This window comes from Solanum dulcamara, chromosome 4, assembly GCF_947179165.1.
Source record: "Solanum dulcamara chromosome 4, daSolDulc1.2, whole genome shotgun sequence".
In the NCBI taxonomy this organism is placed as follows: Eukaryota; Viridiplantae; Streptophyta; class Magnoliopsida; order Solanales; family Solanaceae; genus Solanum; species Solanum dulcamara.
In genome coordinates, this window is record NC_077240.1 from 1,507,547 (window position 1) to 1,639,551 (window position 132,005).

Below are 132,005 nucleotides of genomic sequence, written 5' to 3' on the forward strand. Positions count from 1 at the left end.
TCGCTCGCACCTCCTAACTGGGGCATCAATACTCCTCCTCTGCACACGTCCAAACAATTTCAGTCTCGTTTCTCTCATCTTGTCTGTCATAGAGGTCACTCTCATCTTCTCCCCAATGACCTCATTCCTAATCTTATCACTCTCAGCATCCTCATCTCCGCAACATGCATCTTCTGGACATGAGATTTCTTTACCGGCCAATATTCTACTCCGTATAACAACGCCGGTCTAACCCATTCTGTAGAACTTACCTTTAAATTTATGTGGTACTTTCTTGTCACACAGGACTCCAGAGGCAAACCTCTATTTCAACCACGCTGCCCCAATGCGATGCGTGACATCCTTATTGATGTCCCCACTGCTCTGATTGATGGATCCAAGGTATTTAAAGCTTTCAGTCTTGGGGATGGGCTGAGTAGCAAGCCTCACTTCAATGTTCTCTTCATCCATCGCACCACTGAATTTGCACTCCAAGTATTCATTTTTTATCCTTCTCAATCTAAATCTTTTGGGCTCCAAAGTATGTCTCTAAACCTCCAACTTATCATTAATTATCTCTCGAGTCTCGTCAATCAAAACTATGTCATCCGCAAATAGCCTACACAATGGAACCTCATCTCCACCACTCTCTCCCAAATCTTCATAGTGTAGCTTAGCAATTTGATCCCCCTGTAATTATTACAGTTTTGGATATTACCCTAAATCTTGTATAGTGGAATCATAGTGCTCCATCTTCATTCATCGAGCATCTTGGTAGTCTTCAAAATAATATTAAACAAATTAGTCAACCATTCCACACCTGCCTTGTTAGTGCTCTTCCAAAAGTCCACCGGAATCTCATCAGGCGTGGTAGCTCTCCCCCTCCTCATCCTGCTAATAGCCCGTCTAACCTTCTCAACCCTAAAACACCTACAGTACCCAAAGTCTCGAAGACTATGAGAGTGCGCTAAATCACCCAGTACAATGTCACAGTCTCATTTTTCATTTAAGAGACTATGGAAGTAAGACTGCTACCTTTGCTTAATGAAGGCGTCATCCACTAACACTTCACATTTCTCGTCTTTGATGCACTTTCCTAGATTCAGGTGGTGCGATTTTCTCTCTCTCACCTTCCTCGTTCTTGATCTGAGTCCTAGTTATCGTGATACTAAAGGTAACCAATTGATTTTCCCTTTTTTAAAAAATACGAGTTAACGATAACCAACTCAAAGGCTTTAGCAAACTTCAGAAGAGATACCCCGCCACCATTTCTTACTCCAAAACTAAGGCCTCCAAGGACATCATCGAGATCGTATCCACCAATGAAAATCTTTTCGGTACTCGGTATACTCCTCACTACCTCATCCAAACCCTTCTAAAAGAGTCTTTTGACTTCTTCATCCAGGCCAACATGAGGCGCGTACGCACTAACAACGTTCATAATAAGCCTGCCTATAACTAGCTTAATCAACATCTTCCTATCGTTGATCCTCTTTACCTCCATCAAATGCTCTCTAAGATCCGCGTCGACTAGGATACCTACTCCATTCCTATCTCTAGAGCTTCCTGAGCAATTCACGAGGAAAGGTTCCATTCAGACTCACACAAAGACAAAGATGACAATCGGGGCACGGCCATTTCATTATTTTTTTTTACGCAATTTAAAGATTAAGTACCACAATTTAAACCCGTCTACATCTTTCTCCTCCTAAGGCTCTTCACTAGTTCTATGGACTTTCCTGACAGCGACCCTATGTTCCATGATCCTGCTCTCATTTTAAGAGAGCATGTCCCCTTCTTACCACTACTTCTCCTCGCCTTCAGCCCTAATCGAGGACATGACCCTAGTCCACCATTAATTACTGAATCCAATAAAAAGATATGAACTACAAAGGCGATAAACTAGAAACAACTAAATCCAGAGAATACAAACAGCCAACGAGATAATAATATACAGTATAAGGTGTATACTAGAGACTTTACGCACTAACTAATAGGCAAAACAATATAGACTAATAACTACACGTTGATAGAAAATAAAGAACAAATTCTAAAACTATAATGGTAGGAACTATGACACTAGAGCAGTAAGCCAACTACTAAGAGTAGTATGAACAGTAGGGAAGATAAACTCTATATACAGATCTGAAACAGTATGCCAAGTGCCCAGAAACTAAGAACAATGAACATACAAAAATTAAGAACAATAGGACAATCAGTAAATTCAGAACGGTATGGGAACGAGAGCACCTGATGACTGCCAATGTAGTGAACAACTATGGACCAGCAATGAAGATACAACATATCTTCTCCAAACAAATATGCCGTAAAAGGGAGATGTCCTTGATGCGGAATCTGATTTTGTTTTTAGAAGATCTGACTGTTGGAATCTGAAAAAGACAAATCGGACTGCCGTAATCTGATCGGAATCAAAATACAAATATATGGTCAGCCTCGAAATACAGAGGCGACCACACGGGAAAACATAAAGTCAAAAATTAGCCAAAAACTGCCACACGCACCGACGCGTGAAGTGCATGGCGACGCAGATTTATGGCTTCTGGCGGCGCGTGAAAGCGCATGACTGAGCAGATCTCAGAGGAGATAAGTGGGGTTTGCTCGCTGACTGTTTCGCACCTTGTGGTGTTGTTGGTTTGCGTCGACCACAATACCCTTTTCAGGTTAAAAATGTTTAGGGCATTGCTCAACAAGAAAGTGACAACTTGTAAGTATTTATCATTATGTATCAAGAATTCATTATTTTTATTTCCCATGTTAATGTAATATAATTTTTTATACAGAAATTGCATTTTTTTATAGTTGCTTTTGTCAAATATCTTAGCGATGAAATTTCGATCCCATCTACTGGACGCCAAGTTGATTACCTTTGTGCAAGATACATATCTCTCTTATGCAAATATGGCAATGAAAAGGCAAAGGAAGGATATGTTAGTGAAAATGACGATCCCTACTAGTGAACTTTAGAGTAGTTCTGTATCTATTAGCTAATATTTTAGAGAAGTACTCTTGAAAACTTGTATGAATCTCTACTGTTTTAAAATTTGATTATGTTTTGTCAATTATTTCTCATTTTTGAATTTAAGTTATACTTTCAATGTGTCCCTCTTTATTATTTCACATGAATTTTTGTGCATGTGATACATAACATATATCTTGTATCAGACACATTTCAGTGATTCACATTTTTATATATCAATTCCAAATTACACTTAAAGAAATTTTGTGCTAAATTTGCTTATTTTACAATTAAGTATATGATACATCAGCAAACAAAATGCATTTATGTTATGTATCAGATTCCAAAAAATAGGTATAATGTATCTGTCATTTAGTTAAAGACACACAACCTAATATATTCGATACATATTCTAATGACTTTGAGTCAGCTATGTATCAGCTGTAATTTATACTAATAGAAGCGAGACTCAACATATAAATCTATTACACAACACGAGTACTTAAATCAAGTAATACTGAAATTAAATGTATTAAAAATCACAAAGAGAAGGGCTATTATGTGAAAATTTGAAATAACGCATTGTCTTGATATAAAGATACGTAAAAACAAATAATAAAAATTTATTCAACTGGAAGTTGAATGTATCTTCAACATGCATGTATCATTTCTCTTTGAAAAAGAAATTATAAGATCTTCTATTGTGATCTTCATGTTCACAACGTCCACAACAGTTTGTGCTCATAGTTAACTTCTCATTACAATTCTTTTTTCTTCCGTTTATTGATCTTTCAGGCATCTTTTTGTATTTTGAAACATCATTATTTGACAACCAAACTAAGAGTGAGAATGGATTTTTTTGATTAGTATTGGCATAGCATAATTATCAAATAACTATAAGATTTGTCCATGATACATTACAGAACTTATGTATCATGAACATGACCATGAATATTTACTATATAATATACAAAAAAATAGTTGTATATTCTGATATGAGATATATTGATTGAATTCCACATATCACACATAAGAACTTATGCATCATGAACAACACAAACCATGAACATTATACATATAATACTTATGTATCATAATATTAGATACATTCATTCAGCACCACATATCATATATATCACCTTATGTATCATGACCAGAACCAACAATTAACATTATAAACAGAAAATATATGTATCATGACATGATACATCCAGTAAAAAGATAAATAAGACAGTGAGTTATGTATCAATAGTTTTAATACGAACATGACACATGCTCAATTTTGTATCAATGAATTAGGGTTATATATCAAGAAAAATTTGTAAACACGATACATAATGTAATGATTATCCATTAAATCTAAAATCAAAAATCACAAGATACATTAAAAATGCATACCTTGGACAGAGAAGGGTATGTTGTAATGCGCACAATTTTTTTCAAATTGAACGCTAAATATTCTTCATGCAATTTCTCCATAACTAAAGGATCATTGCGGTGTTTGGATCTAATTTCATCATAACCAGCACCACTTGAGTAAGATCCCAGAGAAACCAGGTTTTGTTGTTGAGGATTTAGTTGGGTAAAATCAATAATAAAAGACGGAACGGAATCCACATGTATCAGGAATTAAAGATGAAGAACACAAAATTTAAGAATAAAGTCAATCGAAAATTGAAGAAGAAGAAGAAGAAGAAGTTAGGCAGAGATGGAGAAATTCTATTACCTTTTTAAGAAATTGAAATTGATGAAGTTGTTAGGAGAAGGGAGGGGGTTGATTACCCATTTGAATTATGTGATTGCATGAATGATGGGATCTTAATTAGATTTACGTTTCTTTTTCTTAAATAACTCAACTATATTAATTGGTTTGTATTAATTAGTTATGTATCATGAAAATGACTTATGTATTCGAAAGTGGACAAAAAGAAGGAATTTTGGGTAATTATTAAAAGAGTAGGTATAAAATATAATTGGGGAGAATCACTATGAAATTTAGGTAAAATGCTCTATTAATAATTCTAGTTTTTTTTATTAAAAAAAAAAGTCATACAGATGGTAGTTATATGGAAAATGGTTCCAATCATTTTATATTTATAAAATTCTTCTCTTTCTTAAAATAATAACGTTCTCAATTATTATTTTTTATTTCATATAATCAAGAGAGGAATTGGGAAATTCAACCGAGTAACAATTAATGATCAGAAAATTATAACAATTAAGCAAAACTCTAACAAATTATGTAGTTTATTTATTGTCCTAGCTAGTAGCCTGGTAAATATGGATGAGTCGATGTGAATGTGCAGGCACAATATAAAAAGCTTATGGTAAAATCATAAATGCGCAAATTCTTTTTCATTTCATTGATCCCGGCAACTTCTTCGTAGTAGCTAGATACTAAATAAATAATGTGTTTCATAAATTCAAAATCATATATACGCGGAGCATTAATTATGTACAGAAGAATGTATCGTACAAGTTGTATACTTTTGGTCAATTTAAGGAATTTATAATGTATATTATATGTTAGTCGTTACTTAATGAAATCATTGGGTTGTTTGATCAAACTTATAGTACCAAATTTGTTTTTGTTCACACTTGGGAGTGCTTTTTTCGTCTTTTTTTTTTTCATCCCTTGCAAGTCACCCTTTTAATATTTTGAAAATCAAGATGTTGTAATAGCTGATTTTAATTGAATATTCAATATTCGAGCAACAAGAAAAAAAATTCCACCCTTATTCAACAAAAGTTAAATTTGTATATATAATATTCGTATGATTTGTTTTAGAGAATACAAAAGCTCGTAGTATGGTAGTGGCTATTATGTTGAAGCTATCATTGAATTAAAAAATATGTACTAAATCTCTAATAGGTCAATCTTTCGAATGAGATGATCTTACACTTCAATGTGGTATCAATTCATATAGATATCAATCTTGGACATGAGTGGTGTTACATCATTATAAAAACTGTGGTTGACTGATTTAGAAAAAAGAATTCGGCCCTACACGTGAAGTAATATGTTAAGAATGTTATTAAGTAAACAAATATATGATCTTCGGACCGTAGCCATACAAACTTTTCAAATAAGGACATATAATTCACAATATTCAAATGCATGCTCATGAAATGACATAGTAAAACACCCACTCGTTTATTTTCAGGAAGAATACACTATTTGTTGTGCTGCCATATTTTTGAAAATTCAAGACCAAGACACATGCATGTGGGCATGCAGTTGTTTCCGCAGAGGATACGTAGGAATTTGCACCAAAAAATATCTTTAGATCATAAATGACTTCACAATGATAATGTTCGTGAAGTCGGTTTTGATGATTTGAAAAACTCAGGGAACAGGTAGAGGACTTGCTCCCTTTGAGTACTTCTTGCTAATAACGACAGCAGACAAACAGTACATAACAGATCCTGCCAAGTCTGCAGGTCTGTGTGTACGCGGCCGAATCCCTGTGCAGAAGACGAGTTGTTTAATCAATACAAATTGTCCAGCACATGGTATATCGATGATATATACACTCTTTACAACATTTTCTCACTTGGCTTTTGAATCTGAAAAAGGAATATCCATATGAGCTCATGCTCTCAAGTATTGAAAATTTGCTCTTGAAGAAGACCAAGTACCTAATAGAGTTATGAGTGTTTTTTTTCTTGTTTTAGAGTTGTAATTTTTTGTTCTTAATGTTGTAAGGTCTACTTCCTAATCTATAAAGGAAGTTAGATCAGCTCTCATATGTTATCTCTTTTGTTCATCTTGTCGAAGTTACTAGAGCTAGTAATGGAGACCACCTGAACTCTAAATCATCTAGGAGGTTAGTGATTTAGGAAGCAATAGATTTATTGTTTCAAGTCTGTAACGGAGTTGTTACAAGGAGTGAAGAGGGATTGTGAGTACAATTCCTAGATTACAATATCTTGTAATCTGAATCTTGGCTCAATTATTCTAGTGAATATTTGAGTTGAAATCCTATGAGACAGGTCGTGATTTTTCTCTCTTAAGCAAGAAATTTCCACGTAAAAATCTTGTGTGTATTTTATCTTTCTATTCTTTAAGTTTTTGAACTAATTTCTTATAAAGAATCCGATCCTTACTGTTCTGATGGAAGCATACATTTAAACACAACTTTTTGGAGAACCCCAAGGGCAAGAAGGCAGTATGGAAGTTGCAATTGGAAAGAATTAGAGAGCAACATAATTAATTGTTTGTTGGTTCGTTTCATATTGTTCATATAATGCTAAATTTAAGCCATAAAGTTCTTAAAGTCAGTCAAAAATGAAAAGTTAGGATTCCTAACTTTTTTTTCTAAGTGCTTAAAATCATTTTCTTTGACCATGGAAATTACTTTTATATCCCTTATAATTTAACTAAATTCTCAAACTACCATTTTTATTCTTTTAACCCTAAAATTCACATCATTTTCCCCATTTAAGCACTTTTATCCAAACACTCAACTGCTTATTTATAAAAATAACTTTCAGCACTTCAAAGTTCTAAAAGCATTTCATACATAAAAATTATTTTTTTAACCTCATCCAAACGGGTTCTATATTTAGAATACTGCACAAGTAAACATGGACAACGTTTGATTAGTTATTTATTGACAAGGAAATATTTTAATTTGTTGATGATCCATGTGAAGTAGGGCCCTTATCACATGGGACAAGACTAGAAATATAGCCTTTTCCAACAAGAACAAGTCAGTCAAATCATCAAATACCTTTAGTGCAAGGAGCTCCAGTTCAATCACACTCCCATCAAATATTACTAACGGTTAATTCACTCACTCCAATCAAATCAAAAAAATGGGTCTTCTCGATTAAACACTTGTTTATGATTTGAAGAAGCAATTAATTAGATGCGACATGATTATATCAGAGCTTAATTAGTATTTTTCTCTTTCATAATTATTTTTTTCCTCTTGCAATGCAAGAGCTGTAAATTTTTGTGCATTGCCATTTCAATGCATCATAATGTCGACAGAATTTCATACAATCAATTTTTCAGTCTTCGAAAAATATTTTAGTTGTTTTATGATAACAGTATAAGAGTAGTACTGCTTAATTTTTAAACAATCAGTACAAGTTTAGAATTAGTTATTCCTTCCTCTTTAATTATGTGATACTATTTGATTGATACATATCCCACTTTTGTGAATTTTATTGATATGTTTGTTGTTTTATTTGATTGATACAAATTTTAAGGAAAAAAGCGAAGATTTTTAAAGTTTGTAGTCTAAAATAAATTTTAAATATTTATAAAGTTATAAATTATTTCATTAAATATATAAAAAAAAACTATTAAAATTAAAAATTATTTTTAATTAAAAAAACATATATTCTTTTTAGACAGACAAGATTATTAAAAAGAAAAGTGGAAGTAATATTGTACTCGTAGTTGATAAGTGTGCAACCCATTTTCACTAAACTTTCTTTTGTATGAGAGTGAGTCTAGCCGAGTTTGTCCAACGAGTAATTCTTTTTATTATTATGTGTTGAATTCAAATAGTTAAAATACTCATCTAGAAATTTATTTTTTCATTTTAATTTGTGAAATTAGATCTTAGGTTTAACTCATACCACAACAGTTAGTTCAAAGAGAAAATTATTTAAGCATTATAAAGAGATCAACCAATTCATTAACCACCTATGTGAAAAAGGGTTCTATATCATCCAACTAATTAAGAACACTAGTAACATGAAAAATTGTTGAATCAAACACATAAACAAAGGATAATTTGGTAATTACAGCACCTTATCACCTCACCATTGTACACCTGTATGCTTCCTTTTAATTTATTCCGAGTTTAGTAAGTATGTTTAGATGGAATTTCAATCATTTTCAATTTATTAATTATCTAGATCTGGGTCCCACACTTGGCATAAAAGATGTCAAAGCACTTCTGTATAAGTGTTGGAGTAGTTATCAAGAAATTTCTTTAAATACTCCTTTCTCTTTATTTTATTTTATTTTTGGCAGAATTAATAATAAAGAAATCTAATTATTGAACAGCGTCAGCAGTGACTGGAAAATTGAACTTTGTAACAATATTAATTGCTCCCGTTTTTTTTTACTTGTCAAATTTTGATTTGGCACACCTACTAAGAAAACAATTATTGATATAGTGAGTTTATCATTTTACCCCTATTAATTGATAGAGTTTTAAACATACTTACTCACTACATTTTTCAAAAACATTAACTCAAAGTTAATAAATTGAGGGTATAATAGAAAAAAAATTGTCCTTTCTTGATTTGTTAAAATTAACAAGTAAAAAAAAAATCATATTCGAAAATATTTGACAAGTAAATAAAAAAGGAGAGAATTGATTAAGCAAAGCTACTAATATAGTTATATCGTAAATCGATCCAATCATTTGATCTTTTATCATCTGAATCTGTACTGCGATATGTTATCAATTAGTATGTGCATGTACGACCAATTTATTTTAAATAGAACATGTGAAACCACTAATACTGCATTTATTAGTAGTAGTTAGTAAAGATAAAATCCGTCTCTTTCTTAAAATCATAACGTTCTCAATTATTTCTTTATTTCATATAATCAATAGAGGAATCAAAGAAAATGAGATCTCTTGGACTTTTACAATTTGAATAGGAGAAAAGAACCTTTTTAGATCTCTTAGGCATAGAAATATATTCATAAATGCGCAAAAAGAAATCATTTTCTTGATCGGACAACTTCTTCGTAGTAACTCGTTACTGAATAAACAATGTGTTCCATAAATTCAAAAATCATATATACGTGGAAAATTAAATTATGTTTAAAAGAATATACGTACAGGTAGTAGGTTTGGTCAATTTAAGCAATTTGTTAGCCGTTAATTAAATCATTGGGTTGTTTGTTTAAGGTCCAAACTTCAAGTACGGAATATGTGTTTGTTCACACTTGGTACTTTTTCATCTTTTTATTTTCATTTTCTTTCGTTGCAAGTCACCCTAGTAATTATATGCTGAAGATATCGTTAAATGAATAAAAGTATACTATTTCTAATTATTATTTTTTGGATGAGATGATTTTGACCGTTTGAATATGATACGTATATATCAAATCAGGCATGTATACATCATTATCGAAAAATGTGTTCTGACTCATTAAAAAAGCATTACTACGACCCGTAGATTGAAAATACCATAAAGATTTAAATAAGAAAAGATATTGTTGTAAAGGTCGGGTCCACCCATGCTAATAGCCTGTTAACCTATTACATTGTCCTCCTCCTAAACCATAACCCTTCGTATATATATAAATACACCATAAGGGTTAGCAATCTAATTAAACGAGAGAAAATAATGCTCTTCGTTTTCCAAGGATATCTAGGTTATGGATTGGACGAGAGAATTCATCCGTCGACGGCTTTTTTCGCATAAGAAAAGAAGTGCCCAGCCCAGCCTAAAGATCCTATCCGTGACACAAGTCATTGTTATTATAGAACCACTTCCGCAAAGGAGAAACCCATAAATCTCCTGGTATTTAGGCTCCGAAGTCCGAAGACATCACATACATTAATTTCACCGGCCAAATGGCAGAGTTAGTTAAAACTACTACTCATCATATATAGAAATAACTACTACTGTTTGCACTTACAGTCTACTTTATTCTAGTCTTGGCAACTAAAATATCAAGAATAATATAATTTTTTTTGCCAGTGGTTTGGTTGACGGTCACTTCTAGATCTGTCCGTGTAGGTGATATCTTTTATCTCCAGTGTACTAGTCCTCTGGAGTAGGAATAACTTAAATTCACTAATTGGGTATTTCCGAGACCATGCATCAAATTTTGAAACTAGAGCGACATACAATTTGGAAGGAATACTATAATGGGCTGATTAATTTATAAATTATTCGCTGGGAATTGGGCAGGAGTATTTTATTTGTTGATGATGGAGCTAACATGTGAAGTTGGGCCCATTTCACATGACACCAATTGTACACAAGGACAGCTGAGCTGCATGATGGCATAGCAGCTACTATAAATGTAGCCTTATAACATCACAACAAGAAGAAGTTAGTCAAATCATCAAACACCTTAAGTGCATTATAGTTCAATCACAATCCTATCAATCACCAATACATAGATAGATATACTACCTTAAATATCAAGATCTAGTGATGGGTATTATTCGTTTGCCATCAATTATTTCCAGCGTGAAGCAATTACAGAGATTGCACTCTGTTGTTACTCGGAAACAAATATTACATGTACCAAAAGGACATTTTGCAGTTTATGTAGGAGAAACAGAGAAGAAGAGATATGTGGTTCCAATTGCATACCTGAATCATCCTTCATTCCAGGATTTGTTGCAAAAAGCAGAGGAAGAGTTTGGGTTTCAACATCCAATGGGCGCTCTCACCATTCCCTGCAATGAGGATGCATTTTTTCATGTCACTTCTCGATTGATCAACACTTTATGAAATCAAGATGCAGCATTAAATTAGTCACACATTGCATTAGAGCTGTATATTTTTCAATGCTGACAGAATTGGAAAGGCAAAGTATACAATCAATTCTTTCTTCTTTTTTTTCTACAATTTTTCATTGTCTTCGGAAAAATATTTTAGTTGTTTATAATAACAACTCAATATACGTATACAGTCGAAATTTTGAGGGTAACAAGTTTTTCTTTTGATCTGAATATATATATATTAGATATTTTAACATGTTAATTGTCATAACTTTTAGTATTTTACATATTTTTCAAAAGATAAAAATTATTTGAAAACACTTTACGTCTTTATGTCCGAGATCAAAATTAAAGTTTACAAGTTTGAATTTCGAAATTTTAACTATTGTATAAATTGGACCAAATAGAGTAGTAGTAAATAGTACTTACACCCCTAGCCCCCTACCCCTACCCCATCCCCATTTCAAAATAAATGAATAATTTTTTTTATTATATTTCAAAATAAGTGATATTTTACATAATTCAGAAGACATTGATTATTTTTTGTCAAATTTACTCTTATTTAAAATAAATGAAATTTTACAAAATCAAGAAACAATGAGAGAGCTATTTCTTCTTTTTTTCAAAGTACGTGTTTGATTAAGGATAAGTTAGTATAATTGTGAGTAACGCTGGCTGATCTATTCATATAAAAAATGGTTTCAATCATTTGATTTTCTTATCGTCTGAATCTATATACCAATAACTCTGTTGCATGTATTTTCAATTTCATTTTAATAGAGCATGTGGAAAAAACACTACTATATAAGTAATAATTACGTAAGATAAAATCCTACCTTTCTTGAAATCGTAACATTATTTTATTTTAGTTTTTACTTTTTTTATAGCAATTATCCTAATTCCCGCTATCGTCAACCTCATATGTACATCAATGTACCTCCAATTCACAAGTTCAAATTATTTCAATCCTATTTTTCTCGTCTTGTTTTCCACAGATTTCACTTACACTTTGCCCCATATAACTTTATTTCTAAATAATTAGACAACGGAGTCAAAATTTGAAGCTTATGGGTTCTTAATTCTAATTTTTTTCAAGTTATTGAGTTCTAAATTAATAATTTATACATATTCAACAAATTTTTAAAATAAATATAAGATTTGAACCAAAATTATTGAGTTCAACCGAACGCACAGCCCCGCGCTATTTATAATCCTATCTCTACTATTATACCCGCACATTCCATATGAGCATCTTCAAAAACGCGGACAAAGTGTTAACAGATTTATGAGCCATGGTCAATCTGCAGACACACACAATAATGTCTTCTGATAAAATCATAAATGTGCCTAATATTTCCTTTTCCTTTTGGCAACTTCTTCTTAGAAACTCGATGCCGAATAATTAATGTGTTTTTATAAATTTAAAATTCAATATACGCGGAGAATTATATTACATACAAAAAGAATATACAGACAGGCAGTGGTTTTGGTCAATTTAAGCAATTTATTTTATTAATTGTTAGTCGTTACTTAATAAATTAAATCATTTGGTGGTTCGTTCAAACTTACGAAATTTGTGTTTGTTCACATTTACGAATTCTTTTTTTCGTCCTTTTCATTTCCTTAAAAAGAATACAGTCTTTTTTTGCTGCCGTAACTAACACAAAGTTGCGACAATATTAGCAAAAGTGGAAATAATTGGTTAATATTAGCATTACCAAATCACATGAAAGTGGGCAGTTATTTCCACGTAAGAAAAGCTTGTAAGCCAATGAATTTAGACGTCGGAAATTGCACCAAATATTATTTTTAGATAATGACTTCACAAATTATATGTACTTCTAAGGACACTTAATTCACCAACGACAAGATCACAAGAAGGCAGCATGGCCAAAGTGGTCATGTTGTGACACAATTTTTATTTTTATTTTCATGTTCATATTTGGCAACAATGGGTGAATATATAGTGGTATATATATAACCAGCTTATGGCCATTCGTCATCACCAAAATTCAGGAATAGATAAACGAGTGGATGGCAGAGTAGAACAAACCCTCCAAGTAATTGTATTATTCATGCTCCGAAATGACCATTCTTCTCCGCCACAAAGTTGCCAACTTTTTAGTTCAAAGTCCTAATTATTTAGTTTGGCTAAAACTTAGAGGTGGCAAAATGTAATCCGCTCAATCCATCTAAGTTTATACGGATTGAGTAATGACCTGTTTATCTCAACAGAAATAACTTATCAAACTAATGCGTCATAAGCCATGTGAAGTAGGGCCTTTGTCACATGGGACCAATTGACCTGCCGTGGCACGCAACATATTGCAAGCAGACACTATAAATATAGCCTTTTCCCAGTGGAAACTTCAGAATAAGAACCATTTGCAATTCATCAAACATCTTCTGTGCATTATTCTAACAAACACCAGAACTTCCTTTCAAAATCGAGATCTAGTGATGGGTATTATTCGTTTACCATCAATTATTTCCAGTGTGAACCAATTTCACAAACTACACTCTGTATTAACTCGGAATCAAATATCAGATGTACCAAAAGGACATTGTGCAGTTTACGTAGGAGAAATAGAGAAGAAGCGATATGTAGTTCCAATTGAATACCTGAATCACAGTTCGTTCCAGGAATTGCTTCAGAAAGCAGAGGAAGAATTTGGGTTTCAACATTCAATGGGCGGTCTCACAATACCCTGCAACGAGGACGCATTTTTCCATGTCACTTCTCGATTGAACAATTCCTCATGATATTATGAAGAAGCATTAATAGAGAGATTATAGATTAGAGCTTAATTAGTGTTTTGCCCTTTCATTCTTTTTTTCCCCGAGAGGGGGTAACTGTATGTACAAAGCCTTGCCAATGGCTCACATTGTTTTTTAGACAACCGCAAAACAAAGCATTACAATCAAATTGAATTCCACTACTCTCAAATTATTTGTCATTTCAATAAATAATTATCTCAAATTATTTATTATCTTAATACTTCAAGATAAAAATAACTTTTTTTTTATGAAACTTCATCCTCAATGATAAATTACCTCAATGTCATATCCCGAAGAGATATTATATTGTATGACATAATAATAATAAAATAATTAAAAATCTCTTGTAATTACTATTTTTTTAAGGAATATATTTTAAAAACACACAAAAAAAATTGAGACTAAAAAGGTACTTTCAAAAGGGCTGTCATCTGGTTAAGATAATCATTAAGGTGAATTAGGTAAGTAATCATTAACGAGTATGACTTTCAATAAAGACTAAAAAAACATACTATAATTTTGTTCGACAAATAATTATGACAAGTTAAATGACCATTCAAACAATCAACTTACTACCTTTCTTAAATCATTTAAGTATTAATGTATTATATTACTCCTCTGTTATATATTAGAGAATTTCAAAAATCAAAAGATACCTTTTAATCGCAGCTTTTATAATTAATTATTTATACTTTATTATGTCATTTTATCTAAAATATATATAAATTAAATAGTAAAAAGCTATATTTAAATTCATATATAAATTAATTATTTTGACCCTCAAACTTTTAATCAAATCAAATAAAATAGAACATAAGCAGTTGATGATCTTACATTGCCACGGTTAACACATACAAAAAGAGGGAAAACGAAAAAAATTTAAAGAGCATTTTGATATTTTATCATCTTTAGTTTAAGATTAAAAGACACAATTTTTTTAAAACTTTATTTTGAGTTAAGTTAAAATAAACAAATTGAAATGGAAAAATAATACAATGAAAGTGGTAATTAATTTACCATATTTTATGAGTTAGTCAATTGGTGACATGAATCTTTGACGGAATTATTTAGGGGCAGGCAAGAGTTGTTGCATGTTCTTTTTCTTTATGTGCAATGAATAATTAGAGTAAAATGTATATATTATGTTCTGACAATATTTTATGAATCTATCCACGTTAACAAATTATTAGTTTAAATGTACGGGAAAAGAGTTAAATATACTCCTGTATTATTGAAAATAGTTTAAATATACCTTTTGTTATATTTTCGGGCTAAATATACCTTCCTGTTATACTTTTAGTTCAAATATACTCTTCTATTATATTTTGGTACAAATTCCCCCTTAATTTTAACAGAATAACACTTGAAAAGCTCAAAATTAAATAATTCATTCTCAATTTTAAACATCTTATTTTTTTAGGAATAAAGAAATTTCCAATTACTAATTTGAATGATTTTTTGGTTAGAAATTCGTGGGAGATCTCCTTTTGCTAATCAAGGATGAGTTTGGTTTAAGACTTCGCGTGCTATTTGGTTACATGTATCACTGTTGGTTTCAATGTTATTATTATTGGTTTAGTTTTCCCTTGAAATGTCTTATTTTCTCTAAGTTAGTATGTTTTGGTTGGATATTTGGCTACTTCTTTGGAAATGGCAGAATGCATCCATGCCTTAGAATTATTCATTAGTGCTACATTTAATCATATGATGGATTTGTCACTTTGCTTTAAATAGGGATTGTTGATATTTTCATAGTTGTCCTTGTATGTTTGCATTAGATATTATGAGATTCATTATGATCTTTTCCTAATTGATTCATTTCTAAGGAAAAAAAAATTAAATTATTACTTGAAAATTTTATTTATTTCTTAATTTTTTTTTAGATATTTTAAATTGGAACAAGTTATTTAAATTTTGAGCTTTTCAAGTGTTATTCAATTAAAATTAAGGGTGAATTTGTACTAAAGTATAATAGAGGGATATATTTGTACCGAAAGTATAACAAGAGGATATATTTACCCCGAAAATATAATGAGGAGTATATTTAATCTATTTCCAATATTACATAAGTATATTTGACCCTTTTCCATTAAATGTACAGTTGGTGCAAGTTGAATTTGTCCGCATTAACAAATTAATTCAATTCAGTTTCACTTAAATGAACTGAATATGGAGTATTAATTCCGTTAAATGTACAGTTGGTGCAAGTTGAATTTGTCCACATTAACAAATTAATTCAATTCAGTTTCACTTATATGAACTGAATATGGAGTATTAATTCTACCAATTAGTACTCCAAGTCAACTCTGATTTTGTTAAAAAAAATAATAATTAATTTTGGAGATCTGTGCCACAGATTCTCTAAGATTTTGATAAGTATTCCTCCAGTTTTGTTTTAATTAGAAATAGAAAAATGTACTGTATCAATGTCTACATATATAGTATGACTGTTAAGAATATTTATGCATTAATTCCTCTTTCAATTATAAATATTGTGCTTTGACCTTTTCATTATACATTTCCTTTGGGCGACTTCTTCGTAGAAACTTAATGCTGAATAAATATTATATACTATAAGCTATGCGAGGATTAATGCAGAAAAACAAATATATAAATACAGGTAATAGTTGGATCTGGTCCATTAATCAGTTCATGAATATTTAATGAAATGATCATTATATTGGGTTGTTTAGTCTAATTTCTAAGTACAGAATTCATGTCTGTTCACATATAGGAACGGAATCCTATTGACTCCTTTAATATTATTTGTTATTCAAGTAAATTATGTATATTTTTCATTAGGTAGCGGGAATTCAATGGTAACTCATGATTCTATTATTCAAATTTGTCGTCGCTAGTATACTTAACCTTATTTATTTGTGTTTAATGTTTAGTAGAGGTTTGAATCTGAATGGTTTAGGCATTAGGCCACATAATATATTTATTTTTCTATTTTTTGATGCGTCTGAATGACTTAGATCTAGACAGAGATAGTTACGCCTATGATACCATTGGGAGTTGCAAGTTGATATATATATATATATATATATATATATATATATATATATATATATATATATATATATATATATATATATAATTGTTTTCGATTTATATTGTGATATAATTAGAGGAGCTAAGGCAACATCAATATTTTAGGAGCCAAGATGTTGTTGTTTTCTATTTGGTCTATGTTTTGGCATAAACATTAACTTAACATTTCCAAAGTTGAAACAGTTGGGAGTGATACTACTGTTAATTGTTATCATGATCAGATTAGGAGGACCATCGAAATTTCCCAATTTTTTTTCATTTGATGCTGGGTAACTCTATTGAATTTCTCGATTGATTCAATTATGAGACACGCAAGACCCATAAGATATTTTTCATTCCGCGACTCAAATCCAAAAATAAATGTCCCATTAAAGTTAACTTAAGGCCACCAATCTTATTGAGCGGCCCTTCTATTAAAGAATATATTTCAAAATGTCAAGAAGGCAGTACATATATAATCATTTTTTAATTTTTTTAAAACAAAAAAAAATGTAGGGCCCAACCGGGTTCGAACCGGTGACCTCTTGATCTGCAGTCAAATGCTCTACCACTGAGCTATGGACCCCTACTGTTGATTAACTTAAGGAAGTACACTAATTAATCTAATACTTTCAGGTTCAGAGTAGTTAGTAATGTGAACTTCTCCAGAGTTTCTGCGTAGAAAGATCTGAAATTCACATGCATCTGTTTCTATTTCCAAGGCATCACACACTTTACAATTAAGCCACTTCAGGCTGATTGATATAGCAAGTATTTTTTCTGAATTGAACTTATAATATTAGCAGAGCCATGTGAGATAGGGACCCATAGTCCACAACAACAGCTGATTTTCGGTGGCAAAACTTGTAACACTGCTAATATAAATACAAACCTTTCCAATACTGCAAACTTCACAACAAGTTCCACTTCAAATACAAAAACTTAATTCACTCTCCAATCAAAACCACCAAAGTTAATCGACTTTCAAAATCAACAAAACATGGGTATTCGTTTGCCATCAATTATTTCCAGTGTGAAGCAATTTCACAAATTGCAGTCTGTGGTTACTCGGAATCAAATATCCGATGTACCAAAAGGACATTTTGCAGTTTACGTAGGAGAAACAGAGATGAAACGATATGTGGTTCCTATTTCATACTTAAATCACACTTCCTTCCAGGAATTGCTTCAGAAATCAGAGGAAGAATTCGGGTTTCAACATCCAATGGGCGGTCTCACGATACCCTGCAACGAAGATGCGTTTTTTCATGTCACTTCTCGATTAAACACTTGTTTATGATATGAAGCAGCAGCATTATATATTCTACAGACTAGATTAGCTAGAGCTTACAAAATTTTTAATTTTCTCGTTGATTTTTTTTTTCCTCTTGCCACACAAGAGATGTAAACTTAATTATATATAGACAAAGCGCCTTGCAATCAATTTTTTACTGGGTTTGTCTTGGAAATTAAAATAGACATATAAAGCTCTTTTAAATTTTTGGTGCATAATCATCTGATTATGTTAATGCTAGCTGGAACTCGAGTAATTGGCAGCCCATTTTTTTTTTTTTTTTTTTTGGGGGGGGGGGGGGGGTGTTTCAATTTGCTGTTTCCTAGATCTGTGATATTTGATTAGTGTACTCTCCGTATTGTTTAAGTAATTAGAATAATAATTCATATATACGCGGGTTGAATATGCAAAATATTTATGTAGGTACATGTATTAGTTTGGGGATGCTTAGGTTAGCTGGCAATCAACTTTTTTATGTTGGTAAGCTTATAGCGATCGCTGATAATATAAATTCAGACTTAAGCTAATTTTGATGGAGCCTAAAATCCAAACAATTATATACTAAGGAAAAGTATTAAACTGTAACACCCTAATTTTTTTCCGCCAAGACTTGAACCATTCTTCATGTGCGTGTTGGATCGAAGTCGAAGACTTCAAATTGTATATATGAGTTAGGATCAATTCCTAAGTATTTGAAGTGTATTAAATGTGTTTTAGGGTCATAAGGGATCCCTAACACCAAGCCGAGTCCAAAAAATTTCTATCGGCTAAGTTTTTTGATGAATCCGTATAAGGGTCAACTTCAAACAATCATATCTCCTAAAATATATCGAATTGGGGGCCCATGACCTATCAAATTAAAGGTATTTGAGTCTTCTTTCCAAAGCCACAAAATTTGTCTCATTTGAAGTTTAGAGTAAAAAGTTATGACCATTTTACTGGATACGCTCTATCCTGGCAGAAGTCCGCGATGGATCCGCAATGCGGAGAGGACACGGACTCCACTGCCTAAGACGAACGACGCCCCCTTTATTTTTTTAAGGGTATTTTTGTTCTATAACCCTTTGGGGAGTTATTCTAATGTACCTAAACTTGTAGAAATCAATTTTCCTCATTAAAAATCCTCTCATTCACTTCTAAACATCAACGCTCAAGAATTTTCAAGAAAGCATCAAGTTAGGGTTCTTTTTCAAGATTCTTCAACAAGGTAGTTCCTTCATAGATTTCAAGCTTTCCAAACCAAACTTCTTCATCTATTCATGAATCGCTAAGAGAAATCTTAAATCCTAACCATAGGGTTTTCAAGAAAACAAATCCAAGAATTTCAAGAAAGGGTCTCTTGATTGTTCTTCTTCAAGTTAAGATTTTTCATCAAGATTTATGGAGCTTTTAAGGTATGTAAGGCTAACCTAAAATATGAATTGAGTTCTTCCATATGCCCCATAGATCAGATGTGTTGGATAGAAATTGTGAAAGACTCGAACCCTCCATGAACGCTTTCTTGAATTTTCCTAAAACCCTAGAATACCTTTACATACTATTAATTGATTGATGATCTTCATGACTTGAATTCTTGAACAAATTACCTTTCACATGATATTTCATAAACTGTTGCCATATATATATTGATTGTAAATGATTATGTATATGTATTAATTGGAATGAAAAGCACGAATTAGGATAACTAGGAATGTGAATGGCATAAAATAGGAACATAACTTATTATTTTCATACAAGTATATCTAACTACTCTTGAAGGATCTGATTGGGACTAATTGGATAGTATGATTTGTTGAAAGGTTTGATTGTGATAAAATTGATAAATTGATAGGGGTCCACATGAGACTTGTCGATATGATTAGATTGAACTGATTGGATAGAGTTTTATGAGCATTGAGTCTTGGGAGGAGTATCGAGCACCGAATTGGATAAGATTAAGTAATAACTCGAACCCAATAACTATATCGCCAAATGTAGGAGGGGATTTGACTGTTAAAGTCGGATGTTTCCCAAATTACTGTCCTAACATGATAGGACTTGATTGATTGTGGATCCATGATTATTGATTCATTCCTACCCTGGTAAGGCATGAACGAGCGTGGCAATAACGTCGGCTTGTTGTACTATCACTGGCTCATAAGTGATAGTTGTCGGATAAGAGAAACTTCCATATAAGTCTTGATAGTACTCTGAGTCAGATTAGAATAGATTGGATTGGGTTGTGTATGATTGGTCTTATCTAAATCATATTCTTGTTTAAACTTAGGACATCTTGATTTAGTTGTTCCTTCTTTTGAGTTAAGATTCTGAGTTGATTTGATCTTGCCCTGATGCATATTTTATCCTGCCATTTTACATACTCGTACATTCCACGTACTGACTCCATTTGGCCTGCATTATTTCATGATGCAAAGACAGGTACTAGAGATCATCAACAAATGCACTGTTGAGGATCTATTCGCTTCCAGCTAGTTGGTGAGTCCTCCCTGTTTCCGGAGGATACCGTAGTTATCTTTTCAACTTTGAGTTTGTTTTCCTTTATTTTGATTTGTGGTGGCCATGAACTTGTCATTGACACCTCTTGAATTGTTGATAAAGGCTTCATAAACTAGAGTGTGGATGATGTTGATTTGTTCGTTTTGACTAGTTTCATTCTTACTAATTGTCAAATTGGATATGTGGTTGGCCTTTGGCCTTATTTATGAATAAAATCCTTGTGAGTTAAGTCTTCCGCTGATAGAATGCGATTGAATGAGAGTGTGATTGGATTAAGTGGTTCGCTTGAAGACCAGCAATGATTTTTGAGTGCCGACCACGTGTAGAATACCCTTCCGGAGTGTGACATAAACAAGTTGGAATATTGTAGGGATATGAGTAGATTTAGGTCAATATTGTGATCTAGATTATAAATAGTACATATCTATTATTCAATGCGCATGAATTTGGTAAAAAAAAAGAAGAAGTTATTTCTAGCCTTTGGTAAAAAAACTTTTTTTCTAATTTGTTCTTTCTTTTTTGTGTATATAAATTTATTGAGTTCTTTTCTTCTTCTTCTTCTTCTTTTTTTTTTCTTTTAGTTGAAAACTCATATTTGTAAGATAGCAATAGAATATATTTTTTTAATCAATAACAATAAATCTAATCATAAATTAAAAGGAAAATTTTGAAAGCTCAAATGATTCGTATCTGAATTTTTACTTTGAAGGTGAGATTTTAATTCTCCACGTTGTAATTCTCTCTCCCATTTCCCAATTCAAAAAGTAAAAAAGATTTACAAAATAACAATAAATCCAATTGAAAGTTTGAATATTAAAACATACTATTAATAAATGTTGGCAGATTAAAGAGTTATATTTTATTATCTGAGTCTATCAGGACAAAATTATATAAATTTCTGACCGAGGATTAAACTACATGAATTTTGATCGATATCTTTTTAATTATATTAATATCATAGAATTATATTTATAATATTCTCCGTATAATTTTTGAATATTTAAATTTTAACATATTTAATCAATTTTTTAAAAATAAAACATGACAAATATTTCAGGAGAGTAACAAGTATAAATAATTCAATGTAATAGGGAAAATATAAACATTACATACCACACCTACTTGACGTATTTTGTAAGCTCTCTCCAGTGTCGCTTCACACAGGTGTGATATCTTTTTCTTTAATTCCTTTTTAGTGCAATTTGCGTATTCTAGAAATCTTGGGTCCTATCTACTCGGAATCAAATTTCGTTTACGTATTCTTTCAATATTGGGAATCTTGGGTCTTATCTAACTGTTGGACTGTGATTGTGCACACCAGGTGTTTGAGAAAATTCCCTAGTGATTTTCTTCATCACGTTTTACGAATCGTTTTATGAGTTGTGATTTCATCCATTGGTGATTGATTTCCACAGCGATTTCTTGTTCAAAAACAAGAATTGAATTGTTCCGTGTCTGATGTCATCAGGGTATTGTTACTTGGTACTAGTAGTATCTTAGCATTCAGTGTTTTAATGGTAAATACATTTGCATTATGATAATCTTCATATGCCCTACTCGAAAGCAGATTTCATTTACGTATTCCTTAAAGATTGGGAATCTTGGGTCTTATCTAACTGCTGGACTGTTATTGTTCTTGCAAAGTGTTCATAATGCACCCGAGGTGTTTGAGAAAATTCCCTTGTGATTTTCTTCATCACGTTTTACGACTCATTTTATGAGTTGCGATTTCATTGCAGTGATTAATTGCCACAGATTTCTTGTTTTTATGAATTGTTCCATATATGGTGTCATCAGGGTATTGTTACTTGGTACTAGTTGCATATTAGCATTCCTGTTTTAATGGTAACTACATTTGCATTATGATAATCTTGGTTTTTCCTCTTTTACTGAAGTGGGGGAAAATAAGAAAGATGAAAGTGAAGTGTGCTTGGGCGAGAGTAGTACTAGGATTGGTGGTCCGTGGGAAGTCCTCGTATTGCATCATTGGGTATGTTGTTCTTGAAAGTGACATTTGAAAATTGAACTTTGATTTGGGGGGCACTTTGATGGATGCATTTGAGCCCCTCATACATTAGGTCAAAAATCTTCAGACTAAATGAGTGGATTTAACATGAGCTTTGATTTCATCACTTCAACCCACATTTATTTTGTCGATGATCATCACTTCAATGAGAACCTTCCGAGGGCAACCTTCTTCACTGTCTTTTGTAGGTCAAATCCTCAATCCAATAATTCCTTTTTTTGTGGTGCAGCTTTTGAAAGTTTTGTGATCCGTCAAGCAAAATTTTACAGTCATTTTTCGATGATCGTTTGAACTTTCGTGAATACAAGGAACTATAATGGATGCTTACATGGCTGGAAATCCTGTTCCTCAGCCTGCTTATCATTGGCCTGTGGAGGAAGTTAAAGAGTCTACTCTCTTGATTCGGCATCTTCCAGAAGCAATTCCTCATGAAACCCTTTCTAGATTGCTCTCCAATTATGGGGCAACTTCTATCCGTCCTTGTACTAGTGGGAGGTATTATGAAGAATGATTCCATATTTCTCAATTTTACTGCTATTGTTGTTTTTTATTTGTCTTTTAAAAACATTGTAGAGGATTGGCAATCTTATGTTTCTTAAATCTGTCTATGGCTCATTTGTCGGTGTAACTTATATTTTCTTAACAAGCAATGGGAATTTGGTTGTACTTATGACCACCAACCAGAGGAAATCGACTCCCTCTGGCACAAAACGAGTAGAGAGAGCATACTATAAGTTGGACACATATCCACAATTTCGTGGGTTTTAATCTGGAGGTTATTAATCTTAAGCACCTCAATGTTAACCACTAGACTAAGGTCACTTTTCTTCCTAATCAACTTTCCTGTTACTCTTCCCTATCCTAAATAATTACAAGCTGTCCTTTGTGTTAGGATATGAATTGTGGGACTAGGCTTGATTACGCATTGATTTTCATTTTTACTTATAATAAATAGAACCAGAAAAGTATGTCTCCACATTAACCATTTTGTTTCGTTGAACAATTACAGACGTACGTTTTCTGTACTAATGTTTTTTTACTTTTATTGTCTTTCTAAAATGTAGAGTTTAGGTGAATCATGATTCATGAGATTGTGTGGCCTTCCTCATATGATAATGTATTACTGATCCCTCTTTTTTTTTTTGTACTTGCCAAACTTCTTTTCTCTTTATAACTCAAGTAGTTCTGTCATCTTATACTCAAACTGTTTAGGTATTATCGTCTTTGATACTCCTATTCCATTTTATATGGTATTCTTTCCTTCTCCATCTATTCCAAAAGTAAACCTTTCAATATTTGGGAACTCTTTACTTGCTTGGAAGTGCTTAATGATGGTGTTATACTATATATGCAGCCTTTTGTTTTGTGACTTAGCTTACTGTTTGATTTATATGAAGTTGGATTGCATCCAAAATTGGAATTTGAAAAGAGTAAAACAAAAAAGGATCTCTTGATTATTTACTTGTTAGAAGGGTCGGTATGTAGTTTGGTAATATTTTCTTAATGAATTATGCTGTTTATTTCCTTTTATTTATTAGATGGCTTAAGACATTATAATGACTGTATCTTATTTGTATTTCATAATTTTTATAATATTGTATTGGTTATATCTTAGTTTGCTAGGTAGGTATTTTGTTAAATTTCTATGATTATGTTATCTTATTATACTTCTAATATTTTAATATTTTCATTATTTTTACTAGTATTCCAATTTATTAACTTATAAAGTAGTAAAGAAAGATCCATGGCGCTTATGCGTCCCAATTCTCAAGGCTTATGTCTCGTTCCATTTTAGTGCAATGTGTACCTTGTATTTGGCATCATTGAGCCATTTGGGCACTAACCTGGCCTTTGAGGTTTCTTCCTTCCTTTTCCTTTTGGTTTATTTAATGAACATCCTAATTCTTAGGATAACAGATGTTTGATGCCATCAGCTGTTGGTTCCAATGTTTTTTCATGTCTCTCGCTAGTACATAACTCAACTGGCCTTTAATTGGAATTTTTTCAGTTATCTGTATCTTATTTTGTCCTGGACAGAATGAGGAATTGCGCTTTTGTGGATTTCAAGGATGAAGGTCTGGCACACCAAGCGCAGCAACATTTGAATGGGTATTTTTTCCTTTGAATCTTTTCTAGGTGTCCTCAGTTCTCGGCCATCTTAGGTAGACATATTTAAATGCCTTCCTCTTATTTTTATTTATCTTAAGAGAGTGAGAAAGTCTGATTGCCAAATTATGTGGTTTTTAGGGTACGGTTTCTTGGTAAAACCCTAGCAGTGGAACGAGCTAGTAGAAGCACAGATAGAGATAAAAATAGACAAAGTGACCATCGGATTGGAGATGGCTCCGTGTCTTTGATCAAAGATGCTGCTGCTAAAGAATTTGGTGGAGGATATAGGGAAGGTCCTTATCCTGGCAGCAAACCCATTGCTGAAAAACTTGGGGTAGATTATCCATTTCCTCCTCACCTCGAGTATGATTTCAGCTGCTTATTCTTAATTTTTTTTTTCATTTTTCTATTTTATTTGGTGGATAAGTGGCTAGAAGTAGCTTCTCATTCTCTGTCCTAATCTACAACTTACAGCATTTCTCATGATTTTCCTTTAAGTCATAGATGACTTGAATCTTTCTCTGTATGCAAATATTTCTTGCCTCTGTACGCATGCCAGGTCTGCTTGACCTGTAAATTATAGGTTATATTCCTGGTCCTTTGGGCATTTATGCAGAGAAAACTAGAGAAGGAGAAAGAACAATGAACTAAGAGGATTTAGACATTCTATCTGCTTGATCTAATGCTTTATAGGTCTCTATATTGTTTCTTCAGTACTCATAAACAGAACCTGCTTCTATTTATTCTTCATAAAACTGACTATCCTGCTCGTGATTCAGATATGTTTACCCTCCACCTGATGGACATATACTTACAAATATTGTAAATGCTCTTATTGCTGTTCCTCGGTTCTACACACAGGTTTTCTTTTTCACAATTTACCATCTCCTTTATTCTCAAATTAATTCTCATTTCCTCGTTATTCATGTGTATTGTTCTATTTTACATCTTTTTTTTTGATAATCTAATTTGCATCTTTTTGTACCCATACTTTGACATTGTTTAGGTCTTGCACTTGATGAACAAGATGAACATTCCAGCACCATTTCGTATGGCTTTGCCAACTCCACCTCTACCAACCTCTTTGTCTGTTCCTCCGCCACCCCCTCCTCCACCTCCTCCAACAGTCTCTAAGAGTAGAATGGAAGATCTATCAAGTAGTGAATCAGAAATGGAGTCTTCAGATGAGGTAGTTGTTCCTATGTTGTTAGAGATCCTTTTGCTTTTTGAATTGAGTTTGACGAATCCAGTTAACTGGCACTTAAAATATTAATTATAAACATAATCAGAAATGATCTATTATGTTTTGCTATTAGAGTAAACTTTTGACTGATTCTAATGGTTTTTGTATATTTAATGGTTCAGGAAGCTACAAATGTTGGTGGGCCTAAAAAAAAGCGTATCAGACATGAAGCTATCTTGGGCCCTGCAGTTGACAAGGATGTTGCCCACGAGGCTGTTGGATTAAAAGCTGCTGCCTTGGTTCCTAAAGAGATGCCAGTAGTTAAGAAGAAGAACCCAATAATTCAGGTGATAGCCTCTCCATTCTCATCTCCAAAAGTCTCCTTCCTCTTTGTTGTTCTTTGTTGAAGTTGGTGATACTAGGTTCTTGCTTGCAGATTAAAGTAGCACCTAAACAGGTGCAGAATGAAGAGAAGGGTGATGCGAGTGCAGTGTCATTGGCAGTGGCAGAAAAAGAGAACGATCATAAGCCGTTTACGACCCTTGAAGAATTAAAAAGTGGAAGATTGCCCCCGGAAGAGATTCTGTCGCTTCCTATGTTTAAGGTATTGGAACTTTGTGCGTCTTTACTTTTGCCCATGAATCACTTGCTTTCAGATTATGTTTGCAGTTGCTCTTTTTTGTATAAGGCTGGGAGCGTGGCACCTGGTTATGCATGTTTCTTTTGATGTTGTTTAGTTGATTTGTAAGAGCTAAAGGAGGTGGAGGTATGTAGGGCAAGGTCTTTTAACAGAATGACTTAGATTTCATAGGGTTACGACACTCCTTGGAACATGCTAGAAGAGGTAATTTCTTTAAGCAGGTATTCTCGAAGGGTAGTGTTGAGCATTCCAAAGTTTTTTCAGGGGCCAGCCTTGGTAGGTTAGTGATTTGCGTTGACCATGGGCTGGTCATTAGTGTGGATTCAGTGGTGTATAAATTTTATAACTTACAATTACATGTTCCCATCATACTGTGCTGTTATCAAAAGTTGGATGTGGACATGAGTGCACACTTATGATTTTCAAGCAGTTCAGGATAGAGATGTGTGTACCTGGTATGCTATATGGACAATATAGGTAATTCTTAACGCATATGATTTTGTTAAATTGCAGAAATTCTGCATCTGAATCAGTTTCATACCTGTGCTCTGGATCTTTAACCTATGACATTTTGTTGCTGTATGTATGCAACACATTGGAGTTTGAACATGGTTGAAGATGCACCAGGGTTAGCTAATCATTTAAACTGTACAAAAGTTAAGGATAAAATGAGAATGCTGTTCTTGAGGGTGATGAACAATGATGAATATGGATAAGATACATTTTTACATTACTTTGGTATCTTGGAGTATTACAATTGCCCTAAACAACAATACTAGCTCAGACATTCCTTGTCGTCTGGACTACAATGAATTGGTAGCATTGTCGAATATCGATTATAATATCTATCTGATCCTACCCCATTAAGGATTTCTTTTTTGCCCTGAGGATTCATTAACCAACAACTAGAAAAGAATTCTTTCAGTTCTTATTTATTTCTGAAAATTCAAGTCACCAACTTATTGATAATTTATATCAGAATTTCTTGAGAGTTGGTTTATTTGCTTATGAGATAGGTTCATGCTGCATACAACCTACCTTTTCTAATAGTTCTTAGCTTCTTAGCCTTCCATTTTGAGATGTAGTCACTGGTTTATTAATAAGAAAGGGTTTTGCTTAGTTTACTTAAGCTGACAAATACTTGCTATAGAAGTTCATTAAGATTGCATCTTTCCAGTCTACAAATTATGCTATTCTAGTTCATTTCTTTATCAGTAAATCAAAATTTATATTAATGAGGAGAAAGCTTAAGCAGTAAGTTTGTGCTTGGACTGTTAGACATCACAAAGGAGGACATTCCCTATACAAGCAAGAAAGGGATTTCCTTCTATGTTGAGCTATTAGTGCAAGCAAAGGACTGCATAATTAACTCATAAGTTTCGTTCTATGCAGAATTATTGTGCTGGGTATCCTTCTCAGATCTTGTACTTGAAGAACTTAGCAAAAGAAGTGACCGTTGATGATATTTACTTCATATTTGGTAAGCATTAACATACAGACCATTGGAAAGTCAAAAATCCTTCCTGATTTTTTCTGAGACTTCCTTGTAGTTTTCAATACTTTACCTGCTTTAAGAAAAAAGATGGACAACAAGAAGTTACTTCAACAGAAATATTACTTATGCATAACTCATGTTTCGGCACTAGAACCATCATATTTCTTCTCATCTGTATGTTCTTTAGGATCCTTATTTGGAAGCATTGATGAAGCTAAATCCAGTCTTGCAGTGAAGTTAATGCAGGTGAGGTTCATCTATTTCTCTAGTTCTGCTAATTTGGATTATAGTGTTTTTTATTGATGAAGTAAGCTAATTTGGGATATAGTTCATCAACATGATGAGAAAATCAGTTGGTAATCAACTTATCTATTTAACTACAAGTTTCACTTCATTCTAGTGGCATTTTGTTGATCTCTTTGTTATCTGATCCACACTGCAAAGTTCACTTGCTGGATTCTACTCCATATATTTTGCACCATGAATGTTGCCAAGAGAATTAAAAAAAATGTTGGCAAGAGACTGATAGTCATGTGACATAAAATGAGCAATCTGTACTTCCTTTCCATTGGTAAATAGCTATTTATTCAAGATTTAATGCTGAAGGTTATATGACTTCCATTTCCAGGAAGGGAGAATGCGTGGACAAGCTTTTGTTACATTTCCCTCAGTTGAACTTGCTGAAAATGCCTTGGTATGTTATTTATAATTACTTTGTGTCTGTATTCCATCTCCTTTTGATGGTCTATGCATAGTGAACTTTTTATTTGATGTATTTCTCAAAGTTATTGGTGTGAGTCTGATTTTGTAATGACTACATTGGTCATCCTTCTGTTGGGAGAAAATATCCATCCTTGAATTTGAAAGTACCTGATAAAGTTGAACCTATTTATCTATAAAAGTACTATTATAATTGCCAATCTGATCTTACCAACAAAATAAAAAGAAGTTGAAAAACCAACATAATACTCTTTCCAAAGTAATTACCAAGATTATTACACTGATTTCTGAATGACACATTGACCCCATTTTAGTTACTAATGGAAAATTCATGAAAAAACCACATGCTTCTAGTGTAAAAATACCACTCCAAATCAAAGCTGTTTCTTCCTCTGTATCACCCTTATTTATTGATCCATTTCCACAAGACACTACCACATACATCAATGCCCACTTGCAATTTTTGATGGATGCCGTGGAAGAGTCCTTTCCTTTTTGTTGGGGAAGAAGGGGGGAGGGGAAGAAGGATGGGTTATAAGATTGAAAAAAATGAAAAAAACAAGGTCCGGTGTTGAAATTTATCATGTCCACGTTCCTCTTTTAAAAGGGGTGCTGGGTTAATCTTTTGAAGTGCTGGATCGCAGAATCATATTTCAAACGAATAGCAGAATCTGGGGAAACAAGGAAAAAACAGGCAATTTGGTATTTCGTTTTCCTTTCGCGCAGTGGGGTGTATAATTAACAGCATGGAAGTGATAGTAAGCTTTATTGACCTCTTTCAAAAATAAATCTTAAATCTGAGAGGGATCCGGAAGCACCACATGCGAGCCACCCTTGGTCTTTTGGCCTTTTTTTTTCTCTTCAAGTTCTCAACCTAATTCAAGCAAAGCTACAAATTTCTTCAGAAGGTGATAAATCTTCTACATGTAATTGTGAACTTGTGTTAAATTTCCAGTGGGTTATATAACGTGAGTGTATTCATGTATATGGTTTGGTTCCTCAAGTTGGATATATGTACTATATGGATGAAAGGAAAATCATCATTTTATCATTTACCTGTAAATTTATTATATTAACGCATGCTACTTCTAGAAAGTGGCTAGTATTATGGTGCTATACTACACTTGATGATACTTGTAAAACATTTAATAAAAGAAGTGAATGGTTGCAGAATCTGGTGAATTGGTATGTGTTCAAAGGCAAGCCTATCGTCATTCAATTTGGTCGTGATCCTGCTAAAGGAAAAACAAGCTAGAGAGGATTTTTGCAACAAGGGTAGTTTAAGCCCTCAGCTCAACATTCTAAGTCAGGTATATAAGTATGATCAATTGCTTAGTTTGCCATTTATTTTATCTTGTTTATGAGTATTTTAAATAACCTCAATACGGTACACCAAAGTAGTTAATCCTTAAGCCATAATATCTATATGCAACTCACCTCTTGTTGGTAATGACTGTAGTACAGTGAGCTTATGTTTTGGGCACGGACGTTGGTAAAGATCATTTGAGTTACAAGATTGCCAGGTAACATTAGAGGAGTCAAACCTACAAAGATGCCGCTGGGGGGAGGAAGGGAAGTGTCTTTCTGGACTAGAGAAGGTCAAACTCTGGACAGACTGTCAGGTTTTATGTATGCAATGATTTCACCAGATGTCTGGAGCCAAAAATACACAGAAATTATTATGATTTCTTCATTGAAGATCAATTGGTCAGCTAGAGCACGGTGATTGTTAGTTCATTGTTTATAGTGCATTTCTGGACTGTGTTGTTTTATTGGCAATTCATTGAATTAGATGAGAGGACTCTTTGCTGTTTCATAAGAAGTGACTGCCGAGAGTTGTTGTAGCCTAGAAGATGTCTGCTTAATCGTCATAATATACATCTAATCTAATTTTCAAGGACCAGGAAAATTTTATGCATCAGGGAGCCATCTAACTCAGCTAGTGTACAAAGTACTTGTTCACTACGTTTAGTATGACAGCAATGGCCAAAAGAAGAGAAGATGGTGACCCTGTAAGAGAAATTTCTATCGTTTTTATGATCACTTTTTTATGTTTATTATCTGTTTCACTTATAAGTTCTGAAATAAGCCAATTTTGATGGAAAGTAGAAACTGTTGCAAACAATTAAATACTAGTGTATTTCTTAATCAGCTCTGTAGTCTTAAAAGGGTTAATATATATTCTTGCAAGCTGCATGCTGTTTTGACCAAAAGGTGCTGTTTAAAGTCGTCTCATTATTCCATTTATGTAATGTGATCGATTCAAAGTACTCTGTGACAGTTGATTCTCTTGACAAATTTAAGCCAACATATTATTCTTATGGATTTGTATCTGTTAATAATCATAATTTCCCTACACATTAGAGATAATCTTCTATATTCTTCAGGCCTATCTTCACTTGGTTATTTCCTACAAAATTAGTGTTGAGGTCCAAACATGCTCAACACACAAGTAGACATGCGCTGGTTGGTTTTGTTCATCTTTGACCAGATAACATTGCATGACTTATGACCTTCTTATCGATAAGTAATGAAATTGGAGAAATATTCTAACTTATCCAAATCAACTCATTAGAGATAAGCTTCTATATTATTCAGACATTTCTTCTCTTGATTGTTTCCTACAAAATGAGTGCTGAGGGTCACACGCAAGTAGATGCTGGTTGACGGCGTTCGTCTTTGACCAGAAAACATTGCAGGTCCTATCACCTTATGGTTAAATGAGACTGGAAAAATATTTTAACATCATCCAATTCTCTATTACTTTCAATAATATTCATCCAAATCTTCAACTGCATCACCAATTGGAACCATAACATTTTCTTTTTGTCACAAGAACCAACTTGTATTAGAAACATCGGTGCTTAGAACTTTTTGTCTAAAGTTCTCAGGATATGCCCTCGTAGATTCGCATATCCTGATCAATCATTGGAATGCCGAAGCAACTTGTTGATTCAACATCAAGAAGTGGCTCCAGGTGGCCCCTAACTCTTACCATTTTCAAGAAAATGAGGTTTCATTGATCTGTTCTTTGTAGTGACCATCAGTGGGACCTTCTGCTTTTGGACTAATTCCATAGTCTAAATAGTATGAGAACTAGTTGGAGGGCAAAACCATGTGACTTCAGGTGCTATTATCTTTAGCTGGTACCACATAGTGCCTATTCAATACATGTTCTTCACCTATAAAAACACATACAAAGAAGTGTGTACCATAACAATTCTCACCAGCACTTGAAATCATACAAAGCTTTTCTCCATTTTCAGGGTCCTTACTAATTCTTCCCCTTCCTTAATTGCATATCTATATTGAACTTAACAACCATGGCTATCCGTATGCCTCGTATAATCAAGAAGTCTTCTACAGCCGGAGATGTTCCTAAAGGCCACTTTGCTGTTTACGTTGGGGAGAAGCAGAAGAAGAGATTTGTAATCCCCATATCATTCTTGAGCCAACCTTTATTTCAAGATTTACTTAGTCAAGCTGAGGAAGAATTTGGCTTTAATCATCCAATGGGTGGTGTCACAATTCCCTGTAGTGAGGATGTGTTTATTGATCTTACTTCTCGCTTGAGTAGGATCTGAGTCTTTTCCTTTCACGGTTTTGTAAAGAACTAACCTTTCTAGTTAGTATCATGTTAGTGAAAATTAGATAGAGGGGACTATGTACTGTCAGCTGGAACAGTAGATCCCAATTTTGAATGTACTTTTCAGTTAGCTGATGTCTAAAAGATAATCTTTAGCAAATGAAATTTGTTCAGATTCATTCTTTAGCCAATTGAGTTTTCAGTATTCTTTACAAGTCTCCGTTTCTCCGTAACATGGTAATTAGAGCTTCTAATGAGCTAAAGTCTATGATCATTAACTCTAAACTCTAAAAAATACAGCTTATCTGTGACCTTTATCTTGAACACTGAAATAATTTTGGCTATGACAACAAAGAAAACTTTATATATATCTGCAGCAGAAATTACAAAATATCAAATAAGTGACATTAAAAGATCACACTCCATTAGATGTTTTTGTTTTCTGCTCTTTTTGAAACAAATATCTGGCTTCTTTATTAGAATTTCTTGAGATAATTCTGATTCTCAAAGTTGATTAAACCATCAGAAAACAACTTCTGATATGAGGATTAAAAAACATGTGCCTTATTCTTGTCAACTTTTTCTAAAATTATTTATTAAGTGCAGCAGTATATATTTACTGGTGGTTTACTAAAAATAGTGGTTATATAAGTAACTAATGTTGCTTGTTTGCAGGATATCAAAACCAAATCCAAAGGTTTTTTTTTTGTGTTTGTTGTGTTGTACATACTTGAAGTAAAAAAAATCTAAATACCCCAATTCCATGTTCCCTGGTAAATTTCTTTATAAGTTATAATGTAGACCTAGCAATGAGTTGCATCTTTTCTTGTTCTGTTTTTCTTTGCTATATGTTTGTTGTTCAAAGCCTAACACAAACCGACTTTCCATAATTAGTCAAAATTGTGTCAGTACATCAAATGTTGGTTCTTTTAAGCATCTTTAAGATCAGGTGTTTTGTTTTGTATAATATTGTGAAATTGGTCCTAAACCTCATACATTATATTTAATCCACTAAGGATTGTGATATTCTTAATATTTAGGATTATATTCAGGACCGAGCTATAAAGCATCAGGAAGGCTGGAACATCCCACTTTCCTTTGTTCTATTGGTGTCTGGTGGTTGATCTTCCATTTTTTTTTTAAAAAAGAAAATTCTTACTAGAAAACTTTGTTAATGACAAGAAATTGTCTAGGTGTATATTTAGACATGAATAGTCACAATTAATAGACTACATCTCTTCCTTACAATTTGGTTTATGAGGCATGCTATGTTCCAACTTCAGAGAAAAGGCAGGGCCTTTATATCATTTTTGAGTCGGCCTTTATTTCAAGACTTGCTCAGTCAAGCTGAGGAAGAATTCGGCTTCGACCATCCAATGGGTGGTGTTACAATTCCCTGCATTGAGGATTTGTTCATTGATCTCACATCTCTCTTGCGGAAGTGAGAAGGAAACCAGTCCCCATTTTTTGCTTACACAATTTTGTGTAGTTGTAGAAAGCCAGGATCTCCACTATGTACAGTTGAGAGTTAGAAGAAACACTAGGTAGACTGAGGAAACATTTTTCTACTTCAAAAGAAATTGAAGTAATGAAACTTTTTACTTCCATGGTTCCATTTTATTCCATTTATTGAATGTAATCAATTCATTGCAATAGAAATATTTTTCTCAGCTTAATGTAGAGTAATAAATATTGGGAAAATATAGACACTGATGCATGTTAATAGCCAGTAAACATTTCTCTTCTATACTATTTGGAAACATTTCACGAAATCTGCTAAAAGTAATTTTGAGTATTAACTAATTTGGAGACTTAGCCTGAGAAACAAATAAGTTATCAGATAGTACAGTAAATTTATTCAGAATATCAGCTTTGTGGAATTCAAATTCTCAAATTACTTCAATTAAAGACTTAATATATCAGTTGGTGGCTTTTTTTAGCACCACAGAAGTCATGAGGGCAACTGGATCAGCCTTGTTAATATGGATTTAAATTACATACACTAAAAAAATACATCATTTTTCATTATCAGTTATTTTAACATGTTGCAGCAGGTAACTGTGCAAAATATTCTAACTTTATCCAATAAAACATGGTATGTTGTTACTTAGAGGTTAGAATTCGATCCTCAACTTTGCGTATATTGTTTTATTTTAACCTAATCAGCTTCTTTCTCAAAAGTATTCTAACTTTATCCAATTCCCTATTATATCCAATAAAGATCATCCCAATTTGACCATTTTAAAGTTATTCTCTAAGTTCTCAACTGCAGTACCACTTGGTGAACCACAAGACTAGTTTTTTTTTGTCATAACAATCAACTTGTATCCTGATATATCCCTTTGCTTTAGCACTATGGATGATCAATCATTGGAATCTGACTACTACTTGTTGATTTAACATCAAGAAGCTAGAGGCTAGAGGTGGTCCCTAGCTAAACCATTTCTCAAGAAGATGAAATTTCCATCTGTTATTTGTTGTGAACATTAGTAGGACCTCCTGCTTTTAGACTACTTTCAATGTATTAATAGTATGACAATGAGTTGGAAGGCAAGACCATGTGATACTTCAGGTGCTATTGTCTTTAAAGGGTGTCCACAAAATGGCTATTCACACATCAGTGGGGTTTGACAACTTGTCATTGGCCTATATAAACACATACAAAGAAGGGTTTACCATAACAACACTCAGCAAAACTTGAAACCATACAAAAGCTTTCTCCACTTGCAGGGTCCTTACTAATTCTTCCCCTTGTTTAATTGATTGTCTATATTGAACTAAACGACCATGGCTATCCGTATGCCTCGTATAATCAAGAAGTCTTCTACAGCTGGCGATGTTCCAAAAGGCCACTTTGCTGTTTATGTAGGGGAGAAGCAAAAGAAGAGATTTGTAATCCCCATATCATTCTTGAGCCAACCTTTATTTCAAGACTTGCTTAGTCAAGTTGAGGAAGAATTTGGCTTCGATCATCCAATGGGCGGTGTCACATTTCCCTGTAGTGAGGATGTGTTCATTGATCTTACTTCTCGCTTGAATAGGATCTGAGGCTTTTATTTTCACAATTTTGTAAAGAACAGGATTTGCAGTTTGTACATTAGAGGAATTAGGAAACACACATTATTTACTTATCTAGAGTGTCAGCTGGAACTGTAGATCCCAATTTAGAATACAATTTCCAGTAACTTAACAAATGAAATCTGTTCAGACTCATTCATTATCCAATTTGGTAAGTTAGTATTCTTGTTTAACAAAGTTCTTTTACATGACTCTGTTATCTCCATAACATGGGAATTAGAGCTTCTAAAGTGCTGAAGTATATATTAATTAACTCTAAAGAAGAAAACTTATTTGTGACCTTATCCTGAACACTGAAATATTTTTGGATAAACTTTATATCAGCAGCAGAAATTTAAAAATATCAAAGAAGTGACATTCATAGTTCACAACTTCACACTTCATTAGACATTTTCGTTTTCTTCTCTTTTTAGAAACCAATACTGGCTTGATGATCTATTAGAATTTCTCTCAATAAGCTGAAGAACTCGGGATAATTCTTTTGAAGAGTCTTCCTCTATGTCCAGACCCCACGATGTGGGATTTCACTGTGTTGTTGTTGTTGTAGTCTTCCTCTATGTATGGTCATGAAAGTAGGACCATATCTATTATTCACCAAAATGAGCTCAAATTATAAGTACTACACAAAAGGACGTAGAAGGTAAAGCCATATAATATCCATCAGGTGCCTATGAGTGGCCTTCTGCTTTGTATATTTATTTTAATTTTAATGTCAAGTAGAATGGTAAGTGACAGTATGATGATGAGCTAGCACAAAAACAATTTTACAATCTTACTACCGCTTCCTAAACCTCCATATGTAGATTCTTTTCAATCAATTAGAGCTATAATGATTAATGAAAAGTTATAAACCTATGCTAGGAAGCACTTGGATTTGAAAACTTATGGTCATATAAACTTTTTTACAACAAAAACATGTCAACATATACAAAATGGATGTTTACCTAGACAACTCTTCTTTAGCTATTTTATTGTGAGTGATACTTTGCTCTTAGTTCAAAGAAAAGGTAGGGCATATTATCCAGTATAACAAGGCCTTTTAAGTCTGAAAAAAGCTAAGAAGCGCTTGACCTCTCTCATCTTACTTGTTTTAGGATAGTAATATGTGATGTTTTTCATCCTAGTGGTCCATGTTCCAGGTCATAGATGCTTCTTTGTAAGTTTCAAAATAAGGTAGGCCTATTGTACTTGAACTAATACCACAAATTTTTTAATACTTGGAAGGCAAGAGCATGTGATACTTCAGTGACATTGTCTTCTGCTGGTGCCACAAATTCCTATTCAATACACATCAGCATGAGTTGCCATTGCCTATATTAACATATCCAAAGAGTTATCTATCACCAAAGCTCTCAGCAAACTGCAACGTATTCAAAGCTTTCTCTTCTTTTGAGTTCCTTGATAGTTCTTTTTCTTTTCTCATCTATACTAAAACTAAAAGATCATGGCTATTCTTCGTATGATCAAGAAGTCTTCCGCAACAAGAGATACTCCCAAAGGCCATTTTGCTGTGTATGTTGGAGAGATGCAGAAAAAGAGATTTGTGATCCCGATATCATTCTTGAACGAACCTTTATTTCAAGACTTACTTAGTCAAGCTGAGGAAGAATTTGGCTTTGAACATCCAATGGGTGGTGTGACTATTCCCTGCAGTGAGGATTTGTTCATAGATCTCACATCTCGATTGAGGAAGTGAGAAGGAAATCAGTCCCCATTTTGTTAATTACACAATTTTGTATAGTTGAGTAAGCCAGGATCTCCTTGTGTACAGTTGAGAGTTAGAAGAAACACTAGGTAGAGTGAAAACGCATTTTTCTACTTCAAAAGAAATTGAAGAATTGAAACTTTTTACTTACCTGGTTCCATTCTATTCCATACATTGATGTAATCAATTAATTGCAATAGAAGTTTTTCGCTCAACTCTATTTTTTGCTCAACTCTCATTGTTTATTAGTCAGAATGAGCCAAAATCTAGTATTCTAAAGTTGCACAACTCATTCTATTGGTAATAATTAGGCTTTGTGGTTCCAAATGAAGTTAGATTCACTTGGTAGTGTCCATCATACAATGAAATATAACTCAACATGTACTAAATCTGCCATTCTGTAGCAATGTGAAAGTACTGAGTTCAACTGAATGCATTAGAAACTGAACGTAAATTGATTAACTCTTATAAGATATAAATATCTTTACTTTTCTTGAATATGGACTCTGTTTTCTGGCATAATAAGGTTTTGATTGACTCATAATTTGATGAAGATTTGCAAAACACAGATATGTTGATAGCCAATAAACATCTTTCTGTTATCTACTATTTGGGAACACTTCCCAAAATCTGTAGAAATAACACGGGTTATTCTAATCTGGAAAGTTGACAGCTATCGCAGTAAAATTTATCAATTTGATCTCTAAAGATTGTGTTCTCTACCTTGTCATGAAAAACCCTGGGGTCTGCTGATATTCAAGAGCAATGGATAAGATCATATATAATAGACAATGAGTTGGGCAGCAAAACCATATGATACTTCATGTGCTATTGTCAATCAACAGTACAACAAATGCCTCTCCACCAGTGAAAATATTTCATATTATTGCCTTTTTTTCTCTTATAGTTTTTATATAAGTGGACACAAAGTTTGCATCTGGGGTATGTTTTATTCCTAGAAATCATCATAATAAATCCATCAATATTAGTGGATTTGATTCTGAGGGATCCTTTGTTCCCTAGAGGAAAAAGTTTGTAGGACCTATTGAACTTGAACTTATATGAGCTGAAGCAATTAATCATGTCAACTAGTTGGAAGGCATGACCATGTGATTACTGCTATATCATTGTCTCTAGCTAATGCCCAATCCCAAAGGCTCTTCACCACAAATCATGAGATTTTATGACTTTATCGCTTTTTAAAATTTCTATAGTGAATAATGCTTCTTTCCAAGTTTCAAAATAAGGTAGGGTCTATTGTACTTGGAACTAATACCACAAAGTTTTCAATACTTGGAAGGCAAGAGCATGTGATACTTCAGTGACATTGTCTTCTGCTGGTGCCCACAAATTCCTATTCAACACATATTAGCAGCAGTGTTGTATGAGTTGCCATTGCCTATATAAACATATCCAAAGAGTTATCTACTACCACAGCTCTCAGCAAACATCAAAGCTTTTTCTACTTTTGAGTTCCTTTATAGTTCTTTTTCTTTTCACATCTATACCAAAACTAAAAGATCATGGCTATTCTTCGTATGATCAAGAAGTCATCCGCAACTAGAGATATTCCCAAAGGACATTTTGCTGTGTATGTTGGGGAGATGCAGAAAAAGAGATTTGTGATCCCAATATCATTCTTGAACGAACCTTTATTTCAAGACTTGCTAAGTCAAGCTGAGGAAGAATTTGGCTTCGACCATCCAATGGGTGGTGTGACTATTCCCTGTAGTGAGGATTTGTTCATCAATCTCACATCTCGATTGAGGAAGTGAGAAGTAAACCAGTCCCCATTTTTTCAAGTACAAACTGTTGTATGGTTGTAGTAAGTCTGGATCTCCACTATGTACAGTTCAGAGTTAGAACAAACACTAGGTAGACTAGGACACATTTTTCTACTTCAAAAGAAGTTGAAGTAATGAAACTTTTTGCTTCTATAGTTTCATTCTATTCCATAGATTGATGTAATCAATACATTGCAATAGAAATTTTTTGCTCAACTCTCATGGTTTGTTTATCAGAATGAACTAGAATCTACTCCTCTGAAGTGGCATAACTCATTCAATTGGTAAAAATGAAAATTACACTTTATGGTTTCAAATGAAGTTAGCTGCACTTGGTACTGGTGATGAGGTATAACTCAAGATGGATAGTGTCAGTACTGAGTGCAACTAAATGCGATAGAAAACAGATGCAAATTAATTAACTCTTTATAAGAAATAATATCAATACTTTTCTTGAATATGAACTCAAATTTCTGGCAATAATAAGTTTGTGACTGATTCATAATTTAATGGAGATTTGCAAAACATAGTCACAACTTACAGACATGTCGATAGCCAGTTAAAAAAATTATATTCTCTACTATTTGGAAATATTTCCCAAAATCTATTGAAAAAGCTTGGGTTATTCTAACCTGAAAAGTTGATCCTACATAATGACTTAGCATGAGGGACCAAACAAATGGTCACATTGTAGTAAATTTTATTTCTAATGGCAATTACCTGTTATTATCATTCTGACAATTACTCAACGTTATCAAATTGATTTCTAAAAATCTTCTATTCTCTATCTTGTCCTGAAAAACACAAGGGTGTAGGGACTGCTGATATTCAAGAGCAATGACTAAGATCATATATACTTGACAATGAGTTGGGCTGCAAAACCATGTGATACTTCATGTGCTATTGTCAATCAACAGTACAACAGATGCCTCTTCTCACCAGTTAAATCTTACATATGATTGATTTGTTTTCTCTTATAGTTTTTATATTAAGTGGATACATGAGAGTTTGCATAAATAGTATGACAATTAGTTGGAAGGCAAAACCATGTGATACTTCAGGTGCTATTGTCTTTAGCTAGTGTACACAGAATGGCTAGTCACACATCAGTGGGGTTTGACAACTTGTCATTGGCCTATATAAACACATCCAAAGAAGGGTTTACCATAACAACTCTCAGCAAACTTTGAAACCATACAAAGCTTTTCTCTACTTTCAAGTTCCTTACTAATTCTTCCAATCTTTATTTATTCAACTTTATTGAACTTAACGACCATGGCTATCCGTATGCCTCGTATAATCAAGAAGTCTTCTACAGCTGGCGATGTTCCAAAAGGCCACTTTGCTGTTTATGTAGGGGAGAAGCAAAAGAAGAGATTTGTAATCCCCATATCATTCTTGAGCCAACCTTTATTTCAAGACTTGCTTAGTCAAGTTGAGGAAGAATTTGGCTTCGATCATCCAATGGGTGGTGTCACATTTCCCTGTAGTGAGGATGTGTTCATTGATCTTACTTCTCGCTTGAATAGGATCTGAGGCTTTTATTTTCACAATTTTGTAAAGAACAGGATATTCAATTTGTACATTACAAGAATTAGGAATGACACATATTTTGTAACATATTACTAAAAAACAGATAGAGGGGCTACTGTCAGATGCAATAGCAGATCCCAATTTTGAATGTAATTTTCAGTAGCCGATGTCTAAAAATATACACAACACAATTTTTAGCAAATGAAATTTGTTCAGATTCATTCTTTAGCCAATTTAGTTTTCAGTATTCTTGTTGGAAAAATTTATTTACAAGACTCAATTTTCTCCATCACATGCTAATCTAATGAGCTAAAGCCTATGTTAATCAACTCAAGATATGAAAGGAGTGAAATTAATAAATCATACTCCATTAAATATTTTCATTTTCTGCTCCTTTTATGTCAAACCTCTCTGGCTTGATTTATTAGAACTTCTCTCGATCAGATGAAAAGCTTGGATAATTCTGATCCGCAAAGTTGCTATATCTATCAGATTAAAGTGACTAATGATATTAGGGATAAACAATTGTACCTCAATTTAGTCAACTTATTGCAAGAAAGTCAAAAAGGGAGGTGCCAATGCACCGTCCAAAAGGAAAATGCATATTTTACGCGTTTCAAAAGTTGTTGCCTCCTTTAGCAACTTTTGACACGAAAACGCATATTCAGTTTCCTATAAATAGAGGGACTCTTGCCCTCATTTAGATCATCCCACAAAAATACAATCCAAAGAGTAAGAATACAAATAGAGTTATACACCAAGATAAATATTGTAATCTTGAGTGTCCTCTTTAGTGAGTTATTCCTTTTACAAGAGAGAAGTGTTTATTGTTGTTTTCTCCTTGTATTTGAGAGCAGTGTACTCTCATATTATAATAAAAAATTCTTTCTACCCCGTGGTTTTTCCCTCTATCTGTTTGAGAAGTTTCTACGTAAAATTCTCGTGTCCAATTTATTTTCATTATTTATTATCATATCAAACTTTAGTTGTGGTGTTTCCTCCCCCTAACACTTATCTCTAAAATATCGATAAGTAGAGCTCTATGTATTTACCGGTGCATTATTAAAAATAGTGGCTATGTAAGTAACTAATGTTATTAGCAAAAAAAGAAAAAAACTAGTGTTGCTTGTTTTCAGGTTACTGAGTTGGAACTCATAACATCTTGTGTTTTTCATACTTCAATGCATAAAATCTAAATACCTCAATTGGATGTTGTCTGGCAGAGTTCTCGTATAATGATCGACCAACCAGACCAGTCAGTTAGTAATTGTTCTCTTCTGCTAGATCAGTTTGTTGTTCAAAGCCTAATGCATAATTTAATTCCCTTAATTAGTCAAATATGTAAGTCGGTTCTGTTAGGTGTTTTTTTGTTATAATCCTAAGAAAGAGCTCCTAAATCTCCATATATAAATTATGTGTTATTGATTTAGGAACATTTTGCATTAACTTCAGGACCTAGCTAGAAAGCACTTGCATGGCTGGAACATCTCACTTTCCTTAGTTCTAGTAGTGTCTGGTGATGGAAATTGCTTTACTCGAAAACTATGTTAATGACAAGAAATGTCTAGGTGTATGTTAATAACTCAAAGATACATCTTTTCTTTAGCAATTTGATTGTGAGGCATTCTATCTTCCAACATCAGGGAAAGGTAGGCCCTTTATCTTCAACAAATTTGTCCTTACGTTTCAACACCTTGACGATTAGTTGGAAGGCAAAACCATGTTACTTAAGGTGCTATTGTCTTCTGGAGGGTGCCCCATGAAATAACTCATCACTATCAACAGGATCTCCGAGTTGCCATTTAGCCTATATAAACACATTCCAAGAGTATCTACCACCACGGCTCTCAGCAAAACTTGAAAACATTCAAAGAAAAAATTCTGTTTTTGAGGTATTTAGTAGTTCTTCTCATCTATATCAAAACTAAAAGATCATGGCTATTCGTATGCCTCGTATAATCAAGAAATCTTCCACATCTGGAGATGTCCCTAAAGGATATTTTGCTGTGTATGTCGGGGAGAAGCAGAAGAAGAGATTTGTGATCCCAGTATCATTCTTGAGTCAACCTTTATTCCAAGACTTGCTCAGTCAAGCTGAAGAAGAATTCGGATTTGATCATCCAATGGGTGGTCTCACAATTCCTTGCAGTGAGAATATGTTCATTGATCTCACACGTCGCTTGAGGAAGTGAGAAGGAAATTAACCATTCCCCAGTTTTTGCTTCAAAATTTTGTAAAGCTTTAACGTAGGATCTCGAGTATGTATTGTTTAGGAGTTAGAAGAAACAGTAAGTTGATGTTAGAATGAGGAGAGTTACCACTCTCTAACTAGGTGGACTACGGACACATTTTTCTACTTCAAAAGAAATTGAAGTAATGAACCTTTGTACTTCTATGGTTCCATATTTATTCCATATATTGATGGAATAGTTCATTGCAATATAAAAATTTTCAGCAACATTTCCACTGTTGATTAAAATGTATGTAAGTTAATTAATTCTTAAGATATACACATTCATCCTCTTAATGGAAATTTGGAAACTACAGACACCGGGACAGGTTAATAGTGAGTAAACATCTATGTTCTCTACTATTTGGAAAATTTGCTGAAATAACTCCTGTAATTCTAATTTGGAAAGTTGATCCTACATAATGACTTAGCATGAGGGACCAGACAAGTTGCCAGATTTTTCAAGTAAATTTATTTCAAATTGCAGACCAAGTGGTCCGGACCTGAATAATTAGAGGACGATTGCCTGTTGTTATCAATTTGATTTCTAAAGATCTTGTGTTTTCTATCATGTCATAAAAACAATGGGGCCTGCTGATCTTCAGGCACGATGGCCTAGAGTCATAAATACTTGATAATGAGTTGGATAACAAAACCATGTGATAATTCATCTGCTATTGTCAAGCAACAGTGCATCAAATGACTCTTCACCTGTACAATCTTTAAGTCTGATTGGCTTGTTTCTGTTGTAGTTCTTATATTAATGGACACAATTCATCATAATGCACCGATTTTTATGAATTTGTTTCATGTATGAGAAAGAGGTAGGACCAATTGTTGTAGAACTTGTATGAGCTAAAGTAATGAATCATGTCGATTAGTTGGAAGGCAGGACCATGTGGTTATTGAGATGTCATTGTCTTCCACTAATGCACAAACCAAATGGCTCTTCACCACAAATTATGAGATTTTATGACTTGCCAAAGGCTTATATAAACATGTTTTAAGAAGTTGCTACCATCACAAAACAACTCAAAGCTTTCTTGTGCTTTCAGGATTTTAAATAATTCTCTCTTCATCTTTTGCTGCTCATCTTCATTAAAACATCATGACTATTCGTGTTCCTCGTATAATCAAGAAGTCATCGACATCCTTGGATGTCCCCAAGGGCCATTTTGCTGTTTATGTTGGGGAGAAGCAGAGGAAGAGATTTGTGATACCGATATCATACTTGAGCCAACCATCATTTCAAGACTTGCTAAGTCAAGCAGAGGAAGAATTTGGCTTCGACCATCCAATGGGTGGTGTCACAATTCCCTGTCCAGAAGCTATCTTCATTGAAATCACTTCTCAGTTTAGGATTTGAGAATATAGTTGAGATTATTTTTTCCTTTTTATAGGTCTCACAATTTTGTATACAAAACCACGAGATCTGTCTTGTACAGTTGATTAGTTAGAAGTGATTCGTAGCAACCACAAAGTTTGGTGCTTTTTTAATCACAAGACAATACTTCAATGAATACAGATACCAAAATTTGTTTCTCTCAACGAAATGTTGGACGATAAATTTTTCTTGTTGTGCTGAAACCATTCAACTTATCTACTTTGGCCAAGATATAACTTGAAATATTGCCTGATTAGTTGGTTAGAATTTGAATATTTAGTAATTCAATCAATACCTTACCAGAGCGTGATAAACGGGTTTACTACATATTGACTATGATACCATATAGTTTTAGAGACTTTGTATAAATAGAAAATAAGTTGAGACATTCACAATACTCTCAGAGGATGCCAAAAAATGGCACCAATACTACAAGAAAAAAATAATCCAACATTCTTTTTACAAATCTGATTCACTCAAAAAAAATCGTACACCTAACTTAATATTTACCGGAGCATGGAAGTTAATGCTAGGAAAACAACTTCTTCACATGGAATTGTAATTCCCATGTCATGATCGAAGCCAAATTCTTCCTCAGCGCATTGTAGGAGGCACTGAAACAGAGGGTGAGTCAACAAAGAAATCGGTATGATATATCGAGTTCTGTTCTCTCCTACGTAAACTGCAAAATGTCCTTTTGGTACATCAACCGGAAGGTGATCTACATCATCATAGCTTTGTTTCTTGCCCAAACTAGAACACCGTTTCATAATTTGCTTCAAAACTGCAGCTTGTGATAGCTTGTTTGATTTTCTGATGGCCATTTTTGTATGTTTTCTTGAATAAATCTAAAGAAATTTGAGACCTTTATGCTTAATAAACAAGTAGTAATGGTTTTGTTTGGGATAGAGAGATGTGAAGCTATTTATGGAGGAAGATCCCAACTTATTTATCTTTGTTTATGAAGAAACCAATGTATTTGTAAAAGAAAACAAACAAGATTATGTACTTTGGGCGCCAACTTTTTTACTGATGGATTGTTCTTGCATATGTAATACTTCTTCCCTATGTTTCAATTTGTTTATCTAATTTTGATTGATCCAGAGTTTAAGACAGCAAAATGAACTTTTGAACTTTGTAATTTTAAATTAAAGATAGGTAGAATATACCAAAATACATTTTAATTTTTTGATTTTAAAGATGTTACGTGAAAAGTTAGAAATAAAAAGTGCCAAAAAAGGGAAAAGCCATTTATTTTGAAATTGATTAAAAAGGAAAGTAATACAAATAAATATTATCGAATGAGGTAGTAAGTACAGAGAAAGTTAGATGTTTACAAAGAGAAAGAAAATGCAAATAAATCAACGATCATTTCAGAATCTATTCATTCTTCGAAGGAATACGATGTCAAGTACAAGAAAATAACAGTCATTTAGCATTTAAAAAATGAGCGATGTACTCGAAGATAAAAGTACCCCTTGTTTTGCTTTTGCACTTGGGATAAATAAATAGCCATACAGAATGACATAAATTTGTACGTTAGGCCTATTCATATGGTACCTAATTCTCTGATACAAAGTCTTTGGGGCTCTCCGGTTCAACTAGATTCATAGTTTCGAAATTTATGTGCTAATCAAGATTGATAAAAGAAAGTTTTACGATCACCGACTCAAATTCATTGTCGAATCCTACCCAGCGAAATATGGAGATACTTATGGCATAAATTATTATTATTATTATTATTATTACTAATAATATCAGTTAAGAACTCTTTATATACGATAAATGCGTTTGTTCTGATAAAAGAATGTCATGTGAGAACGAGAAAGTCTTTAATTTGTTAAAGAATGTCTTCTCTTTTAAAAAATTATTCAAACGAGAATTTGGCAATGGCCTATAATTTTAATAACTTATTTTGTTTCTACATTTTCCTTTTGGAGTGAAAATAAACTGTTTCTAAATTTACATTTTTTTTCCTTTTGTGATAGTGAATTGGAGCCTAGAACAATAATGATAAATCTTGAGTTGATATCGAAAATGGATAACAGATTAAGAGACATTATCCAAAAATAAAAATATCCAAGATTTTTTGTACAAACTTTTTAATCCTGGTCCATAATCTTACACCTAATTAATATTCACTGATCATTTTTTCTTTTCAAGTACTTGAATATAATAATACTACCGAAGCATGGAAATAATAAGAGTGGCGAAAATAACTTGTTCGCACGGAATGGTGATGCCCATGTCATGATCGAACCCAAATTCTTCTTCCGCCCGTTGGAGAAGACACTGAAAATAGGGGTGATTTAGAACAGAAATAGGTACAATGTATGAAGCTCGATTTTCTCCCACATAAACTATAAAATGTCCTTTAGGTACGTCAAGGGGAAGTTGATCTTCATCATGCTTCTTAGTTCTTACCCAGACTCGAACACCTTTTTAGAATTTGCTTCAAAACTGCACCTTCTGGTAGCTTGTTTGATTTTCTAATGGACATTTTTGTATGTTTTAATTTCTTGAAGAAAATTGAGAGCTTTATAAAAAAGACCAATACTTGATTTTGTTTTTTTTGAACGAAATGTGAAGCTATTTATGGAGGAAGAGCCAAAGTTTTTTAATTAATCTCTTTGTATAATTAATTAATTATAATTTTCGTTTTTTGTCGTACCACGATAAAAAAAGAAGATAGAGTTAATTTTCAAGGTATATATTAATTAGAATCTATGAGACCAGGAGGTAAAGTTGCTGCCATGTGACCAGGAGGTCACGGGTTCAAGCCTTGGAAACAGCCTCTGGCAGAAATGCAAGGTAAGGCTGCGTACAACAGACCCTTGTGGTCGGGCCCTTCCCCGGACCCTGCGCATAGCGGGAGCTTAAGTGCACCGGGCTGCCCTTTTTAATCTATGAGATGTTGCACTAATACAATTAGATCACTTAAGTTGAAAGACACCTATTTTTGGTTTAAGAATGTAACTAGGTAAGCTGTGTGGAGTTTGGATAATTTCTAGGTGGAGTTGAAAGATTCATCAATTAGATAGTTTTTCTAGATGTTAACCAAATTGTGCGATTCTCATTTTATCTTTGTTTTAAAAGAAATCAAATCAACGTATTTTTTGTAATATATATTTGGATAATACTAACAATATTATAATAACCAAAAATTGGTTGTTCTAAAGAATATCATAATGCCAAGTACAAGAAGTTACCAGTCAATTAGAATTAATTAATTTGACTTAATTACATGCTGTTATTCCTATTTTAAATATGAGCGCTGCATGATTTACTCGTATATATTCTTGTTCCCCCTCTTGAATTTCACTTTCATAGGTGGCATAAAAATAAACCTTGTAACACTGTCCAAGACAAAAATATTAAATTAGTATAATATAGGCATTACACAAGAGTTAGGGAGCCAACACCTTGATGTTTGTACGATAATAATAATAATAGTACTACTAGTATTTTAACAAATATCAATTCTTTCCTCAAAAGAAATGACCAGTCAGTTAGCATTATTTGACTAACATGAATACGAGCCCTTTGTTTCTTCATGAGGGTATATACCTCTACTTATTTGTACTTGGAATAACGAAAATTAAGTTGTATCCATTTAATTTATTTGTCTTACTTGAAAAAGTGTTGAAAAATTTGCGACGTCGCGTTTTTTAAACAAAAATGCAGTACCATTATATATTACTAGCTTCTCATATATTTGACAACGGCTAATATCTTTATAAAAATGAACTTTTCTGTTACGGAAATTAAACCCTATAGTTTCCTGTTTGTGGAGGACAATATATATATAAAAGAAGTTATCGTTTTTCTTTTATAATAGTCAATTGAGCTCTGAACATGAAACCTTTCGGGCGCCAAAGTTATACTAAGCTGATTTATTCTTTTATGGGCCAAACATGTAAAAAGATAAATAAGAGTAACTCTAACACTTGAAACCAAAACCTCTATATGCTATGATAATAATATGTTAAATTATGTAACTGTCGGATCACACCAACATCTTGGCTATGACGAGACCCAAGAGGGGCTGGGATGTCCGAGGTCGGAATCGTGATTGAACATGATGCTTGTTTGGTGGGATTAAGAATAAAGTTGGTCCTTAGTATCAACTATAGATTTTGACATGATGATAAGCGTTGATTCTAACAATAACTAACCTATCCAGAAGTTTAAATGATTAGAGAGAGACATTTTATTTCCATAATTATATCTTGATCAATATATGTATGAGCCGTAGAATGTCAGTATTGCTATTACGTAACCAGTAGCATTATTAAACAATAATGTCAATACACTGCTAGTCGTAGATTACAATTCAAAAGGAAACAGTAAAAATGCAAATAGACTGAGAGACATTGGTATCGAAACGGCAAATTAAATAGATTAAGACATTTCACTTTTCATGAATGTGTGCCCCCTCTGGTGAGTTTTACCCGCCTTTTAATTTACTTCTAACTTCCCAATGAGTCCTTACTTTTTCAGAGGATCTGTGAAACATGAGAGCCTCAGCTTATGCATCGATTTATCGAAATAACCTCGCTCTCCCACTTTCTTCTATTCAAAAGGCGTATCCTGATACATAAAAAACACCTACTTCTATTCACTTTACACCTAATTAATATTCAAGATCTTTTTACTGAATTGAATGGAAGTAAGTGACTGGAAAACGAATTCTTCGCAGGGAATGATGATGCCCGTGTCGTGGTCAAAACCAAATTCTTCCTCCGCTTGTCTAAGGAGGCATTGAAAGTCGGGATGAGTCAATAAAGAAATAGGTATGATGTATCGAGTTCTGTTCTCTCCCACGTAAACTGCAAAATGTCCTTTTGGTACGTCAAGTGGAAGTTCATATTCATCATCACAGCCGTTCTTCTTATTCCAGCTCGAACACCTTTTCAAAATTTGCTTCAAAATTGCAGTTTGTGGTAGCTTGTTTGATTTTCCCATGGCCATTTTGTTGTGTGTTTTCTAGAAAAAATCTAAAGAAAGTTGAGAGCTTTATAAGGAATAAGTAAGAAAGGCCAAGTATTCTTTTTGTTTAGAGAGAAGGTGATGTTTGGAATAGAGGGATATATGTGATGCTATTTATAAAGGAATTAAGAGCCGAACTAAAAAAATTTAATATCTTGCACGAATATTTTTTGTACCACAATAACAAATAAAATAAAGGAGGGAGTTTTCAAGGGATATTAGAATCTATGACATCTTGCACTAACACAATTAGATAACTTAGTTTGTTTTGAGTACAAGAAACAAACCTGTTTAATTCTAATAAAGCTTTGTGGAATCTGGATAATTTCTAGGTGGAATTAATTGAAAGATTCAGCAAGCAAGTAAATTCATTAATTAAATCGTATTTCTTGATGTTGACCTACTTGTGCGACTACAAATAGATCGATAAACACATTTATTCCGATTTCGTACGGTTCAATAAAATGTCCCACATCTTAGGCTCTTTTTCAAATGGACTGCATTTTTATTTATCTTTGTTTTAATTAGAAGAAACAAAACGTATTCTTAAAAGAAACAAAGAAATATTATATACAGAGGATTTGCTCTCAAGTGAGACAACAACAAACACCTTTATACTAATTGGATGATATATACGTACTAACAATGTTTTTAACGAACAATGGGTTGTTCTAAAGAATATGATGCATGACAATTAAGTACAAGAAATTACCAGTCAATTAACATTATTTGACTTGTATGCATTTTTAAAATTGCTTTAAAAGATGAAGATATTCTCGAAGAAAGTACACCTTGTTACGTTGTTTGCATTTGGAATAAGGAGAATTCAGCTCTATGGAATCCATATTAAGTATAATCACAACAATATACGATACAACAGGTGATAATAAGAAGAGGCACACTAGAGTAACTAACTGCGAAGGCGAATTGAGAATATGAAGTTTATTGATTCCTATAACGATCTCAAGTTAATATTCAATAATATATAACTGAGTTCACATTCAAACACTTTAAGATATTTTGTGAATATTTTAATATATATATATATATATATATATATATATATATATATATATATATTTGAGTAAAAGTAAATGAGTTCCTATATATGAACTCAGATATAATACTCTGGTTGCCTTGTCCTTGTATTGATTTTTTTTATTAAAAAAAACAAAAGTTAGTGTGAGGACAAGAAATATGTGTGTTCAAGAATTTGAGACGTCTTCTCTTGTAAATTCTTCAAATGGGATTTAGCATGATGTATCTAATTGATACGCTCTGCACTTTTCACTATAAAATCCATACTGATTATCATTAAATCATTACATTCAAGTTTCATAGTAAAAGAAGTTCACAGTGGCATTATGTTAGTAAAAATGATGTTTTTTTATATAATGTCCTGCATTGTCTTTTTTGTGGACAACGGCATTATGCTTTAATGAATAAACTTTTGCATCTTACTTAACATTTCTTTCTTTCTCTTCTTTTTCTTATTGCCATAGTTAATTAGTTAGAGCTCAAAACAAAAACAAAAATGTTGAATGGGGTAACTGTTGGGGTGAGGAAGTACCACAACTAAAGTTTGATATGATGAAAAATATTGAAAATAAATTGGACACGAGAATTTTACGTGGAAACCCCTCTAAATGATAGAAGGGAAAAACCACGGGGTAGAAGGATCTCACTATATTTTGTGGAGTACACAGCTCTCAAATACAAGGAGAAAACAACAATTAACACTTCTCTCTTGTAAAAGGAACAACTACTAAAGAGGACACTCAAGACTACAATATTTATCTTGGTGTAAAACTCTCTTTGTATTCTTACTCTCTTTTTCTGGGATGATATAAATGAGGGCAGAATGCCCTCTATTTATAAGAGGAACAAAACGCGTAAAAGAAATTTTTACGCGCTTTGTAAACGTGTTGCCAGTTTTTCTGTCAAAAGTTGTTTTTGGCAACTTTGACAATTCTTCCTCATAGCAGCAACTTTTGATTTTGTCAAAAGTTGCTTTTGGCAACTTTGACTATTCTCCTAGCAGCAACTTTTGACCACATTCTCCCACTTGAAGATTTAATTGAGAATCAATTAAGTCTTCACACCATCCTTTCTACCCAATTACTGCAATGTTACGTTTCTGCTAGGCCAATAGAAGATCGACACCATATGAACTTATTACTGTTGATCGGCTTCGTAAACATATCTGCTAGGTTGTCATTAGTGTGAATTTTCTGAATATCCACACTGCCTTCTTCCACCTTCTCACGAACAAAGTGATACTGAACTCGTATGTGCTTTGTCCTTGAATGAAATGCCGGATTCTTTGCAAGATGCAAAGCGCTCTGACTGTCACAAAATAGAGCAATCTTCTCTTGTTTGTGCCCGAGCTCCTCCAATAACATCTGCATCCATATTGCCTCTTTGCTAGCTTGTGTAGCTGCTACATATTCTGCTTCCGTCGTAGATGTAGCCACGATAGACTGCAGTTTTGAAACCCAGCTTACAGCTCCTCCAGCAAGAGTAAACACATAACCTGTGGTGGACTTGCTTTTATCAAGATCACCTGCATAATCTGAATCAACATAACCTTTAATAGTAAAGTCAGATCCTCCATAACACATTGTAACATCTGAGGTACCCTTGATGTATCTTAGGATCCTCTTAACAGTATTCCAATGCTCTCTTCCAGGATTAGACATGTATCGACTAACCACTCCCACTGCTTGTGCAATGTCAGGTCTTGTACATACCATGGCGAACATTAAACTTCCCACTGCTGATGCATACGGTACTCGAGACATCTCCATCCTCTCTGATTCATTGCTAGGACTCATACTTGAGGATAACTTGAAATTAATAGGAAGTGGGGTAGAAATTGACTTACAGTCTTGCATCTTGAAGCGTCTCAAGATTTTCTTCAAGTAGTTCTTTTGAGAAAGCCAAATCTTCCTATTATTTCTGTCTCGGTGAATTTGCATTCCTAGAATCTTGTTTGCTGGTCCCAAGTCCTTCATTTCAAACTCCCTAGCCAACTGTGCCTTTAAATTTGTGAGACGATCTTTGTTGGGGCCTGCTACCAACATGTCGTCAACATACAACAACAAAATAACAAAGTCTTCATCACCAAATCTCTTGTAATAAACACAAGGATCTGAACTATGTCTGTTGTATCCAAGGCTTATAATGAAGGAATCAAATCTCTTATACCAACATCTCGGCGCCTGTTTGAGACCGTATAGAGATTTGTTCAACCTGCAAACCAAGTTCTTTTTTTCCTGTTCTTCAAAACCTTCTGGTTGGAGCATATAAATTTCTTCTTCAAGTTCTCCATGAAGAAATGCAGTTTTGACATCTAACTGCTCCAAGTACAAGTCAAATGTAGCACACATCGCCAGGACCACTCGAATTGTTGTGAGTCGAACCACTGGAGAAAATATCTCATTGAAATCGATACCTTCTTTCTGAGCGAATCCTTTTACCACCAATCTTGCACGATATTTCTCCACTTGATCATTACCATTGCGTTTGATCTTGTAGACCCATTTGTTTCCAATGGCCTTCCTTCCTTGTGGTAATTGAACAAGATACCATGTTTTATTTTTATGAAGAGCTTCAATTTCTTCTTGCATTGCTGCCACCCACAGAGATGATTCTTGGCCTTTCATAACTTCTTGAAAGGTTGAAGGCTCTCCATCTTCTGTTAATAGACAGTATGCAATATTACTCTCCATAGAATAATCTGAGTGCCAAGCTGGTTCTCTTCTCTCCCTAGTTGACCGTCGAACTTCTGCAGTTTCGATCTCAGCTTGCTCTTGTTCTTCGTGCTCTGGTGCTGCTTCAGAAGAAACTGGAACTTCTTCTATTTCTTCAACTTCAACTGTAGTAGTCTCTGATTTTTCTTTTGAAGTGCTACCTTCTTTTGCTTGTATCTTGTTTTCAACAAATACAACATCCCTGCTGATTACCACCTTGCGGGCTGTGGGATCCCACAAGCGATACCCCTTGACTCCATCAGCATACCCTAAGAAAATGCATTCCCTGGATTTTGGATCCAATTTTGATTTTTCTTGGGTGTTGTACATAACATAAGCAGGACTTCCGAATATATGTAAGCGAGAATAATCAGCTGGTTTTCCTGTCCACATCTCCATTGGCGTTTTCAGATCAATTGCGGTTGATGGTGAGCGATTGATCACATAACAGGCGGTTTTGACTGCTTCTGCCCAGAATGGTTTTTCCAACCCTGCAGTTGCCAACATAGCTCTTGTCCGTTCCAACAAGGTTCTGTTCATCCGCTCTGCTACTCCATTTTGTTGTGGAGTATATGCCACCGTGAACTGTCGTTTAATACCTTCTTGTTTACAGAAGTTATTAAATTCATCACCAGTGTATTCTCCTCCATTATCTGTCCTCAAACACTTGATCTTTTTCTCAGATTCAAGTTCCACCCGCGCTTTGAATTCTTTGAAAACTGAAAAAACATCTGCCTTCCTCTTGATTGGATACACCCAACTTCTCCTGGAGTAATTGTCGATAAATGACACAAAATATTTCGCTCCTCCTAGAGACTCCACCGGTGCTTGCCAGACATCAGAGTGAACCAGATCTAGTATTTCCTTGCTTTTAGCAGAGGAACTGCTAAACTTCAGTCTATTTTGCTTACTGGTAACACAATGCTCACAAAAGGGTAGTGAAACCTTTTTGAGCCCTGGAAGAAGTTTTTGCTCAGCAAGAATCTTCAAACCTCGTTCCGACATATGGCCAAGTTTACGATGCCACATCATCGTTGATTCTTCAAGTGAACTTGCTGACGCGGTTGATGCTTCTCCTTCTTGGTGTGTTTCACCTTTAAGCACATATAGATTTGCAGCAAGTTTTTCTGCTTTCATCACTACAAGCGCTCCTTTGGATATTCTCATGACTCCACTATGAGTCTTATATGAACATCCATTATCATCTAGTTGTCCTAAAGACAATAGATTCTTCTTCAAGTCTTTTACATGTCGTACCTCCTGGATGGTGCGAATCGTGCCATCATACATCTTTATTTTGATGGACCCAATACCAATAACATCCAAAGCATGATCGTTTCCCATGAACACAGATCCTCCTGAGATAGGATTATATTGATGGAACCATTCTCTCTTGGAAGTCATGTGCCATGTTGCTCCTGTGTCCATGATCCAGACATCAGCAAAACGTTTTCTGCCTTCATTATTTGATATTGCCTCACTGCATAAAATATCGCCATCATCCGAGGTACATGCAACATTCCCTTGAGCATTTGATGGCTCAGGGTGTTCACTCTTCTTCTTGAACCGACAATCTTTCTTGAAGTGCCCTTTCTTGCCACAGTTGTAGCACTTGATATTCTTCTTACTCCTTGATTGAGATCTGCCATGATTGTGACTCCCACTGGGGCCACGTTCCGTTGGTCTTCCTCTCACCATCATCAAAGCTTCAGCTTGTTGCGAACTTGCTTGTCTGTCTTCCTTATTTTTGCGCCGATTTTCTTCTTCCAAGACAGCAGCTGCAATTTCATCGAAAACTAGAGTGTCTGTATTGTTCGTCAGGTTGATGATAAGTTGATCATACGAGTCAGGCAGACTTTGAAGTAGAAGCTCCGCACGTTCAGTCCCCTCTATTTTGCAACCCATTGTTGTAAGTTGCGAAAACAGAGTATTCAAAGTATTGATATGTTCAGTAACTGACATGGACTCTGCCATTCGAAGAGTATACAATCTTCTTTTTAAGAAGATTTTATTATGCAAAGACTTGGCCTCATACAATCCTGTAAGAGTATCCCATATTTCCTTCGCCGTCCGCTTTTCCGCTACACTAGACAACACTTGATCAGTCAGTGCCAAGTGTAGATCAGCAACTGCGTTGCTGTCTATGTCATTCCACTTGCTGTCATCAGCAAAGTCTGCGGGCCTGCCTTCAATTGCAGCTAAGCAATTGTCTTTTCGCAATATCGCTTTTATTTTCATTTTCCACAATGAGAAATTAGTCCCATTGAATTTTTCAACATCAAACTTTGTTGTACTCGACATTGTTATTTGCTTCACACCCTTCTAGATCGTTTCTGAATATTTTTGCGAACAATCGTGACAAACTGTACCGTCACCGAAATTTACTATTCACGTGAATAGTACTATTCACCGAATTTTACTATTCATGAAAAGTTACTATTCACAGGTAGTATCTTTGCATAAAATAGACAGAATAACCGAGGGCTCTGATACCACTGTTGGGGTGAGGAAGTACCACAACTAAAGTTTGATATGATGAAAAATATTGAAAATAAATTGGACACGAGAATTTTACGTGGAAACCCCTCTAAATGATAGAAGGGAAAAACCACGGGGTAGAAGGATCTCACTATATTTTGTGGAGTACACAGCTCTCAAATACAAGGAGAAAACAACAATTAACACTTCTCTCTTGTAAAAGGAACAACTACTAAAGAGGACACTCAAGACTACAATATTTATCTTGGTGTAAAACTCTCTTTGTATTCTTACTCTCTTTTTCTGGGATGATATAAATGAGGGCAGAATGCCCTCTATTTATAAGAGGAACAAAACGCGTAAAAGAAATTTTTACGCGCTTTGTAAACGTGTTGCGAGTTTTTCTGTCAAAAGTTGCTTTTGGCAACTTTGACAATTCTTCCTCATAGCAGCAACTTTTGATTTTGTCAAAAGTTGCTTTTGGCAACTTTGACTATTCTCCTAGCAGCAACTTTTGACCACAGTAACCGCCACAGATTTCGATTTTCTATTTAAGAGGTATGTAAGATTATAAGTGCGTGGATATTTTTATTATAAGGGGGTGATTTGAGACTTGAAACTAAAATTACATACGCATGCTCTCCTAGCACATTGAATAATGTAACTAACATGTAAAAAATCCAAGATTTTCTAATAATTAATTGCTTAACCCACGTCTTAGATTGATGACACTTGTTCAATCTCTAAAGTGAATTCGGAAACACTGGAAGAACCGATCTCGAGGTTGCATCGGGCGGGCGAAAGCTTCATCTTGGGTCCCATCCTTGTTCACTGTACAAAATCTTGCACCTAATTAATATTTACTCTTTTTTTTTATTGAAGCACTTCACTACTGGATCATGGAAGTGAGTGATTGGACAATGAATTCTTCGCATGGAATTGTGATGCTCTTGTCGTGATCAAAGCCAAATTCTTCCTCAGCACAACGAAGGAGGCATTGGAACTCAGGGATGAGTCAATAAAGAAATAGGTATGATGTATCGAGTTAGATTCTCTCCAACGTAAATTACAAAATATCCTTTCGGTACATCAACCGGAGAGTAGTCCTTGTCGTCACACCCGTGCTTCTTACCCTAAACTCGAACACCTTTTCATAATTTACTTCAATACTGCTGCTTGTGGCTACTTGTAATTTGATTTTTTGATGGCCATTTTTTGGTAGAAATCAAAAGAAAGCTGAGAGCCTTTTGAAGAAGAAAAACCAAATACTTTCTTTTTTTTCCCCTTTGAGCGAGAAAGAAATACTACTAAGGAAGGAAGTTGTGGGATTTGGAATATTAGAGAGATGTGAAATTATTTATAGAAAAAATTTAACTTAGAGTTAAATGTCAAAAATATATTTAAAGAATCTCAAATTTTTTTAGTTTCATATCTGAACTATTATAATGTGTTTGTGAGTTTCCTACCTAAATTATCACCAAATGATTATTGAAACAATCTCAACTATAAGTTGTCACTTTTCCAATCTAAACAATGAACAACTACAATGATCACCATTGTTCAGATAACAAAAGTGAACAACAGATAATTGAAGTATATTTCGATAAATATTTGGTGATTGTTCTGATGAAAAATTCAACATCTGATGTCCTGATAATTTTGATATGAAACTCAAAAAAATGAAATATATACTTTTAAGTGTGTTTTTTTACCCTGTACTTCCGTAACGTACATTTTTAGTACTATTCTTTTAAGGTGAAGAGTATGGTGAAGCAAAACAAAAGGATGGTGAGATTGTATTGGAGAGGACAAAATTGGGCATTGGGAGGAGAGGAGGGCAAAGCTCCATGAATTTACCGTACATATTCGTCCCCCTCACCGGGAATTTCGATTTCATAGGTTTTATAAAATTAAGAAAATTTAAAAACTTGGAACGTACTTTTCTTTGGCACTTTGCTTTTAAATTGTTTAGCATTCTAATTAATCTTTGTTAATGAAGAAACCAATGTATTTTAATTAATGTAAAAGAAACAGACAAGATTCCATAGGATTTGCTTATTTAGCCAACACCTTGACACTTGGACAATACCGTACCAATTCAATAATATTTTAATTTGAACTACCACATATCTACATGTATATCAATTCATTCCTCGAAGGAATATTCCAACAAGTACAAGAAATTACCAGTCAATTAGCATTATTTGACTTACATGCGCTTATTGAATTGCTTTATAAGATATGGGTAATATATTCTCGAAGAAAGTGCCTATATTTGTTTCAATTTAGTTTAATTTGTACGAATTTTAAAAAAAAATTTTAAAGACTTTTGTATTTTACTGTTTTAAATTAAAAATATGTATGATATAATGTACAAAAATGACCTTTAGTAATTTTAAATATGTCATATGAGATATTGAAATTAAAAAATTGTCAAATTAGAAAAGAGATATTGTTTTTAAAATATACTAAGCAAAGAAAGTAAGACTAACTAATTAAAAATAGAGAAAGTTGCTCTCAAAAAAAATTGTGTTAGGATAGTGTTTACCATCATGCCAAAAATTATAACTAATAGTAAAAATACAACTTTATTTCTTAAACAAATCGATCAAACAATTGCCATGTTGACAACCCTTCCAATCCCTTCTCGACCTTGTCATCAGTAGGATATTATATTGGCGTTACCCAACACATTATTATTAGCTGTAATAGTCACTTTCAAAGGTGCCATAAAAACCTTAATTTGAATGTTTGTTTCGACGAAGAATCATTGTTATTTGAACCATACTTACCATTATCAAATAACAACTTTGCAATACTCATTTACTTTGACATTTTCCATTTCAATTATTCTGTATTTTATTTGTTTTTTGTTTTTGAAGAAACGGACAAGAATATATAGTCTTTTGTTCAAGAGTTGGGCAACCAACACCTTGATACTTGGACGATACTAACAGTAATATTTTAACAAATTAACTTTCAACTACGTACCATCGTCCAAGATAAAAGAAGTTACCCGTCAATAAATTAAATAAGAAAAATTTTAAAATTTCTCTAATAAATCCTAGCATATATATCTTCATTGTATAGATGCAGTATTCTTGTGTGACTTCTCGAGAGTCAGCTTGACTAATATTCGAAGCTAAATTTGATTAGATCAACTCAATATTTTTTACGATTATAATTTAGACATCAAAAGCTATACAAAAATAGTGAATAAATTGACAAACAAAACATTCTCTTCTCTCAGTGGTGCAAAATAACACCACTGCAAGGAAAAAATATCCAAGATCTTTTTACAAACCTGAATCTGACCCATAAAAAACATTACTAATAATACAATGTGGTTCCTAGGTCAGGTTAAATGACAATACAAGAAAATACACCAAAATCCAAAAAATAAAAAAATAGAATGAAGAAATTAGATGTTAGAAGAAAAAAAAAAGATACACCAAATTTTTTTGGTACAAAATTAAATATTCACTTAATTTTCTTCTATTAATTAATTAATAGGGACCATGGAATTAGTTAGTGACCGGAAAACTACTTCTTCGCATGGAATTGTAATTCCCATGTCATGATCGAAGCCAAATTCTTCCTCGGATTTTCGAAGGAGGCATTGAAACTCAGGATGAGTCAGAAAAGAAATAGGTACAATGTATCGAGTTCTATTTTCTCCAACGTAAACTGCAAAATGTCCTTTTGGCACGTCAATCGGAAGGTGATAGCCTTCATCATCATAGCCCTGTTTCATTCCCAAACTTGAACATCTTATTAGAATTTGCTTCAAAACTGCAGCATGTGACAACTTATTTGATTTTCTGATGGACATTTTTGTAGGTTTTCTTGAAGAAATTCAAAAAAAAAAAAAAGTTGAAAACTTTAGGGGAATGAAGAAAAAGAAGATATTAAAGATGTGGTGGTGTTTGGAACAGAGAGAATGTGAAGCTATTTATGGAGGAAGGTACCAACTATTTTCATCTATTGTACGATTATTTCACAGCTAAATAAAATAGAAATAAGCCACAAACAAATTTTGTATTTAAATAGCAAAATTCGTTGTTAATTTTATTTAGCGATGAATTAACGACAAATTAACAAAAACTATGTTAGTTACGAGCCATTCAGACGAATTAGCGATAAAGTTTTTAGCTAATTCCAATATCTTTATCCTACGGGCTGCAATAAGAAAAGGAGGGAATGTTCAAGGAATAATTAGAATCTATAAGATCCTGACGTACTAACACAATTAGATCACTTAGTTCTCGTGTTAAAAGTGGTTCTAAACTAAGCAAGCTTAGGGGAATTGGGGTAATTTCAAGGTGAAGTACTTGAAAGATTAAATAATTAAGCACGTTTATTCCGTAATCTCAATTTATATTTTCAACTATCCTACATTCTTATCAATTCATCTGAAGAAACCAACTTATTTTTCTTAATTAATTGATCTTAGTGCGATAGTTAAATAATATAAGCCACCTTTCAATATACATTATCTATGTGTAGTAGTACTATCAACAACTAATCTAACCGGGTGATGTTTACACAAACCTTACGCTATCTTTGTGGGGCGGAGAGATTGAACAAGCCCTCAATAGTGAACCAGATATGGTAATTACTGCAAGGGTTAATTATTTATTCGATCTTATAGTTGAATAGTTATATAGAATAAGCCACTTATCGATACATCAACTATATGTAGTACTACTACAATTTGATAATGAAACAAGTCTAATTTATTGCTTGCAAGGTATGGGCGGTTTATAATTAAAAGATCATATGATGCTTATTTTACTCTATTTTATGAATTGATATGAATGTGCATGCGTTGTCTGGTGGCTTTAAAACATATCCAGTTGCTATCTTGTACCTTTGTTACTGCATAGTGCATATAAACCGTACATTTATGTCCTTATCCTTAAATTTTCAACAATTATATATGTTTGATGTTGTACCTATATATGGATCCAATAGTGTGTATGTTTCCTTGAAACTTCCCTAACTTAACAATCCTGTTTCTGGGCTCTCTGTCTCTGTCTAAACACCCGCATATTTGATGGTTTATCATCGTGAGATATAGTCCAATCACGCTTTTGGAGATCGATTTATGGATCTTGATCGCCTAACATTGGATTTTGAATCATATTTTCCTAGCTAATTTATCTTTATACAGATAGCGGATGATCAGTACATCATCTTTACTGAAACGGAAGGATGTAAGAATACCTAGCTACCACATGTCTTGTTTACCCAATTTGCTAGCTTGATTGCCTGCCTTATTTACCGTTTTCTTAGTGAGTGGTTTTAGGTACCCTATGGAAATCTTTTTATCAAATACAATCACGGTATATTTGCACTAATTAGTGAATTAGACAACATTCCTTTATCCGGCACAAGTTATGGGGTGTCTACTAACTCTAAATCTTGACATCAAATAAGTAAAGAACCACCTATATATATACCTTCAGGCTACAACATTGGCAGTAATTCTAGAATTCTTGAAATTTGTTATAGTACTTCTTAAAAGAGAGCTAAAATAAGAGAATGGGCTTTTGGCTATCCAGTTACACCCCATTTCTACATTTAAACTCAACTTCCCTCAGTTCATTTGCCTCAAGTTTTATCATTATCAAGAAAGCATGGTCCTGGAAGTGGGGCAGTGTTTTTTTATCATTTACTACCTCTGTTTTTAATTTGTTTATCTAATTTTTAACGTGACACAAGTTAGAATTAAGAATCGACAAAAAAAGAAAAGAGACGGACTAAAAATAAAAGTAAGACAGAAACTGAAGAGTATAAGAGTACCTAATATTTTATGGCAACAAGTACATATGTATGAATGAATGAGTGAAGTTAATTAAAGATGACAGTTTGAAGTAGTTGGTGCTAAAATCACACAGGGCAGGGCCTTACAATATTGTCTTTGGTAGTACTATTTGTCTAGTTATAACATATTTTTTCTTCAAAAGTAACATGGCCTCCATGTGCTATGTGGAACCCTTTGGTCACCATCATCCCCCACAGATATGATATCGTTGTGTTGTACGCATCACCGTGCTCCGGTCAGTACATCGATGATGGACCACCTACTACCAAGTAGGATTATGCAATCAATTTTACATTCTTAACCAAATGTCTCGGGCTTTGTTCATATGAAACGTCTTGTTTTTTTTAAAATGGGCCTTACTCAATTGTTGAATTTCAGGGGTACCGAGTTGTAATCGTATACTACCTCCTTTTTTCTGATTCTTTTATAGTTAGGGATATGCAAAAATTGTTAAAGAAAAACTGTTTTAATTTTCTCTTGAAATAGTAATAGTGTCAAAAAATTGTGGCATACTTTAGTCTTTTTCATTCACACTCATCATTTACTTATAGCACCTACTTTTGTTCAGTCTCGTTTTCAGTACTATCCATTTTGAGCTACCCTTATCTCTTTCTTGCACTACAATTGAAACAGATGACTAAGTAGAGTGAAAACAGGCAAAAAAAAAAATCATTTTTTTTCTTTTATTTATTATCATGATAAAATTGCTCTTGATAGCTACTACTATCATGCATTCAAGATTGAGTCTTTTTGTTTTGTTTTGTTTTCTCATTCAGTCTTTGATACTCATATTGGTATCCGACTAATTCAGATTCGTGCATTGCAGGGCCCATTTCTGGAACGGCACTCACAACAGGATTTCTCTAGTTAAGGATGAAGGTATCCTAACCATCTCATCACAACCCATGTTGGTTAAGATGTCCGAGTCAATCAGAATGGATTGTGATTTATCATATATTTACGACAACTAGTAGTTTCTAACCTTCTTTTTTATTTCTTTTCTCCCATATTAATGGAACCAATTAGGCAGCTTTTGTTTGGAAGATTTAATTTATTTCTGTGTAGATCATATTGGAGTTATGGTCTTATGGGTGGGGACTCATTGTGTGATAACAACTTTTCTGCAAATTGATGTTGGTAAAGTAAAAGGACCACTTTTGATAGAGGAAATCAGACTCAGAATTATAATCTAGTTTAAATGACTCAAGTCTCAATCTAATTCCATTAACTTATCTTATTTTTGTTTCTCATCTGGTGTTTGGAGTCTCTATTAGAGCCCCGACTAAATTTGAATCACGTGGCCCATTTCGGAGTGGCACTTCCAATAAAAAAATTTCTATATTCAGGCTCGAATTCAAGATCTCTGATTATGAGTAAAGTAGTCTTACAATTGTACCACAAAACCATGTTGTTAGTTCCATTAACTATATCATTTTCATCAACTTGCACCTCTAAAATTTATGTCGGTGCCCTTTTCTTTTCTTCTTGTTTTTTTGTCATTAACAATCCCAATACAATATATACAAGCCTTTTTTTCGCCTCTAAATAAAGCATCAAATGTTTTTTTATTGTATAAAGTGGAGTTAACGCTAAGCTGGAGGATTGAAGACATATCTTGAAGTCCAAAGGGTTTAAGCTGAGTAGGACTAAGACAAAGTACTTAAAGTGCAAGTTTAGTGAGACACCCCAGGAGGTTGGCGCGGAAGTTAGACTCGGTGACCAGGTCATCCAAAAGAAAAGTAGTTTCAAGTACCTTGGGTCTATCATGCAAGGCAGCAGGGAGATTGACGATGATGTCACACACTGTATTGGGGCAGGGTGGATGAAATGAAGGCTCGCATCCCATGTGCTATGTGACAAGAAGATGCCACCACAACATAAGGACAAGTTCTAGAAAGTGGTGGTTAGACCGGCTATGTTATATGGGGCAGAGTGTTGGCCAGTTAATGTCTCTCACATTCAAAAGATGAAAGTTGCCGAGATGAGAATGTTGAGATGGATGTGTGGGCATACCAAGAACGACAGGATTAGAAACGAGGCTATTCAGGACAAGGTAGGAGTGGCCTCGGTGGAAGAAAAAATGTGGGAAATGCGACTGAGATGGTTTGGATATGTGAAAAGGAGAGACACAGATGCCCCAGTGCGGAGGTGTGAGAGGTTGGCCATTAATGGTTTCAGAAGAGGTAGGGGTAGGCCGAAGAAATATTGGGGAGAGGTAATTAGAGAGGACATGGCCCAACTACAGCTTACCGAGGACATGACCTTAGATAGGAGGGTGTAGAAGACCCACATTAGGGTAGAAGGCTAGTACATAATCTCGTTATTCTCCCTTATTAGTAGGCGCATTAGCGCATTATAATTTTTTGTGCTCTGATTTATGTTATTATCTATTACTTTTTGTACTTTGATTACTCCATTTTATCTATGTCGCTCTCGTTATTTACTTTACAATATCGCTTTGAACTTCTTAGCCTTATCTAACCTTTTTTTATGCTTTTATTGAGCCGAGAATCTTTCGAAAACAGCCGTCCTAGCTTGGTAGGAGTAAGGTCTGCGTACACTTTACCCTCTTCAGATCCCACGTTGTGAAATTTCACTGGGTTGTTGTTATTGTATAGTTAACGTGGGAATGTGGTCCATTTGGAGATTCTAATAAAGGTGTTTCATTGATTAGGACAAAATGCCAAACAACAAATACAAAATGTCAATTTAAATGGAAAATAAGTACTCCCACCTCCACTTTTACTTCTCTGCTTTATTAAAAATAAATAATTATTTTTACTTGTTCAGTTTTAAAAATAAAGATATAATCTATTATTTAATTTCTAATTTATCTTTATTATTAATTATAATTATTTTTTAATGAAATTTCCAGAGCATTAAATTTATGATACCAAAAAAGTGTAGAAAAAATGTATATTAAGTATTCCTCAAGAGACACATTAAATCAATAGTGAACAAGTAAAAACCGTAAAAAGGAGCATATCATTTTGGCTAACATAGGTTTTACAGACAGAATCAGATGAATCAGTTAGCTTGGTCGTTAAATTTAATTAAATTTTAGTATTGATTTACATGAAAAAACTGATTACCTACTCCATTTTAAAAGAAGTGGTGTTGTTTCAATTTTATCCTTCTTTAAATAAAGAGAGTTTTACTTGACCATGAAATTACTAATTCAAGGTATTTCTTAAGGGCAAGTCACTCCTTTATTATATAAAAATGAGTATTTTCTTAAACAGTGTGTTTAGGCTAAAAAAAGAAATATAATTTATTTTCAACTAACATAGGTTTTAAAGGCTAAACCAAAGGAATCAGTTACGCTGGTAGTTGGAGTTGGTTAAATTTTATTTAGCATAGATGTACACGAAAAAACCTGGTTACCTAGGACTGAAAGATTCTGGTGAAATTAAAAAAATAAGACAGAAAGATCAAATGGTATCTTTATGTGATACATACAGGATTACAGGTCAAATCTGATTTAATTTACTAGACAAGTGCGAAATTTTTTACTGAGACTCCATTGTTTGTTTGACACTTGAATACTATGCCCATTTCTTTACCTTTTACCATCTCTATTCTACTCTCTCCTTTGTTTCTTTCATTTTCTTTTTCTGTTTTGTTTTACTCCTAACAAATGTCTTTTTACTACTAACAACTATTTTCTTAATCTGTTGATATATGTAATAAAAATATTGATAAATATCTTTTTTTCCAAATAATTAAAAATATTCTTAGGACAATATAATAAAAAAATCTTATTATTCAACACTTTTAATAATATCAAATTAACTGACAAATCAGTGTCTTTGAACTATTTTTTAGAATATAATGAAGTAATTAGATAATACACATATTATTATTTATAAATTTTAAGCGAAAGAGTTGCGAGAAAAGTAAAATAAAAAATCAAAATTATTTTTTACAATCAAAAATCTTTATATTGTAAACAATATAATAAGAAAAAAAAAATATGAAACGCAAAAACTTTTTTGTAATTACATAATTATTTTCACTCATATAGATTTTGGTTAGGGAGAGGAGGGGGGAAGGTATGAAGAATAAAAGTCTTTTTTAAAATTATATGAATATTATTTTTCGTATAAATTAAATTAGATATCGGGGTTTTGGGGTGGAGGGGTGGTGGGGGTGGAGGTGTGGGAAGAGTGGAATATTTTTTACAATAAAAATAAAATTGAGGGGGTGGGATGGAGCGTAGACATTTTTTTTTGTATTTTATTGAGAAATAATATGATAGTTGAACTTTTTTTCAAGATTATATGATTTTAACATGCTCAAAAAATATTTCAATATTAAATGATTAAAAATATTAGTTTAATATTATCTGCGCATCGTACGGATACTTATACTAGTGTTAAAATATATAAATTTTAATCCAATATTTTAGGATATATTTTTTTATATATATTGATATGAGAAAAATTACAATTTATAGTCTTTCTATAAAGTTTTTGAATATCACAATTGTAATATTAAAATATTAAATTAATCTACTCCAATTTAGATCTAAAAATTGGTTAAATTGATTTTACAGAATTGAAACATGACAATTAATATAAGACGGACGGAGTACTTGATATATTCTATTAATACGAGTATTGAATAATTTTGTCATGTAACATTTTCATTTTAAACTGTTAAAAATACATATTATTTCATTCATCTCAATTACGTAAAGGTACTAATGCTATTTTGGCCTTTTGGGTGTCAAACTATTTTTCTTTTGACTATAATTTTCTCAAAGTTCTTTAAAATATTTTGAATCAATAACTATGTTAATTTATATACTTTTTGCGTAATTTTAAATATATATAGATAAAAAAATTAAAATACTTGAAGAGAATATATATAGTCGAATTCATGGATAGAAAATTACTTTTCTGATAGAACTCTACACCAAGTCAGTCGATATCTCTTTACCGGACCAAGAGTAACTCTTTTTTTCTTTTCTTTTTTCAAAGTTGGAGGGGTATTTTTAATCTTTTTCCTTATATTTATTTAATTTTTTAATACAAATGATCATAAGTAAGTTTATGAGGCAGTTCATCATTGTGCAAATCACGGGTAATTTACCTAGTATAAATATAGTTTGATATTCCTTCTTTCAGAATAGAAAAATCAGAACTTCAACAACAAAAAAATCTCAAGAAACAAACAAAAGAAAAGAAAAAAAATCAATAACAGTAAAGTATAGAAATAATTTGCAGCCACAAAACAAAAGTATTCTGTTGAAAAGGAAAATGAGAAGAAGTTTGAGACAGGATGTTGGAAATAGAAACAAGTACCATTAATACCTTTGTTGTTCAGATCACTTGTAACTTCCTTCAATAGTTAAAGCCATTTTCTTTTCTTCTGGTGACCATATAAATTATTAATCCAAAACAAACCTTAACACAACAAAAATCAAATGAGTACATTAAATCAAATATATCTTGATAAAATACCTAGTAGAAATGAAAAAAAAATAGCATTAACCATACAACATTTGAGGGAAAATTTTAGAGTTATACTCTATAGTAGAGTCTTTGGCATTAGGAGAACTGGGATTTGTCCCCCAGTACCTTGTACTTCTTGTAATACACATACCCCACCATGTTCTGACCTTTGCTACTGAACACCCACATGATGCAACATAGATGTAAATAGTACTCTCCATTTATATGATACGGTTCAAATTTTGAAAGTCAATTAAGTTTTTTTTTTATTGAAATTTTTATACCTTTCAAATATATTAAGTGGTTAATTATTGTTATTTATGATAGTTTTTAAGTAAATAAACTTTATTTCAAAAAATTGAATTTATATGTCGGAATTTGCTATCAAAATTTAAAAGTTTAAATCTCGATCTTCCAACTTTTAACACATAAATTGAAACAAAGAGGACAAAGGGAGTAATATATATTATCTTTTATTGATTAATTTTTTTTTCATTTACTTGTTAAAAAATAATGGATTTTTTTCCAAATACATACCCACCCCCAACCTAAACACACACCTCACCTAGCTAGAAGAAAAAAAATAGATGGGAATTTCCTCCATAAATAGGTTCACCTCCCTCTATCCTAACCAGCACCACTTCTTTAGTGTCATTCCTTTCTCTAAAAAGCAAAACAAGTATTGCTATTTCTTCTTCTTACTAAAGCTCTCAAGTTTCTTTAAATTTCTTCAAGAAACCATATACTAAAATGGCCATCAAAAAATCAATCAAGTTGTCACAATCTCCAGTTTTGAAGCAAATTTTAAGAAAGTGTTCGAGTTTAGGTAAGAAGCACGAAGATCACCTTCCAATTGACGTACCAAAAGGACATTTTGCAGTTTACGTAGGAGAGAATCGAACTCGATACATTGTACCTATTTCTTTCTTGAGTCACCCCGAATTTCAATGCCTCCTTCGTTGCGCTGAGGAAGAATTTGGGTTCGATCATGACATGGGCATCACAATTCCTTGTGAAGAATTCGTTTTCCAATCACTTACTTCCATGCTGAGATAGTAAAGTATTTGGAAAGAAGAAATTAAAGAGTGAATATTAGGTGTTAATTTTGGAGTGAAGAAACATGTGTTCAACATGAAGCAATTTAATTAGTCTTTTTGCTTCACTTTTTTGTAGCATCTTTCTTCACTTTTTTATATATTTATTTATTATTTGTGAGTTTCCTCTAACCCTGACGTAGGAATCACATGAATATTAGTAGTGTTTTTTATGGGTTGGTTGGAAAACTATTTTCCCTTAGAAGTGGCGTTTTTTAAGCACCCTATGAGAGAAGTGAATTATTGAATGTGTCTGAATATATTTATATTTGCTATTTTTGATACAAATGTCTCTCAATCTGTCTATACTTTACTGCATTTTCTTTTAGTGAAAACTGAAAAGTCCAATTGAACTGTAAACTCCAATGATGAGCGTGCCATCTATAGTTTTCTCCGCCAATATAATTGACCACTGCATCTTCTCTCTGTTTTACAACTCTGCTTTTCAAAGCGTTGTATCTGTAAATAAGACTAACTAACAATATATCCATAATCAGGGCTGGAACTAGAGTATATCTTACTGGTTTGCAGGGTCGCTCAATAAATTTAGTGGCTTAAATTCAAAATTTAATCATACAGAATCAAATTGTTTCAATAAATTTAGTGGCTTAAATTCAAAATTTAATCATACAGAATCAAATTGTTTATACTTTGGCCAATGCTTATTACTTTTCATATAATTTTTGAATATCTAGCTTTTAATTTTAATTTAGAAGTTAATCTTATCTACTTCAACTTCGAAGATAAATCACGTTGACTCTCAAAATGTAAAAATATGCCAATAGAAGGAGTAAATATTTGGTAGTTTTTACACTATACTTTTCTTTTTATAACATAACACATATTATTGTCAGGAAATGCCCCCCCCCCCCGCTCCCCCCACCCTTACCCCTTCCCCCCTCCAACCTCGAAAACCTGGGGGGCCTAAAGCAATGGCCTTAGTGGCTTCACCCAACAGCCCGCTCTCCTGGTTCGCTTGAACGTAGTTGCAGCTTTGGTCCATCATTGTATTTATCTAAAGAATTAATTGAACAATAACTTAAAAAGAGTAGAATTCTAAAATATTCATAAATTTCAAATTTCAAATTCTGACTATACCTCAACCTCTTGCGTTAAGTTTTGCTACTCCCTCCATCCATCTTTACTTGTCCACTATATTAAATATAGATGTCCAATAATACTTGTCAAATTTATGAAATCAAAAGATAATTTACACTTAATTCCTAATTTACCCTTATCATTAATTAGTAGTCATTTTCCTATTACATTTTTCAAGACATTATATTTATTATATTTAAAGAATGATATAATAAAATTATCCTTCTATTTATAATTTTTTTAAAACTGTGTAAAGTCAATAATGGATAAATATTATTTGATGGAGGGGGTATAATAGTTATAGAAACTATACTAAGATGAAAGTATCAAGAAGCATGATGGTCTTGGAAGTGGGGTGGTGTGTTTTTTCAATTAAATGACTGTCTAATATTTATGGCAATAACAACATATATTTAATGAATGGAGGAGTTGTGAACTAGTTAAGATGGCAGTTTCCAGTAGTTGGTGCTGATGATATACATTACACATGGCCTAGTTATAGTATTAATTGTCTTTAGTAGTATACTAACTACTTATTGTGAGTGAAATATATCTATAACTGGGAATTGAATTGCAAGGGTAACATGGCCTCCCATGTGCTATGTGGAGACCTTCGTTCACTTATTTGTTGTACACTTCTCTGTACTTTGCTGAGTACAGGGACCACCTGATCCTTATTTACATTTTATTATTACTCGTTCATTTTAATTTGTTTGTCTGATTTTGATTTGGCACAAAGTTTGAAAAAAAAAATTGAATCTTGTAATCTTAAACTCAATATAGGTACAATGTACCAAAATATCTTTAATCTTGTGGACCTAAATAGTTTTTTTTTAAACTGGTTATCAATTTTATAATGGTTTGAGATTTTTTCTGAACGAGTTAATCGATAATCCGATATTAAATTAGTAAATAACACTATACACTTCTCTATATAAAGTCCTTAATTCGATTAGGAGTGGTTTCATACTTTTACTTCTCACGATTTCAAATTCGTAGTCATTCCATAAGGTGTCGATATTTGTTTTTCAACAACATGCAATCAACCAATTTCTTTTCTTTTTTTGGTATTTTTCATTCTTCATCCTTTATTTTCTTCATTCATACTCGTTACATTTACTTACTGCATCACTCTTCATTTTTTCTTTTTTTCACACGACTGTTGGATCATCAAGAGTCTCTTTTTCAGTACAACCCATTTACAACTACCCTTATCTAATCCTCTATTTATCGCATGTGCATTTCCCTCAACTTCTTCAGAAATTGCAAGCAAAACTCAAAAAGGCCATTAATTCTTCAATTGTGCTTTTACTCCTTCGTCTAATATCACTTATCCACGTTTTATTAAAAATATATGTCCCTATCAATTTACAAATCAAGATAAAATTAATTAAATTTTTAACTAATAGAACTCAGAACTTTATTGGAGTTAGATCCTACTGAGAGGAGGCCTACTAGATATCATAAATTGTTGAAGAAATAATTAGTATATTCAAGTTAATTACGTATTTATTTATTGATGTCCATCCATCAATTTGATGAAATAAAGGACATGCAATAAAAGATTGATAGGTATGTGGATCGCTTTCAAAGAGCCATAGAACATGCTAAGGGAAATTAGTGTCTCTAGCTTGCCTTCTTTTTTTGCTATTTTCTCATAATTGATCCAACGCTTTTGTTTGGGAATTTTAATTAATTCTGTGGTGTTTATATTGGAGTTTGTAACGGGCCTCATTTTCTGAAAACTACTACTCATCTGCATTAATATAAAGGACCACTTTTAAGAAGACAAAATATATCCCCAAAATCTCATTCCAGTTCCAGTAACTACTCCCTTCGTTTCTATTTATATTTATATATCATCCTTACTAAAAATTGATATTTCTTAATATTTGTTATTTCACAAAATCAGTACATAAATAATATTATTTTTCATATACCCATGAGAATTATTAGCCTTGAAAATATAAATTTGACCAATATAAAAAAAACTAAATGATTAATTCATGTTCATTGGTCAATTTTATTAACTAAAATAAATTAATTTATGTTTACTTATTGAAAACTATCTTTAAAAAAACATTAAATAAGGATAAAAATGGTAAACTTACCTAATTTCTTAAAAAATGCGAAATCTAAAATAATGACATATAAATATAAATGGAAAGAGCATATCATTTTCATCAACAGTCTCTTAATACAGGCTAGATTCAAATTCAAGACATTATGATTCGAATTATAACACTTTAGTCACCGATTGTCTATGGGAAGTTGGAACGCAAACATCATGTTGTCAACATATTTCGCCTAATTAAGAGACCATAGGGCTACCGAAATTAATAAACACTAATTGATCAGCAGGACAACTCACATGCAATATAATTTGGCTGATTCACGCAAATGTACTTTTTGAAGATACTACTAAATTTGCAACCGGATAATTAATATTTGTTCATATATTGTTGAACTTTATTGACAAATTATCGTTTAACGTTTGTAATGACTTATAAAATTTTAGATTATACTAATCAAATATTTTCTCATAAGCTTATCAGTTTCCTCGAAAGCATCTTCAAACTGTGGTTTAAAAGCATGAAAATAGTGAATTTACTAAACAGATAACTAACTGTCAAATATTTCGAGCTTGGAATATACCATGATTAAACACCAGGAACAAATAGAATTATCTTTAGTTGAATGGTTTTTGTATTATAAAATAAAGTTACGTTATTTTTTAAAAGAACTATCCTTAATTGAGTGATCATCTGTGAATCTGCGATATCCATCTCTAAATCGGAGGATCTCAAGTTTTGAATCTTTGGTACTTCTCTACTAATTAATTAACCATGTAATTATGCCACGGAAAAATAAATTACAAAAAGTGAAGTAAATACGAACCCACATGATCCCAATAACATATTTGTTTTACAGACAAATCCAAACTTAAAGATCATCAATCAGTTACATTGGTAGTTGGAGTTGTTGGTTACACAAGAAAAACTTGGCCAGCTTATCTATTATACATGGAATTGACAATATCATACTTAGCTACGTGTTTTGTTGTTGCTTGCATAGCGAAAATATAACATGCGTTAATAGTTATGTATTTTTTATATTAAAAAAATCTCAGGTAATGATTTTTGACGAAAGAAAGATGAAAAAGGTTGCTCAGATGGTAAGTATATTCCATTTCCGATTATAAAGTTGTGAATTCGAGTCACAAAATGATCTCACAGGCCGGGCCTTACAGTATTGTCTTTACTAGTAAACCACTTATTGTGAGTGTAATATATCTATCTATAACTGCAAAGGTAACATGGCCTCCATGTGCTAGTGGAGACCTTGGTCACCATCATACATTGTTATAGGAAGCTCATTCTGATCTAGAATGCAGTATATTGAAATTCTCAAGCACTACCGTAACATGAATGCCAAGCAACTAACTATATATAATGTAATTAACGTGTGTTAAAACTAATTATTGTATTAAAGAAGAAATTAATTGACTTTAATTTTCAAATAGTTACACATGAGTCAAGTTTTTTGAAAAAAAAGCATCGGAGGTAGGGGAATAGGAAATGGAGGAGGGGATTATAGGGTGCGGAATCAAATCGGTCTGATAAAAAAATTAAGTGAAAAATCAAATAATCAACCAACTAAATTACTAAGATTTCATGTCAAGATAGAAAAGGCCGGGGCTGGAGTATTTTTCTATTTTCACCCTTGCAACTGATCATCTTAGGACTCTGTTGTATAACTTGTGTATGGAAAGGAACTCATAAAGGGGTATCTGAGTAAAGCAAAAGAAGACGTAAATGTTGGACAAACATAAGAGTACGTAACACATCAATAAAGGGTTGATAGATATATGAATCACTTTCTGAGCCTTTAAACATGCTAACAGATACTAGTGTCTCTAACTTGCCTTTGTTTTTTCTCCTCTCATAATGGAGCCAACGCCTCTTTAATTTTTTGCGAAAAGACTGGTCAGGTATAATAGACTCTTGTGGTTTAATCTTTCTTTGAATCCCTGAATATAGCAGCAGCTTAGTGCACTCGCTCTTATATTATTTTATAACAACTTTACTGCAAATAAAGGACCACTACGAAAAAGAAAATTATATACCCAAATCTCATTCTAGTTCTAGTAACTCTTAGGGATGGCAATGGGGCGGGGCGGGAAGGGTGCGGGGCGGGGCGGGGCGGGGCGGGTTGAGCTCAACCCGCAAAATTTTTAAACTGCTCCGCCCCGTCCCATATAATAATTTTTTCCATTTTCAATCTGCCCCACCCCATATAGATCCGCCCACATAAGTTTTAATGTTTTTTTCTTTTTAATTGATTTTAATATGAAAAATAAAATTCATAACTTTTTTTTTCATTTTTCGCTAATTAACATCTCAACAACTAATTAATTTTTTTTAGTTAACATTTTAACAATTATTTCTTAATCGCTAATTAACTCTAATTAACATTTGTCTTGTATAAATTTTTTTTTAAAAAAAGAAGAAGTTAAAATTAAAATCAAAGTTTATATATTTGATTTTTACTAATTACAAAGATTTAACTTTCTTCGAATTCCTATTTGATATCTTAAACCCTCATAAACCCGCAATCCAACCCGCATTAATTATGATAATAATTACTTCAACCCGCCCCGCCTAGCTCTAAACTCGCCCCACCCCGCCTAACTCTAAACCCTCTCCGCCCCACTGCCATCCCTACTAACTATGTCATTTTCATCAACAATTGCATCACAAAAATGCTTTCCTTTTTAAAAATCATCAACAATCCCAGGCTGGATTTAAACTTGTGATTTAACAACTCGAATTGAAACATATTAATCACCGAACTGTCTATTGGAAGTTGGAACAAAGAACATCATGTGTTGTCAACATATTTCCCCTAATTAAGAGACCATACATGGAAAGACTAGCTAATTGAGTTGGACAAATCACAATAATTACAACGCAATATAATTCCGCCGATTTAGCTTCCAGGAAGTTATGAACAAATAAAGTATTTAGACTATCATTTGATATTTGTAATAACTTACAAAATCCTAGATTAGGATATATAAATTTTTCTAATAAAATTTTTAATATTGATCTAAAATGTCCGTGGAATGTTCGAAATTCTGAACGGCACAACTAGTGAAAATTTCTAATATAATTCAAACTTGGAATATTATGCGGCGGAAAAAATCAAAAATCAAAAGGTATCTCTAGGGAATAAGCTTTTCTTTATATTTCTATCTCAAATAAGAGAATCAAAGAAAACCAGAAACCAAACATTCATAAAAAACCAAACACTGCTATTCGCTAAAGTAAGGTTTCGTATTTCGTACTTGTCAGTACCACATTATTGCTCCTCCGTGATTTCTCTGCTCTGCCATTTCGTCATGTTCAAATCTCACTCTTTTTTTTTCGAGCTAAATTAGGTATAATTCAATTATTTTACCGTATATTTGTTGCCAATTGTTTATATCAAATTATATATTATGGTGGAACAAATAATATTATTTTGCCTTTATAAATTGTTAATCCAAAGAAACTAAAACATAGAAAGAAAAAATAAATAAATTTTTTGAAAGCCTTGATAAAATTAGTAGAAATGGACGCAGCCTAACCCAATAAATACATGAGCAATCTCAATTTAATTTATAATTTGATCATTAAATCCTCCGTTTCAATTTATATGTCATCATTTTTCTTCATTTTTTAAATCATTCCAAAAAGAAATTACACATTTTTTTATATTTAATAATAATTTAATTTTAAAAATTTTATTTTAATATTAATAAAATAAAATAATTTATAATCATACAAATATTTATAATTTATTTTAAAATATATATTTTTTATTTTTAAATTTCATGGTTAATCAAATATTCTAAAGGGAGTTTGCCATTATTAGAACCAACATAGAGTTGTAAAATCCTATGGGCAATAGGCCCCATGTTGTCCTATTTCCTCTAATCCACAACTCTCAACATACCCCACACCTCACCCTAATAGGAAAAAAAATAATTGGGGTCTTCCTTCATAAATAGTAGCTTCATATTCCTCTATTCGATACACCACCTCCCTCAAAGCAAATCACAATACATTAGTCTTTCTTCATATTTAATTTCTTCCATAAAATACCATACCAAAATTATGGGCATCAGAAAATCAAACAAGCTTCCACAAGTTGTACTTTTGAAGCAAATTTTGAAAAAGTGTTCGAGTTTGGTTAAGAAGCACGAACACCAACTTCCATTTGACGTGCCCAAAGGTCATTTTCCAGTTTACGTGGGAGAGAATCGTACTCGATACATCGTACCTATTTCTTGCTTGACTCATCCCGGGTTTCAATGCCTCCTTCGTTGCTCCGAGGAAGAATTTGGGTTCGATCATGACATGGGCCTCACAATTCCTTGTGAAGAATTCATTTTTCAATCACTAACTTCCATGCTGAGATAGTTAATTTTGATTTAAGTGAAGAAGGATGTGTTCAAGATGAAGCAATTTAATCTTTTTTTATAACATCTTTCTTCACTTTTTTTTTAAAAAATTGTGAGTTTCTTCTAACCCTGACCTAGGAATCACATGGATATTAGTAAAAAATTTTTATGGGTTAGTTGGAATCTTTTTCCTTGCAGTGGAGTTCTTGAGCACCCTGTGACTGTGAGAGAAGTGAACTGAATGTTTCACAATCAATTTAATTTGCCATTTTGTATACAAATCTCTCTGTATTTTTACTGCATCATTATGAATTTTTTAAATCCAATTGAGCATAATTGAAATTGGTAATATTGAGTAAAAGCAATGATATGAAATTATGAAAGACATAATGTTAAGTATTTTCTATTTGTGTGTTTGGTATCCGACTAATTTGTATTCGGCCCAAAAACGTTTTAGTTTGGGGGTCTTTACTAAAGGTGACTCTATTTCTAATTTGAATTTAAATTTGAGACCTTTAATTAAGAATAAAATGGTATTACCAACAAATCACAACACTTGATGTTGAAAATTAATGTTTTTGGACTAGTGTTATGAACTGATCCGGATCTAGAGGACCAACTATGATTTCAGATAAACTTAATATGAGTAGCTTTTACCTAGAGTTTATCAGAAAATCTAATAAATATTTTACTCTGAACCTAATTATAATTATAGTACTAACTTGAGATCTATATAGTAAGCCTCTAAGCGATAAGCTTCAAATCAAATCATCAATCCGCCTATGGCTTAGGACCAGCTCTTAATAATTAATGAACCGGATATGTAATTAGGGACGGTTTGATTATCCCTTTGATTTAACTATGGTTACTTTAATAAGTTGTATCCTTTCTAGCTCTCTTTTATGTAGGAGAATTTTAACAAGTATTAAATTAACCTAATTTAATTTAGCATTAATAATTAGTCAGCTAAATTTGTATGAATATGCATGCGCTGTCTGGGGTCTATAAAACAGTTCCTATTTATAGCTTGTACACCTCTGTTGCTGATTACATGCAATTTAGAATTTAAAGTTATTAAGTGCTAAATATATTTATTGATTAAATTAACTTTAGTCTTCAAATCAAATTGTTCATTCAGTCATTATGACAAATCAATCGATAGAAAATTCATTCCCTATAGTATATTTGATTGAGATCATAAAATGAACAAAGTTAAAACTTTCAATAATATTACTATTACACATGATATCCTTATCCTTAAATTCGAACAAATTTGAAGTGGTGAAGTTCAATACACCATGAGTATATTTCCCGGAAACTTCCTATTTTATCAGATTCGTGTTTGTGGGGCCTCTATTCTCTTAAGCTCTCATATTTCTTATCTATGATGTCTAATGTGGTACACTACATATATTATAAACCGACCAACTAATATGGCATCTTCATGTTGGATCGTTTATCATAAAACTCGAATGTAGCGATTGATTTTTTGAATTTAAAATTTATGAATTCTGAATTCTAATCCATTGAAGTTAAAGGGATTTGTCCAAAATTATTCAGTCTCGGAAACATGTATCATAAACGATATATTAGAGATCTTAACAAAATTTAAAGTTTATGGATTTTGGACTGACGATCGAGGAGCCTTCTTTTCTTTCTGGCTACTGCATTAGAAGTAATTCTTGGATTTTTGAAATTTAGTATAAAAGAATGGTCCATTTGGATATCAAATTAGACCCATTTTGAGCTTTTGATTTTAACTCCCCTCAAATCCTTGACCTCAACTTTTATCATTTTTAGAAACTATATTAAGATCAAAATATCAGGAAGCATGGTCCTGGAAGTGGGGTAGTGTATTTATTTATTTATTTTCATTTAATTATAGGACCATCTAAAATTTGAGGCTAAAAATTAGAGCATATGAATGACAGAGTGAAGTAAAGATGGCAGTTTCATCAACTTTCAAGTAAGCTCTTGAGTCTTGATGTTGATATCACACAGGGCCACCGTATTGTCTTTACTACAACTATTCGTATATTTTAGTAGGCCCGTTCTGACATGAAATCAAATTGGTTTGAAATTAATCACTCTTTTTTTTCTTCTTTTTTTTAGAATTTGATATTCAAAATTAATTTTTTTCTAAATATCATAAATAAACATTGATTTCAAATCCAAACTTTATATTTAAGCTCTAAATTATACTGTCAAACGCCTACAAAAACATATTTGATCTTGAAGAGTAACATGGCCTCCATGTGTTATGGGTCACCATCATACAACCCATAGATGATATTTGGAGCCACAGTCTATTTGAGTAATAAAGAGATGAAATTGACATAAATAAATCATATTTTAGAATGTAACTAATATAGATTTAGTGTATTTTTTCCGTTATATCATTTACGGATGATCCTAATATGACACAGGTTTATGTTATTTATTTATTTAATATAAAATTCATACCACGGGGCATTCTCCGTGCTTTGATGAGTACAAGAACCACCTACTTTTTCTTATTCTTCCCCAAAATATATATATATATATATATATTACTACAGGATTGGGTGTGAATGTAAACATCAATTTCTTAAGGTTTTGAAAATATACACACACATATTTAAACAAACAAATTAAAAGCAATCGATCGGAAGTTCCCCTCATTCAACATATGAAATATTCGCATTTCTTATTTAGTTGTGATTCATAAGTTCAAAGCACGGGATTACACTTATCATTTAATGACAAGCTCAATGTGATTATATTGAAATCCTAAAGTACCACCACGAACACTGTCACCTGCCTCTTGTGGTGTAGTTAACTAACTATATAGAATTAAGGGATTCATGTTTAACTACTCAAATAGTTATAGATGTTCATACAATAAAATGAGCTGCAGAGTATTTTTTCCCTCATCATCTTTAGTTTTCTTCACTAATTCACACTCATATTTTTCTTACTTCATGCACCTACTACTCTCTTTCTTGCATGAGTATTTCACTCTTTTCATCGGTGAAAAAATCACGTATAATTTAATATTTTCTCTGTCCCATTTTATATGATATAATTTGAATTTATTTATATGTATTTTAAATTTATAAATTATTGATTCATCTGATTTTTAGTATTTTTTATGCCATTTATAAATATGTAAATTATATTTCAAAACTCTTAAAGATTAATATATATCCAAATGCACAATCAAATTAAAGAAGTTTAACTCTCGATATTGGAACTATGTCATATATTCCAAGAAGAAGAAAGCAAAATAGAAAACAGGAAACGCCTTCCTTCAACTGCTTTTTCTACTTTGACAATAAAATTGCTCTGTTTTTTTTTTCGGTTGAAAAATTGCTCATGTTAATTAGTGAAGATTACTCAATTGCTATTCCCAATTATAAGGATTCTAATATTAGAGGATATTCCTACTTATTTAGTGCATAGTTAGATTATATACATTAGATTCATGTAAAATCCTGCAAGATCTGTTCGTTTTTTTTTCTTTTTTCATAATTAATAGATAGTCAGAACTTCATCTGAGCATGTATATATATATATATATATATTCCACTGAGAGGTTCATTGTAGATCATAAAATGTTGAAGAAATAATAAGATTTTCTTGTCTCCTAGATCGAAAAATAAAAAAATAAGCATGTATTTATCAGGGCAGATTTGGTAAATGGTTGTTATTTGTTAAGATATGACATTTGATTTTAATTCAACCTTCTTTGTGCCGAGACCTAATTGGAACGTTGATCGAGACTCCAAGCGGAAATGGACCTTACTTGATATCATGTACGAAAATGAATCTTGAGTCTTATTCAACCCAAAATAAATTGAAGGATTGCCAAGTCCATGTATTTTTGCCTAGACCATGTATTTTTGTTTTTAAAAATGAGTAAATGTGTATTTAATTTAGTTTGGAACTCCATTATTCCAATTATTATTGTATATTACCTTAAGATGGTCGTAGAAATTTCTAAATTTAAAATTTTAAATTTGTCCATATTTATTAAATACAATATAGCCATCTAATTAAAATCTTGAATAAACTATCCTTATTTATTCTTGATTGTGTTGTACTTATGTAAGAAAGGAACACGTCAATAAGGAGATTGATAGGTATGTATGTGGATCTATTTCTCAGCCTTAGAACATGCAAACAATTGCTAGTGTCTCTAACTACCCTCTTCTTTTTTCATAATAGAGCCAAAGGCTTTGTTTGGGAATTTTAATTAGTTCTGTGGTGATCAAATTGGACTTTGGATATATATGGGGCTCAAACTTGTCTGTCTTGGACCACTTTGAAGAAGGAAATCCCAATCTCAATATATATATATATATATATATATACCAAGGAATGTGACAAGATGAATAGAATATATGATCTATTCTTTATTAAAGATTTGATGAGGTTAACTAATTCCTATGATGAAAGGAAAAACTTCTAGCAGGTAGCGTTTTAAACTGTGAGAACTAAATTATTTGGATTAATAGGTTCTATATACGGGATAATTTAACCCCAAGAAGAAAACAAATAACCCCAATATAAGGAGAATCTTAATTAATAGCATAGTTGATTGGCTACAATTTTTCTTAACTTTATTGATTAGGTTCGATTCCTCACTTATAATTCTCTATTAAATTTTTTTAGTATTTTTGCTCGACATTTCTTCTAAATAAATAAACAATATATGTAGCTACAAAAAGAGTAATTGATTTAATAAAGAATTCGTAATTTACTGTGGAAAACCTAAAAAGATGCATCAAAAGAGTAAAAATAGAGATCAATCAATGGTCAAAGACTCAAAATATCACCGTTTTATCATAGTAATATGACATCGTATAAAATTTGAATATGTTGTACTTCTCCATAACCTAATGCCATTTCACATGAACATCAATAACAAATATAGTAACAAAGACCGTTAGCCGAAGCCTCAAGAACATGTCATGAGAAAGGAAATTGTTTTTTATGGACCAATTCAAAAGAATCAGTTACCTTGGTAGTTGGAATTGGTTAAAAATTTACACACTTACACGGAAAATCTTGGCTAACTAAGGTCTGAAAGATTCTTGAGAAATTAAAAAAAAAGAAAAGAATATAGGAGGGGAAAAATCAAAAGAAATCTCTAGGATACTGTGAAACTGTCAATAACGATGTAAGTAACGGCTAATGTAACATATTGGTCAAACCTGCAAAATAATCTTTTATTTGTACTTTACGAGACTAGTGCACATGCCTTTCTCATCAACTTTATACATTTCTTTTTATCTCAAATAAGAGAATCAAAGAAAACCACAAAACAAACACTATTCGAAAAAAGTAAGGTTCTTTTTTCCTACTGCTCAGTGTACAACTTTATTGCTCCTCCGTGATTTCCTTACTCTATCTTGCGGACTTCGTTTAATAACGTGTATAAGAATAGTGTTGGTATGATATATTAATAATATTAATATTAATTATATTAAAATTATTTTTTATTCAATTTAGTGTATTAAAAATTATATGAATTACATAATTTTTGAGTTTTCGTGTATAGAGACACTAAAAGTACTTCAAATGTAATTAGTAGTACCACATCGGTAGGTGGGTATACAATAAGTGGAGTAATTTTTAGGATCGAGTAACTAATCTTAATGTATATCTTTATCATTAGAAAATAAAAAACCCTTCTAAGCGGGAAGTGTAGAAAATAATTTATTCATAAATATCTAAATATTATCTACAATTCTTGAAAATAGCTAATACCAATAGTAAGATTGATAGAACACCTCAATTCAAATTAATTGGAATCTCAATCATAAATAAAATATACCCATATATAAACAGACTGAAGGTGTATTCTTTTGAAAAAGAAAATGAGCAGAAGTGTTGAGACAGAATGTTGGAAATAGAAACAAGTATCATTAATACTTTTGTTGTTGAAACTTGTAACCTTCCTAGATCAGTGAAAGCCATGTTTGGAAAAAAAAATCAATTCTTTTACTCTTTTTTTTCAAATATCAATTTGGTTATAAAAAAAAATTTGGTTTCCTATCTGGTGTTCGGTTACCCACAATGGAGTCCGATTAAATTTAAATTTGCAGCAAAAAATCTCATATTGAGAGGTAAAATGCTTTCTAACAGAGGCGATTCTGTACCTAAGGAGACTCAAACACAAAACCTCTAATTAAGAATGAAGAAATACTTGCCACTTCGTCACAATCTTTTTTTTTTTGGGTTGAATTTGGTTAATTAATGAGAAGGGTCCTCATTGCCATAATGAGAACCAACATAGAATCCTAAAACCCAATGGGCTTTGGCCCCCACTTTGTCCACAACTCCTCTTATTCACTTGCCCCAAAACACCCGTGTTCTGTCCTTTGCCCCTTCACACCCCACACCACTTTTACCCCTTACCCCACTCACCCCACCAAAAGAAAAAAAATTAATTTTTTTAAAAAGATTATGGTCTTTTCTCCATAAATAGATTCACATTCTTCTATTCCAAACACCACATCCTTCTTCTACCAAAAGCTCTCAACTTTCTTTAATTTAAATTTTTTCAAGAAAATAATTAAGTATGGCTATTAGAAAATCAAACAAGATGCCACAAGCAGCAATCTTGAAGCAAATTCTAAAAAGGTGTTCGAGTTTGGGTAAGAAAAACAGCTATAACGACGAAGACCACCTTCCAATTGACGTGCCCAAAGGTCATTTTGCAGTTTACGTTGGAGAAAATCGTACTCGATACATTGTACCTATTTCTTTTTTGACTCATCCCGAGTTTCAATGCCTCCTTCGACAAGCAGAAGAAGAATTTGGCTTCGATCATGATATGGGAATTACAATTCCATGCGAAGAAGTTGTTTTTCAGTCACTAACTTCAATGCTCCGGTAAAACAAAATAATAGAATACATTAAATTCTCGTACGCCGAGGTCTGGTAAAAGAAATTAAAAAGGTGAATAGTAGGTGTGGAGTGAAAGATGGGCTAGCTCAAGATGAAGCAATTTGATGTTTTTTGCTTCTCTTTTTTTTTTTTTAACATCCATTAAATTTTTCACTCTATTTTTTTTTTTTTTTTGTAATTTTCCACTAACCCTGACCTAAGAACTACAAGATATTATTAGTAGTGGTTTTTATGGGTCAGAATCAGATTTGTAAACAAATCTTGGAAAATTTTCCTTGCAGTGGTGTTTTTTAGCACCCTGTGAGAGCAGTTAATTGAATGTCTCTCAATCTAATTACTTTGCCATTTTCCATACAAATGCCTCTCATTATATTTTTCATCTTCATTTTGTTTTGAAAAATTCAAATTGGACTCATTGAATTCAATGGTTTTAATCTAATAAAAATAGAACTGGGGGAATAAAATAATTGACGGAAATATCAATGTAGGGTGAACGAATTACAATAGTTATTTAAGTAGGTGCCATATAGAATAGTGCATTTACCATTTCTTTACGGAAAAATTATAAATTTTCTTATTGAAGTTGTATCGAAAAGACAGTTACACACTTAAACTATCATGGCGATTTATTACACATTTCAAATTATCTAAACGTGAAATTATTACACACCTAAACGCATAATACCACTCTCATAATATGTGATATATTAAACTCGCTGTCACGTGGCACCACGTAGGTCAAATCATTTCGTGAATTGAATTTTACTTGACTGTCTACGGTTTCATTGCATGTGCTCGGGTAGAAGTTTTGCATAAATATATCGTCAAATAATTTGAAAAATAAGTAATTAATATTGAACGCAAAATAGAAAAAATAAATTCGTAATATGTTATATAAGTGACAAGTAAAAGCTAAAATATATTTTTAAAATATTTGTACAATAAAAGTGAGGAAAGAAAGAGTACGTACTCCCTCTGTTCTTATTTACTTGTTAAATATTTTTTAATTTAATTTTTTTTCTTGTCAATTTTCACAAATCAGGAAAGGATAATTTTTTTTCTTTCTATTATATCCTCAATTTATTAACGTTGAATTAGAGCCCGTTGAAATTGACTTATAAGCTGTTTTCAGCATTTTGAGTGTTTAGCTGACCAACTTAAAGTCATTTTGTACCTGCTTATTTTTTTTAATTTATAAATTACTTAAAATAAATCCATCCAAATAGGCTATTAATGTCTTTGAAAAATATAGTGAGTAAATGTGTTTAAAACTCTATCAATTAATAGGGGTAAAATGGTAAACTCAATATAAAAATCATTATTTTTTTAATAAGTGTGTCAAAATTAAAATTTGACAATTAAAAAAAAACAAAGGGAGTAATACATACTATTCTAGTTCCTGCATTGTTTATTTGTTTAAAACCAACCTAGTTCCCACATTATTGGTCATAGGAATATTACCAGAGCTAGATAGGATCGAGAGTGTTCATCCAAACTTTCTATGATAGACAATTACATTATTTATTATTTATATATATAATTAAATTTATTTATGTATTTAACTTCTTCGTACATTTAATTTTTTAAATTTTGAAACCCTAGTAAAAATCTGATTTCGCCGGTGTATGTGAATATGGGGCAAAAAGATCTGTTGAGTCTTAAGTAAATTATTAGGGACTTTGATTAGGTCTAAAATAATTTAGTTATCGGTCTGATTATGATTTTAAAAATGTTGGGAGCGGCGAGCGGTTATTAAAATATTCAAAAATAAATTCTTTAATATACAGATCTTTGGCTATCACACTAACATTTTTTTAGAAAAAAAAATACTAATCAAAATAAGGACAAATACTTCTTAGTCATCGATTTTATCGTATATACTATGATTACTAATTACTAATAATGATTCCGTACAGTGAACTCCCCTTAATATTCCAAGTGTAAACAAGTTGGTACTTTGGTGAAAGAGAAACAAATATTATTATACATGGAATCATATTATATTCCAAGTGCGTTCGAATTTATTTACCGAAAAAAGTTAAATGCCTTTTTTGTCGCTTCTTAAACATCTAATTTCCTCTGCACTTCCTGTTCTGCAAGAATAACACATCGATTAATTAAAATATTAGTAGTTAACACCACCTATAATTTATATTTTTTGTTCGATGTCTAAAATTTATATTTTAATTTCGACTAAATTTGAATCGCGCTAAAAATTCATTTGAAAGTGATGTTTAGAATCTTCTCCATACATAATCTTGTTTATTTCTTTTTACATATACCGTTGGTTTTTTTTTCAGAATTTAATTAATGTTCATCTTTAGTTGTAGTCGCACAATTAGGTCAACATCGAGAAATACGACCTAATGAATTTGCTCTAACTTTCAACTACTTCACCTGGAAATTACTCCACTCCCCAAAGCTTGACTAGGACCAGTATTCTTTAAGGGTCCTTAAGTACGTGGGATAAAATAAAATATTTCAGGATAAATTATACCATCAATTAAATAAAATAATATAAATTTTATCTCAAATTTAATCATACAATATTCACCTTATTTAGTCTTTATCTGTGTACCAAGCGACTCCTCGAGTCTTGACCAAAAATACCTAACTGTACTATTTCAACTTGTTTGATAAAACAAAAAACACTAGAATTATATACATCACCAAAATTAAGTGATTTAATTAATTAATTAATTAATTTTGTAATTCTTTCTCCCAAACACTACATCATCTTTTCTTTTTCTCTCAAAGCAAAAATTAAAACTCTTAACTCTCTTTAAATTTCTTATACAAAAATGACCATTAATAGAAAATCAAACAAACTACCACAAGCTGCAATTTTGAAGCAAATTCTTAAAAGATGTTCGAGCTGGAGTTTCAATTGATGAACCAAAAGGACATTTTGCGATTTACGTGGGCAAACATCTAACCCGATACATCGTACCTATTTCTATTCTAACTCATCCCATTTTTAATGTCTTCTCCAACGTGCCGAGGAAGAATTTTGGATTTGATCACAATATGGGCATCACCATTCCTTGCGAAGAAGTCGTTTTCCAATCATTAATAACTTCTGATGTAAATTAATGCTTATCATAGAAATTTACATGTAATTATTTCATGTGTGACCTGATTACGTAAATATTACTTTTTATATCATCGGACATAATTCATAAAACGTAAACTCTTCGCATATTATAGTAGTACATTTTATCTTTTGGATTTGAGAATATTTTCTCAAAATAAAATTTAATAAATTCTAAATACTTTATTTCAAAATTTTCGTCAAGAATCTAACAGTTCACAATATTCAAATTAATTAATATAGCTTTTATGTAGGGACAAAATTACACCAACAACGGATTAGATCGATATTTTCAACAACTTCAACAGTTGTCATTACGACTTTCAATATATAACCTCTTAGATCAGATTATGCTATTATTGTTATTTATTAAGTGTCATCTCTTTGCTCAAATTAAGTAATTAATCGGAAGTTTTTCCGTTGTGAATGAACTGGAGATCACACTATTTGCCACATTTTAACTTAACTCAATAATTTGATGGGTCACTACCCAACTCATTAAACTTGGATGGATTGGATAAATCACTAAAAAATTGACTAATTACTTTCTCTGTCTCAATTTACGTTATTTATTTCTCTTTTTAGTCTATCATATCAAAAGAATTTCATATTCTCTTATTTAAAAATAATTTCACTTTAATTTTTCATATTATCTTTAATAAGATAATTTATCATCATACAAATATATATGACTAATTTTAAATCGCAAGTTTCGAATTATTTTAAAAAATCTTTCTTAAATATTGTGCCAGTCAAACACCAGTCGACACAAATTGGGACAGAAGACTAACAACAAACGATAGTAAAATCACACAAATTGAACTTGCAAATCACATAGCAAGCAATCATGCAAGCACGTAACGTCTATCACGGCATGCATGAATTGAATAATATATGTGAATTCTTGAAGAATATAATAAATTAAACCCCATATAAAATATGAGCTAGCTAATATATAGCTTATTCATGACCCTTGAGGACCAGCACAATAATAGCTAGCTAGTTGGTCCTAACCTCTTTTTGGGTCATTACCTCTTTTTGTTTCAGCCACAAAAGCTTTCTGACAGTGTCAACTCCTTTTTCACAGCATAAATACAACTGCAAATTAATTATTTTGCCTTCATGTTGTGCCCACAAAAATTAAATATATGTGTGGGAATGAATTATATCCTCTTTTGAGCTTCAACAACTATTTATTTCTACTGACCAGTTTTAATTTTATGTTGCTTCTCATCTTCATCACAAACTACCCATCTTCCTCTTAAAAATATCTTCCCTAACATCATCAATGACATAGGCAAACGGAACTGGTGGATTCAACTGAACTCAATATTTTTATACATTGACATATATGTGAATACTCATGAAATTTCAACGAATATTTAAATCGGAACTCATATATATCTAAAAAGCACAATGAGATTAATGTTAAAGTCGATCTAAATCTTAAATATGCCTCTGATCGATCAATGCATGCATGTCCCTCTTTCTTCTTCATCATTCATTTATTCTATTTCCTTTTCTCCCTAACTTACCGTACTTGATTTATTGTTTGGGTCCAAATAGTTAAGGCTAATTATTGCTAGTAATATTTTTGAATTTGTAGTACGTACTTCAGCTGGCAGATAAAAGGTCCTTATCTCTCAATAAACAAAATGTTAAGAACGATAAAACATTCGAGCCTATATAAATTATAAAGTGAGATAAAAGTGGCTTCTCATTGGATAAAAAAGGAAAGAAAAATGTAGGTGCTACTTTTATATAGGTCATTCAATGTAGGTGAGATAGAAAAAGAGTAATAAAGAAACAATTTTAGTGATGTTTACTTATTGAATTTTTGTGACCTATCTCATTTTAAAATATATTAATATTTTAAAGATTTTTTAAGTTTATTTAATTATATCTTCAATGTGCAAAATAAAACATTAGAATAACATATGGGAGTAATTTAGAGCTCAATAGCATTGTTCAAAGAATGTATTTATCTCTTAAATTAATTAATTGAATATATATGAGATGCTCAAATCGCACAATTATACAAATATTGTGCGTGAATCGAATTGTATAGCGAAATATACAAACACTATAAATTGTATAGCGAATTATAAAAACGCTGAGCATGAATTGTATAGTGAAATATAAAAACGTTGTATAAAAATTGTGAATTGTATAGCGAATTATACAAACGTATACAAATGATGCGCGAACTATACAAACGCTGCTATAACTATAGCTACAAATTGTAATTAGCAAACTATAGCTACGAAGCATGATTAACATATTTTTGAGTTGCTATATGCGAAAATTCCTCTAATAATATGTACATATCGGAGTAATTTAGAGCCCATTAACGTAAATTAAAAAGATTAGAATTAAAACGCATAATTTTGAAATCAATGTAACACAATTCAGTAACACAGTACAAGGGGGATAGTCCTACCCAACACAAAGAATCAAGAATTGGGACCAATATTGTTGTTCCATATATAATTGAGCAGTCATTTTCATCTCAAAAGATTTTTGGGTATTCCATAAATGTTAATCATGGTTGGCGAGGGTAGTTCATATATAGGTAGAGTAGTACTATTATGTTATAAAATAAATTAATTTAGCAAATTAATAAGAAAAAAAGCTAGTAAGAGAATAAGAGAACTGAGAGTATTCCGTATATTTTTTCTTCTGCGCGTAAGACTATTTATAGCCTAAATTATTAAGGAATAAGGGAGAGTGTGCAAATTTTCACCTAAAGTGGGTCCATAACATGGACATCCACTACTACTTTTCATAACACTCCTCCTTGGATGTCCACGTGTAAAAAAAAATCTAGTGAAAGAACAAATATACATAGTTATCCTAAACATCCATAGATGTTGTGCCTCGTTAAAACCTTACTAGAATAAACCCAGTGAAAAAAAGCCTAATGAAGAAAAAAGAGTGCACACATATGGTAATACGTCTTGATTGCTACCTCATTAAAAACCTTATCAGGAAAAACCCAATGGGACAAAACCTTGATTAAGAAAAAAAAGAGTGCAACGCATATTTTACTCCGCTGATGAAAACTTCATTTGATATTTTGAAGACGACGTATTCTAACCATATATCTTAGCTTCTCAAAAGTTGATGTTGGTAATGCCTTTGTGAATAAATCTGTAAAATTATCACTTGAACGAACTTGTTGTACATTAATATCACCATTCTTCTGACGATCATGAGTGAATAATAATTGTGGTGAAATATATTTCGTTCTGTCTCCTTTTATGAAGCCACCTTTCAATTGAGCTATGCACACGACATTGTCTTCCAATATAATTGTGGGTACTTTGACATCATTTTCTAGGCCGCATATTTCTTTGATGAACTGTATCATCAATCTCAACCATACACATTCTCTACTTGCTTCATGAATTCCTATTATTTTAGCATGATTTGAAGAAGTAGCAACAATGGACTGATTTGTAGATAACAATGATACAGCAGTTCATTCGTGTGTAAATAGATAGCATATCTGACATCGAGCTTTATGTGGGTCTGATAAATAATTTGCATCTGCATAACCAATAAGGTCTGCACAACCTTTGTTAGTATAAAACAAACTCATATTAATGATACTATACTTGATATCATTTCAATACCTTCGCATTGGGTATGAGCTATACCTTGCCAGCTAATTAACAGAAAATGTTATATTAGGTCTGAAAGCGTTAGTAAGATACATAAGTGCATCAATAGAAATGAGATATGGTACTTCAGAACCAAGAAGTTCTTCATTCTGTTCTAGGGGTCGAAATGGATTTTTATCCACTTCAAGTGAACGAAAAACTGTTGAAGTACTTAATGGTTGTGCTTTTTCCATGTAAAATCGTTTTAAGATTTTTCAGTGTAGGCAGATTGGTGGACAAAGACCCCGTCTGCTAAATGTTCAATTTGCAGACCTAGACAAAGTTTTGTCTTTCCAAGGTCTTTCATCTCAAATTCTTTCTTTGGATATTCAATCGTAAGAATCTTCTGGTAGTTTAACAGATGTCCAATTGAATTTTCAAGAATTCATCTCATAATTATTGATTCAAGATAACCTATTCGATCATTCAATAGCACAAATATATTTAGATCAATAAACTTCTGGTTTATTATCACATGTGCTTCAATTGCACTAGTTTTTGCATAATATAGGCCAAACGACAAAGTTGATAATTTTTCCAAAATATATTTCTGGCCTGAGGCACTCTTGGTTATACCAAGATATTCAGTATTCATTTCATTTAATGTCTTAACATGATATCCATTTCTACGGATATCTTTAAAACTTAACAAGTGTTTTGAGATTTAGAGAAGAATAGTGCATTGTCTGTAATAATTTTTGTCCCCTTAGACAGAAATATAGTAGCTCTTTCGGAGCCTTCAATCATTTTTGAATTACCAGAAATTGTAGCAACATTTGCTTTTCTTCTAAGCAAGTTGGAAAAATATTTTTCGTCTTTAAAAATGACATGAGTTGTTCCACTATCAATTACACAAATATCCTCGTGATTGATCATTGATCCAATCAAAATTTAAAGTATATCCATATTTTTTTTCAAAAAGAAATAAAGTAATTATTATAATTAAAACATGCCTTATTACACAAATTTTATTTAGTTACATGGATTAGAAAAATACAAAAAATATTATTTAGTACATACAAAAAAAATTATGTAAATATTATCAGGGTTATCGATATTCATATTTCCTTCACGAAAATTAAAGAAATCAGCTAAATTCAGATGAATAGGCTCAATATATTATCTTCAGAGATAAAATTTGTCTCTGAATTATTTTCTGTCATCTTCAAGGATACCTAATATAGCTGAACCAGTCATTTTGATAACCGGCAAGTCCGTGACCAGGGCCCCATTCCTCCACATTTATGACATATACTTTTTAAATTTTCTTTGGTAAAGCTTATGGCTTTTCACTCTTCTTTTTGTACTACTGATCACTTCTCGGTGCCAACTGAGCAGCATGATTATAATTTTCTCTTCGATCATGACAAAGACCACGACCACGACTAGGGCCATGACCTCTTTTTCATTGGTTATAATTTGCCTGATTCACTTCAGAGAGTGAAAAAGAACTAGCGGACCGACTATCATGATTTTTCATTAGCATTTCATTGTGACGTTCAGCAATAAAAAGGTGAGAAAGTAATTTAGAATATTTTTTAAACCCCTTTTTGCGATAATAATAGTAGTAGTAGTTGGCTCCAGGCATGTTACTGACTTACTTCTATGCAATGTTGTCCCCAATGACGTCCCATCTTCCGCAAACCCCAATTACCACCTAATTAACATTTGTAATATAGGTGGTAACTGGTGAGTATACCATTTGTAACCCCGTCCTATTTTACTCAATATTTTCTATTTTTAGAAAGTAAAATAGAGAATGTTCTTTCTAGTCACTCATTAAATTCACCTTCTACTCATCAATTATAGAGAGTTGAATAGATCATGCAAGATTGTTAGAGAAACTGTTTGTAGTATTCGGCCATCTAGTTTAACTATTATTTACCGTCTTTTCGATTTTAAAAATAGATGATTTATCTTTATTAAATTAAAAATTGACATTTTGTGAGTGATTAATTTATTAAAATGACAATTATTTACCCTCAAATAATTCAAGTGAGAAAATAGAAAACATGAGGACAAAATTCTTCTTCTTAGCTAGTTAGAAGGCCACAAAAAAATAATATTGTCCGACAATTATCTACCTTGACCCAATTACATAAAATAAAAAATCTCATAATAATTCAAGGGTATATAATTGAAAAGAAGCTTTTTATAGAATTTTAAATCAAAGACAAGAGTAGGTGCAACCAATGAACCAAACACTTAATAAAAAATAATTCATATTACTAACCAATTTATTACTAATCCTTACTTTACTAATCTCTACGCTACGTTATTAATCTCGTACGAAACGACCCCTAAGTGTGTGGGCCGTGTGGCCTAATTGGTAAGGTACTAATTTTTTTCCAACTGTCCAAATATATTTGTGAGCAAAGTTTTCGGGTAAGTCCTTTTCAGTACTGCCCTCCACTAATTACAATGCCTACTATAGTCCTCTTCAGTACAACGTCCAGCGTCCCTTCATTTTAATCATAATGTCCTCTTCAGATTGAACACATTGTCGTGAATCTCAATTGCATATACAAGTATAATATATGTTAGGTTGAAAAATAGTCTTATTTCAGGAGTGATTTTTTATGTATATATAAACTTGGACAATTATAATCCTTAGCTTTTAAGATATTTGAGTTAGATTCAAGCTTTATTTATTTTTACATGTTATTATGTGTCAATTAGTTGGCACTACTCTACTGTCGAAACAAATAATCCCTTAAATAACGTTACTAAATAGATATATATTCAACTCGACATCTATTAAACAAGATCTATTCCAAAGTCATATATCATGCTAATTTCAGGATAAAATTAATAGTGATGATTACAAACAATATACACATTATTCATCGACGACTTTAAGTTCAAAATTCATCATTTGTCTTTGAATATTATTAACCAAATTACAAGCGTAGTATATGGAGGGAGAAGGACATGAAATCTTAGTGGGATCTCATAGGCATGTGCAAATTGCAATTCCCTTTCATTTTCTTTTAAATTAGTACGTACGTCCCATCGATCTCCAATATTTTTAATTATCTCCCATGCAACTTGTAAGGAGTATTCTCATGTTCCCCTACCTAATATGACCCTTGTTACGTTCAACCTCATGAACCTTTTCTTCTTATGCTTGTTAAAGACATAATTAAATAAATAAAACTGTGTTCTTGCTAACAGCTAATAATTAAGTTAAGTTTTTAAATGAGATGATCAGTACATGCACACTCAACAATTTCATGATATTTACATATGAATACAAATGGTTAATATCCTCCCAAACAAAAATGATATATATATTAATTAAAATGAAAAAAAAAAAAGAGGCAGGTGTGGAGACGATAGGTTGCAAAGGAAAGACATGTAGGGATTTAAACATTTAGTTTGATGAGATATACTATCAAAATTAATTAACTCTTGCCTAACTAACTGTCGATTACTGATCATATTATTCTCTGGTACTCTCCCCACATTTGGTAGTTGGTACATATATCCAAAATAATACTCTACCATATACATATTTTTTATAATGATCGATAGTATTTGGGTCAACTTAAGCACACTTCAATTATTATCTTGAAAAGATGAAGATATATGGTTAAAAAAATAGTCCTTTGAACAACTAAGTCGATATATATCTTGTAGAGAAAAAAATATCATTCGACATCTATTAAACAAGACCTGTTACAAAGTCATATCATGTTTTCACAAAAAAATAGTGATAAATTGACTACGATATCACATCATCACATGCATCAATATAAAGTCTAAATTAATTTATCATCTGTCTTAGAATATTAACCATATTAGAAGCTTTTTAGAAAATCGTTGTGGGGACGCATATGCATGTGTGTCCCATCTCCATTGTTTTCTCCATGCAACTTGTAATTAACAAGCATTATATTCTCATATTACTGTCATAAATGGTAAGCAGAAATTAATGTTGTAGTATGTACTACTTAGGTGGAGATTATAAGTTAATTAAGCTAAAACGCATTTCTTGTAAGTTTGGGTATATATATATATTTCTTGAAGGATGTGAAGTGCATACAAATGTAATCTCTTTCCAAAATCCAAACGTCGGTGGGTATAGTTAATTATTTGATATCTATGTTGGTGAGAGTATTTTGTAAAACAAATCGAAGCTTGTACAAGTTAATTCATACGTTACCATTATTTCTTTATTTAAAAAAATGTATGTCAGGATAACATTGGTTCTTGGAGTTGATTCATCAGGGGTAGGGAATAAATAGGAAAAACGAAAAAAAGAAGAAGAAAGTTTAAAGGTATTTTTATGCCGCCTATGAAAATGATCTATGGAGCTTTGCCCTCCACTAATTATTCCAATGTCTACTATCGTCCTCTTCACTACAATATCACTCATGTCCTCCCTTATATTTTACTACATTAAGTGCTTTCTTTTCTTCTTTCATGGGGTAATGGGTGGATGAGCTATGAGTTCGATCGAATTTTTTTAGTTTTAATTTAAATTTTGTAATTATTTTTAAAATTCATTGAATAACTGCAAATTATTTATTTGGATCTCACAAACTTAAAAAGATTACAATTCAAAATTAACTCATATACTTTAAAATTGTGACTCTGCCTCTATTGATCATGTGCATATATATCTAACACATTGTCGTTAATTTCAATTTTATATAAAAGTAAGTATATATTACTACTATGTGCTAATTAGTTGACTCTAGACTATCAAAACAAATAGTTCCTTGAACAACTATATATAATCCAAGCTAGGTCGCACTCACTTAGGTCTTAGCGCAAATGGAGATTCCTTGACCGAGAAAAATACACTTGATATCTATTAAACAAGATCTATTACAAAGTCATATCATATATAAATTAGTGATGATTATAATATATACACATGATTCATCGATGACTTTAAATCCAAAATTCATCATTTGTCTTTGATTATTAACCAAATTACAAGCGTAACATATGGAAGGAGAAGGACATGAAAAATCATAGTGGGGACTCATATATAGTCATAGGCATGTGCAATTCCCTTTCATTTTCTTTTAATTAGTAATTAGTACGTCCCATCTCCAGTTTAATTTTGTTGCACCATGCAACTTCTACGGAGCTATGAAGAATTCTTGGACACAATTTTTTGCTATGCATTTATGTACTTTATAGGTAAATCAACATATGGAATGTGAATTCGTGTCAACCAGACATTTTTTTTAGTATCTTGCTAGTTAGAGGTCAAGTCATGGGTAGATTTAGCATTATATATGTGGATTCACTTGAGTCCATAACTTTAACCTAGATCTAGATTTATTTGTGCAAAATCAATTGAAAATGCTAAAAATATTGAATTATGAATCCATAACTTAAACAAGGTAATCGACTCACACAATATTTATTCAATTTTTTAAAAGGAGAAGACCCACAGAGGTGATGGATTCAATGTTCGGAACTCGAGTCCTAGCATATAAAATTAAAATTCTGAATCTGCCCTGTAAGTCGAAGCTCACTAAAAATCTAACCCCGTTTGTATATTTCTTGGATGTGGACTCCAAGCAAGTTGGAATGGGCCCAATTTTTAAGGTCCAAATAAAGTTGCTTAATATTAGCTGGCCAGCTCTATTCTGTTGGGCCCAAGTCCAAGTAAATATTCAATGACAACCAATAACATATAACTCCTGTACATTTTTATATAATATAATGTCCCATCAACAGAATATTGTGTTTCTTTTTGCCCTTATCTAGACCAAGGTTTTATAGCCACGAAGTAGTCAAGTCTCCTAATCTTTATCCATGTTATGATTACCAAAATAAATTCTTTCAATATCATCACCAATGACCTCCACTTTCAAAGTGATTAGATTATGCTAATGGAGGGACCCCAAAGGCACCTCTTGGTGAATTATTGCTTTTGACATATTTCATTAACATGATCTGTTTCAATTTGTTTGATTTGAATTAGAGTATAAGAATTAAGGAGTCGTTTGATAGAGTGTATTAATAATGTTTGTATTAGTTATGCTTGTATTAATTATACATAAAATATTTCTTATGCATTATTTGGTTTAATGTATTAAAAAACAATATGCATTACATAAAAATATTTATTTACAAAAATATCCTCAATAATTATAATGGAAAAGATATAAAAGGGATTTTGAGGGGTAATTGAGTCTTTAACCATAATATTGCAAACATTAAATCTCCTTCCATTACTAATACCTAGAAATTCATGGTATTAGTAATGCAGGTCTTAACACACAATAGAGTGTATAACTAATGCAATCATTAGTTATACATGGCATTAAAAAGTGTACCAAACAAGGTACTACTAATACACCTAATTAATGCATGCATTATTTTTGCTAACACACTTTACCAAACGACCTCTAAATTAATTAATGTTGTCTGTGAATTTGGTTAATAGAATTTAAGAATTAAACTAATTAATATTTGGTGTAAATTTGGTTATAGAAACTTTAGTTTTTTAAAACAAAATCTATTTATTTAGGAATTACAGAAATTACTATATGTAATAATATTTAAAATACTTAGAAAGTATTTAAAAAGATTATGATCAAAAAATTCTCTTTAACTATTTAAAAATAACTAAAACAAACAAATTTATGTTTTAACAAGCTTCTTTACACATAGTGTGGTGTGGGGAGGTGAAAGGATTGAAATGTTGATAATTATTCTGTTAATTGTGTTCATTTTTGTTAATTTAAGTAATTTTGTTTGTATACTAGTTACTTCTAAAGTCACTCAATATGCATGTGGAGCATATTATAATATTTTAGGCGAATATTAATTACATAGATATGAGAAAAAAAGATTAAACATTCTATAAGATACAACATACATTGATATAATAAATTCTTGCAAGATTACATGAGCTTGGATTGTAGAAACTAAAAACATACAAAATATAATCAGAATTTACTAATAATCGAGGAATGAAAAGTACAATTATTCCTCCTTTTTCAATACACCTTTCACTTTGGCTTTTTTTTATTACTACATCATTATCAATTAGTGCATGACAGCATGTGTAAGAAGATAAGTAAAAGTGTAAAATTGGCAAATGAAAAAAACAAGAAGGTAAAGTTCCCACCCATTACTTAATTACCTCATATTGGAGCATGTCCTCATTTTATTTGAACTATTCAGCTCACTAAAGTACTCCATGACTTGTCGTCGTTACACAAATTTTACTTTTTTCTAATACTTTACAGTATTCACTTTTTATGTATTCCTATAAATTAATTAATCTTATGTTAGCTGTCATTATTAGTAACATACTCAATCTTAAAAATAGCGAGATTGCCTCAGATAGACTGTCAATTCAAAATAATTAAGTATATAAAAATAAATATGTAGAACAAATACAATAACAAATAAGTGATCTTTTGTTGGTTATCAACCTAAGTATGAAATTCACACAAACAAAGTTAACTTTAGTATACGTTAATTAACTCTTCACCAATGTTGTGATAAGATAACCCATAATTTGGACCTTGTGTTCTGCTATTATTCCTCCTTCTTCCTAGAAGAAGATAAATATTTTCCAAGATCAAGAAATTAAATATCCTGGTAAAAAATGAATATATAAGAAGGAACATAAATGAATAACCTTTAGCGCAGCGAGTAGGATTCGTGGAGGAATTTTGAGTGTGAACTAACACAAATAACAGTAAGGACCACCAACCGCCCAAATCACATCAAGTGATACATTTACATTGAATAATATCATCAAATCAAAAGCCAAATCTCATACTTTTCCATAAAGAAAAAAATATATAAAATAAAAATATGCCATTTTATGAAGAGTAGTATATCAATTACGCAAGTATCAAATTTTACAACTTTTTTCTGAACAAAGAAAAAAAATACGTATAACATAAATATCATAAAGAATAATATAGAGATAATTTTAGTAGCTCCATTGATTTGACTAGTTAAATTTTGACTCCTCCTAGTTTTAAAAAAGAAAAATAACAGACACTCTTTACAATCTGGAGTCTGTTAGCAAAACATCTTGGGATGACTTAATTAGTCCTCGAAGGATTATTTTTTTTCGCCATCTCCATTTGCAAAATCATAAATTTCCTACTCCTAAAAATCAAATTTTCAAGTTTTTTTAACACACTGATTTTTCAGTAGATCCACCAAGTAACGCCCGAGATTCACCAAAATTTTCCACACTATTCCTGTACCTTGCATGGCAGGATTTCTGAAAATCTTCAATGTTTAACGAACGATTGCAGTTACTCGATCCAGATCGAGAGACGAACCAAAGGATTTCCTCGAACAAAAATTCGTCGCAAGGTATAGCCAAGGTTCCATGGTTCGAGAAGCCATATTCTTCCTCCGCCTGAATCAGTAGCTTTCTGAAAATCGGATGGTTTAAATACTTCGCTCGCACCACGAATCTCCGGCAACTACTGCCTACCGAGATCGCTACATGTCCGGAAGGAACATCAGGAGCTATGCGTTTAGATGAAGGAGAAACAGCTCTTTTCTTCCATTGTCGGAGCATCTGACTGATCCTCACAATGCAACGGATCTTATTGAATTTTCCAATCTCAAGCGACATCTCCAACAATCAAATACAAACTGTGTATGCAGAAGAATGAGGGAGGGAGTGAGTTGAGTAAAGTTTTATTATTTTTTTTAAAAACAAATATGAAATGATAAAGAAATGGTTCTTAAAGAGTGTATCTTATATAGACCTAATGAATGAAAAGACGGGATTGTCCTTAATAGTTGAGGATATATACAGATGTTATAACTCCCATGTGGTGGGCAGAGAAAAAGTGATTCCTATATTACAACTAACTAACGCGCCTCTCATATGAATCTTTGTGTGGATTTTGTTTTCTGAATTTTTATTCTTTCTAATTTTGTCTCTTTTAATAAATTAAGTTTTAATTTCTTTAAAATCGTTGAGAGATAAGATAAGATAAATGTGATTCTTCGGATCTTTGAAATGGTAAAACTCTTGCGCGTTAATAGTTACCTTTTCAATAGGCGTTTATCCGGTATGAATTAATTGGTATCGAAAACAATACTTATATAACAAGAAAAAAAAGAATTGATTTAATTGTGTTTGGAGCTCATTTAAACATAAATTAAATTTTTAATAAGTATTTTTATCACAAGTAAAAAAGTTAAACACTTATAAACAGTGCAAATATTTGGTATTAAATGATAGTTTAACTTTTAATACATTTATATTCTAAGATCTTTTAATCAAAATAGTACTCTCTCTATTTTGCATATATTTTCTTCATATATTTTGAAATCTATATTCATTTATTATGTGTTTGCATTTTTAGAAATGTTGATCCCTTCAATTAACTTGTTTGAATAAAATATTTTGAAATGTCAATGTTAGTTTTAGATTTATCCATGAGAGAGAATAGATCCCTTATAGAATATAACGAAAATCAAATTTCCAGATTTGATACGAATAATAAACAGATTAACTAAACAAATAAACATAAATTTAATACAACTAATTTCACCGTACATCCCATAATTTTCTTTTTTTAAAAAAATAAATCAGTTATAGAACCAAATTATTAGAAGATTTCTTGTCCGCCTAAGATCTTTCTATTCCTATAATCTTACACTATAAATTAAAAGTGGTAAAGATATGGGGAATATTTTCTGGGCCCTTGCATCTAACCACATGTAATTATTAAGATAATTAACTAATTAATTCCCATTTAAGGCAGACATATTTTTTCTCATCACTCACCTCATCAAACTGAAGGAAAAAAAGAGAAAAAAATATTGTGATTTATGTAATCTTTTTTTTTTCTCACAGATTCATCACCTCTCCCATTAGATAAAGGAAATTTTTTTAAAAAAGTTAATAAAACTGTATAAGGATCCATCTGTGGCCCAATCCAATTTAGTGGACTCTTAACAAATGGCCACTGAGTTGGTAACACGGCCCAAAGACTATGAAATCCACGTAAAGAATTCAAGCATGACAACGTGATGATAATACGATATACAGAAAATATCATAGTTACGAATAAAAATTTTGTTTCAAAAGTTCAACCTTTTGGCATCGTTGGGTTCTTTCTCCATAGACTAGTTCTTCTATATGAACAAATATCATGTAGATTGAAAAATCAACTCACTTGAAGTTTGAGTTGTCAAATTTATTTTAATTATGATCGATCAATCTACTAAATCTTTTTGACAATATTTTACATAATTCTTCTCTAAACAACAAATTTATCATTATATAACTACACATCAAAAAATAATAATTATAATCAATGCTCAAATGTAAATTAAAATACAAAGTATTAATATGTGCACAAGATGACCTTGAGCCTAACATGCGAGGCATAAATTAAAAATGTTTTTTACGTTAAAATAATTTTAAAAATATTTTAAAGTATTCATTAAAATTAATGTCGTTTAAATTTTTTTTAAAGGTAGAAATTAATGAGTATTTTGAGATAGTAGAATAGCTAATCCTGACTAATTAACTTATTGATAAGACTTCGATTCATCGCAATTATAATTCCCTCCCTGACTTTCCTAAACCCGATTCGAGAAGGGGCAAAAACCCGGTAAATGCACCCATTTTCAGTACCAAGATAAGATTATAAGAAAATTATCGCGCTTAATTCCAGAAACACCCTTACACAAACGGATATTCTAAATAAACAGGTCGGTTCCTCTCAGCTGGGTCGTCTCTACAACCCGATTACCCGAAGAGCTCTGTAATGCAGCACCTCGTAATCCAAATTCCACGTTTACGTTCTCTCCCGTCGTCCACACAATGTCTTTTTCCGGCAACAATGAGTTTCTCGCCGGCGAAGCATCTCAATTTCCAGCAATTTGACTCGCGGGAGCTGGTAACTAACAGCAGGAGTGTAAAGCATAGGTTCATTAGATGTATGGCGAATCCTCGACGAGTTAAAATGGTGGCTAAACAGATAAGAAGAGAGCTTTCCGATATGTTACTTACGGATAAGGTGTTACAGTACGCTGTTCTTCCTGAAGCTGCTCTCGGTGCGGATAGATACCTTTCTTCGCTTACCACTATCAGCGATGTTGAAGTTTCAACCGATTTGCAGGTTCCTCTTCTTCTGAGTTCGTGTTAGTTTTAGCTTAATTTTGGCTCGAGTTACTCGAGCTTCCTTGCGAAATCTTGTAATGTTAGTATCACTATCCCAGCAATTGCACTGTTATTAAACTGGCCATCAATCTATTATCACCACATTTCTTTTTGAGTCAATGGTCAATAATGAAAAAGGGGAACAATTGATAGTTGAGATCACAAACTCGCGAAAAAGTTATTATCTTTTCCTTTTTATAAGGTTTGAGACTGGCTATGTTTTGCTAAGCTTACATAACCGGAGTTGTTGGTAAATAAAATGGACTACGAAATAAGGAGGACCAAAAGTGCATATGACAGGTTTTCATTGGAGGGAACTTGTGATAAGTGTTCTTTTTCTTGTTAAAAATGTTGTTGAGTTAGTGACAAACTTAGAGCAGCGTATGTTTTTCTCTGAACTGAGTCGATATCTTGGCTCTCTGTGGAAGTTATAGTCTTAATCAGATCCTGAACTCTATGCATAAAATTTTGTTGCTCTGAGCTTAATCCTTGCAGCAGGTTTAAATGTTCCACCTGCTCTTATGTTATTATTGTAAATCTGTTCCTTAATTTAGTTCCTTCTGAATTACATAAGAAACTGAAGTAGTCGATTACAGCTATCTGATAGTTATTTTTCCCAATGTACCAGGCAAGGAAGGATCAGAGAGATGAATGATCTGTTTATATGGTTTTAGGTACTTGACATAGTGGCGATTATTATCTCCGTTATAGAGATCTATTTTGCCAGTCTTTGATATGCTTTGTTATGCAGCTACCTCACTACATTCTGCCTCACTGCTCCATTGTTTTTTCCCCTTTTTGACTCTGAATGTAAAATCGAGTATTCTGATGGTTGCTTAATCAGCTATGACCATAACTACTGAAAAATAAGAGTGCATATATAGCATCTGGCTGTTTTGAAAAAGCTTATCTCAATGAGTTCATTCTAATCAAACACGCAGGAGCAAAATTGGTGTGCAGTTTTGACCATATAAAGTCCCTAAAGCAAAGAGCATATTTGCGCTTTATAGAGATTGGAACATAGACGATCATCCCCCTTCTTTATTTCTTTCCCCCTCTTTTTTAGACAGAAGCATTCCAATGTTCAGCCTCCTTCTCTATATAATGTTACACTGATACTTAGTTGGGTAGTCTCCCGCGACTGATCCTGATATCTGCATTGACATGGATGAATTGTTGACATATTAAATGCTTTTTCAACTATACCTCTAAAACTTTCAGTTGCTGAAGGTGAGTGACTTCTTCAGAAATCCTGGTTTAACATAGAGTTTGTCCAATAACTTTGAAATTTGATTAGGCTGAAGGATATTTCTTTAAACAGACTACACACTATAAGAAGTTTAGGATGGTCTTATGGCTTGAAAACTAGATGTGAGTGTAAAGAAACAAGTAAACATCAGATATTGAATAAGATATGTATGTAATTCATTAGCAGGACAAGGCCATGGTTACTTTCCCCCTAGGGTAGAATTTACTCGGTTTGAATTTGAGGGTATGAGTGGCCAAGGAAGTGATCAAACCCCTATCACCATTCTCTAGCAACTGACAAGAAGATCCCAATCTCAAATTTTATCTTTCTCAGGATAAAGTTGTCATATGTGCCTCTAATGTATGTGACTATGTAAAGTGATGTCTGCTGTTGGCAATCAGAAATAGGAATATGATGTGGAAAATTCTAGGTGGGAGAGAGAGAGAGATTTTCCATTGTTAAGAAATCAACTTCATATTCACTGTTACTATCTAGCTGTCACCATCTTACTACTGCATATGGGTTGTTTGTGTGTGCATGTGCAGGCTCTCTCTCTCTGTAGATACAACAACAACAACGACCCAGTGCAATCCCACAACGTGGGGTCCGGGGAGGGTAGAGTGTACGCAGACCTGACTCCTACCAAGGTAGGACGGTTGTTTTCGAAAGACCCTCGGCTCAGTAAAATCAAAAAGGAAGTCAGATAAGAATAAGAAGTTCAAAGCGATAAGGAATAGGAAGTAACGAAAGCAAGCCAGATAAGATAGAGCATTCAAAGTACAGAAAGTAATGAAAGTAATAAACAATAATAGACATCAGACCACCGGGAATTATAGTGCGCTAATACGCCTACTAATAAGGAAGAATAACGAGACTATGCACTAGCCTTCTACCCTAATGTGGGTCCTCCACACCCTCCTATCTAAGGTCATGTCCTCGGTAAGTTGTAACTGCGTCATGTCCTGTCTAATCACCTCTCCCCAATATTTCTTCGGCCTACCCCTACCTCTTCTGAAACCATCCATGTCTAACCTCTCACACCTCCGCACTGGGGCGTCTGTGTCTCTCCTCTTCACATGCCCAAACCATCTTAGTCGCATTTCCCGCATTTTGTCTTCCACCGAGGCCACTCCTACCTTGTCCCGAATAGCCTCATTTCTAATCCTGTCACTCCTGGTATGCCCACACATCCATCTCAACATTCTCATTTCAGCAACTTTCATCTTTTGAACGTGAGATACCTTAACTGGCCAACACTCCGCCCCGTATAACATAGCCGGTCTAACCACCACTTTGTAGAACTTGCCCTTAAGTTGTGGAGGCACCTTCTTGTCACATAGCACACCGGAAGCGAGCCTCCATTTCATCCACCCTGGCCCAATACGATGTGTGACATCATCGTCAATCTCTCTCTCTCTCTGTAGATGTATATATAAATTATAAGAATTTCCTTGTGTATTTATTTGGCCAAAGAATTGAAATAGTACTGGACAACAAAGAAAAGCTTTTCTCTTCTTTGATCTTCAAGGATGATTCCTGTGATTCGTCATATTCCCATTTGGAATCTCAGGAAAATTCTGTGCTACTGTAGGTTGTAAAGGTCTATGTCTCCGTATTTGGAGACGAAAGAGGAAAGGAAGTGGCTTTGGCGGGCTTGAAGTCAAAAGCAAAATATGTAAGGAGTGAGCTAGGGAGGCGAATGAAGTTGCGACTGACTCCTGAAATTCGTTTCATTGAAGATGAGTCCCTTGAACGAGGAAGCAGGGTGAGTAATTCTAATATATCTTCTTATTATAGTATTGATTGGTTTTGGGGGGATCTTTGTTGTTATTTATGACTCCAATGCTTATAACCGTCTTTGCATTGTCATGAGTTTCCTTTTTTGCAAGGCTGTGCTGTTGTTTCCTGGCTACTAAGCCTTCTATGATTCTCCTTCCATAATTTTGTTTTGTAACCAATTCTCTCAATAATGAGGTTAACCTTTTTCTTTGACCTTTTCATTCTCAAATGATGGCCAAGTTCATTGATAACACACCAAAATGACTTGTATCTTGAACATATCAGATGCCTGTTAAACACTGCTTAGGAGCATTTGGCATATTGTGTTCCGACTTAAAATTTGCACTGGGCAGCAAGTATAACTTGACTAACTACCATATTAATCTCTTGCATGGGAAATAAAAGGAAAAAAAGATTATATTTTCCAACAAAACCTTTAAGGAATTGGTCATAATTTAGGATGAGTAAGTTATTGGCCTCAACACCCATTTTTACTTTTCACTCATCTTTCAAATGATCCACAGCTCAAACTGTTTCTTGCATTTGCAATTTGATCAACATTACTCTCTATACAAGAAAAAAATGGCTTATATGGCTTTTCGCACAATAAGGCTGTTGACTTATATGGCTTTTCGAACTATAAGGCTGTCTTCTTTGCTAGCATGAATACTGAATCTGAACTAGATTACAACTGTATGATTGCTGTGCTTTTTTTCTGGCAGATTACTACTTTACAGTCCCTGAAAGTACTTTAGGTCATGCTTAAGGTTGAACCAATTCTTGCAGGTACTTGCTATATTGGACAGGATTAAGGATGAGAATGAAAATAAGAATTCACCATCAGGAGCTGCCAATGATGGATCATCTGATCAAAGCGATGATGATGGGGACTGGGAAGGTGACGACCCTGATGATGAAGGCATTATTTATGTGAAATAGCTTTTCTAGTGCGCTCTAAACTACACTGACTCTGGACTAGACAAAAGAAGTGTTGCATAATGGTAAGTCACATGTTTATAAAGTTCAGTACATTTAAAAGTGAGCACAACCCTGGTTCCAGTGTTGCTTAGACTACACAATTTTTGCCTTTTTATTGTCAGTGAAGAGCAATGTTGTTTTTCAGCTCATGTTAGTAGTTGATCAACCCTTTCCATAGGCTAACACTCATAAAGAGTAGCTTACACAATCTTTATAAGAACAAGAAGTAAACATTGGTAGAACATTAAACATCACTTCTCCAGAAATTATCCACATTCATTCATCTCCAGAAATTGTCTTTCGGAAACAGCCGTCCTACCTTGGTAGGAGTCAGGTCTGCGTACACTTTACCCTCCCCAGACCCCACGTTGTGGGATTCCACTGGGTCGTTGTTGTTGTTGTTGTATTCATCTCCATTGCGCTGCGTTGAGTGAGCTTATTGCTACATACGATTTTAAAAGAACCTAATGACTGCTCTTCCTTTTACAGGGTTAAGGTGTTTTCTCAGCATGCAAAGAACATTTGTGCAATTCCCAAATTGTGGAAATCTTATTGAACCCCGTTCAGAACTGTCTGGCTAGTTTATTCTCTTGTTTCATGTGTAATTCATGTCTGATGAATGAATTAGTTGAAGAGTATTACTTGTCCTTTCATGCACGAGTTTGGCTTTGCCTCTCCATTTCAACTTATGTGAGTTGATTAGCTGGTATCGTCTGTTTCTGGTAAGAAATTGAAAGAAATGGGTAGCCTATATCGATAGTAATTATACCAGAAATATTTGTGTGAATGCTTGTTCTTGACAATTTATTCCTTGGAAGTACCTAAACTTTACCTTACTACAAAAAAAATTGGAAGGACCTGGGTAACAGATTCTTGCTGTTACAAGTTACGAAGATCGATTAATTAAAGATTCCTTCATAGGCAAAACTTACATCTGCATATCCTTTTGTGTTGAATATTATGTTTCTAAGATGTATTGCTAATGTGTAGTGATAGTATATACAGCTAATGCTTTTTCCATGATAGATTATAGTGGTGGCCGAAAACCATTACATTATTAAAGAAAAAAAAAAAGAAGAAAAGAATTATGATATGTCCATTCATTATTTTACCCGTCAGGAAAAAAAAAACCTTAAAACACAGGTCTTCAAGTCAGCATATATTCATCCTAGATGAGTTGATGTAACAAGAAGATTATTATGTTAGCAGATCAATGGACAACTTTTCCTCTGTTAGTCCAATGTAGTCTTCAACATTGGACCACCATTATACTCATTGAACCATAAAAATATTTAAGAACTCTTGAACACAAAAATTGAACAGTTACAAGTCGAAAATGATGGCCCTAAGCAACAGGCCAGAATGAAAATTGATATAATGTGATTGTCAATATTATTTTTATCAGACAGCAAATGCAGCATATTGCACTCTTTCAGTGATGTGCCTTAGCTTCAGCTTTCTGGTGAGACTTGGCCTTAGCCTGAAATAAATAAGATGGAAAGGAGGTTATAGAGATAGTCTATGTGGAATCACAAAGACATATTAACTCGTACTAAAACAATGTGGAATTCTTTGGTTGAAAGAAAACCAAATATGTGCAGTTGGTAGAGGGGGATTCGCAAACCAACTAACAAGGGGAAATAATAAGAGCACTGCACAAATTTGAGGTACAAGTCTTCTTAATACTATACACGTGAATTTCAAAGAGGAAACACGTGACAGGGAAAAAATTCCAAACACATCCCGACTCTCAATGTGGATGGATGAAGGATTTCGGGGTGCTCATATACCTTGAAGAAGGTCCATCCCAATGATCAAATTGCACCACCATCACCAACCTACTAGTGTAATTCCACAAGTGGGGTCTGTAAAGGGTAGAGTGTGCTGACCTTATCTCTACTTTAGGAGGTAGAGAGGTGGTTCCGCGCTCTCTATCCCCTTTTTTTGGGGTCCCCATGAACCGCTTTTTAGTATTCGTGTTCGCCTTTGCGGAGGTAGAGAGGTGGTTTCCGATAGACCCTCGACTCAAAGAACAAGAAAAGGAAAAAAAATATGTGAAGAAATCGTGGCAAAATACTACAGAGAGAATTTCAAAACATTCTAAAAGAGAAACATAACTACAACAAAATATGCGATAATCGAAGTGAGACAATGTTCTATTACCTACTAACCTCCCATCCTAATTCGTGTCCTCCACAACTTCCTATTTAAGACCACGTCCTCTAAAAGCTAAAACTACACCACGTCCTATTTAATCACATCCTCCAATACTTCTTCGGCCTACCTCTGCCTCTCTTGAAACTATCTATAGTCAACCTTTCACACCTCCGCACTAACGTAGCCATACATCTCCTCTTCACACGTCCAAATCATCTCAACTTTGTTTCCCGCATCTTATCCTCCACCAAGGTCACTCCCACTTTATCTCAGTTATCTTCATTTCTAATATCACTCCTAATATGGCCACACACCCAACGCAACACAGTCATCTCTGCAAAATTCATCTTTTGAACGAGAGATGAAAGTTGTGGGGATGAATATGTTGCATTGAATGAGCAAACTGTACCCTGGATCTAAATTAGACAACTCATACAGATCATTTCCAGTGAAACTTCTTTTTTTTAGATAAGGTGACAGACTAGATAAATAGATAAAACAGGATCTACGATACTTGGAGAAGTACCAGTGGGGTGCAAACAAGTTTGCACTTTAGTCATTCTTTTATATAAAGAAACTAACATCCTAAACCAACAAACTGCTCTACTTATCTACCACATTAAAGCATAAGACTGAATTTGAACCTATATTTCAGTTTGTCACATCATCATACAGGGTATGAGAACATAAAAAATTAATGTATCTCCTTTCTGCTTTAGAATTCAAATTCATCTTTTGGGGAGTCTATCAGGTACTCTTGAAGAAATAAAGTTATGTTCCATATTGCTACTTAGTTAGACATGCAGTAATCTATCCTGTCTTTCTAGTCACCTCATTGAATAATATTTATGCTTTGCACATTGAGCTGGTTATCAAATAGATCCACCACCTATGAAGGCGCTCTTATGTAAGCTGAATTTTGCTTTTACAATAGTTCAGCTAGCAAAAATCTGCTAATTTCAAGAGAGTTCAAGCTGACATCTAAAAATTGACTGCAAAAGCAGAAAATTACAGTTTAAAAACGTTGAACAAACATAGCAAATGAAACAATCCACACAGGGACATGTACAAGATAAAGCAAATAGCCAATAAATAGTGGGGAGAAAAAAAAACAATACCTTGAGATACTTGAGCTTCATGCTGCCATAGACAAGTCCAAATGTAAATGCTGAGGTACGAGCAACCTGCCCCAAACAAACAAACAATTAATCAATCAATCAATCTAATTCAGTTCCACTCTATTCAGATCCATTTCACTGTAATACTCTCAACAATTTGATCATTAAGACAAATGCAAAGCATTTCAAAACCGACGATTTATGGTACATGACATCGAAGTATAGAAGAAAGAAGTAAAATAGGTTTACCAGAGCAAGGGTGCTGGTTCCAGAGTAAGGTCCAGGAAGAGGCGCCATTGTTGACTTGCAAGTAGAGAGCTTCAAGATCTCTTTAAAGCCCTAAAATTAGAAATTCACAAACCCTTAACTCTACCAACAATGATGGTTGGGTTATATGGTGTGAGCTGTAATCTGCTGTTCGCCCTCCTAATGTATATTTCCCTTTTTACCCTTCTCATGAAATCAAAGCCTTATTTGTTTTATTAATTGTAGTTCATGATTACTTACTACAAATCTATGAGCCCGTTTGAAAATCAATTTAAAGCCCTTTTTAGCTTTTGAATGTGTTTGGCTAATGCTAATTTTAAGCCATAAAGTTCTTAAATCAGTCAAAAATGAAAAGTTAGAATTCCTAACTTTTTTTTTCTAAGTGCTTAAAGTCATTTTCTTTGACCATAGAAATTACTTTTATATCCCTTATATTTTAACTAAATTCCCAAACTATCCTTTTTATTCTTTTAACCCTAAAATTCACATCATTTTTTTTATTTAAGCACTTTTATCCAAATACTCAACTGCTTATTTATAAAAATAACTTTCAGCACTTCAAAATTCTAAAAACACTTCATACATAAAAGTTACTTTTTTAAGTCAATCCAAACGGGCTCTATAACTAGCTATGTTCGTGAGTTTGACTTGATACAGTTTTAAAAACAGAAAGTAAATTATTGAAATTTGTAGTCTAAAATAAATTATAGATATATTTATATGATTATATAAATTATCTTATTAAAGGTAAAATAGATATTTTAATATTAAATTATTATTAAATATAAAAATGAATTATTATTTTCAAGACTGATTAAAAAAAATATATATCACATAAATTAAAATAAAAACAGTAAAGAATTTTAATGCATCGATTACTTCTTTTGATATTTAGTTTATTGTATTAGATATTAATATATAATTACATAAATTAGAACAAAAACAGTAAAGAATTATAATGCATCGATTACTTCTTTTGATATTTAGTTTGTTGTATTAGATATTAATATATAATTACTGAAATAAATACTTATTTACAATATATAATAAAATGTTTGAATGAGACCAGACAAGGTATATAGTTGACACATGAAAGCACTGAAATCAAAGCCATTGTGGAGTGATAGCGAGTAAATTTGTCATTTCAATTATTTTATTCACCTTTTACTATAATCATGAACAAAATCGAATTGAAAATTGAATCAATTTATTGAGAAAAAAGTTTGATTAGTGGTTCAGTTTGAATTAGTTTGATATTGGATTGGTGATTTCAAATTAAAAAAAGTTAATTTAAAATTTAAATCAATCCGACATTATATAGTATAAATTTTTAATTTATTTTATATATTAAAAATATTTACTTTGATATAATTTATAAATATTTCTAATACTTTTTCATAATTTTTATCTTTTAACATATTATTTCTAGTTTGAGACTTAAAATTTTGAATTTTCCAATAAAATTATAGTCCATAGATATTAATAACTCCAATAAAGTTAAAATCGAAAACAAATCAATCAAATCTAGAAATATGTTTTGCCATTATATTTTATTATCTAGAAATAGAAATATAAAGTATTAGTCTTAAAAATTCTATGAGAACACGTACTGCAAGAATTTATATTGAAAAGATACAATAGCCAAGGTGAGAAAGTAAAAGGAGCCTAGAAGAAGAAGAGATTAAAAAAATAAAAAACTTTTAGTTGAACTGATGGTGTAAAAAAATATTTGGAAAAAGATTCCTTTGAATAAAGACACGTGGATAAGAACAAAATTCTAGACGATGAAAGGTAGAAATCAAATGCCAAAAAAGCCATTATTTTCATTGGAATTACAATAAAGCACACATGTAGAATACCATTTTTTATCTCACACTTGTATTGTAGTAGAAAGATACAATTAGGGCGGACGTTCGTTATTTGATTCGATATTTTTAAAGTTTGAATTCGATAATTTGATAATCGGTAATTCAAAATATATATTAAATATTAAATTTTCAAACTTCGATTCGGTAATTCGGTAATCGGTAAATCAAACTTCGGTTCAATACGGTATTCGGTAATACCATATTTTTTAATAGTTAATGTACAATAAAAATTTATCCGCATTTAATATTTACATTAACCTAAAGAATACATATCTTAACTTACATTTTTATTACTACACCATAATTAAGTAATATATGCATTTTAACTTACCGAATATCGAAATCGAAATTGCTCTGAAGCCACATTCTACGGAGGAGAAATGATACATCGTAAATAAAGAGAAAATAATTTATGAATAGATACAAAATAAAAAAAATATTATCATGTAATAAAAATAATGAAAAAGAGTGAGAACAAAAATCTCTAATATATCACACATAATTTTTATACATATATTTTTCTTTGAATTATCCAAAAACTCTACATCACTGCACTAATTATTAATTAGTTCCTGCAAAGATATGAAAGAGTTGAAATCTTTCGTTTTCAATGTAACTACCAAACAGTTTATGTAGATAACTAACGTGGTGAATCATGCAAAATGAAATTAGAATTCTTAACCAATTACATAAATTTAAAATTAGAATTTATAATTTTTACATGTACATGAATTTAAACTTTAGCAGTTATCCATAATGTATGTGTTTGAAAGTGTGCATATAGCATGTTGTAAACGTGTGAAAGTTGAAATGAAAATGGTAAGAAAAATAAAAAAATAGGATAGTTTCCTCTTACTAAACTCTTCTCTTTTTGGTAATTTTTCTTTTTTTTTTCCCAGTTTTTTGTATTAATAAAATAAAAAATAAAAAAAATAAAATTGGTATTCGATATTTTCCGAATATCGAAATATCAAATACCGAAACTGAAATATCAAATTTTATTTTCAGTATCGAATATCGAACTAAATTACCAAATTATTGAATAATAAAATACCAAAATAATTGATTTAATTCGATAATTTGGTTTTCGATATTTTATGTCCAGCCCTAGATATAATGGCTGAGGTGAGAAAGTAAAAGAAGCCCAGAAGAAGAAAAGATAAAATAAACCTTTATCTGAACTTCTAAAGTGTGAAAAAATATTTGTTGCGAGTTTGGATAAAGACACGTGGATAAGAACACAATTCTAGACGATGAAAGGTAGAAGGAAAATGTCATTCTAATTACAATGAAGCACACATGTGGATACCATTTTCTCACACTTCTATTATAGTAAAATAGTTCTTGATAATAATTAAATTCAAATTTGAGAAAGAATAGTAATTCATCTAATAGTTCTCCATTGTCTACTTAATCATAAAATAATTTTAAAAAGATAATAGCATATTTAGTCCTCAGTTATGAGTGAATTCTAATTTTAGTTTGTATGATATACAACTCAATATAATTAATATTTAATTAATTAAAATATGTGTTAAAGATAGAAAATATATAATGTTTAATTTTTTCTAAAATATATTACTCTCAAATGTAAAATAATGATATGAGGGATTTTTTTTTTTGAAATAACAGCAAGTATATTTTTGATTTCGCATAATTTATATAATTTATGAACAATTTTGACCTTTTCCGTTAATTAAAAATCAAACGATGACTTGCAAAACACGAATCAACGAGTATTAGATTCACTCTCACCCACTCCACTACTGAGTCGTGGTACCGGCGGCGATAGAGTGTAGGAGAAAGGAAGCTGAAAGAAATGGCGTCGAATCAAGTGAGGGCATCCCACATACTCATCAAACACGAAGGATCTAGGCGCAAATCATCATGGAAAGATCCAGAAGGTCGCATCATCTCTAACACCACCAGAGACGCCGCCGTTTCCCAGCTCAAATCCTTTCGCGATGACATCATCTCCGGCAAGTCTAAGTTCGAAGATGTTGCTTCTCGCTTCTCTGATTGCAGCTCCGCCAAACGCGGTGGCGATCTCGGTACTTCCTCCATCTACTACTGCAGTGTATTGTTTTCAACGACTCTTCTGCTTATATTAATTAGGCCAGTGTTTTTGTTATAAGTCGTTTTAATTTTGGTTCGAGATTTGTACGGCTTTTGTAGGGATAAGATCTGAGATTTAAAGGACTTTCTGGTTGTAGAATAAGGCTAATTTGCTTTCAATTACAAGTTAGGATTAGGAATCAGATGGAGTTGAATAGAGTAGTACGGTAAATAGGATGCATGTAGATAATCCTAACTAATTGAGATCTAATTGAGTGATATATCGATTATTGAAAGATGATTATGCTGGGGTTTGATAGGGTTTAACTAGTAATTAGCTTCGATTTTGATCTGCCTGAAAGCAAAGTGTCTTGAATATTAGCTTGTTCCTAACTCATTTGAGTTGCTATTCAATTTAGTTACTTCAAAAAAAGTTTATACAGACACCAGGAAAGATCTAGAGAAAGTAAGTATTAAAGTTTAGGAAACTGGACGCTAGTTATTGAATAAGCTTATATTTGTCACTATTTGGAGACAACTTCACATGACAAAAGAGTTGTGAATACTTGGGAAATTTGAAGTTCAGTTGTTGAATTGGTTTAAATTAAATTGATGTTCCACCATGTTCTTGCTGCATTTATCAAGTGAACATGTCTATACATATTGCTTGAACTGCACATGCAATCTCCCCTCCCACCTCTTTTGTGCATTTTCCAATTGGTTTGTCCTTTCACGTCATTCAGAATTTTGACTAAATGATGTTAAAATATAAAGAAGTAAAATCGCGTAGAAGCCAAGAAGTGTCAATATATATATATATATTTACATAAAAAAAATATTTCTACCTAACTACGCAATATAATTTTCTGATGAATGATTGTCGGTCGACACCCAAGTATATGTGGCTTCGCCATTGCTTAGCTACCAATCATAAATATAAGTGAAAACTTTTAACACTTGTCATAAAAAAGACAATCATATTTAAGCACAATAGTAAAACAAAAAAACATCAATAAAAAAATTACAATAAAAATTATCTTGGATAAAAATAAATGAACTTTGTCTTTATAAAATTTTATTTAGGAAAAGTTAAGAAAAGAGCAACTAGTGAAAGAAAAAAACAACAATCTGCATTGGGAGACAAAAAATAAAAGAAAGTCTAATTAGAATAAATAAGCAAGAGAGGAATTAATTTTTAAACTAAAAATAATGTCTTGAGATGGAATCGAACTCTGACACAAAAAGCAATCAATGACCTTGAGCACCCATATTCAACCACCACGCCAATTAAACAATATAGTCCATGGGTGCTTGCTAATAATATTTATACACTTTTACTTAATTTCTGTATAAATATACATAGTTCGATACGAGGCTAATGGGTGCTCGAGCACCCGGAGAGCTCCGTGTAGGTCCGCCCCTGGTTGTATAGCATCTTTTCTGGAGTGGACTGTAAGCAAGTTTCGAAAAGAAAGCTGCTAATCATTTATTGCCGATAAATGAGTTCACCAAAGCACTAGTCTTTTGTTTCTTCATTTAGTTATTTGTAATTAGGATGGAAGTACTAGTTTCTGGTCCTGCGAAAATTCACTAAAGAATTGCTTTTTAGGTGAAAGTTGATAAATTATCAAGACTTATCTACCTTGAAAAAGATTTTCTTGCAGCCTGAGGTCATTTGGTAATAATCAGTGACCGAAGCAGACGGATCTTTGCTTATCCCCTACATGTCTGGATAAAATAATAAGCCTTCAGCAGCATGGCACTTATGCTTGTTATTTGTCATAGATTAGGAATATGGACAGGTGCTGCACCAGATTTGACACTAATCAACTTCTTTTTTCTTGTTCTCTTTTTTCCCTTGGTGTTGTTGACACTGCTTAACAGTGGCTACAACCTGAAGATGCAACCCCCTCTCACCTGGCAAAACTAGTAAATCAGTTTTACTAAAACTGGGTTATCAAAATTATTCACTGTTAAGCAAAAGTGGTGCCTAAACCTACTCAATCTTGTTCAAACCTTTTCTGCACATTCCTATAGTTCTCTGTTTCTTGATAGCAGATTGAGTTGTTAGTTATCACAGTAAAGAGTGTAATAACATTAGGAAAATAATGCTCCCTCTGCCCCATTTTATGTGACACCATTTCCTTTTTAGTCCATTTCAAAAAGAATGTTACCTTCTATAATTAGAAACAATTTAACTTTAAAATTTCCTTTTTACCCTTAATGAAATGAATCTCAGTCACACAAATATCTAAGGATTGTTTTAGACCACAAGTTTCAAAATTCTTTCTTTTTTTCCTTAAACACCGTGCCAAGTCAAAGAGTGCCACATAAAATGTGACAGAGGGAGTATATCCTATAAGCTTGTTTCAGAAGAAAGTATGAAGAAGTAATGTTTAGTATTGGTTTCAAGTAACTTGCATTATTGTTCTGTTGCTCCAATTCTAATAAAATTTCTGATATTCAAATGTGAATGTTCAATGGATTAAGCCAGATCATTTTCTGTATCGTTGATGTTGGTTTTATGAGTTTCTATCACTTGAGCTGAGTCCAATGTGACTAAATTTTCTATAGCTCCATATAATTGCCGTTTTTTGAGCTCTGTTGGTTTTACTGGAGTGGTTGGTCAATGATCTAACGTCTGCATTCTTATTTTTTGTGTTTGGCACTCAAATAATGTTGTTTGGCTACAATTACTAAGATTTACTTTCAAAATATCTTCACTAGTTGCTATTTTATTTAATATCATAGCATGTTTATATTTGGTAGATGAGTATTGTCTTGCAATATTTTATACTTGATCAGCTATCTCAATGTTTTGTGCTATGATTCTTCTAAAGCTTTTGATGTCTAAATTTATCATTCAATGTATGCTTCTGGTCAGAAACTGTCTTTTATTTAAAGGGTTATACTGGATATTGATGTCAATCTTCTGTGCTTGCTCTCGAATTGTCAGGCTTTATAGTTTCTTACCATACAAATGGCTGCACTTTGCAATTGTTTAGTGCTGCACCACATCGTAAACCTAATATTGAAGCATTTTTTCTTTTACCAATCTAAAAAAGAGAAAATAACTAATGTAGAAGCACTACTCCTTACCCTTCACTTTATTTGTCTTTTTCTTGTATGCCTGTTTCTGCAAACATCTACCAAGTCTCTATCTCTGCTGAAGGGCTAAAAGCCTAAGCGTTGGTGTCATTTCTGGCATTCACAAAGGTGGGGCGTTAGGGTTCTCTATTTTTTTCTGATGAAAGAGGTGTGGGGCGTTATCTTTACTGTATTCAACTGAAGAAGGAAATTTCCAATTGTAGTAATATATCGACTCTGCAAAGGGTTCTCTAGTAGAGCTTTTCATCTTGCTTAATGGCATTTTGGTGTCATTTCTAGCATCCTCAAAGGTGAACTGGCGAATGCTTATAAGTTCATTTCATTTGCAGGTCCATTCAGTCGAGGGCAGATGCAGAAACCTTTTGAAGTTGCAACTTTTGCACTGGAGGTTGGTGAGATCAGTGACATCATCGATACTGACAGTGGTGCTCACATAATTCTGAGAACCGGTTAACATTGGTGGACAAAGTATCTAAAGATTCAAGAGCAATTGCAAGTTGTAACGTTTCTTTTCTTTTTATTTTGGTGTTTCAAAGACTACCCTTCCCACGTTGCAGCAACAAACTTATAAATTTTGATTGTATTATCAGTCAAATACAACTCCAGATGCCTGATGTTTATAGACGTTTTTATCCATGTGTTGAGAGTTTCTCAACTTGTGGCACCCTCTAAATTCAATTACCGTTTGACTGATTGCAATCTCTACGAAATTGCAAAGGTTTTGTGACAAGGTCTTCTAGATGAGGAATCTTTTACGATCTTGTAAACCAAGGTTAGAATTCCTGCAAGGGAGTAAAATATAGACCTTTTTTGTCATCTGCTTAAGCCCCGGTGATAGTTACCGCATAGCTTTGCCCGAATCATCTTCAGTGCAAAATTGCATTGCATATATAAGTTAAAATTATTTTATATATAGTAGATAGTGTTTACTTATTTATATTTCAAATCTTTCAAAATGAAAATTTTGGCTCCGTTTTCTTTTTTTAAAAAATAAATGGAATCTTTGTGGACCAGCTTCGGGGATATATTTTTTTAATTGTTTTTTCCATGTCCATATGTTTATAAGCCAATTTCATTGGTGCTCAGTGCTTATGTGCTCATTGTCAAGTTGATGCAATTGCGTCTTGTAATGTTGATTGAATACTTTTGTTCTGTTCTTATCCCTTGGTTGAAAGTTATTTGAACAAAAAATGTGGACTGAGTCCTCCTTATCCCAACTTGCGAGTTTGACCAAAATTGTCAAATTTTGAGAGTGATTTTTCCTTTGTTATTTTCGCCAAATGTAGCTTTATGATTTTGAACACCACACTAATGAATACAACAACAAACCAAGTATAATAAAGCTCATATCTATTGTGCATAAATGATAAAGCTCACCACACACTTACGTACCGCTGCTTTAATTTACTACCTAACCACAAAATAATATTATGTAGTTTAGCATAAACATCGGCTATGAGTAAAGTCCTTTACCTGATCGTAAGTTTATTCCCTCCTCCACCCCGACCCATGTATGTCCTCTCTCTTTCTGCTTTAATTTCATAAACCTTTTCAAGGATAGAGAAGCATTCTAATATGCATCATGTACAATGACTGTATTATGAGAAGGATATGTGATAAATACTCTCAAAACTTGTCAATTGTCATGCCTATTCTTTTTTTTATTTTTTTTTAAAAGTAACTTTGATATATTCAAGTCAACCAAAGTAATACTCGACTTTTGGGAATTCAAAAGTACTGGAGCTAGAAAAAGACAAGTCAATGTTTATGGCTTGTTTTCTTGTAAACATGGATTATATGTCTCTACAAAGATAGAAGTTGATTAAAAAAAAAAACAAATGGAATCAAGTTTACTGGAGTAGCTCTTTCTGTGGCCATAAACATTACTTTATAGTATCTAATTTCACATCAATAAGGAATCAAAACATGTTAATCTTAACCAGAAAGAGCAAATCAAGTCTCCACCAAAAAGTTCCTTTCCCACACCTTTTCTTCCTAATTCAATTATATTTTACTATCACAAATATAGAAGGAAAAAGATATTTTTCCAAAAACTTCTAAAAATAGTTCAAGCGTTAAAATTTTTATTGAAGAATTTCAAATATGGACATAATTTTGGAGTTAGAATTTTGTCTGTTAATTTAACTTTGCATCACTTGAGTATAAGATTTGGCCATTTCTAGCAAAGGATAAAGAGTATATTTGTTGTTGTAATAAAAGATACTGATTCTACACTATAGAAGTGAGTGCATGTGCATTTTCTTAATTAATTCAATGAAGGAAAGGAAAGCATAGGGGAAAGAAAGAGAAAATTCCTACTTAGATCATCGAGTGAAATAAATTTAATTGAGATAAAAAGGAAAGAATATCACAAACGTACTTTCAGGACAAAGGTTTGGGAAATTAATTTTGGATCATTGACGCCCCTTTTATGAGGAAAATATCAACCCAATTTGCGGGACACTTGTAGAAACCATGGGCAAAAATCATCCATTATACTCTTTTTATTCCTTTTTTATTTATCCCACGTTAATTTTATAAATTTAATTAATAAATGTATTATTAAAAAATATATTTTAAAAATTGATTTGATGAAATTTGATCGGGCCCTTCCTCGGACCCTGCGTATAACGGGAGCTTAAGTGCACCGGGCTGCCCAAATGAATAAACAAAAAATATATATTTTTGACTACTATACTTTAAGCAAAAGCCATCTCGAGAATCTAAAAATTGCTAGTTTGGGCGAAAAAGGTCGCCGAAAGCTTATTACGGGTCAATTTGCCCTTTAATTAATAGTAAAATAATTATTAGTATTAGTTAATTTAGGGATCATTTGGTAACAAGAAAGCTATTCATTTATTAATTTTTGTATAATTTATACGGCGTTTAATAGATTATAGAAAATAAATTATTTATATATAAAATTAATATTATATTTAGTTGATAATTTAAAATAATTAATACATATATAAGTTAAGAGGAAATCTATATATTATTTTATGCAAACAATAATTTACAAACAAAATACCAAATTATCAACACATCCTAATGCACTTCATTAATAAATTACATTTTAATATTTCTTTCATAAATAAATATTTATAATTATAAATTTTTAAATACATATAATTTTATAAAGAATTAATTTACTCTTTATTGTAATCTTGACCCTTTTCCCTAAAAATATTAACGAATTAAATTTTGAGGTGAGAGATCCACACGTGATATTCACCCCACAAGAACTAATAAAAGGACCAAAACCTAAACCGCCTTCTTTGGCTATTCACATAGCCCTCTCTCACTTCCTTTTTTACCCTGTCTTCTCTTCCTCACCATCCATGGCCGCCGCCGTCTCCACCGCCTCTGCCGCCGGCGTCACCAACAAGTATAATCTTTCGACGACCCTCGACAAACCCTTTTGCTCTCCATCCCAAAAGCTCTTATCTTTTGCCGCTAAAACCCTCCCAAAACCCTACCACCACCATCACAGAACTCTCATCACTGCCAATTCCAAGAATCCATTAACCGACGTCGTTTCTTCCTGTAAATCCAATCCGGACCCTTCTTTCGATTCCTATTTCGATGATGACGACAAACCCCGTGAAGAGTGCGGCGTTGTGGGTATTTACGGTGACTCTGAAGCTTCTCGTCTTTGCTATTTAGCCCTTCACGCTCTTCAACACCGTGGCCAAGAAGGCGCCGGCATTGTTTGCGTTAACGATAACGTTCTCAAGTCGATTACAGGTGTTGGGTTGGTCTCTGATGTGTTTAGCGAATCGAAACTTGACCAGCTCCCTGGCGATTTGGCTATTGGTCATGTAAGGTATTCTACTGCTGGTGCTTCTATGTTAAAAAATGTTCAACCTTTTGTTGCTAGTTATAGATTTGGGTCAGTTGGTGTTGCCCACAATGGGAATTTAGTGAATTACAAACAACTTCGTGGTGAACTTGAGGAGAATGGGTCAATTTTTAATACTAGTTCTGATACCGAGGTGGTTCTTCACCTTATTGCTATATCAAAGGCAAGGCCTTTTCTTTTGAGGATTGTTGAGGCTTGCGAAAAGATTGAAGGTGCTTATTCTATGGTGTTTGCTACTGAGGATAAGTTGGTTGCTGTTAGGGATCCTTATGGGTTTAGGCCATTGGTTATGGGTAGGAGAAGTAATGGTGCTGTTGTTTTCGCATCTGAGACGTGTGCTTTGGATTTGATTGAGGCTACTTATGAAAGGGAGGTTCTTCCTGGTGAGGTAGTTGTGGTGGATAAAGAAGGGGTTCAATCTATTTGTTTGATGCCTCATCCTGAGCCTAAATCTTGTATCTTTGAGCATATTTACTTTGCCCTGCCTAATTCAGTGGTGTTTGGAAGGTCCGTCTACGAGTCTAGGCGTGCTTTTGGGGAGATTCTGGCTACTGAAGCCCCCGTGGAGTGTGATGTTGTGATAGCTGTTCCTGATTCAGGTGTTGTGGCAGCACTTGGTTATGCTGCTAAAGCAGGGGTTCCATTTCAACAAGGTTTGATAAGGTCACACTATGTTGGTAGGACATTCATCGAGCCATCGCAGAAAATTAGGGATTTCGGAGTGAAACTTAAGCTCTCGCCAGTTAAGGCAGTGTTGGAGGGGAAAAGAGTTGTGGTTGTGGATGATTCAATCGTTAGAGGGACAACCTCGTCCAAGATTGTGAGGCTGTTAAAGGAGGCAGGGGCAAAAGAGGTTCATATGAGGATTGCAAGCCCTCCGATTATAGCTTCTTGTTATTATGGAGTGGACACTCCTAGTTCGGAGGAGTTGATATCGAATAGGATGAGTGTGGAGGAGATTAGGGAGTACATTGGATCAGATTCGCTAGCCTTTCTCCCAATTGAGAGCTTGAATAAGTTGTTAGGCAGTGATTCTAAAAGCTTTTGCTATGCTTGCTTTTCAGGCAACTATCCCGTCGAGCCAACAGGCAAAGTTAAAAGAATTGGGGACTTCATGGATGATGGATTAAGTGGGGATATGGACTCCATTGATGGTGGTTGGCTACCAGGAAGTAGTAGAGTTCAGAAGAAGACCATCTTGAATGAAGTTAGAACCAGCTAAATTTTACATGTTGCTTTAGTTTTTGCTTTGGATTTTTCTTGCTTTAACTATAGAAAATTCAATGCTTTTTTAAGTTTCCTTTTTTCCCCTCCTGCAAGTCGTGCTTCTGTACTTCTATTTGGGATGTTACATCAGATTATCAACTAATCACAATGGTTAATTATTGAACCATGATATTTGATTTGCCAAATGTATCCTTATTGTTCACAGAAGAAATTACCATAAATGGATCTTAACAACTAGGCAAAATATTCAAGTACCTAACATGAAATGAAGCTTTGGGTAACGGGTGAAGTTGTCTCCACGTGATCATGAGGTCACTTGTTTGAGCTGCGGACATGATGCAAAAATGCATATGTTAACTGCACAAGGACATAATAGACTTTGAATACACCTAAGCACCTCCACTCAAACACAGACTTGGCAACTTCTATCAAATAGAACTTCCTATCTTATAACTTCTTTTTCTTCTCCCCCAATAGCGATATTCCTTTGCTACTTAATCCGGATATGGAAAGCAAGGAAGCTTGGCTATGATTATCTCTAATATCACAGAATGGATGTTGATCCCATTCCATGGCATCACTTGTTGGATCATCTATAACACTTTCCATATCCCAACTTCTTCCCAACTTTTGCTCGCAAGAGAACCCATTGTCTGAGCCCATGATTTGGTTCTCCTTGTTCTGGCAATCAGTAAAGTCAGAATTGCTTCTCAGGTATCTCTCGGAAATGGCGTCTTCCATGCTTTCTTCGCCTGAAACAGAACGAGTGCAGAAACTCCCGAATCCTTTTATTCCAACTGTCACTTTTCGTGCTCTCTGTTTCTCCTCTTTCAGGAAACTCCTGTCTTCAAGTAGCTTTATCACCCTCTCTGACATGTTTCTAACACTTGATCCCCAATTAAACCTGTTTTAATGGAAAACGAACAGCATGCCAAAATTCAATTCAATCATAGATAATGGAATCATCAAAGATTTGATCTTTTCGAAACTCTGTCTCTAACTCACTAAAGGCATGAGAAACAAAGAGATGTGTACAAACGACCATCACCAAATGAAAATGATTCTGCAGAAAGCAACTATGATGAAAGTATAAATTACCAACCCTTTTTCATCATCATATTGAAAACTTCCCATGTGTCTGATGACATCTTCATCACTTTGAAACTCCTCTGCAATACTTTCTGGTCCATGAGTTAACAGATATTCCAATAACATCAGAGCCTTATAACATGGTCGCCAATTTCTTCTATCAAATTTCGACAACCTTTTTTCGATTAAGAACAAAAAACACATAGCAAACCAAAAATCCCAAATCAAGGAAAGTAAAAATAATATGGATCACTTAGCAATGCAAAATTGAAAAGAAATAAAAAACCTGTTATGCAGAATATCAACGATCCTCCAATAATCATCAACTTCAAAAGCTGCACGCGATATTAGCCTCATGGTTTTCATGTTTGGTGCAATCAAATCTCCAGTCGTAGCTTCTTCAGCCAGCCTTCAATCAAATTTCTCATCAATAAAGATATGTCATTCATAATAAGAAACGATGCTACGAACTAAAAGAAACTAGAATTAGCTACAAATTTTATCTGTCGCTAATTCCTATTTTTTGAGTAGTGGAAAAGATAAAAGAGAAGTTACAGTTGAGTAGGAGTAACATCTGTAAGAGCAAGTCGAGCAGTCTTGATTTTCTCTTTGAGGAAGAAGGAAGCCTGCCTTTTCAATTCATGTAACAGAGGGGAATCCATCTCCCTCTGTTCTAAGTAATACAATTTTTTGTTATGTGGATAATCAACTAAAATGTAGTTGCAAGGAATTCTTGAATTTGACTGTTTTATTGAAATCTACATGAGATGGAAATGCAACTACTCTATAAAGTGGATTTGTGCATTTTTCTTTCTTTGTAGTGAGAAGCCACAAATAAAGTTACAAGGTTGAATCAGCTCTAGTCATTCTCAACTTTCTTTTTTGCCTTCTTGATGAAGTTAAATTTTTTTGAACTGTGTCAAAATGTAAGCCTTAGGAGTACAATTTTACCCTAATCAATCGACTTTATCGAGAAAGATTACCTTTTTTTTTAGTTCAAGGAATTGTTAGTGAGACTTCAAATCAAGTTATTCGCCTTATGGTATATCTCAGTTTCTAAGGATATAGTGTTTTTTCAACTCTCTCAAAATGGAATCCGTTGCCAACATATGTGCCTTGGCTTAAAAGACCTATTGATTATCACTCTATTCAGTATTATAGGGTGTATGACTAAAACATAGCAAATCACGATATTAATAATATATGGGCTATTAATACATGGATAAGAATGGGTAAAGATAGAACTGACTTTTAACATACCAAACCAAACAGTGAATACCAAATAGTTCCAACATTACTATTACACCCTATCTAATATTATTTTTATATACGCTACCAAATGATCCCAATGTTTTATGAGTAAACATGAATACAAATAGAACCCTACGTGTTATTATCACCAGCACCAACATGCCTAGTGTATTCCATGTATCGATAGACCATCGTTTCAAAGAAAATGTTTTCAAAAATAGATTCGATAAATATAAAAGTAAAGAAAAATACTAATTAACAACAAGAATAGTAAAAATAATAGTAGTAATACAGGTGAAGAATTACATGAGCATGGTATGCTAGATAACAAAATTGTTTTTTTTTCATATTGAGGTTTCGGTATTATAACATTTTAATTTTTTTTGATATTCACTGCAATATTCAATTATAAAAAAATTTACCTAAATATTGAATATCATACCGAAGTATATAGTTATATATATAATTCATACATATTATTATAATACAAAAAATAATTAATAAACTAGTTTTAGTACAAAAAATAACTGTTTAGATGTTGAAACTTTAACTATTATATCTTAATTGTAATGTCTTTTTTCGGGGTAATTAATTAACAAATGGAATCGGATATACTTTCTTTTGATTATTTCTACATGTGTAAGATGTGTTAGTATAATATAATTGAGATGTTTCATGAAAAGTTGAAGTTATACTTCTCTATTGTACGAGAATAAAATTGATTGTAATTCCAAATGTTTTAAAATTAGCTAGGATGAATCTCTCTGTTTGGAAGAAAAGTTCTTTCAAGAAAATAAAGCATAAAGACACAATAACTACTCACCTGTAAAACTAAGTTCAAACTTCATATTCATTAACAAGAACTCACACCTAACTACCTAAACACATCCATTGAAACATATACTTGAAAACTTAGATCAAATAGAGCTTCCTATCATAAGTTTTTTCTCGCGATAACGATATTCCTTTGCTACTTCTTTCCTCTGCTAATGAATATACTACATGTAATTATTTTATCCGGAAGTGGAAAGCAATGAAGCTCGGCTATATTTATCTCTAGTATCACAGAATGGATGTTCATCCCATTCCATGGCATCACTAATTGGATCATCTTCCATATAACAACTTCTTCCCAACTTTTGCTTGTATTGGCAATCAGTAAAGTCAGAATTGCTTCTCAGGTAAATGGCTTCTTTCATGCTTTCTTCGCCTGAAACAGGACGATTGCAGAAACTCCCGAATCCTTTTATTCCAACTGTCACTTTTCGCGCTCTCTGTCTCTCCTCTTTCAGGAGACTCCTGTCTTCAAGTAGCTTTATCACCCTCTCTGACATGTTGCTAACACTTGATCCCCAATTAAACCTGTTTTAATGGAAACGAACGTCATGAAAAAATTCAAATCAATCATAGATAATGGAATCATCAAAGATTTGACCTTTTCAAACTTTGTCTTTTTAACTCACTAGAGGCACGGAAAACAAATAGATGATGGTATAAAGACCAACCCTTTTTCATCAACATATTGAAAACTTCCCATGTGTCTGATGACATCTTCATCACTTTGAAATTCCTCTGCAATACTTTCTGGTCCATGAGTTAGCAGGTATTCCAATAACATCAGAGCCTTATAACATGGTCGCCAATTTCTTCTATCAAATTTCGACAACCTGTTTTCGATTATGAACAACAAGCACACACCAAACCAGAACTCCCAAATCAAGGAAAGTAAAAATAATATGGATCACTTAGCACTGCAAAATTGAAAAGAAATAAAAAACCTGCTATGCAGAATATCAACGATCCTCCAATAATCATCAACTTCAAAAGCTGCACGCGATATTAGTCTCATGGTTTTCATGTTTGGTGCAATCAAATCTCCAGTTGTAGCTTCTTCAGCCAACCTTCAATTAAATTTCTCATCAATAAAGGTATTTGATGAACTAATGAAAGTATTTTCAGGGAACACTAAAAAAAGACTGGAAGTAACTACAAAATTTATCTGTCGCTGATTCCTATTTTTTGAGCAGTGGAAAAGGAAAAGAGAGATTACAGTTGAGTAGGAGTAACATCTGTAAGAGCCAGTCGAGCAATCTTGATTTTCTCTCTGAGGAAGAAGGAAGCCTGCCTTTTCAATTCATGTAACAGAGGAGAATCCATGTCTCCTTTAGTTTCTTTTCTTGGAAGGATTATTTTGTTATTGGGATAATCAACTGAAATGTAGTTAGAAAGAATTCTTGAATTTGACTGCTTTTTATTAAGCCCACATGAGATGGAAATGCAACTACTCCACTAACTTAACAAACTAACAACTACTCTATAAAGTGGATTTGAGTATGTAATGTTACATTGAGACTACTGGAAACATTAGGAAGGATTCAACATTTGACAATTAGATATTCTAAACCGTAACGTCACAGTAGAAATTTCCATTAATTTATCAATGTCATCAGGCTGTCTTGTCTTTAGTGTATGTTTGCATCCTGTATGCGTGTTAAAATAGTCGCTAATATGTACAAAAGTTTAATTCAGAACTCAGTTACTAGTACTTAAGCCTCTAGAACCCATAAAATTCAAATCTTGGCTCTGCACAGTAATATATACCTTTTTAAGTCAAATAAAAATGTTTGGAATTATAGGAGTTGAATAGAGTACTTAATAGGTCTAATACCACCAGCTTGTAAATGCAAGCCGTTATTGCCGTAAGAAAATAATTAGACAAATGCTTAGGTACCTAAAAGAGTAGTTAAAAGGAGGAAAATACAGAGACAACATATCATAGTTGTTAATAGTGGTAAATGAAAATACAAAAGATGTAGGGGACTAACAAAAGAAATATAAAGCAAACAACTCAATTCTACCATTAAAAAAAACGGTTTACCTAAATGACCAACCATCTCAGTACATTAATTAAAGAATCAATTGATTATTAGTACAGACTTAATTGAAACTTATCTTATAAAGAAAGCTATACATCATGTCTTCTACAAATACAATTCACGTTCCCAAATGAACATTTTTAATAAATTAACCAAGAAGAATGATCTTCACAGTTGTGTGTCAACCAAAAATCTGTTTATAGAATGCAACAATAATATTGATTTGACTAAACAAAATCTTAAGGGCTATATAAAAGCCCTAACAATAAGCTATTATGAATTGACATATCAATCTCGCACTTGATGACAAATAAGCCGCTGATCTTGAGAGGAGGAAGGTCGCTAAGGGCTCAGCAGAAATTAGTATCAAATGCATATACAACAAAAAAATGGTCTTAGCCGTTCTCTGCTCTGTCATAAGCATTGGACTTGTGTTTTGGAGCAAACGAATAGCCAGACGGAACCTTGCCGAGTAACATCTCAGAGATCCTTACCTGCCAAGGGAATATATATAGCATATTACTATGAGAGAACAATAAAAGTTTTAAGTACATAACAATACTATGTGTACGAACAATAAATTACGTACCCAGTCAGCAGCAGAATCAGAGGCCATTAGTGTCTCGAGGTCATCCCTACCGAAGTATGAGGGTGGCCGCCAATTTATTCTTTGTGGGATAACATCTAACAGGCCAACTGGAACATACCGACATGTGTAGCTAAGCCACTCCAACAAAAAGTGCCTGGTTGTTTCCACTCCTGCGCTCATTTGGTGCTAACATTAGGAATAGATAATGATAATTTCTCTTCAAGAATTTCCCAGGTAGAAGACTATTGCAAAAAAGCACACTGCAGCCAATAAAAATACAATGTATAGAGGAAAACCCCCGTCTATTCAAGACAAACAATGGAAGGTTCTAGCAGCATACTTGTAGCTCCTGCAAATTACGTCTTCGCAGATATTCAAGAAAAGAATGAACAACCATAGGATGTATAGGATGCATACATAAATCACTGCTAGTGTAAAATGGATAACAAAGAAAAAAAGAAGCATCACAGCTTCATATTTTCAATGTCCAACCTAACATGAAGCTTCCCTAATATATCAGACAAGTAAACCTAATAGAAGCATGTTATAATCTTAAGAATGTAGATAACAAGCAGTATCAATTCCATTTATCCTGCTATAAAGGACCAGATATTAAGCACAGTTCAGCAAGTCTGCACATGCCTGGAAAATATTAGTGTAGATCTAGCAATTCCACATGTTATTTGAACTTCTTATATATATGATGTAAAAGAACTAACATGCGATGATGTAAAGGTAACAACACTCAGTTCTATGAGTAAACATGGATGCAAATATAAACAAGATAGCTCATCTTTATGGCATACTTCCAATAGGTTGCAACAATTAATGTCTGGCAGATTTATGAGACAAACTTCTTACTGTCCGATAACATTACTCACATAACTATATACCTTTCGAATCGGAACCCCAGTGTTGAAGGCCAAATCGTGCGTAATCCTTCAAGATATCTAGCCGCTCGCCAGATGTAATGTCCCAGTGCCTCTGTTCCTTGATTTCGGTAAATATCCATGGCTGCAAAATTATGAAGTGCTGTTTAGTGCAGATAGACCCTCAGAGGCACATATAGAATGAACATGCAACAGTTACTAATTTTACACAACGGAAATAGAAGAGCAGAAAATATTTTACTACTAACCTTTACTAATGCACCTCGAGCAATCATACATGTAGAAAGCTCAGGACACTCAGTTTTGTGCTTGTTCCAGTCTAAATAAGAAAATACATCACCATTTCCAAGGACTTGTAAAGACTTGGGGGCCTTTCGTACGCATTGGTAAACGTAATCCCAGTCAGCAAGCTTACTGTAGCGTTGTTGACGTGATCGGCCGTGTATGGTTACTACAGTTGCACCCCAACTACCCATATCTGCTATTAGAGAATCAATGCGATTTTTCCCCTCAAAATAAGCAGTTCGTACCTAAAGCAGGAAAAAGGTGTACTGTCAAGCATCTCCATAAATCTCCTTAAGAAACCAAGGGCATGTGTGAACCAGGTTTTGAACAAGGTAAACAGAGAAACCAATAAATTACTCCAGAGCTGCCATTTGGGGTGGGGACAGGGAATATCGTATCATAACGCCAATTACCTATTCCCAGATATGTTGATCTCCAAGAATTACAAAAATAAAAGGGAAAGCAGTCCACCATACCTTGATAGTTACTGGTGTACCAACTGCTGAAGAAGCAGCTTCTACTACACTCTTCATCCGTGTTGGTTTTGTAAGAAGAGCTGATCCAGCACCCTTGTTAACGACAACATCAATTGGGCATCCCATGTTAATATCAATGAAATCCACAGAGCATTCTTGCTCTAAAAGCTCAACTGTCTTTGTAACAGTGTCTGGATATGCCCCACAAATCTGAACACCAAACAAATTTTCGGATGAATGTCGTCTCAGCAGTGCCCACTCAGATGCATGGCCCTGCATTAGCCATAGTGTGTGAATTAATAGATGGTTAAATTACCTCAGGACCCATGCCACCCATGCTTGCATGTCATAAAGCAACAAATGAACCTACGGGGAGTCTCAAATAGGGAGAAGGGGTTCTAGAACTCAAAACATCCAAGCAAACAAAAAGTCATTTGAGATGGAAGGTGGTGGAAAGAGAGAAGGACATGGATTATCATAGAAGCCAAAAGTTACATATCCATGTCTGAACAAGTTGTGTACCCACCATACAAAACCATTGCAGGTGTTTCTCTTAACTTGAGGATGAGGGAGGGAACACGTGCATATTTTTTCTTATTGAAACCAAAAATAACACACCCACATCCAAACCAGTTGAGTTTGAACGAACTCATGTGTCAAAACGCTAACAGGAAAATATATACAATTTTTATAATACCTTTTGTAAGCTTACTTCCTAACCCTTAAATTACAACAGAAAAGATTTTCACTAAGCCTCACTCTCATTCTGATGCTATCTTGAGGCATTCATGAATAATTTCCATGCTAACTTGTGTTTATCCCATCAACAATGAGCAGCAACTGACCTGCAAGAGATTTGTGCACATTGCCATCTCTCCACATGTTACGTCAGCTCCTAGCACCTTGCAAACTCTACGAAAAGGCAGATTCCCAACTGTGGTCAAAGGAGCAAGATAGAGTTTGTCTCGAAAATCAATAAGCTTTTTTTCACGGGGGTGCAATTTAAGGCTTTTATCAGAATCTGTCATCACATCAGCAGTTGGCTCTGATGTATTCACATCACAATTGCTATCAAGAACTCCCCCTTGGGCACTTGAACCTGTCAGAAAAGATAATATCAGGTACATGAGCTTTCATCTCTCCATAAGAAACAACCTGGATGCTTATAAAGGAATAAAGCATCTAACAACCACTGCTAACTTGGGAGGAACAAATTTCATCGACAGATGACTTTGCCTTCTTTAAAGGTCTAGTATCATCAGCCAAATTATTTTCATCTACATCATCTTCTGGTGAAATGGAAGGACTGATACTGTTATTAGCAACTTCTTTCCTGTCTGTTTTGGTGTCCATGGCTGGCTCTTTTGGCACGACTTGGCCATTTTCCCTTTTATCAGCCAATTTTTTATCTTTAGGATTGCCCTGTAATAAGAAGTTAGAATGAACATGAGAAACAATATGCAGAAGAAAAAATCATACAAGTATGAGACTGCTTCCTAACGCTCAAACATCTTGTTCATCAAGCTAAAAGATGAAGCTTGTCTAATAAAGAGTCACTTTTTCCCCCCAAATTTGGTATTGAAGAATGGAAGAAAAAATGGCGAGCTGCACAAACCTTAAGTCCAAGAAGTTTGAGAGTGGCTTCAGCCTTGGGAAACTTCATTTTGTTTTTCCACAGAAGTTTCTGAGTATCCTTATTGAAAAAATTTAGTTCAGAACTCTTCCCAGGCAAATTCTCAGTTGGAGCTGAAGCATCGTCTCTGTGAGTCCCTGCAAACCTACAAGCCAATCCATAAGGACATGGCCCTTCATACACCAGAAATGGACAACTACCCTCTATATCCGCTGGTTTCTGCACTCACAACAACAGCAAAGATTGTCATTGGCATTCCATAAAGCATAACACCATCAGAACGATAAACAAGATCTTATTTCTTGGTTTACCTCAGCTTTAAAAGCTTCCACATCATGACTAAACCGGCATTTGTCATTATATGGACAAGCACTAACTTTTCCAGATTTGGCCACCACAGGACAGAGATGCAATGGAGATTTTAATTCCTGCAAGCATTTCAAACATTTCAGTTGCAGAGAAAAGTTAAACTCAACGTTCGAATCAACTATCTGCTGGTTGGCTGGGCTATAAATATCATCTATTTATATTCATTCCACTCTATTTGGACTACTTCATTCCAATACTGGTAAGTAATTTTTCTTCCAATTCAAATTCGCCTAACAAATTAAAACTCTTTTAATAGATAATGAAAATCACCTGACGGCGTTCGCGCTTAATTTGGCGTTTGGATTTCTTGTCCTTAAGAATAGGAACGCTTTTGGCCTCAGCTGCATCATCATTTTGGACTCCGACAGTGCTATTGTTGTTGTTGTTATTGCTAGAAGGTCTGGAAGGTGGAGGGCGAAGATACTGTCTCTTTACAGGAACTATGCCTTTAGCTACCAACTCCTCTGGGGTTCTAAATTCTTGACTCACTCCACTGTCGTCGGTGTTCGATGAAGGAAGTTGCAGTGGAGTTTCCGGCTGCTCCACCGCAGACGTCGCCGGCGACACCTCCATTAGGGTTTCGTTTTCCATGGAGGCGGGGTTTTAGGATGAACAGATTACGTTTGCGGTCATAAGTCCCGTTAGGAAAATGTGTTTTATAAAATAGATATTTTCCGAAAATAAATATTCAAAATGCTATTATCATTCATTTGTTACAAAATTTCAATAGTTTATTAACTATAAAAGTTTATTCATGATTTACATATGAATTACTGAAGGAATGTTTAAGAGAGCATTAGAGATAATTGATAATGATTTCGAAAATACATATTTGATTAGAGACATTAATTAATATCAATTTATCATTTGTACTATCTTGTCTCCGTATCAAACGATTTCTAAGTCTCAAATGATTCTCGGAATATTATGCTAGTGTCTCACTTATTTTATAAATGTCTTTTAAATTTCAACAGAACCCCATATTTTTCATTTATAAGCTGTAGAAAAGAATGAATCTAAGAAGGTGTTTAGTCATAATTATTCATATATTTTTCTTGGAGTTGAACCCTGAAAAATAGGTTTGGCATTAATTACAGAATGTTAAAAATAACAAATAAGTATTTTCATTTCAAATTATTGAGGGAAAAAAAAACCTCTGATTTGTAGAGAGAAAGGTTGAAAAAGGGAGGAAAAAATGTCAGAAGTGGGATTTGAACCCACGCCCTCTTACGAAGACCAGAACTTGAGTCTGGCGCCTTAGACCACTCGGCCATCCTGACATTCTTGTTATAAATTTGGTAAAAACACTACTTATATAAACAATAAATAATAAAGTGTTTTTGTTTTTTGATAAGATAGAACATGCAAGAAAATAATCCTCTTGTTTGTCGATTGCTTTGCATACTGAGTTTTGATTTGTTTTAGTTGAGTCGAGGTTCTATCAGACACAATCTATTTTATCTTTTTTTCCAAGAATAGAGATAAGTTGTATGCACGCTATCACTTTTAGACTCCACTAATTCTGAATTACATTGAGCATGCATGTTATTGTTGTATCGTATCATGATTAAGGACTTAACAGGGTGAAAATATATATTAACTAATTAATGATTAAGTGATAATAATCTAGTACCAATTACCAAACATCTGTCATACATCTGTGAACTAATTGCATCCGTTAGGGCTGTACAGGGCAAATCGATAAACCGCACCAAACCGACAAATCGAACCAAATCGGAGAAAAAACCCGACTAGTGGTTTGGTTTGACTTGGTTTGGTGTTTGGAAAAAAAACCCGACCATTATAGGGTTGGTTTGGTTTTAACTAAAAAAAGTCAAACCGAACCCAAACCGACCCGATTATAGATATACTACTTTTAAATTATGTTATACATAAAAATATTTATTAAAATGTAATTTATAAATATTTTTTAAAATTTTTTCATAATTTTTGTTTTCTTTCTTACATTTAGATTTGGACTTGAGAAGTTCATCTAAATAATATACAAAAAAAGCTCATCTTATAAAGTTATATTATAAAGTTAAAACTTCAAACAGTGTTCTGCCTCCATCTTTTATGTTGATATTTTGTACTAGAACTCTTTTTAAGAAGCATTGCTCTGTGTTTTTTATTAGATATTATGAAAAATAATAGAAACTCGAAAAAACCCGAAAAATCCGAAAAAACCCGAAAAACCCGAAAAACCCGAGAAAAATTGATATCGAAAAACCCGACTTTTATTGGTTTGGTTTGGTTTATAGATTTTATAATCCGACACAAATGGTTTGGTTTGATTTGTAAAAAATTCGAACCAACCCGGTCCATATATACCCCTAGCATCCGTAGTGGGTTTTCACCTTGCCATAAATGGAATTTCAGAAATCGGTTATCTGTATACTTTGACTTGCATCTATTATTGTGGTGTAAATACTAGATAATTTTGAACTTTAAACTTCCAAACACGTGACCACTTTTCAAACTTCAAAAATATTAGGAT

The 132,005-nt window shown here is 32.9% G+C and overlaps 23 protein-coding genes, 2 non-coding genes and 3 pseudogenes across 32 annotated transcripts; 16 read left to right on the forward strand and 12 right to left on the reverse strand.

Annotated features, from left to right (window-relative positions):
• Positions 1 to 11,018: 11,018 nt before the first annotated feature.
• Positions 11,019 to 11,404, forward strand: LOC129884458 (auxin-responsive protein SAUR21-like). The gene has a single exon (XM_055958754.1). It carries the CDS (start codon positions 11,102 to 11,104, stop codon positions 11,402 to 11,404), a length of 303 nt encoding a protein of 100 aa, XP_055814729.1. The 5' UTR covers positions 11,019 to 11,101.
• Positions 11,405 to 17,719: 6,315 nt separating this feature from the next.
• TRNAC-GCA (transfer RNA cysteine (anticodon GCA)) lies at positions 17,720 to 17,791 on the reverse strand. The gene has a single exon. It is a non-coding gene; the product is annotated as a tRNA-Cys (tRNA).
• A 229-nt stretch (positions 17,792 to 18,020) lies between these two features.
• On the forward strand, positions 18,021 to 18,633 carry LOC129885370 (auxin-responsive protein SAUR21-like). The gene has a single exon (XM_055959626.1). The coding sequence runs from the start codon at positions 18,206 to 18,208 to the stop codon at positions 18,503 to 18,505; it is 300 nt and encodes a 99-aa protein (XP_055815601.1). The 5' UTR covers positions 18,021 to 18,205; the 3' UTR covers positions 18,506 to 18,633.
• Positions 18,634 to 22,102: 3,469 nt separating this feature from the next.
• LOC129885369 (U11/U12 small nuclear ribonucleoprotein 65 kDa protein) lies at positions 22,103 to 31,489 on the forward strand. 8 transcript variants are annotated; one of them, XM_055959620.1, is made up of 14 exons: positions 22,135 to 22,159; positions 22,317 to 22,464; positions 23,251 to 23,516; positions 25,059 to 25,130; positions 25,269 to 25,493; positions 25,910 to 25,991; positions 26,137 to 26,319; positions 26,496 to 26,660; positions 26,750 to 26,917; positions 28,346 to 28,433; positions 28,636 to 28,694; positions 29,077 to 29,142; positions 30,340 to 30,486; positions 30,628 to 31,489. In XM_055959620.1, exons 3-13 carry the CDS (start codon positions 23,338 to 23,340, stop codon positions 30,421 to 30,423), a joined length of 1,371 nt encoding a protein of 456 aa, XP_055815595.1. In that variant the 5' UTR covers positions 22,135 to 22,159; positions 22,317 to 22,464; positions 23,251 to 23,337; the 3' UTR covers positions 30,424 to 30,486; positions 30,628 to 31,489. The 8 variants fall into 8 exon arrangements, with proteins under 8 accessions (XP_055815594.1, XP_055815596.1, XP_055815595.1 ...); XM_055959623.1 differs by having other exon boundaries at positions 23,330 to 23,516; XM_055959619.1 differs by lacking the exon at positions 22,317 to 22,464 and having other exon boundaries at positions 22,103 to 22,159.
• A 784-nt stretch (positions 31,490 to 32,273) lies between these two features.
• LOC129885371 (auxin-induced protein 15A-like) lies at positions 32,274 to 32,945 on the forward strand. Its single transcript, XM_055959627.1, has one exon. It carries the CDS (start codon positions 32,492 to 32,494, stop codon positions 32,750 to 32,752), a length of 261 nt encoding a protein of 86 aa, XP_055815602.1. The 5' UTR covers positions 32,274 to 32,491; the 3' UTR covers positions 32,753 to 32,945.
• A 2,449-nt stretch (positions 32,946 to 35,394) lies between these two features.
• Positions 35,395 to 35,977, forward strand: LOC129885373 (auxin-induced protein 15A-like). Its single transcript, XM_055959628.1, has one exon. The coding sequence runs from the start codon at positions 35,542 to 35,544 to the stop codon at positions 35,800 to 35,802; it is 261 nt and encodes an 86-aa protein (XP_055815603.1). The 5' UTR covers positions 35,395 to 35,541; the 3' UTR covers positions 35,803 to 35,977.
• A 1,198-nt stretch (positions 35,978 to 37,175) lies between these two features.
• LOC129885374 (auxin-induced protein 15A-like) lies at positions 37,176 to 37,729 on the forward strand. Its single transcript, XM_055959629.1, has one exon. It carries the CDS (start codon positions 37,277 to 37,279, stop codon positions 37,526 to 37,528), a length of 252 nt encoding a protein of 83 aa, XP_055815604.1. The 5' UTR covers positions 37,176 to 37,276; the 3' UTR covers positions 37,529 to 37,729.
• Positions 37,730 to 40,506: 2,777 nt separating this feature from the next.
• On the forward strand, positions 40,507 to 41,051 carry LOC129884459 (auxin-induced protein 15A-like). Its single transcript, XM_055958755.1, has one exon. It carries the CDS (start codon positions 40,597 to 40,599, stop codon positions 40,855 to 40,857), a length of 261 nt encoding a protein of 86 aa, XP_055814730.1. The 5' UTR covers positions 40,507 to 40,596; the 3' UTR covers positions 40,858 to 41,051.
• Positions 41,052 to 42,708: 1,657 nt separating this feature from the next.
• Positions 42,709 to 43,307, forward strand: LOC129884460 (auxin-induced protein 15A-like). Its single transcript, XM_055958756.1, has one exon. It carries the CDS (start codon positions 42,789 to 42,791, stop codon positions 43,044 to 43,046), a length of 258 nt encoding a protein of 85 aa, XP_055814731.1. The 5' UTR covers positions 42,709 to 42,788; the 3' UTR covers positions 43,047 to 43,307.
• An 804-nt stretch (positions 43,308 to 44,111) lies between these two features.
• On the forward strand, positions 44,112 to 44,685 carry LOC129885380 (auxin-induced protein 15A-like). Its single transcript, XM_055959633.1, has one exon. The coding sequence runs from the start codon at positions 44,193 to 44,195 to the stop codon at positions 44,448 to 44,450; it is 258 nt and encodes an 85-aa protein (XP_055815608.1). The 5' UTR covers positions 44,112 to 44,192; the 3' UTR covers positions 44,451 to 44,685.
• A 284-nt stretch (positions 44,686 to 44,969) lies between these two features.
• Positions 44,970 to 45,479, reverse strand: LOC129885377 (protein SMALL AUXIN UP-REGULATED RNA 12-like). The gene has a single exon (XM_055959631.1). It carries the CDS (start codon positions 45,290 to 45,292, stop codon positions 44,975 to 44,977), a length of 318 nt encoding a protein of 105 aa, XP_055815606.1. The 5' UTR covers positions 45,293 to 45,479; the 3' UTR covers positions 44,970 to 44,974.
• Positions 45,480 to 46,649: 1,170 nt separating this feature from the next.
• Positions 46,650 to 46,968, reverse strand: LOC129885378 (protein SMALL AUXIN UP-REGULATED RNA 12-like; annotated as a pseudogene).
• Positions 46,969 to 49,097: 2,129 nt separating this feature from the next.
• Positions 49,098 to 49,439, reverse strand: LOC129887433 (protein SMALL AUXIN UP-REGULATED RNA 12-like). Its single transcript, XM_055962534.1, has one exon. It carries the CDS (start codon positions 49,437 to 49,439, stop codon positions 49,098 to 49,100), a length of 342 nt encoding a protein of 113 aa, XP_055818509.1.
• A 6,838-nt stretch (positions 49,440 to 56,277) lies between these two features.
• Positions 56,278 to 57,002, reverse strand: LOC129885376 (auxin-responsive protein SAUR50-like; annotated as a pseudogene).
• A 1,895-nt stretch (positions 57,003 to 58,897) lies between these two features.
• On the reverse strand, positions 58,898 to 59,595 carry LOC129885375 (protein SMALL AUXIN UP-REGULATED RNA 12-like). Its single transcript, XM_055959630.1, has one exon. The coding sequence runs from the start codon at positions 59,517 to 59,519 to the stop codon at positions 59,190 to 59,192; it is 330 nt and encodes a 109-aa protein (XP_055815605.1). The 5' UTR covers positions 59,520 to 59,595; the 3' UTR covers positions 58,898 to 59,189.
• A 7,994-nt stretch (positions 59,596 to 67,589) lies between these two features.
• LOC129885379 (auxin-responsive protein SAUR50-like) lies at positions 67,590 to 68,352 on the forward strand. The gene has a single exon (XM_055959632.1). It carries the CDS (start codon positions 67,721 to 67,723, stop codon positions 68,024 to 68,026), a length of 306 nt encoding a protein of 101 aa, XP_055815607.1. The 5' UTR covers positions 67,590 to 67,720; the 3' UTR covers positions 68,027 to 68,352.
• A 6,803-nt stretch (positions 68,353 to 75,155) lies between these two features.
• Positions 75,156 to 75,980, forward strand: LOC129884461 (auxin-responsive protein SAUR50-like). The gene has a single exon (XM_055958757.1). It carries the CDS (start codon positions 75,321 to 75,323, stop codon positions 75,624 to 75,626), a length of 306 nt encoding a protein of 101 aa, XP_055814732.1. The 5' UTR covers positions 75,156 to 75,320; the 3' UTR covers positions 75,627 to 75,980.
• A 6,128-nt stretch (positions 75,981 to 82,108) lies between these two features.
• Positions 82,109 to 82,835, forward strand: LOC129884462 (auxin-responsive protein SAUR50-like). The gene has a single exon (XM_055958759.1). It carries the CDS (start codon positions 82,173 to 82,175, stop codon positions 82,488 to 82,490), a length of 318 nt encoding a protein of 105 aa, XP_055814734.1. The 5' UTR covers positions 82,109 to 82,172; the 3' UTR covers positions 82,491 to 82,835.
• Positions 82,836 to 85,302: 2,467 nt separating this feature from the next.
• Positions 85,303 to 85,594, forward strand: LOC129887439 (auxin-responsive protein SAUR50-like; annotated as a pseudogene).
• Positions 85,595 to 97,057: 11,463 nt separating this feature from the next.
• LOC129884463 (auxin-induced protein 6B-like) lies at positions 97,058 to 98,028 on the reverse strand. Its single transcript, XM_055958760.1, has one exon. The coding sequence runs from the start codon at positions 97,833 to 97,835 to the stop codon at positions 97,380 to 97,382; it is 456 nt and encodes a 151-aa protein (XP_055814735.1). The 5' UTR covers positions 97,836 to 98,028; the 3' UTR covers positions 97,058 to 97,379.
• Positions 98,029 to 99,890: 1,862 nt separating this feature from the next.
• Positions 99,891 to 105,198, forward strand: LOC129885381 (probable ribosome-binding factor A, chloroplastic). Its single transcript, XM_055959634.1, has 4 exons — positions 99,891 to 100,344; positions 103,226 to 103,399; positions 104,200 to 104,414; positions 104,881 to 105,198. Exons 1-3 carry the CDS (start codon positions 99,991 to 99,993, stop codon positions 104,350 to 104,352), a joined length of 681 nt encoding a protein of 226 aa, XP_055815609.1. The 5' UTR covers positions 99,891 to 99,990; the 3' UTR covers positions 104,353 to 104,414; positions 104,881 to 105,198.
• Positions 105,199 to 105,568: 370 nt separating this feature from the next.
• On the reverse strand, positions 105,569 to 108,055 carry LOC129885382 (uncharacterized). The gene is made up of 3 exons (XM_055959635.1): positions 107,916 to 108,055; positions 107,667 to 107,732; positions 105,569 to 105,871 (listed from the first exon to the last, which is right to left on the reverse strand). Exons 1-3 carry the CDS (start codon positions 107,961 to 107,963, stop codon positions 105,824 to 105,826), a joined length of 162 nt encoding a protein of 53 aa, XP_055815610.1. The 5' UTR covers positions 107,964 to 108,055; the 3' UTR covers positions 105,569 to 105,823.
• Positions 108,056 to 111,491: 3,436 nt separating this feature from the next.
• On the forward strand, positions 111,492 to 115,657 carry LOC129885383 (peptidyl-prolyl cis-trans isomerase Pin1-like). The gene is made up of 2 exons (XM_055959636.1): positions 111,492 to 111,852; positions 115,294 to 115,657. The coding sequence occupies exons 1-2, from the start codon at positions 111,621 to 111,623 to the stop codon at positions 115,416 to 115,418; spliced, it is 357 nt and encodes a 118-aa protein (XP_055815611.1). The 5' UTR covers positions 111,492 to 111,620; the 3' UTR covers positions 115,419 to 115,657.
• Positions 115,658 to 118,185: 2,528 nt separating this feature from the next.
• Positions 118,186 to 120,219, forward strand: LOC129885384 (amidophosphoribosyltransferase, chloroplastic-like). Its single transcript, XM_055959637.1, has one exon. The coding sequence runs from the start codon at positions 118,303 to 118,305 to the stop codon at positions 120,043 to 120,045; it is 1,743 nt and encodes a 580-aa protein (XP_055815612.1). The 5' UTR covers positions 118,186 to 118,302; the 3' UTR covers positions 120,046 to 120,219.
• Positions 120,206 to 121,851, reverse strand: LOC129885385 (epsin-3-like). The gene is made up of 4 exons (XM_055959638.1): positions 121,695 to 121,851; positions 121,426 to 121,548; positions 121,153 to 121,314; positions 120,206 to 120,954 (listed from the first exon to the last, which is right to left on the reverse strand). Exons 1-4 carry the CDS (start codon positions 121,799 to 121,801, stop codon positions 120,498 to 120,500), a joined length of 849 nt encoding a protein of 282 aa, XP_055815613.1. The 5' UTR covers positions 121,802 to 121,851; the 3' UTR covers positions 120,206 to 120,497.
• Positions 121,852 to 123,216: 1,365 nt separating this feature from the next.
• Positions 123,217 to 124,627, reverse strand: LOC129884464 (uncharacterized). The gene is made up of 4 exons (XM_055958761.1): positions 124,441 to 124,627; positions 124,169 to 124,291; positions 123,896 to 124,057; positions 123,217 to 123,752 (listed from the first exon to the last, which is right to left on the reverse strand). The coding sequence occupies exons 1-4, from the start codon at positions 124,545 to 124,547 to the stop codon at positions 123,404 to 123,406; spliced, it is 741 nt and encodes a 246-aa protein (XP_055814736.1). The 5' UTR covers positions 124,548 to 124,627; the 3' UTR covers positions 123,217 to 123,403.
• Positions 124,628 to 125,293: 666 nt separating this feature from the next.
• On the reverse strand, positions 125,294 to 130,171 carry LOC129885386 (tRNA-dihydrouridine(47) synthase [NAD(P)(+)]-like). The gene is made up of 10 exons (XM_055959639.1): positions 129,779 to 130,171; positions 129,451 to 129,567; positions 129,122 to 129,358; positions 128,697 to 128,928; positions 128,352 to 128,605; positions 127,507 to 127,779; positions 126,994 to 127,275; positions 126,749 to 126,869; positions 125,856 to 126,025; positions 125,294 to 125,760 (listed from the first exon to the last, which is right to left on the reverse strand). The coding sequence occupies exons 1-10, from the start codon at positions 130,097 to 130,099 to the stop codon at positions 125,662 to 125,664; spliced, it is 2,106 nt and encodes a 701-aa protein (XP_055815614.1). The 5' UTR covers positions 130,100 to 130,171; the 3' UTR covers positions 125,294 to 125,661.
• A 533-nt stretch (positions 130,172 to 130,704) lies between these two features.
• On the reverse strand, positions 130,705 to 130,788 carry TRNAL-CAA (transfer RNA leucine (anticodon CAA)). Its single transcript has one exon. It is a non-coding gene; the product is annotated as a tRNA-Leu (tRNA).
• Positions 130,789 to 132,005: the final 1,217 nt, after the last annotated feature.

What these genes read in the sequence shown, in the direction of transcription:
- LOC129884458 (XM_055958754.1), top strand. Translation starts at nt 11,102, where the DNA reads ATGGGTATTATTCGTTTGCCATCAATTATTTCCAGCGTGAAGCAATTA.
- LOC129885370 (XM_055959626.1), top strand. Translation starts at nt 18,206, where the DNA reads ATGGGTATTCGTTTGCCATCAATTATTTCCAGTGTGAAGCAATTTCAC.
- LOC129885369 (XM_055959619.1), top strand. Translation starts at nt 23,338, where the DNA reads ATGGATGCTTACATGGCTGGAAATCCTGTTCCTCAGCCTGCTTATCAT. An exon ending in CCATTTCCTCCTCACCTCGA is followed by an intron (nt 25,494 to 25,909) that starts GTATGATTTCAG and finishes CTCGTGATTCAG; the next exon opens with ATATGTTTACCCTCCACCTG. An exon ending in TTCCTCGGTTCTACACACAG is followed by an intron (nt 25,992 to 26,136) that starts GTTTTCTTTTTC and finishes GACATTGTTTAG; the next exon opens with GTCTTGCACTTGATGAACAA.
- LOC129885371 (XM_055959627.1), top strand. Translation starts at nt 32,492, where the DNA reads ATGGCTATCCGTATGCCTCGTATAATCAAGAAGTCTTCTACAGCCGGA.
- LOC129885373 (XM_055959628.1), top strand. Translation starts at nt 35,542, where the DNA reads ATGGCTATCCGTATGCCTCGTATAATCAAGAAGTCTTCTACAGCTGGC.
- LOC129885374 (XM_055959629.1), top strand. Translation starts at nt 37,277, where the DNA reads ATGGCTATTCTTCGTATGATCAAGAAGTCTTCCGCAACAAGAGATACT.
- LOC129884459 (XM_055958755.1), top strand. Translation starts at nt 40,597, where the DNA reads ATGGCTATCCGTATGCCTCGTATAATCAAGAAGTCTTCTACAGCTGGC.
- LOC129884460 (XM_055958756.1), top strand. Translation starts at nt 42,789, where the DNA reads ATGGCTATTCGTATGCCTCGTATAATCAAGAAATCTTCCACATCTGGA.
- LOC129885380 (XM_055959633.1), top strand. Translation starts at nt 44,193, where the DNA reads ATGACTATTCGTGTTCCTCGTATAATCAAGAAGTCATCGACATCCTTG.
- LOC129885377 (XM_055959631.1), bottom strand. Translation starts at nt 45,292, where the DNA reads ATGGCCATCAGAAAATCAAACAAGCTATCACAAGCTGCAGTTTTGAAG.
- LOC129887433 (XM_055962534.1), bottom strand. Translation starts at nt 49,439, where the DNA reads ATGGCCATGGGAAAATCAAACAAGCTACCACAAACTGCAATTTTGAAG.
- LOC129885375 (XM_055959630.1), bottom strand. Translation starts at nt 59,519, where the DNA reads ATGTCCATCAGAAAATCAAATAAGTTGTCACATGCTGCAGTTTTGAAG.
- LOC129885379 (XM_055959632.1), top strand. Translation starts at nt 67,721, where the DNA reads ATGGCCATCAAAAAATCAATCAAGTTGTCACAATCTCCAGTTTTGAAG.
- LOC129884461 (XM_055958757.1), top strand. Translation starts at nt 75,321, where the DNA reads ATGGGCATCAGAAAATCAAACAAGCTTCCACAAGTTGTACTTTTGAAG.
- LOC129884462 (XM_055958759.1), top strand. Translation starts at nt 82,173, where the DNA reads ATGGCTATTAGAAAATCAAACAAGATGCCACAAGCAGCAATCTTGAAG.
- LOC129884463 (XM_055958760.1), bottom strand. Translation starts at nt 97,835, where the DNA reads ATGTCGCTTGAGATTGGAAAATTCAATAAGATCCGTTGCATTGTGAGG.
- LOC129885381 (XM_055959634.1), top strand. Translation starts at nt 99,991, where the DNA reads ATGCAGCACCTCGTAATCCAAATTCCACGTTTACGTTCTCTCCCGTCG. An exon ending in AAGTTTCAACCGATTTGCAG is followed by an intron (nt 100,345 to 103,225) that starts GTTCCTCTTCTT and finishes GTGCTACTGTAG; the next exon opens with GTTGTAAAGGTCTATGTCTC. An exon ending in CCCTTGAACGAGGAAGCAGG is followed by an intron (nt 103,400 to 104,199) that starts GTGAGTAATTCT and finishes CAATTCTTGCAG; the next exon opens with GTACTTGCTATATTGGACAG.
- LOC129885382 (XM_055959635.1), bottom strand. Translation starts at nt 107,963, where the DNA reads ATGGCGCCTCTTCCTGGACCTTACTCTGGAACCAGCACCCTTGCTCTG. An exon ending in GAACCAGCACCCTTGCTCTG is followed by an intron (nt 107,733 to 107,915) that starts GTAAACCTATTT and finishes TGTTTGGGGCAG; the next exon opens with GTTGCTCGTACCTCAGCATT. An exon ending in TGAAGCTCAAGTATCTCAAG is followed by an intron (nt 105,872 to 107,666) that starts GTATTGTTTTTT and finishes TATTTATTTCAG; the next exon opens with GCTAAGGCCAAGTCTCACCA.
- LOC129885383 (XM_055959636.1), top strand. Translation starts at nt 111,621, where the DNA reads ATGGCGTCGAATCAAGTGAGGGCATCCCACATACTCATCAAACACGAA. An exon ending in CAAACGCGGTGGCGATCTCG is followed by an intron (nt 111,853 to 115,293) that starts GTACTTCCTCCA and finishes TTTCATTTGCAG; the next exon opens with GTCCATTCAGTCGAGGGCAG.
- LOC129885384 (XM_055959637.1), top strand. Translation starts at nt 118,303, where the DNA reads ATGGCCGCCGCCGTCTCCACCGCCTCTGCCGCCGGCGTCACCAACAAG.
- LOC129885385 (XM_055959638.1), bottom strand. Translation starts at nt 121,801, where the DNA reads ATGGATTCCCCTCTGTTACATGAATTGAAAAGGCAGGCTTCCTTCTTC. An exon ending in GATGTTACTCCTACTCAACT is followed by an intron (nt 121,549 to 121,694) that starts GTAACTTCTCTT and finishes ATTTGATTGAAG; the next exon opens with GCTGGCTGAAGAAGCTACGA. An exon ending in CAATATGATGATGAAAAAGG is followed by an intron (nt 120,955 to 121,152) that starts GTTGGTAATTTA and finishes CCATTAAAACAG; the next exon opens with GTTTAATTGGGGATCAAGTG.
- LOC129884464 (XM_055958761.1), bottom strand. Translation starts at nt 124,547, where the DNA reads ATGGATTCTCCTCTGTTACATGAATTGAAAAGGCAGGCTTCCTTCTTC. An exon ending in GTTGATATTCTGCATAGCAG is followed by an intron (nt 124,058 to 124,168) that starts GTTTTTTATTTC and finishes AATCGAAAACAG; the next exon opens with GTTGTCGAAATTTGATAGAA. An exon ending in CAATATGTTGATGAAAAAGG is followed by an intron (nt 123,753 to 123,895) that starts GTTGGTCTTTAT and finishes CCATTAAAACAG; the next exon opens with GTTTAATTGGGGATCAAGTG.
- LOC129885386 (XM_055959639.1), bottom strand. Translation starts at nt 130,099, where the DNA reads ATGGAAAACGAAACCCTAATGGAGGTGTCGCCGGCGACGTCTGCGGTG. An exon ending in TCAAACTTCTTGGACTTAAG is followed by an intron (nt 128,929 to 129,121) that starts GTTTGTGCAGCT and finishes TTCTTATTACAG; the next exon opens with GGCAATCCTAAAGATAAAAA. An exon ending in CTGATTCTGCTGCTGACTGG is followed by an intron (nt 125,761 to 125,855) that starts GTACGTAATTTA and finishes TTCCCTTGGCAG; the next exon opens with GTAAGGATCTCTGAGATGTT.